The sequence below is a fragment of the Sorex araneus genome, chromosome 2 (genome assembly GCF_027595985.1).
Source record: "Sorex araneus isolate mSorAra2 chromosome 2, mSorAra2.pri, whole genome shotgun sequence".
In the NCBI taxonomy this organism is placed as follows: domain Eukaryota; kingdom Metazoa; phylum Chordata; class Mammalia; order Eulipotyphla; family Soricidae; genus Sorex; species Sorex araneus.
In genome coordinates this window covers 316329942-316474120 of record NC_073303.1, presented here as the reverse complement: position 1 = coordinate 316474120, position 144179 = coordinate 316329942, and the positions used below count along the sequence as shown (strand labels likewise).

The following is a 144179-nucleotide window of genomic DNA, read 5'->3' as shown; positions in this document are numbered from 1 at the left end:
TAACACCATGCACAAAAGTCAGATCAAAATGGATTAAAGACCTCAACATCAGACCACAATCCATAAGGTACATCGAAGACAAGGTCAGCAAAACTCTTCACGATATTGAAGCTAAAGGTATCTTCAAAGATGACACGGAACTAAGTAATCAAGTAGAAACAGAGATAAACAAATGGGACTATATTAAACTAAAAAGCTTCTGCACCGCAAAAGACACATTGACCAGCATTCAAAGGCAATCTACAGAATGGGAAAGGATATTCACCCAATACCCATCCGATAAAGGATTGATAACAAGGATATATAAAGCACTGGTTGACCTCTATAAAAAGTAAACATCCAATTCCATCGAAAAATGGGGCGAAGAAATGAACAGAAACTTTCTCAAGGAAGAAATACGAATGGCTAAAAGGCACATGAAACAATGCTCTTTGTCACTAATCATCAGGGAGATGCAGATCAAAACAACTATGAGATACCACCTCACACCACAGAGACTGGCTCACATCCAAAAGAACAAAAACAACCGCTGTTGGTGTGGATGTGGGAGAAAGGAACCCTCCTACACTGCTGGTGGGAATGTTGACTGGTTCAGCCCTTTTGGAAAACAATATGGTCTATTCTCAAAAAATTAGTAATTGAGCTTCCATTTGACTCAGCAATACCACTCCTGGGAATATACTCCAAAGAAGCAAAAAATATAGTCAAAATGACATCTGCACTTGTATGTTTATCGCAGCACAGTTTACAGTAGCCAGAATCTGGAAAAAACCCGAATGCCCGAGAACAGATGACTGGCTAAAAAACTTTGGTACATCTACACAATGGAATACTATGCAGCTGTTAGAAAGCACGAAGTAATGAAATTTGCATATAAGTGGATCAATATGGAAAGTATCATGTTGAGTGAAATGAGTCAGAAAGAGACAGACACAGAAAGATTGAACTCATATGTGGTATATAAAGTAGCAGAGAGTTACAAGCTAGCAATGATGCAACCTCTGGCAGAAAGCCCTTTGGACTTATTCACTATAATACTAAAATACAGAAATCTAGAACCTCACGGCCGCTACTGTGGGCACACGACCTCACATCTCCTCATTCACAACAAATTATCAAATGTTTCTTTTCCAGCAGGTCCGACTCTGGGGGGAAACTCCAAACAATAATAATGAGTTTTTTTGTTTGTATGTAATCAAAGTAAAGAGAAAGTAAAGTGAAATTTACCAACTACACAGGCGGGATGGGGGGCTGGGGGCAGGGGGTGGGTGGGTGGGTGGGAGGTTTACTGTGGTTCTTGGTGGTGGAATATATGCACTGATGAAGGGATGGGTGTTTGAGCATTATGTAACTGAGACTTAAGCCTATAAGTTTTGTAACTTTCAACATGGTGATTCAATAAAAGAATCAACTAATAAAAAACAATAATAATAATAATTATTATTATTAGTTTTAGGTTTGGGGGTCATACCTATCTGTAGTCAGAGCTTACACCTAATTCTGAGACTACCCTTGGCAGTGCTCAGGGAACATTATGGGGTGCCAGGGGTGAGCCCATTTGAACCATGTGCGAAGGAAGGGCATGAACTTCAGTGCAATCTTTCTGACCCTTGAGTTATTTTTTGAGACAAATCTCAGATTTTAAATAATTTCATTCATAAAAAAATAAACCTTTATCTACTCTTAACCCTCAGATCTTGTCCAGTTTAATCATTCCCAGCTATTATAGTCATACTGGTCTCTTCTCTGTCTTACCTACCCTCTGCTCCATACACACTTGTGCTTAGCTCCAACCATTGGCCAGTCCTCCTAACCCCTGTTTTTCCTGGCCATGGATATTAGTCTTCTATCATACATATTTTTATATACCACAAATGAATGCAGTCATTCTGTATCTGTCCCTCTTCTTCTGACTCATTTCACTCAGCATGATATTCTCCATGTCCATCCATTTCTAGGCAAATTTCACGACTTTATTTTTCCTGACAACTGTATAGTATTTCATTGTGTAGATGCACCATGGTTTCTTTATTCATTTATCTGTTCTTGAGCACTCAGGTTGTTTCTAGGTTCTGGCTATGGTGAATATTGTTGCAAGATCATGTAATTTTTATCTTTCCTTTTACTTTTGTGGTATATTATGGTAATTGATTTGCATAGGTTGAATCATCCTTGCAACCCTGGGGTAAATCCCACCTAACCATGATATATGATTCTTTTTTATGTGCTGTTGAATTCTATTTGGTAAGATTTTGTTGAGGATTTTTGCATCAATGTTCATCAAGGAAATTGGTCTGAAATTTTCTTTTTTGGTAATGTCTCTGTCAGTTTTGGGTATCAGTGTAATGTTAGTTCACAGAAGGTGTTATTGAGGATTCTTGTTTCTTCAATATTTTGGAAAAGCTTGAGAATCAGTGGCAGTAAGTCTTCTCTGAAAGTTTTAATTAACTCACTAGTAAACTCATCCCGGCCAGGACTTTTATGCGTGGGGAGATTCTTACTATTTCAATTACCTGGCTTGTGCTTGACCTGTTCAGGCTGTCTACTTCCTCCTCTCTTAGTTGTGGAAAAATTACATGTTTATAACAGTATCTGTCCATTTCTGCTAGGTTCTCCAGCCTAGCAGAATATAATTGCTCATAGTAAGTTCTCATTACATCTTGGGTCCTGAGAACTTTTTGTAATTTATCCACTTTCATTTCTGATCTGATTTATCTGAACACACACTCTCTCTCCCTCTCTCTCTCTCTCTTCTTGTGAATCTAGTCAATGGTTTGTCCATCTTGCTTATTCTTTCAAAGAACCATCTCCTAATTTCATTGATTCTTTGTATTGCTTTCTTAGTTTTTATATTGTTGATTTATGCTGTTTTTATTATTTATTTTCTTCTGCTAGTCACTGATTCATTTGTTGTTGGCTTTCCAGACATTTAAGGTGTGACTTTACCTTAAATGTGCACATAAGATATTGTTGATTTTATCTTTTTCTTCTTTCCTTCTGTGGACCTATATTGCTATGAGTTTCCCCCGAGTCCTACTTTTGCTGTGTCCCATAGATTTTGGTAACTTGTTTCTTCGTTAGCATTAGTATCAAGGAATCTTTTTATTTCTTCCTTGATTCCCTCATTGATCCAGCTGTTATGTAACAGCATGTTCATTCTTCAGGTTTTTCTCCCCATCTTCTTTTAATTATTAATTTCTATCTCTGTGGCACTGTGATCTTACAAGATGCTTATTATGGTTCTTATGCTTGTGAGTTTGTGTAAATTAGACTTGCATCCTAAAATGTGACCTATACTGGAGAATGTTCTGTGTACATTAGAGAAGAATGTGTATTTAGCTTTTTGAGGATGGACAGCCTTGTACTAATCAAAGAGCCCCACTCTTTTAGTTCCTCACTTAGCGCTCTGTTATCTTTACTGATCCTGCCTAGTGGATCTGTCCAATGGGGACAATGGGATATGGAAGTCTCCCATTACCGTTATGTTTCCATTCATGTGCTTCTCCAGGTTTGTGAGAAAAATCCTTACAAACCTTGCTGACCTGCTGTTTCATGCCTATATGTTGATTACAGTTAGTATTTCTTGGTCTACTGTTCCCTTGATCAGTGACTAGTGACTACCTCTGTCTCTGATTACTTTCTTTAGATTTAATGCAATTTGGTTTGATATATGTATGGCTGTACCAGACATTTTTTCCATTGGTTTGTATAATTGTTTTCCATCATTTTACTCTGAACCTGTGTCTATCCTGTGATTTTAGATGTTTTTTTTTTCTGTAAATAGCACATGGATGGATTTTGTTTCCTGATCCAACCTGCAACTCCATGCATTTTTTTGGGTGTCACTGGGAATTTTATTTTATTTTATTTTTTTAAATTGATTCACCATGAGGTATAGTAACAAAACTTTCATGTTTGAGCTTTGATCATAGTCATCAAACACTCATCCCTTTACCAGTGCACGTTTTCCACCACCAAAATCCCCAGTATCCTCCCCTCCCCCATTCAAAACCTCCTCCTGCCTGTGTGGCAGACATCTGCACAATATCCTCTTTCTCTATTTTAGTTAACTTCAATATTTTGAGATCAGTCCCATCACCACGCATACCTGCCGAAATGCAATGTTAGACAATATATTTTGTATTGCTTGTGATGGATACAATATAATGTCACAGTTGCGTGCTCTAGGAATTCTAAAATTTTAATAATTAAGGTCTGAAGAGATCACTGCAGCAAGTTGCTTGGGTCCAAGTTTCGTTTGTGTGTCTCTGGATCGTGGCCATGTGGGAGCTTAAGTAGACGGTGGCCGGATGTGGCATCATCTTGGAGTCCCATAAGGGCGGGGGGGGAAGCAGAAGGACTCACTCCTCCCCTGTCCTGTGAGGCCTGGTGTTTGCCACCACCGCCACTTGTACCTGGAGCTTGTCGCTGAGTTCTAGAAAGTGGCGGCCACCAGGGCTCCTAGAGGGCAGGCGGATTCCATGCATTTTAATGGGAGGAATCATGTGAATGTTTCAAGAAACTAGCAGAGACATAGTTTCTTGCTTTTATTAACTGCCCAGGTCAGTGTGGGATGCAAGAAAACGGAGGGAGTGCCAGGTTGACCATTGGCCACATAGGCTGGTCAGCTGCATCCCACAATCCCAAGTCTTAGGATCACATGCCTGTGCCTGAAGCCAGATTCTAGGTCTCTCTTGAAAAGTACAATGAGGTGGCATTTATGGTTTCCAGACCGCGAGGGCCCCTCTCCACTATCCCAGTGTGCTCCTAGTATGTGCCCCAAGTATCATTGTCTTTCTGCAGAAGAGGAAGCCGACATGTAATGAAGCTAGGATCCTCCTCCCAAGTTGCATGCCTAGTAAGAGGTGGTGGGGCCACTCATGTGCTGCCATGCTGGGGTGCCGTGTCTGTCAGCATGGGCCTCTGCATGGGTCACAGATTCTAAAGGACCATTCTCCCACCTGTGCCTTCAGGACGGGCCTCTCCATGAGTCACAGACTCTGAAGGCACCCCCAATGTTGGGGTGCCCTCAGGATGGAGGGCACAGACTCTGGAGGACACCCTTCACCCACCCCCCACTCTGTTGACTAAATGGTGGGTGACTGCTGGGAAGGATGATGAGGTAGGGCCCACTGGACATAGGGTCAGAAGAGATCTCAGTTGCTTGGGGAGCAGATGGTTCACCCCCACTATATCCCAGCACTCACATCAGAGAAAGAAGAGCCAGTGGCAGTCCGAGACAAGAGGCTGGTTGAGGAACAATGAATGACTCACAGCTCTATTGCTCTTTCCCACACATACTTGTGATCTCTTTCACAATTTCACAAAGGCCTGCTGCCACCATTTTATGGCACAACGATAAGCTCGCTTTGGTCTCTGCATTCTGTTGCAGCCCTAGGAGAAGGGTTGGGGAAGGTTCCAGCCTTGGTCCTGGTGAATTGGGTTCTGTGCCCTGCAGCTGTTTTGTCTCTGGAAGCAGTCACTGGACCTCTCAGTGCTATCCACTTGGGGGCTGTGTGAGACTCACATGAGACACATATTTGTGCAACCTACTGGGGGTCTTTTCACGATTGGGCAGTTGTTGTCAGGGCTTCCTCTTCTGTTATTGTCTGGGGCTGTGAGCTTCTTTGCATGGACTTGCCAGCATGGCAACTGCCATCTGGAGTGAAGGAGCAGGCGGCCCAACAGCAGCCATGGGACCCACCTCCTCTTTAGGAATAGGATGTCTCAGGGGGAATAGCTTGGAGCTGAAGACCCCCTATCTTTGCTTCCACTCCAACTAATACTTCTTGAGTTCTGTTAGGAACTAGCGACTCTCACATCTATGTTTTCATCTAATCAAAGCAATTCTGCACGTTTCCCCCTCAGACTCCTATAAATGAGTCCACAGAGCCACAAAAACTTTGCCTGGCTATCCCAGGTCAGATGTGAGAGCAATGGGGTCCATGGGTTTGCGCCATTGTTGATATCACAGAGCTGCCCCAACAGCTCACCTGAGCACCCTGCCACCCTACAGTAAACAAAGGGAGAAGTCTCACCCTGTTTTGCAAGGCAGAATTGACCAGGGATATAGGTCAAAGGGTGGAGCACATACTTTGCACAAGGGAAGTCTTGTTCGTCTTCAGAGGCATATAGTCCCCAAAGTACTACTGGAAGTGACCTCTAAGCCCTGAGTTGGTAGTAGTCTTCTTGCACCAGGTATGGCCCAAGACCACAAAGAGAAGGAAGGAAGGAAGGAAGGAAGGAAGGAAGGAAGGAAGGAAGGAAGGAAGGAAGGAAGGAAGAAAGGAAGGAAGGAAGGGAGGGAGGGAGGGAGGGAGGGAGGGAGGGAGGGAGAAAGGAAGGAAGGAAGGAAGGAAGGAAGGAAGGAAGGAAGGATGGAAGGGAGGGAGGGAGGGAGGGAGGGAGGGAGGGAGGGAGGGAGGAAGGAAGGAAGGAAGGAAGGGAGGGAGGGAGGGAGGGAGGGAGGGAGGGAGGGAGGGAGAAAGGAAGGAAGGAAGGAAGGAAGGAAGGAAGGAAGGAAGGAAGGGAGGGAGGGAGGGAGAAAGGAAGGGAGGAAGGAAGGAAGGAAGGAAGGAAAGAAGGAAGGAAGGAAGGAAGGAAGGAAGGAAGGAAGGAAGGAAGGAAGGAAGGAAGGAAGGAAGGAAGAAAAGCAAGTTTTGAAAACCTATGGAGCTCTCTAAATAGAAGGAGCAGGTACTCATTCATTTTATAAACTATTCCATGTGAGTCAGAAAAGCCAGATCAGAGAAGAGCTCAAAGTCTGGCAAGAGGGGCTGAATTGTGGTGAGGGACACTGATCCCTAGGAGAAATGGTTCTAAGGGGAGCAGGAAGCAGCATATGCCAAGAACATATGATAGAGCATGGTCTCAACAGGAGACCAAGGAAAGGTTGCATGCTGTGAAGGGATGAACTTTACCTTCACAGCACCATGGGAGGGCTCCAGTGGGCAGCAGCAAGACAAGATTGCCATTTTACTGAGGCCACCACTACAGCCAAGACAGTTGGGAGTGGGGCACATTGTCTGAGGTTGGAATCAACAAGTCAGGAAGACAGATCACTTGAGCTTTTGATTACAAGTAACAGAGTCCTCCATGGTTTAAATGAAAAGGATTATTTGCTTCCAGAATGAAAATTCTTGTTGCAGGAGGCTGTTGGCATGGTCTTTCCTGTCGGGGTAGTGCACAAAGGAGGAAGGAGACGAAGCAGTGGGAGCAGTCATAGCATCCTTCTGCAAGAGCAAAGCAAGATCTTTGCAGAAATGTGTCTACATTTTCTTTTTAGCTAATGAGACAAGCCTCAGGGAGACCTGAGAAGGAGTAAGAAGGGAATAGGGTGTGTGTCCTGTTGGCAAATCCAAAATGTCCTCAGCAATTGGAGTGAGAGATAAGCCACCAAAGACAGAACCCTTTCTCGGCACATTCACAAATAACCAGCAGCTTCTTGCCTAGCTGGGTGTGGAGCATGAAGGCAAAAACCCTGATATTATGAACTAGACACATGGATGGACAAGGGTACAGATTTCACAGAAGTGCCAGGGTAGGAAGCAAGGAAAGAGATTTCACTGGCACAGTCTTCCTGTGGTAACTCTGAGCAGACTTTTGTCCAGGTAGAGGGGGTGGGCATCAAATACGAGTAGGGACAAGGGTGTAAAGGAGAGGACAGGCAGAACAAGAAGGGGCCATGATGGCTGTGGACACGACAGGAGGGAAGCTCATGAGACAGGTAACCCCACCAGTTCTGTGTGATCACACCAATGACATCTCACACCCCCAAACATCAATAGTTGTTCAAGGGATAGAGCTCAAAGGCCTGATGGCCCAAGTTCCATCCCTGCAGCACATGGTCAGTGAATACCGCTGTGTAGCCCTCGAGCCCCACCCTAGCACCGCCTGAGGACACACTGGTGGACCTTGCCAGAGTTGGGCTCAAGTTCTGTCACATCACAGGGTTCCAACACCTGAGCATCAGGCCCCATGACTGGCCCCAATCTTGCCAGGACTAGGCCCCAGGTTCCCTGGACTCTGCTTGGGAAAACATTCAACACTAAAACCCCACTTAACAACAACCGAGCCTTAAGACTGTGTCCTCTTGAGCAGCGGCTACCCAATCTTTACCCTTGCAGCCCAGTACCCAGTGGTAGGAAGCCTGCTCAGAGCTAGGATTTGTTGCAGTGATGGTATGTGTCAGCTCCTTTCAGTAGAGCAACTGTTAGCTCCACGTGGCTTAGTGGATAGTATGACAGAAGAAATTAATTTCAAATTTTATTTAATTTTAACATTGGAAGGCAGTCATCTTGGTCTTATAGTTGGCGGAGGACAGGCAGGCATTGTGAATACTTTTCCCAGCTTCTGCCACATTGGCCAACACTGCTGCTCTTCTCTCTTTGAGATCTTCCTTTATCCCTTCTCTGCACAGCTCTGTGCACTTGGATGTTAGCTTGTGATTGCTTGAGGCTCACGCCAAACCACGTTGGTGAATGAGCCAGAGAGTTTCCGAAGATAGGTGTCTTTTTGTGGCTTTCTTACTCTCGACATTCCTCACACAATCATGAAGGTGCTGAACCAGTCGATCGATCATATTTCTCGTCAATGCTGTCAACAATGGACATCTTACCATATTGCCACAATAGTGCCAAAAAGTTCCCAGTAGGTGGTCCTTCAGGGAGTTCTCTTCTTAAACTTTGCAGCCCTTTCTCCCTGTTCTGTAAAGTAGAATGTCACATGAAGGAGATGGTGGTCTGTTCCCGTTTGGAATTTTGGGACAATAGCGACATCAGTCAGGCAAAACTGTCGATTGAATATGATGTGGTCGATTTCACTGTAGAACTGTCCACCGGGAGACTCCCATGTCCAACGTTTAGATTCGGCCTTCTGGAATTGCGAATTACCATAGATTGTCTTGGTCAACATGATGAACTCAGACAGTCTCTCACCCTGTTCATTCCATTCTAGGCCATGGATCCCGATGTGGGGTTCTTGGGGCAACCTTCTCAGTCCTATATTGGCGTTAAAATCACTGACAATGACCTTGTAGAAGGTGTGGTCTTCTTTATTGAACTTCTCCAGCTCCATGCAGAACTTCTCAATTTCTTCTTCGTCATAGTTAGATGTTGGTGCGTAGACAAATAAGATAGAAACTGCCAGCAATGAGCCACATCTATTCAAACATAAGCATCGATTCGGGTTGTTAGGCATTTGAATGAATCAATGCTCATGGCCAAGTTTGTGTTGATGAGGACACCGACACCACCGACACCTCTACTGTCGCATATTCTGAGGAACAGTTCTTCTCCAGTGTCGAAAACAGCATGATGTGATTGATACTTTCTCATCTTGGTCAATCCAATGACATCATATTTGATCTTCTGCGCTTGAACTATCAGGTCCTTGATGGATGCTTCTGATGCCAGCATATGTATATTAAAAGTGCAAACAGTCATTTCAGTCCTACTTTGTTTTGGCAGCCTAGTTCAACCCTCAGATTTTAGCAGCCTCTCCTTGCTCATCCTTCTTAACGCTGCCATATTTGGGGCTCTTCCAGGGTCAGGGGAATGAGGCCCATTTTTGTTACTGTTTTTGGCATATCAAATATGCCACGGTTAGCTTGGAGGCTCTGCTGTGCATCATCTGACGTCCTGATGGATCTATCACATCTTCTAGAAGGGCAATGGAAAAGGTAGTCCACGACTTCTACTCGGATCTCTTTGATAGCCACACCCACTTGCCCACATACCAAATTCTGTAGGATGGATATGTTGTTCCCAGCCTCCTCCCTTCCAAAATCCAACAGGCCATTTCGTTGGTAAAGAAGCATACAGTACCTGGTCCAGACAAGGTTAGACTTGATCACCTGAAGAATCTGCCACCAGTTCTCATCAATACATTGGTGTGGCTCTTTACACACTATCTGTCTGAATGCAAGGTTCCATACCAATGGAAAATTAGCAGGACCGTTCTGTTGTACAAGAAGGGAGACATCCATGACATAGGCAACTATCGCCCAATCTGCCCGTCGTCGTCGTCTACAAGTTATTCACTCGAGTCATCCTGAATAGGAATGGCAGAACTCTAGACGAAGGACAACCATGTGAGCAAGCTGGGTTCCAAAAAGGATTCAGCACAATTGACACAGTGACCAAGCTCATTGAGGTTTCATGAGAGTTCAAGATGATGCTCTGTCTAATGTCCATCGATTTAAATAAGGCCTTTGATTCTGTTGAGACTCATTGAAGCCCTAGCTAAACAGGGCGTTCAAACAGGGCTCAGTACATCAGGATCCTCTGTGAACTGTATTTCGGATTCACCACCAGGATCTCACCATTCTACAAGGAAGTGACCATCAACATAAAGAGAGGGGTTCGGCAGGGTGATACCATTTCACCAAAACTCTTCAGTGCTACCCTCAAGAATGTCATGCGATGACTGGAATGGGAAGGAATAGTGGTGAAGATAGACGGTTGGCAACTTCACCACCTCCACTTCGATGATGACATCGTTCTAATAGCACCAAACATTAGCCAAATAGCACAAATGCTGGCAGACTTCGACCGCAACCGTGAGTGTGGAAAGGTCGGACTGCAGCTGAATCTCACCAAAACAATGCTCATGAAAAACGAACTAGTTCCTGATGTTCCATTTGCTCTCAATGGAACAAACATCTCCGAATGCATAAGCTATGTGTTCCTGGGTCGAGCACTCAACATGAGGAATGACTTGGGGCCAGAACTGCACAGGAGGAAGAGAGCAGTGTGGAATGCCTTCAAGAGCATCAAAGAAGTTGTTAAGAGGATGAAGAACCTCCAGCTCTGGGTATATCTTTTTAACTCCATCGTTTTCCCTGCACTAACATATGCCTTAGAGACCTGGGTCCTATGCAAACAGGATGAGAACGCTATTTGGGTATCCCAAAGAGGAATTGAAAGAGCTATGCTATGAGTATCACGTTTCATTCAAGTGAGAGAAGGAATCCGGAGTTCCAACCTCCGTCGACGATCAAGAATCATGGACACTGTCTCATTTTCCAAGGTGTAGAAAATCAGATGGGCCGGACACGTGTTGTGATTTGGAGATGACCACTGGACTGAGCTGTTACTGACTGGATTCCACAGGACGTCAAAAGAACGCCTGGTCGCCCACCTACGAGATGGTCAGACTTCTTTGTCAAGACCCTGAACGAATGGTTTGAGGCTCTTTGTGTTCCTGGAATGAACAGACGCCATTGGGCTACACTAGCACGTGACAGAGATGAATGGAGATGTTACTGGTGCCTGCTAGAGCAAATTGATGAGCAATGGGATGACAAGTGATACAAGTGATTTAATTTTAACAAAATCGAACAGCTTTCAACAGCCGCATGATGTGTTGTCCATACAGGTTTGCAAGGCTCTGCTCTGGAAGTGATCCCAGGTTTTCTGCTCTTTCCGCCCTAAGCCTCGCTCCCTCTTCAAACAACCTGTATTCGCCTGTTTTGGTCAGCAGAAGCCCAGATCCCAAGGACCTGCTTCTCTTCACTCTGTCTCCCTAGAGTGGTGGCACACTGGACAGTCTCAGTGGAGCCTCCTCCTGACTCCTTTGCCCCTGTCTACCTCCGGCTCTCCAGTTCCCTTGGTGCCTCCCTCCTGCCCTCTTTTACCTCAGGACTGGCCCAATTCTGGGTCTGTGATGTTGCTCTAAGACTTATTCTTTCATCCCTTCTGGCTTCAGACATTCCACCTTCAGAGATGATCTAATCCAGAGGAAGAAATCTCAGAGCACCAAGAGGGGGCTGCCCTCAGGCATGAACTCAAACTGCCCTCAGAGTCCTTGTAGCATCTGGACAAGGGTGGTTTCTAATTGGAGAAAGGGGCGAAGGAATGTTGGGAGAACACTAAGCTTTGTAACATGGAGGGAACGTGGGCTATCGAAGGGCCAATAGAACATGCAGTCAGAGCCTCCATTAGTGATACAGCTGAGGGTCTTTGGGGAGGTATTAGTGTTAAACTTACATGGGGTCTGGACAGTAGAATACAAGCTGGAGATATTTTTTTCCTCTAAATTGTTAACTTCCCATTAACAGGGGTTGGGGTGTCAGGTGAGCAGGTGATTCTTGGTTTAAAACCTCAGTCCTTACTCAGTAAAATATCTGAGGCCTCCGGAATCTAAGTGATGCACTTCGAGTAATTAATGTGTCAGGACAATGAGCCACAGGAAGTTTGGGATGAACTCTGTGGAGGACCACATGGCAGATCCAGTCCGAGAGGGGGAGAGAGAGAGAGGTCTAACCACACCTTGCTGGGATCAGGTGACCAGCTCAGGGGACAGACACTTCCCTGAGATGTTCTGTATCCAGAAGGGAGGAACCCTTGTCCCAGAACAAGTCTTGAATTCTGCCAAGATTTACGCTTGGGTAAATCCATGGTGTTCATGGAAATGCTGATGTTAGGGGCAGTGCCACGGCCAGAGAGTGGCTGCAGAGCATGGGATTGGCAGAAGCTGGCCTAAAGGGGCAGAGAGAGAGCAATGCCAGACTCATTTCTGAGAGGACAGACTTAGGCTGAGAATGCAGGGACACACCTTCCTTAAAAGATGACACCAGTTCCCAAGAGGGGAAGGGGAAGATGACAGTGGCATTCTGAACAGGACAACTGTTCTGAGTTCTCTCTGCAGGAGTGTAGCCACTCTTCCCCATTCTCAGGACCCACACAGGCCTCCACCGCTGCAAAGGGCCAGGCAGGAAGAAACATTAGGCTAGTGTTTTGCTTCTGAGTAAAGACCTTTACTGGGTCTCAGGGTTGCAGGCTCTTTCCTCTGTGAACACACCTGAATTCCAGGGGGTATGTGTAGGAAAGCAGGTTTAAGAGGAATACTTTGTTTTGTCAGACACAGTGGTATGGGGTGCTATTTCCACCCTGCATGCTACCAAGATTGTGTCGATGCCTTCTGATAAAGCCTTCTTCACACCCAGGAATTCATTCCTGTCTGAAGGAGATGGGGCGAGGGCCAGGCACCATGTCAAGGAGGTGGTACCTGGAGAGAGAACAGCAGGATAGCCACAGGGCCTGAGTCTGTAGAGTCCAGTGTTGGCCTTCCCAGAGGCCATGTGCCAAGTACTGGGTGACTCAGTGAACTCAGCTTAGCCTTACCACAGTGAGACACAGCACAGAAAGGAGAATCAGGACTGTAGGGAGAGGCAGATCTGAACAGGGCAGCTGAATTGAGAAGTGGTTAAAAATTATCTCTTTATAGGTTTATTCCATTTGCACTTGAGGGAATCAGTTGCTCCAAGGAGAGACAAATGATATATAGGGAAATTTTTTCTTTGTTTGTTTTTGGGCCATATTTGGCAGTGCTCAGGCATTATTCCTGGCTCTGAGTTCAGGGATCACTCCTGGCATGGCTCAGAGGACCCTATGGGGTGTTGGGGATTGACCCTGGGTCAACTGCATGCAAGACCAGAATTCTCCCTGCTGTAAAGAAAGAGTTTTATTAGCAATGACCTGCAGACTGGATGTTGGCAGAGAAGTCCTAGAGAAGTCTTTGTGTGCACAGTCACAAGAAGCAGCTTTGGCAGGGGAAGAACAGTGCCTCTATTTCTAGAAAGGGCCAGTTAAACTGGTGAGGACCAGTGCTGAGTAAGTTCTGAGAGCTTGTCCTCTGTGGCTTACACCAATAAATTGATAAATTTAAAGAAAATTTTTTTTTATTATGGCCAGCCATACTTCATCTTCCTTGTCCTCTAGAAGAATTTGCTATTTTGTTTACATTTTTAATTTTTGGTTTTGGGGTTTCTCCTGGCTGTATTCAGGGATCACTCCTGGAGGGGTATGAGAGATGGAACGCTGGTCAGGTGCATACAAGTTAAGTCTTTGCCTGCTCTACTACTGCTGCCTTTTTATTTGAGTTGTGCTTTTAATTCCTTTAGTCTAGTCCCAAAGGGTAAGGGGGTGAGGACTCTGGGGCTGAGGGTTCTGTGGAATGTGAAGCCTTGAAAAGGGACCCATGGATTTCACACACATGATCTGACACAGGCTCAGAACATCTCCTCACAGGAGAATTTTCTGGGGATACATCGGGGCACTCTCTTGGGTATAGTGGTCTCTCAGGGGTTCGTTCTGGAGGAAGTTCCTCATTGTCGTCATTCCCTCCTCATGTGGGGATGCATGTGCTCGGGGGCATTAGCAGGGGCAGCAGAAGATCAGTTGTTGGCTCTTGAAGGAGGTGCATGCCTAGCAGCCTTCTTTGGGCAGTGTGATATTGAGAGTGCTCAGGAGAAACATTCCTTTGGTCTTCTCCATTTCCTGGCAGAATTTCCCACACTCTTGCAATCTCCTAAGTGAAAAGCATCTTTTGTTATGCTAATGTGTGACATCTGGCTCAGCACCACTCAATAAATTCCACCACTGTCAGCAGGTCAGTCCTGACTAGTCTCCTGGGGAGAAGAATCAGTTGCCACAACCTTTAATATAATCAGTTCTGGCCATTTAATGAAACTTCTAGAAGAACCTGGAACAGGGATTCTAAGGGCTGGCAGTGATCTAGTGGGTATATAGGGACGCAGTGTCTGGGGAGGATGGAGACACCAGACTGCTCTTGCAAATTCACTGACTTGGAGGTGAGTGTGTCCTGGGAACATTTCAGCTTCAAGGTCAGTCAGAGGCACAGTGATAAGGGCCGAGTACTGTGCCTGGGATTTGAAACCATCTCAGGACACAATATAAGACTGAATTAGACTGTAGGGTCATAGCTCAGCAGTCACTGAGGTTGGCAAGGGCCTGTGCCCTGGCTCTGACTCTGGAAGACTCTGGCTCTCTCCAGGCAAGGCCAAGGCAGTTAAGTGTGGTCGGGAGTGGGGTTGCGGCTCAAGCGTGGGTGATCTCCTGGCAAGAACCACAATGGGCACTGTTTGTCCCTCTAATTTCCAGGAGGAAACTAGGCCTGAAGGAGGAGATTACTTCAAGAAGGAGTCAGGCCACAGGCCGCCCAGTGTGTGGGGACATGCTTCTGAAGGTGGAAAACTCATCACCATTATCCCTCAGCCTGCATGTCAGGCTCACTCTTCCTTCAGCTCCCTGTCAGCCCAGGATTCTTAGCAAACCAAATAGATCCACTTGGGTCTTAGAACACAGGTGACAAAGTGGAGATATTATATTTGATTTCCCAGCTGAAGTATCTGGGGTTCAAAGACATTGACTAGGTGGTGATTGGCCCAGAGTGTCTCACTGTTGCATCAGAGCTTGGCTACCCTGACTCACAGGCTGGCCACATGGGCTCTATGAGCCTTTGCTTTGGAATCACCTCTGTTTGCTGGATAAAGGACCTGCCCCCAGGTCTGTCTTCTTACCCCTTCAGACTCACTGCTTCTCTTACTCATGCCAAATCCAACTCAGAGTCAGCCTTACTACAGTTTTTTTTCTGGAGCTCCAGAGAGAGGAACAGTGTGAGAAGTCTTTTTATCTCCAAAGCCATCCTTCCACCTGGCATGGCCATCAGGGACTCCCGCGGTGTGGAAGAGAGGCTTCTGGCCTGGAGTGTCTGGCACGAGCTCTGCTTCCTCTCTGAGAAAATTGTTTCACCTCTTTCCAGTCCAGCTCCTTTATCTGTAAGTGAGGGCTGACCAGAATAAAAAGATATCCCACAGACTAGGAGAGAATATTTGCCTCTAATTCATCCAATGAAGGGTTGATATCCAAGATATTTAAAGCATTAGAAGAACTGTACAGGGAAAAAATCCCAACCCCGCCACAAAATGAGGAGAGGAAATGAATAGAAACCTGTTCAAAGAAGACATGTAATTGGCTAACCGGTCTATGGAAAATGCTCTGCATCAGTGAAATTAGGACTGGAAGAGACAATTAACTGTGCCTTAGAGTGCCACCTCTTGATGACAGAAAGACTTGAAGGTCAGCTGATTCAGCTCTGGAGATAAAAGTTGACCCTTGCAAGGTCTTTCCCATGTGCTCTTTAGGAAGATTCAAAGTTCTCTCTTTGGTAACCTTTACCAATGCTACCTTGTTTTCATTGCGATTAAGGTGATATTCCTTTCCTTTTTCAGAGGGAAAGGGCTTGGCTTACACCCTGCAGTGCCTGATGGCTCGTCCCAGCTGAGCCCTGGGGTGGGAGGGGGTCAGAGCACTCCCGTGGGCAGGGAAGCTCAAGGCAAAGCTCGCTCTCTAGCCCACTCAGTCATCTCCCTGCCCCTTTATTATGCTTCTGTTCTATCAATCGCACTTAACTTTCCATAACTTTCACAACCAAAATATCTAGCTCTGTGTCAACAGTCAGAGGGCCAGTGGGGGTGTTGTAAGGGGTATATATAGCCGTGATGGAGTTGTCTTATTGTGGCAATTCAACTGTGGAACTCTTATTGGCCATTTGTGCAGTGCAGCCATACCACACCTCCACGGTAATTGCTGAGCATTGCAGAAAGTGTCATAGCAGTGCTCATTCATGATCAGTGGAGGGACGGGGTCTGCACTGAGCTGTGGTCAGTCCTTTCCTGGGCTCCTGGTCTTGTTCCACCAAGGACACAGTGCAAAAAAAAAAAAAGCCCCACTGGGAGCCATCAAGATAAGTGAGTGATGCATGACCTGGGAGGCAGAAGAAGAGAAGCTGAGTGCAGGGTGGCTGCGGTGGTGCTCTGGGGTCAGCTGGCTGGGTCTCCTCAGGTGTGTGGAGGGAGGAGCACCTCCAGAGCCCACTGGGAACTCAGAACTGTGTGTGCTTCCTCTGTATCTCAGGGTGCCCCGAGCCAGTACCCAGCTTCACCGCATGACTGCCTATCCTGGCTTATTGATTCAGAACTTTCATCTGTACCTGCCCTTTTAAGTTCCGTGGATTTCTTAGGACTCCGGTATTTCCACAGGGAAAGGCTAAGGAGTGCTCAAAATGCTCATTGAAATTTCCTATGTGTATTCAGAGAAGAAAGGTCTCCTTCTTGAGTTCATGTCAGCCTGCACAGCTGCTCTGTATTGTTTCAAAACACAGCAAGGGCACCCAATAGAGAGAAAAGTCAGTTTTGCTTTTCTTCCCTGAAAAGTAGCTTTTCCATGTGTGGTGGTATGTAACTCCCAAAGAAATGTGGCGAAAGCCTGCAGATTGGGCCTGGAGACACAGCAGTGGGTGCTATGTTTGACTTGCATGTGCCTGACCTGGGTTTGATTCCCAGCAGCCCAGTTTATATCCCAAGCCCTGCCCACCACAAGCAATCTCTGAGCATAGACCCAGTTGTGGCCCCCAAACTAAAAAAACCCAACCAAGCTAGTGTATGGTTGTTTGTGTGTGGTTGAAATAAGTTAAAAACTAGCCAAAATTCATAGAGCATAATGTGAGCGAACGTTTGTGTGTTCGAATTAGTCTCAAGTTGAAAACCCTTCATTTCCTCTTCGGTTTCCTGCCAGGGAAGGATTTCTTATATAGGAAGAATCCAACACTGGTATATTAAGTTCAGATTATTTTAGCAACAAGACTAGGTTCCTTGGAACTGAGTCTAACCAGAAAAGCCTTGGCAGAACCACTGAAACTGGAAACAGAAATAGTAGCTCTCACATGCTGGGAACCATGATCTAAGGAACAAGTGCAACACAAATGCAAAAGCACACCAGAACTTTATTTCATGCCAAACACAGAGTCCAGATACTGATCAATCGATCAGGACATCTCCTCAGATAGTGGGCATACCCTTACTTCTGTGTGCCCCTTTCATACCCTGAACCCCAACTGTCAATCGACCTATTCTCTGATTGGGGGGAAGAGGGCTCAGGGTGGTTAAGAACTTTCTGTCTCAGGATTGGCTGACTTTTCCCGGGTCTGCTATTCTAGTTATTTCCTTCACTTCTCCTGACTGCTGAGGTTGGCAGTCATTCCAACTAGTGGGCCATAACATCGCACAAATGGGACAATGAGCTTAAACACTGGCTATGTTCTTATAATTCTACATAGGCTGTCTTAGCCTTCTGTGATTTTCAAAGTTATTGGAAGTTTAGCTTTAGGTATATAATATTTCAACACCAGTCCCACCACCAAGTGTCAACTTCTCTTAACCAGTGCTCCTATATTCCCTCTGCACCTCAACCCCACCCCATCCTGTCAATTTGCAGGCACATAACAAAGTTTCAGTGGTTGCAGCTTAGGTCTCCTGTTTTCGGTTTTGCCGAATCTGTGTTTTGATATCTGGCTCTACCACTCATTCATATCATTGGGATAACTATAGCCCTGAAGTCTGTTTAGCCATTACTTCCTCTTTTACTCTGGCACATTTCTTCATTCAGTATTCTATATGCCACAGATAAGTGAGATCAGCCACAGATAAGATTGTCTTTCTTCTCTGGCTTACTCCATTCAACAGTTCCAACCATGTTGTATCAAATTGCATCATTTTGTCATTCCTTGCATAGTATTCTATTGTGTATATATGCCCCATCTTTAAAATTCACTTTTTTTTTTTTACAAAGTTAGTATAAACAGACTTGAAAATTCTCTATACTGATCACCCAATCATTTTTGGTGACAGGGAAGATCCACTCAGTGATTCTCAGGGGTTATTCTTTTCTCTACACTCAGGAATTATTCCTGGCAGTGCTCAGGGGACCAAATGGGATGCTAGGGATCAAACCTGGGTCAACCGTGTGCAAGGCAAATGCCCTACCCATTGTACTATCATTCCGGGTGGTCACCCAATCTTTTACAGAGGTGTCCCAGGGATTGACCTAGGAGGTGATTTCACATCTGGATCTTCCTTAAATTTTTTTTTTGTATTAGAATGGTTTCCAGTTCTTTCCCAAACCAGCCTGCATTTTGGTTCCTCTGCCCCTATGCCCCAGGTTTGTCCTGGCTTTAGGTCCTCCATGTGTCAGTTCCGATGGCACCTGGTATCAGTCCAGTTAATCCACTTAGCGCTTATTTTCCTAGAAGTGGACTTTGATGTTCTAGCTGGCTGATTGAAGTTTCCCGTGTGTCTGGAAACATGGCATACTCTGGAGAGGAAAGGTCTTCCATCTGCATTCATTCCAAACCCACATGGTTGTTCTGTACTGTTTCGAAAACAAAGTAAAGGTGCTAAGCAGAGTTAAAAAGCCCAGTTTTCACTTTTCTTCCCCAAGATGCCATCTTTTCATGTGTGTTGGTGTATAGGCCCCATAGAAGCATGTCCAAAGCCTATCTGTGGGGGTGCAGAGAAATTGAATACCTAGTGGGTCCCACATTTGCCTAGGATGTGAATTATTCTCCTTTTACCCTAAGCACCCTTGTTTTTCCTCCAAAGCCACACCAGAACTGATCCCTGAGCATCAAGCCAGGAGTCATTCCTGTGCATTGCCAGTTGTGTCTCCCAAACTAAATAATCAACCAAGCCAAAGCAATCCAGTTTGTATATGGTTAAAACATGTTAATGTTTAGTGAAAGTTTGTGGAATATACATGGTAGACAATGTGAGTTTATATTTGTGAATCTTGGTTACTCCCATCTTAAAAATCCTTGATTTCTTGCCAGAACTGATGCTTTCAGCTCAAATTTATTTAACACCAAGACTAGAACACTTAGAGCCCTAGTGTCTCAGTGGACATGAAAAAAGTTGTGTTAATGTGATCAGGAAGATTTATGAAGGATCCAGTCAGTCTGCCTATAAGTTTTGACTAATTCTTTTTTTTCCACTAAGGGGACATTTTCTAGATTCCTATAATTTAAAGTAATGGCTTTATTTTCCTTTGTTCTGTTTCAGTAGCTTTATTTTGAAGTGGATCAATTTTTTAAAAATTTATTTTATTGAATCACCATGTGGAAAGTTACAAAGTTCTCAGGCTTATATCTCAATTATACAATGCTCAAACACCCATCCCTTCACCAGTGCCCATATTCCACCACCAAAAAAAAAAAAAAGAAAAAACCAGTACACCTCCCACACCCCCATCCCCTCCCCTACCTGCATAACTGACAAAATTCACTTCATTTTCTCTTTACCTTGATTACATTCCATATTTCAACCCAAAACTCACTATTGTTGTTCGAGTTTCAACACAGAATTCACTATTTTTCTAGGAGTTTATCCCCCCAAAATATGGCCCTATTGACAAGGAAACATTTGATAATTAGTTCTCCACTAATGAGAATGAAGAGGTAAAAGGTCACGCAGCCTGCCGCGAGGTTTAGGATTTCTGTGTTTTAGTAATTAAGTACATGGAGATTTAAGCGGGAAATTTCATCATTTCCCTTCCTGGGGCAGCATAAAGCAAAAGCTTAGTTCACATTCTGGGGACATGGCTGCGAGCACTTGCTGGGTTCAGAAGTCATCTAGCTGGCTCTGGATGTTGGTCGTTCAGCATGGCCACCCGGTTCGAATCCCAGCTGAGCGCGAGTCAGAGCCGAAGCCGGTACCAGCCCGAGCCCGAGACTGCCCAAGCGTCCCGCTGTTTCAAGTTCAAAACACATTTTTTTTTCCCGCGCCACCAAGTTCATAGCTGTTTAAACGTCCATAAGATGGTGAACACCGCACCGCTTCCCCCAGAGGGAAGATAACCAAGGAGGAAGGATATTTCCCCTCTTAGCGACGTGGGGCAAAAGCTTAGTTCATGGTCTGGGGACATGGCTGCGAGCACTTTCTGGGTTCAGAAGTAATCTAGCTGGCTCTGAATGTGCGTCATTTAGCAGCAAAGCGGCCGTGCAAACGCATGGCCACCCGGTTCGAATCCCGGCGGAGCGCGAGCCCTGGATCAATTTTTTTGACTGGATTTTTCCTCCAGGAAGGAGGGGTAAGAACCAAATGTGTAGCTCTATAGCAACAGGTGAACTCAGCGTCTTAAGGAAGTAGCACAGAGGTCCAGATTTCTCTAAAGTTCTGTCTTTTGTAGTCATGGCAGCAACAACAGCCTGTGGTGTGAGGAAAGTCCCAGAGCATGACACTCCTGATATTTTATTTTTCTCTGGTCAGCTATGTGTGTCTCTCTCTTGGTTCTTTCTGACTGTAATTCCCAGGAATGGCTGTGCCTCATGAGCATTCTGTAGATGTTCTACTAGGTATTGCCTCCCCTCAACCTGCCAAGATCAATCCCTGTAACATACCCTGGGAGGGCTTGTCAGCACCCTCACAATGGAAAGCTTTCAAGTTTCACTAGATTCACCAAATGACACTTCTCCATCCACCAAAGGAGTGCACAGCACAGCTGAGGGCCCAGAGCTCTGGCTCTACAAAGATCTGTCCCTGTGACAGGGATAGAAAGTCTCTCTGACCTGCTGCCTACCGTGAGGCATTGAGTGTCTGACTTCTAGACTCAGTCTAGCTGAATTGATTCTGCCTAGAGTTTAGCTTGTGTCATGGCCTCAGTATCTAAATGACTCCCTGACAAATCCCCAGGCTGGAGTGATAGCACAGTGGTTGGGCGTTTGCCTTTCACGCGGCCGACCTGAGTTTGATTCCTTCGCCCCTCTCGGAGAGCCCGGCAAGCTACCGAGAGTATCGAGCCTGTGCAGCAGAGCCTGGCAAGCTACCCGTGCATACTGGATATGCCAAAAACAGTAACAATAATTCTCTAGATGAGAGACGTTACTGGTGCCTGCTTGAACAAATCGATGAGCAACGGGATGACAGTGACAGTGACAAATCCCCACATTTATCCACTTAGATGAGGGAAAGTGAAGAGAAAGCACTCTTTCTATTCTGGAAGGGTGGAAAATCTCCATGAAGGAAAGATTTGTTTCCAAGGGAGCTTCCCATAGTGCCAGTTTTCAGGGGGTTTCCTCCCTTCCTTCCTGTCAGCATGTTTTTACCAATATATATTCGCGTCCCCCCACCCCCCGCATCCCTCATCTTCCTGCTACAACAGTTTCCTTTGAGACAGGGAAGGAAAGGTGAATGGGGTACACTTAAGTGGGAAGCCTGGGAAACTTGGAAGCCCTTCTCTATTTTCTGTTCTTTTTGCTAGGCGGATGGGTGAGAACTTCACATCCGTCTTATACCAGCTTGACAGTATACGATAAAGGTGTTTTGGAAGACTAGAGTGTCTAGGCTAAACTATCCTGAGTGTATTCTTTAGAAATTTTCATTTGTGGTTATTCTTTCTATTATCACTGTGCTTTTCTCCTCTCTTGTTTCTATGTTGTTATAACATTCTACCCCCTACCCTTAATCCCTGTGATAGGAACCTCCAACCATTCAGGGGATCATGGATGATTTAATCTGTTGTGTACTTTCCTCTTGCAGTGGTTAGATATGAATTGGAGGTGGTGCTCCATACAAAAAAGGGTTGGTTGAGGCCCTCCCACTGCTCAGGCTATGTGGATGCACATTCTGGACTAGCGACATCACATCTCATAAATGATTTTCAGACACCAGTGACAAGTTTTCTCAATACATTTAGGAGACTTAGGCCAAAATTGCAAATTAAAACAGCAGAATGTAGCTAAGGCCACTAGTGAGCCATGTGGCCTCCAAAGGAACACCAGGAGTCAGGGTTTTCTTTTAGGAGAGTGAAGGAGATGCTAGTGAGATTAGAGGGGGTCATTTGTCTGTGAGGCTATTATTGATGCAAAGAGTGACAATAGAACTTCACGGATGCACAAGACTTAAGAAACATGGAGTTAAAACTGGGTCCCTAGGCCCCAACACATTGCCTGTTCTAAAAGGGTCTATCAGATTTAATTCTGTATATCAATGGAAAATGATTAATACTGATTGGATTAGAATTGTTTTTTTTTGTTTTGTTTTGTTTTATTTTGTTTTTAGGTCACACTCAATGGTGCACAGAGCTCTGGCTCCGCACTCAGATCAGTTCCACATAATTTTATTATTCTCATAAGGCAAAAGGATGAGCAACATGCAAAGTTAAATAAATAAGAGAGATAGGGGATACCGGGGCGGTCTCAGCCCGGGCTGGAGCCTGGGCTCTGGCCGAGTTTCGACCCGGGTGCCCATGCCTCTGCACAGCCGGTGGATGTGGAACGAGCGGGAACCAGAGACAGCTTTAGGATTTGGGGTTCCAGCAAGTGCTTGCAACCATGTATGGAGACTGTGAACTAAGCTTTTGCTACATGCTGTTCCAGGAAGGAAAATTATTCATTTTCCAACTTAAATCTCCGCGGACTTAATTACTAGAACACAGAAATTGTAAACTGCGCGGCCGCTGCCTTGCGACATTTTATCTCTTCATTCTCATCAGTGGAAAACTTATTATCAAATATTTCCTTGTTAATAGAGCTGTATTCTTGGGGGATAAATTCCAACAAAAATAGTGAGTCTGTTTTGAAACTCCAACAACAATAGTGAGTTGTGTGATGAAATCTGGAATGTAATCAAGGTAAAGAGAAAAGGAAGTGAAATTATCAGTCACGCACGGGGGGGGGGATTGGGGGGTGAGGTGTGGGATGTATACTGTTTTTGTTTTTGTTTTGTTTTTGTTTTCATTGGTGGTGGAATATGGGCACTGGTGAAGGGATGGGTGTTTGAGCATTGTATAACTGAGATATAAGCCTGAGAACTTTGTAACTTTCCACTTGGTGATTCAATAAAATAAATTTAAAAAAATAAAAGAGATATCTCTTATTTAAGTATCAACACATTTAGAAACTTCAAAATTGTGTTTTTATACTAAACTTACTTAAAGTATGGGAAGGGTAATAGATATTACAGAATTATTCACATACCAACTAAACATTATTCCAATAGGCAAAATCTATGGAAATATAGAGACCCAGCCACTGCCACACTCCAGGCCTCTTCCAGACACTCAGGCCAAGTCTCACACATGAGTGAAGCCCCACAGAAGCAGGTAAAGTAGAACTTTGCGACCTTGGACTCCAGGCTCAAGAGACCCGGAAACAAGATCCTCTCTCTGCCTCCTCCAATCTCCAGCGCTCCAGGGATCAAACCCAGATGTCCCACCCTAGCTACCGGAGCCAGATAAATACCTCACTGAGAGACCTACACTACCTCCACTACCCAACCACTGCCACACTCCAGGCCACTTTCCGGACCTGGACAAACCATAAGACACTTAATATTAATTTTTCATAACTTTTGCACCATATTTGACGGGATTCAAATATGGTTTGAACCATGGGAACACCTGTAAGGACCGATGCCACTGTTTTTTTTTTTTTTTTTTGCTTTTTTTGGGGGGTCACACCTGGTGATGCACAGGGGTTACTCCTGGCTCTGCACTCAGGAATTACTCCTGGCGGTGCTCAGGGGACCATATGGGATGCTGGGAATCGAACCTAGGTCGGCCGCGTGCAAGGCAAACGCCCTACCCGCTATACTATTGCTCCAGCCCCCTGATGCCACTGTTGTCCCAAAACTCCAAACGGGATCAGACCACTGTCTCCTTTGTGCAAAATTCTACTTCACAGAGCAGGGAGAAAGGTCTGCAAAGTTTAAGTTTAAGAAGAGAACTCCCAGAATGATCACCAACTGGGAGCTTTTTTGCACTATAGCGGCAACGTGGGAAGATGCTGTCATTGACAACATCAACGAGGAATACGATCGACTGGTTCAGCACCTCCATGACTGCGCGAAGAATGCCGAGAGACTGAACATGATGGCCACTCAATACCTCTAGTGCAAACTACAACACCCAAAAGGAGAGAGAACAAAGGGGAATGCCCTGCTACAGAGGCAGGGTGGAGTGATGGGGGACGGGGTGGGGGTGGTGAGAGGGATACTGGGATCATTGATGGAGGTGAATGGGCACTGGTGGAGGATTGGGTAAACGATCACTGTATGAGTAAAATGCAAACACAAAAGTTCATACGTTTGTAACTGTACATCACAATGATTCTCTAATAAAAAATTTAATTAATAAATAAATAAAATTTTTTTTTTTTAAAAAAAGAATGCCCAGAGTGGGAAAACCACAAACAGACGCCTGTCTTTGGAAATTCTCGAGCTCATTCGCCAACGTGGTTTGGCACGAGCCTCAGGCAACCATAAGCTAATGTCTGAGCTTGCAAAGCTGTGCAGAGAAGCGATAAAGGAAGACCTTAAGGAGAGAAGAGCAGCAGTGTTAGTTGATGTGGCAGAAACCAGGAAAAGTATTTGCAATGCTTGCCTGTCCTTTGCTAACTACAAGACCAAGATGATTGCCCTCCGACATCCTGATGGATCTATCACATCTTCTAGAAGGGCAATGGAGAGAATTACCCATGACTTCTACTCAGATCTCTTTGACAGCCACATCCATCTGCCCACATACCAAATTCCACAGGATGGTTATGTCATTCCCAATGTCCTCACTTCTAAAATCCAACACCCTGTTTCATCAGTAAAGACGTGCACAGCACCCTGTCCAGACAAGGTCAGATCCGAACATCTGAAGAATCTGCCACCAGTTTTCATCAATACACTGGATCGGCTATTCACATGCTGCCTGTCTGAATACAAGGTTCTGTTCCAATGGAAAACCAGCAGGACTGTTCTGTTGTACAAGAAGGAAGACATCCACGACATCGGCAACTATCGTCCAATCTGCTTGTTGTCCGTCATCTACAAGTTATTCACTCGAGTCATCCTGAATAGGAATGGCAGAACACTAGACGAAGGACAACCATGTGAGCAAGCCGGGTTCCAAAAAGGATTCAGCACGATCGACCATATCCACATAGTGACCAAGCTCATTGCAGTTTCTCGAGAGTTCAAGATGCCACTCTGTCTAACATTCATCGATTTAAAGAAGGCCTTTGATTCTGTTGAGACTGAAGCAGTCATTGAAGCCCTAGCCAAACAGTGTGTTCAAACTCAGTACATCAATATCCTTCGCGAGCTGTATAACGGATTCACCACCAGGATTGATGTAAAGAGAGGGATTCGACAGGGTGATACCATTTCACCAAAACTCTTCAGTGCTACCCTCGAGAATGTCATGCGACGACTGGAATGGGAAGGAATGGGAGTGAAGATAGACGGTCGGCAACTACACCACCTCCGCTTCAATGATGACATCTTTCTAATAACACCAAACATTAGCCAAATGGCACAAATGCTGGCTGCCTTTGACTGCCAGTGTGGAAAGGTTGGACTGCAGCTGAATCTCACCAAAACAATGCTTATGAAAAATGAACTAGTTCCTGATGTTCCATTTGCTCTCAATGGAACAAACATCTCCAAATGCAGCATCTATGTGTACCTGGGTCAAGAACTCAACATGAGAAACAGCTTGGCTCCAGAACTGCACAGGAGGAAGAAAGCAGCGTGGAATGCCTTCAAGAGCGTCGAAGAAGTTGTTAAGAGGATGAAGAACTTCCGGCTCTGTGCACATCTTTTTGACTCCATTGTTCTTCCTGCACTAACATACGCCTCAGAGACCTAGGCCCTACGAAAACAGGATGAGAACACTATTCGGGTATCCCAAAGAGGAATCGAAAAAGCTATGCTTGGAGTATCACATTTCACTCAAGTGAGAGAAGGAATCCAGAGGTCCGACCTCCATTGACGATCAAGAATCAGGGATACTGTCTCATTTGCCAAAGCGACAAAAATCAGATGGGTGGGACACATAATATGATTCAGAGATGACTGCTGGACTAGAGCTGTAACTGACTGGATTCCACGGGACATCAGAGAACCGCATGCTCGCCCACCTACGAGATGGTCAGACTTCTTTGTCAAAACCCTGAATGAAAGGTTTGAGGCTCTTCTTGTTCCTGGAGTGAGCAGATACCATTGGGCTACACTAGCACATGACAGGGACAAATGGAGACGTTACTGGCGACTGCTCAAGCAAATCGAAGATCAATGGGATGACAAGTGATACAAGTGATACAAGTGATGGAAATATTACCTTATTGTCACAATTTATAAGCATCTTTTCTCATAACAATCTTAAACTGAGCTATTACAGAATTCTAAAAAAGTAATAATGCTATCTCTAAACTCCTCTTTACTACAGAGAAGAGCAGAATGCAAAGAAACCATTTAGGAGAATACATGCAAGTAACATATAAATAAATTTACACAATGTCTAATATACCTAATAACAATATATTTTTAAGTTTATGTCTATATTTAAACATAATCTATTTTAATAGATAATTAATCCTTTATTTTCCCAGGAAAAATTCTTTTTTATCAAATTCTTTTATCTATAAAAGTTCAAACAGGCCCCTAAAGTATATCACTGAATGGTTAATTTGTGCTCAAGAAAAGCACCAAATGCTGATGATGATGCTTCTCAAAGTAACTGCAACAAAATTTCTACTAAACAACAAATAGATTTAAATGGAATACTAGAGCACTGAGTATTTTAGAAAATATGATAACTTTTCTAATTTCTCATCACATTTAATATCATATAACTCAGGGATTACTCTTGATGGGCTCAGGTAGAGAGTGAAAAATCTCAAAACTCAAATGTTGCATGTGGGTCTTATAGAACCCTGAGCATTTGTCATATTGAATTAATTTAAGCTTTAGTTTCCCTAAGCTTTGCCTTACTTCCTAGTCCTCCAAAATTCTGGTCCTGCCTAGGGTCTCAAATAGACTTTGTGCCACTTTGGCTACAAAATGGGAGAGCTCCAGGGATCAAAGATACTTTGGTATAAAGGCAATATCTTAAAGAGGCAGCTAGAAGAAATTGGTGCTTTTATATCCATAGCTTAGAGTTACTCTAAGAACTTTAGTTTCTTTAGTTAAGAAACTAAAACAGACTAACCTGAAGCTAGTTGTAAGCATAGTTACAACTGTAGTTGTAAATTATGACTAAATACTTCCTGGGAAAAGCCACCTTGCTCTAATTGAACTAAATCTCCAGATCTTATTGTGCCTATGCAAATTAAGTGCCACTTTTTCTAAGGACGAATAATCTGTTACACTAATTGTAAAAATGGAGAGGAAACCATGCTTTGCTTCAGTCACAAGTCATTTGTGTAAAAATCAAAATTCTAGTCTCAAAATTATTATTATTATTATTATTATTATTATTAATTTAATAAATTTTTCAGTTAAAACACAAAGTGAAAACAGCCACACCCCTTCAAAGCAAGTGTGCAGTGCGTTTGGCCCTAAGTATTTAGGTGTAGAATAACATAGCCTCAGATAGTTTAGGTTTATTGGGTTGTTCCCATCACAGTACTCCCTTTCCTCTGTGCTTATTTGTAACTTCTTTCTTTGTGCTCTGTTGACTTGTAAATATTGTTTTTCTCTATATTCAGAGCAATGTCGTTTTTTGTATGGACACAGGAAGACAGTAGTAAATGCTATGCTTTTGCTACATGGGAGTCACTTGATTCTAAATGCTATTTTCCTCCTGGGCATCTGTTCTCTCCACCTAAGCCTCAGCTGCCCTTACTTCCTAGCACCCCCAAATGCAGGGTCCCGACGAGGGATGGAATGGACCCAGGGCAAGCGGTGAGCTATGTGCTACCCTGGCATCAAGATGTGCCTGGCCAAAGTGCGTAATGCTTAACTATAAGTTAAGAGCTAGGTCATGGACAGATGCTGTCATGATCCAAAAAAGTAATAACTAGATTCGGACCCTGCTAGGGTTAGGAATGATTAATCTGGCCTGAGCACTGTAGTCTGAGTCTGTGGAAAGATGTTCCCAGGAGAGCTGTTCTATAAGCCTCAATGTATCTCTTACTGTGTCCATACAAAAATAACTAAAGGAGAAAAACACCTTAAGTGGTATTTTGCCTACGGCTGTCAGGAAGGGCTTCCTTAGGTTGTTTTTGTTTCCACACCAGGAGGGGCTTGGGCCCCAGGGCAAGGTGGAGAGATATATATAGGGGTGGAGAGCTCAGTGGGTGGGTGTGGTGTCAGAATCCAAGAGACGTAATGAGAGACTGAATCCAGAGGGCAGAATCCTGAGAGCGGGATCTAGGAATGAGGTGTAGAATAGGTGTAGAATAACCTACATGAAAGAAGAGTGCGAGAGATGAGAGGGAGAGACGAGATTGAATAAACGGTAACTATTCAGCAACCAGCGTGGGCCTCGTTAACCTGCCCATTGCCTACAGCCGTCCCGATCCTGTCCATACACAGCGGCTCGAGAGCACCGAATGTGGGCGGTGAGAGAGCTGCCCGGAGAGCCCGAGAACACACAACCCTCATGCGCGGGGGTAGTTCTTTACAGTTAGGTTCTGTTTGAAGTTTTATTTTTGTTGTTTTGTTTGCTTTTTGGACTTATCACTGTGGTGCTCAGGGATCATTCCTGGCAGGCTTGGAGGACCATATGGGGTGCTGGGGTTTGAACCCAGGTTGGCTGTGTGCCCTACCCACCACGCTATCATTCTGGCCCTGTTCAAAGTTTTTTATTTTGCTAATAAAACTTGCTAATCTGTAAGTGCCTTACTGGAAATGACCTCCCCTTTTAAAAGATAAGAATAGGGGCTGGAGTGATAGCACAGCGGGTAGGGCGTTTGCCTTGCACGCGGCCAACCCGGGTTCGAATCCCAGCATCCCATATGGTCCCCTGAGCACCGCCAGGGGTAATTCCTGAGTGCAGAGCCAGGAGTAACCCCTGTGCATCGCCAGGTGTGACCCAAAAAGCAAAAAAAAAAAAAAAAAAAAAAAAAAAGATAAGAATAGCTTCTAATTGCCTCTGATCTCTTTGTTTCTCCCTTTCCCATCACCTCTACAGAAATACCAAGTCCCTGACTCCCTCGCAAAGTCACATGATGGTGTGTGTGGGAGAGATTCTCACAATTACTACATTTGACCCCACCAATGAGAGGATTAAATGAAAAATGAATTCAAGGGTAGGGGTGAGCATTAAATAAGATTTTGGGTCTTTCATTTCTTATTTGCATTAAAATATTTGATCCATAAACACCTTAATATAACTTGTCTCTCATTCTGAACTCCTTAAGTTATAGGAGCTGATGCCAATACAGATGCCGCCATAATTAGACATTCCATCTGACTTCCATATGCATGGCCCAGAACTTTGGCCATTCAATTTCTTCCCCTCTACTACCTTGCTGCAGTTGGGGTCCACTGATGAAAAGGGGGAACGACAGCGACAATAACAGGGACGAAAGAGGGACAGGCAGGGTGAGATTAGGAATATGGCCTAAAGCAAGGGAATCATGGGGATGGATGAACGAGGATGACCTAGGCCCTGTCAACCGGACACCAGAGTCTCACACCATCACCCGTTTCAACGGCCCACATTCTTGGAGCACAGTAAATATACTCAACCCTCCACTGTTAGAAGGTCTGAAAGGGAAATGCCCTCCACCTCCCCTCATAAAGAAGGGAGGAGGGTTCCCCCACCTTCCTTTTCTGAATTCAGCTGCTCCAGTCCCTTGATTTCAGTCTCGACGGCTTAAGGACAAAACCCAGAGCACCTGTGCCTGCTGGACAAGGTCAACCTGTGCTCTCCATTTCTAGTTGGTTGCGTACACACAGAGCCAGCCATTCTGCTCAGGTGCCTGCACTCAGGTGCTGGTGCTCTTGGGCTTCTGCCCCCACATGCCTCTCCAGTGTCTACTCGGAGTCTATGTGAAGGGAAAAAGAAATGTCCATGATTGCAACTTAGTTCAAAAAGAGGTAAAGAAAAATTAACAGATTGCCATAACTTATCTAATGGAGAAGAGGATGGATATCAGAACAGAGACGGGAAGGAATGCCCCCTTTTAGGAGAGCTCTAGGAATTTGGTATGTCCAGTGATGGTTTAGAACAGGGTAAGCCTTTCTGAAAAGAGAGGCTAAGTGTTAGATTACAGCCCGCCCGAGGGATCCTCCACTGTATGGGTCACCACTGCACCATAGGCGAGCTCTCGCCAAGCACTTAGTGCTCTGCCTTAGCCTGATAGGGACCCTCACCTTCCTCCTTGCTGGTCTCCGCATTTCTAGAGTCCTGTCAGGTCTTTCATGATTTGTGTCTCATAATGATTGCATAATTCTGTGTTTTCTTGAATTTATCTTTTATTGGGTAAGGTTAACCTTTATTTTTTTTTAATTTTCTATTTTTTTTTTTTTTTTTGCTTTTTGGGTCACACCTGGCGATGCACAGGGGTTGCTCCTGGCTCGTCACTCAGGAATTACTACTGGCGGTGCTCAGGGGACCATATGGGATGCTGGGATTCAAACCAGGGTCGGCCGTGTGCAAGACAAACACCCTACCCACTGTGCTATCCCTCCAGCCCCTGGTAAGGTTAACCTTTAAAGAGCCACTGGGATTTGTTTAGAGTTTGTCTCGAGGGGATGTGTGTGTATCTTTGAACAAGGAATCCATCATGATTCAGTCTAAGCAAGCAAAAAAGGAATATATCATTGTCTCTGGTAGGGAAATCTGAAGAAACAGACTTTTCTTGAACGAGGTGGAATGAGAAAGAACCAAAATTCTTCCTTTATGAGCCTGTTAGAGATCTACTGAGCAGTTGGCATTTTCTCCATTTTATCTCAAATGGTCAGTTGACCACCTGAGGGTTAAGGGAGAGGTCCAGGCTGGAAATGTAACTTTTGTTTTTCCCTTCTAGTTTTGGGGACACACCTAGTGGTGATTAGGTCCCACCCCCTTGCCAAGCCAAGGTTGGTGAACACAATCTCTTATTTCCCTGCTGCCAGATCCCACATCCTAGCATTGCTTTGCAGTCCTCATCTTCAGTTTAACTAACATGGGATTCAGACTTCCTGAACAGTGACCTTCACTCTGTTTCCAAAGCACCAGCCCTTTGGGCTCTCACTCAGCATCAGCTGCTGCTGTGCTTGTACCTGGCAGGTTCTGCCTTGTTTCCTTGGGCCTCCCACCCTGTAGGGACTCCAGGACTCCGTCCTCCCCCTGCTTCCTATTGCCAACCCTCTCAGGCTGAATACCCTGAGTTCCAAAGTTTTTAATAACATAAGAAATTTGTGTCTTCATGGGTTGGAAAATAGTCCAGGGGAAAGTTGCTTGCCTTCTACGCAGCTGGCCCCAAGTTCCATCCTGCCACTGCCTAAGAGGCACCTACAACAACCAGGAGTGATTCCTGAGCACAGAGCCAGGTGTAAGCCCCGAGCAGAGAGGACCACGTGGTGCGGGGGTCTGGCCTCCAGCCTGGCTCCCTGGAGTGTTTTTGAAATTGGCTCCTCAATACTTTGATCAGGGTCAAGTTGATCCAGTGACCAGTGTGTTTTTGAGGCTCTGTCTAAAAAGCACAGACAGATTTTTTGCCCTTATTTTCCAGACTCAGTTGCATGTGAACCACTTTTTTTCTGGTCTCTGTGCCAAATACACTTTTTTTAACTTCATCTTCTTTCTTGCCTGTGAACCAAATAGACTTTATCGAAACTTAGAAGTTTTCTTTGAATGGACTCCTGACTTGGGTGTGGCGGGAGGGTGGGGAGGGGAGAGCATAGCCGTGAGTGTTCAGGGATCACAGCTGGTAGGGCTGAGGGGACTCCATGGTGCCCTGGGGATCGAACCCTCGTTGACTCCGTGCACGGCGAGTGCCCTACCCGCTGTACTATTTCTCTGGCCCTGAACTCACTTTTTGTTTTTAGTTTTATAAAATCATTTTAATAAAAATAAATTTCATCTCTTCCCAACAATAGTTTTATGAGGCAGTAATAATCAATGTACTAATCAAATGATAATAGTAAAAAGTATTAAGAACTCTGTGATAGTAATTCTTATGGAGCAAATGGTACTATTTTCTCTCCTTAATAGCCCAATGGAGGCACTATTTTCTCTACTTTAAAATTGTTAAAATTCAAATATGCAAAATCTATTTAAGCACATAAACGGAAGTTCATCAAGATAGAAAGTCAGGTCTCTTTGGCGCCAAAGTCCAAATGTTCTAAAATCATACTGCATGCTATCTCCAAGATATATATTTCAAAACATCCTTGTCAAACTAGAGAGTCGTCTGGAAAATAAATTCATCCGAAATCAATGTGGATTTCCCGCTCAGATCTTAGCTATTATGCAGAAATATAGACACATCACATGTTGACCAAGGAGATCACACTGCATTTTTATTGTTACAGTGAAATGGAAGATTTTTGAGGTATAATCAAAGGGTCCAAGACAGCCAGGTGCACGGCTCTCTGTGTCGCTCTCTTTTGAGAGCTTGCTTTTAAGTCTCTGGATGTTGGCTGTTGATTGGGATTACATGGCGCTGGGGGCAGTCCCTGGGTGTGACCGCCTAGCTATTGGAAAATGGGAAATCTGGGCGGAAGAGGCCCAGTCCTGATCCAAGCAGGCTTGGAGGTCTCAGCCCTGAGTCCCACACACCTGGGTGTGTGGAGGGGATGGGCTCCAGCTTCCCTCCCCACTCCAAGCAGCTGAAGACCTCCAGAGCCTAGCCACAGCCATGCTCAAGGCCCCTCTCCACACGTTTGGACGAGCCTCATGCATGAAGGTGCCGGCAGAGGAACCCAGGTGTGTGGGACTCAGGGCTGAGACCTCCAAGCCTGCTTGAATCGGGACTGGGCCTCTTCCGCCCAGATTTCCCATTTTCCAGTAGCTAGGCAGTCACACCAGGGACTGCTCCTGGTGCCATGTAATCCCATCAATGGCCAACATCCAGAGACTTAAAAGCAAGGTCCTGGAAATGCGCAGCCGCAAAGCCTTATAGCCTATTTCTATAGCTTACTTCTCCCTCTGGGAGAAACTGGCAAGCTACTGAGAGTTTTCTGCCCACATGGGAGAACCTTGAAAACTCCCTATGGTGTATTCATATGCCAAAATCAGTAACAAGCTGGGTCTCATTCCCCTGACCCTGAAAGGGCCTCCAATACGACATCATTGGGAAGGAAGAGTACAGGGAGACTTCTAAAATCTCAGGGCTAGGACAAATGGAGATGTTACTGAGACCGTTTCAGAAATTCGACAATCAAGGGGATGATGATAATGAATCAAAGGGTCATTTCTAAGTTTTTAATCAATTCATTACTTGATAGTAGTGGGACTTTGGAAAATGTCACTCTTACTTCAAATCTTGGCTTACCTGTTGCTGTTTCAACTCCTGCTAAAAGTTGATCCAGCAATGATAACAGGAGAGATTTGTTTAAGTAAATAATTATTTTGTAGGCACATGAAACTTGCATTGATATGTTCAAACAATTTCTCAGACTGAAGCTTAATTTATCTGAGGGAGATGACTGGATACATAAAATTTAATATATAACAAGATCAAACTTATCATGTCCTTTCCCAGTCCCCTTCCTCAGCAGCGGTAGATTGATGGGGGGTTCAGAATCTAGCACTAATTACCTTTTGGCTTACTAATTGTTTTTTTCCATCCTTAGTGTTTTGCCTTTCTGGCCAAGGCTAATTTGAGTTCTATCCGCTAATATGATAGTGTAGTTTCTTCATCTTATTTTATGGGGAGCATTAGTTTGCTAAATGTTAGCCATACTACTGGTCTTCTCTCAGCCTAAACATTTGCTGAGAAATGGCACCTTCACCATTGGCCTCATGCAAGCATACTCTCTACTCACTGCAATAGTGCTCCGGCACCTAGTCGTAAAGTTAATGTGCTGTGCTCACCATTCATGTATGATTGATACAGATGTATCATAATGTTAACGATTATACAATATTAGGAATTTAGACTGTACTTTTGCTATTACAAGTTTAATGAACTTCTCTATACATGTATTTTGCATACTAGAAAAGTCTTGAAATAAATTCCTGTGATTGAAATTCCTCAGTTAAGAATGTCTAATTTTAAATATTTAAATTCAGTGACCACACATTAAAAGATGTATATTCCCCAGCCGGGGCCGGTGCTCGGCTCCGGCCGGCCGGGTTTTCGGCCCGGGTGCCCATGCCTCTGCAGAGCCGGTGGATGTGGAATGCGCGGGAACCAGAGACAGCTTTAGGAATTGGGGTTCCAGCAACTGCTTGCACCCATGTATGGAGACTGTGAACTAACTTTGGCTACATGCTGTTCCAGGAAGGGAAATGATTCATTTTGAAACCTAAATCTTCGCGGACTTAATTACTATAATACAGAAATTGTAAACCGTGCGGCCGCTACCGCGGCCTCGCGACATTTTATCTCTTCATTCTCATCAGTGGAAAACTTATTATCAAATATTTCCTTGTTAATAGAGCTGTATTCTTGGGGGATAAATTCCAACAAAAATAGTAAGTCTGTTTTGAAACTCTAACAACAATAGTGAGTTATGTGTTGAAATCTGGAATGTAATCAAGGTAAAGAGAAAAGGAAGTGAAATTATCACTCACATATGGGGTGGGTTAGGGGGTGAGGGGTGGGATGTATACTTTGTTGTTGTTGTTGTTTGTTTGTTTTGTTTTTGCTTTTGTTTTTGTTTTTATTGGTGGTGGAATATGGGCACTGGTGAAGGGATGGGTGTTTGAGCATTGTGTAACTGAGATATAAGCCTGAGAACTTTGTAATTTCCACTTGGTGATTCAATAAAATAAATTTAAAAAAAAGATGTATATTCCCTCAATGTTTGCTTTTGAGGTGCCAAGGATTGAACCCAGTGCTCTGAATCATACCCCTTTCCCTATAGTACATTTTTGCGTTTGTTTTTGGACCACACCCAGTGTTACTCAGGGGTTATTCCCAGCTCTCTGCTCAAAGATCATTCCTGGCAGGGTTAGGCACTGGGGATGTGGGCAGCTTGTACCTGTTAGGTACTGGGGATTGTACCTGGGTCAGCCATATGCCCTACCCACTGTTCACGCTCGTCAGCCTCACACACGATAGTATTTTTGTTTGTTTGGGGGCTACAGTGGACTCTACTCAGAATTTCCTCCTGCACTCAGGGGTCATTCCTGGTGGGTTCAGGGACCATATGGGGTGCAGAGGATTAAATTAAAGATAGTCACATGCAAGGCAAACACCCTGCCCACTGTACTATCACTCATGTCCAACCCTGTAGGGTTTTTAATCTTTGATTTTAAAACTGAAAAAAAGAAAAACTGTATACATGCCTAAATGCATAGAAGTCTAGAAGAAGAATAAAAGTTTTGGAAGCCTCTAAACCAAAATGAGGCAGTAGTTATTTCTTTGGATGGTGATACTGATTTTCTGTTTGAATTCATAATTGAGTAGGGATTGAATATACATTTTTGTTGTTGGTTTTATACATATTTTTGGCTGGATGCTTATTATGAAATAGGTACTTTTCACGTGACACATCAGTGAATAATAGAGTGCTAAATATATATTGACTCTCTAGTATCTTATAAGGAAAAGAGACAAGATGATTTAGAGGGTGATTAGTGAGTGGCCAATATGAGTTTTTTTTGAGGCTGTGTAAGTCTCTTGGAGGCTATGCAAAGAGTAGGAAGGAGTTGACGCTGTGGTGTGAGGTGGTCAAGAATGTAAGGTAGTGGGTACAGCTAGTGGAAAGGCACCAATGTAGTACAAGCCAGTGTGTGTAAAGATCAGGGAGAAAGCTAGAGTTGAATGAGGAAGGAATTTGAATGAGATGGGAAACAATTATGAGGCTCCACATGGCTCACTGTGGCTGCCTTGTGGAGAATAGGCTGTTGGAAGATGAGACCAGAAGCAGAAAGACCACTCAGAACATTGGAGTGTTATAGGAGTCATGCAAATGAAAAACAGAGGAACACCCTGGCTTGATTTGTCGGATGGGGGATCAACATTAAGGAAAGGATAAATAAAGAGACTAGGAGTAGTGGTCCTAGAAGGAAGAACATGTCTTAAGAACTACCTGAAGAAATATATAAAGAGTGAGTGATCTAAATTGTGTCAAAATGAGGGTTAAGAAGTAACCTAGCATGTGGCCAGAGAAGATAGATCACTTGCCTTGCACCTGGTCAACCCTGACCTGATTCCTGGCATCCAGTATGGTCCCCCAAGCACTGCCAGGAGTAATTCTTGAGTGCAGAGGCAGGAGTAACCCCTGAGAATTTACAGGTGTGGTCCCCAAACAAGTTAGTTCAAGAGAGAAGTGGAGTGGAGGAATGAGTTTTGTCACAAAGTGAGCAAAGGAATGGAACTGATAGCTGGAAATGGAACTGATAGCTGGAAATACAGAATGGAATTTCTGTATCTTACCACATAAAAATTGCATATTTCATGATTTGTTTGCAAAAAATGGTATGCAAGGTATTATATGAAGCTTTAGAGCATTGTGTATTAAAAATTAGGTATTTCATGTGATGGTTACTTGATAAGAGGTTGTAACTGATTTTTTTGAGTGAAAAAATGGTTTAATGATTATGAGTGGAAATAGGGTATTTGCTGTTTTCTTTTCTGTGAATTATGTTCATATAATAAGAATGATCTTCTGGAAAGGGAGACTTTATTTCCTCCTTAACTGTATTGAAGAGGAGAGAATGGCTGGAGAAATGTCCACTAGTGTCTAAGTTGGGGTGAAGGGAAGGCTTTGGACAGGTAGCACCCTGGACAGTTCCTTTGCGGGGATGGGGGGTGTTCAAAGGTGGACTGTGGTAGTGAGAAATGTGAATGTTTTCTTTTCAGTGCTTCAGGTTTCTTAATGCCATAGGAGAGTGAGGCCATTGTGGGAAATTGAATGGGCCAGGGAAGTACAATTGTCAGCCCAATCTCTGAGGGTCAGTGGTCATGAATTTAGTGTGAGACTGCTTGTGGGATGGTGATGTATAGCTGCTGCAGTGCACATGAAGAGTAGGTCAGGTGTTGGGCTTAATCAGGACTTGAATTGATAAGGGCCCAGAAGAACAAGGGAATTAAGAGTAAAGGATAATTTGGGCTTGGGATTTGGGTTACGGAAGAGGAGTGGAGTTCAGTGAGATTTGGGTGAGTGAAATGTGGGTATGTGAATGGGTATGTGGGATGCTTGGGTCAATTTATAAGCTCAGAGATTTGATATGCAGGCAAATAAGACAGATGAAAAGAAGATGGGAGTAAGTGATACCTAGCTGGAAAGCTTTAGGGGGAGTGATCTTGAAGTGATATTAGGGGGCTCATGTCCGATGATATCAAGGCTTTGGAGACACAGTAGTCCCTGTCTAGTAGAAATTTAGGGGAAATGTGTCCTCATGGGACATCAGCTATTCACTGAATAGCTTGTAATGCCAGAGTATGGATTATGGCCACATCCAAGACTCACCTGAGGTATCTGTTTGTTGACTGATATGTTATAATCAGAGGCTTTTTTTCTGAAATTCTCTTCTGACTCTTCTTTCTGCTGAAGTGACTAGGGTAGGCTGTGACATGAGCCAGAGATTTTGTAGTTTATGGGGAGCAAAACTGCATTGAAGGGAGAATATTTTCATCCACATGTAAGGAGGAGAGTAGAAAGAGAAGGGTCAGTCAGCAATAGAATAATAGGTCAGGTGCAAGGGGAGACCAAGGAACAGTGGTGTGGCTGTCAGAGAATATGCCAAGCCTTAAGATTTAGGAAATGACTTATTTGGCAGATAAATCAATATCCTCTCAGTATTTTATTATTAGAAAGCTGAATTTTTCTTCAGCTTGATGGATTTAGAGGTGCTTAATTTGCAAAGAAAATTTTTATTTTTGGTAGAAAAATTATATTCTATCACTGGGACCTGGAATGAAGGTGTTAATTTCAGGAATGAAAGAAAGACACTTATTATATGCATCTCCCCCTCCCCTTTTTGGTAGACGAAGTGCATTACGGATTAATGGATGATTTATCCTTTTATCCAAGGAAAATAATTTGTTGTTCTGGACTCTAATTTAAAATTCTTCTATTTCTAGGAAGAAAAGCTATTCAAAAATCAGCATATTAGCTTCTCTTCTTATTGAGTCAACTTTTCGTAGTAATGGAACGAGAAAAGAAAAGCAAGGCAAAACTGCCCATATGGTAAATTCTTCTCAGAGCCAAGATCTTTTTGATAGGATTTCACCATTGGAACAAGAGCAAGGTGCTAATCTACTAGAATTCCTTTCTCCTCCCTCCACTTGTGCCTCCCTCCCCCTAGGCGTCACCTATAGAGGTACTTGGGTTTAATTGCTGACATCTCATGGTCCCCCAAACACTGTCTAGAGTGACAGTGATCCCTGAGCTAGGAGTAACACATGAGCACTGCTAAATGCTCCCTTCACCTGTCATGTCTCCCCTAAAACTGAAGTATTGTTGCCCTCAGTAATATGAATCAAGGAGATAATCATAAAAGGCCACACAGTTTGATTCCATATGTCCATAGGTAAATCTATAAATATTGAATAGGCAAATCCAGAGACAGGAAGTAGATTCATGGTTGCTATTGGCCTGCAGAGGAGGGAAGAATGGGGTGTCTTGATGAATGCATTTTTTTTTTGCTTTTTGGGTCACACCTGGCTCTGCACAGGGGTTACTCCTGTCTCTGCACTCAGTAATAATCCCTGGCGGTGCTCAGGGGACCATATGGGATGCTGGGAATCGAACCCGGGTTGGCCGTGTGTAAGGCAAACTCCCTACCCGGTGTGCTATCGCTCCAGCCCTTTGATGAATGGATTAAGTATTTATTTTTGAGTGTTGAAAATACTTATGTTGGTGCTTGTACAATTTTGTGAATATACTGAGAATCGCCAAATTGTATGCTTTTAAAAAAAGGTAATTTTATTGTGTATAAATGACCAGTGAACTTGTGTTATGTTTGATTTACAGACTCAGCGAGTATTTTTTAAATTTAACCCCTCCCTCCCTCATATCTCTCTGCCTGCCACTGTTGGGATCACACAGTACTGTGTCATTGGCGTGGCGCTTGTGGGCGAGGCCTGTGTAGTTGTGGTGCTGGTACATATGCTCACCCCTTAGTTGTGCTCACACCCATCTGGTTGTGTATGAACATCACAATCTGTCATGTTCCCTTGGCTCCCAGATAGTAGAGCTCCTGGTACTGCACTCAGTGTATGTGTGTGACATCAGGGATCAAACTCACGACCTTATGTTTGCAAAGAAGGCATTTTCAGCTGTGAGTCATCTATGGGCTGATGTATCAATTAAAACAAAACAAAGCCTCCATGTACCTGACCATTTCAGTTAATGTAAGGTTCTGGTTTCTTAAAAATAATTGCTTAATTCCCACCCACCCCCATTTTGTAACTGTTTCTATTGTCAATTTTTATTTTGTCAATTTTTTTTATTGAGGTAACTCAGTTTCCCCCTACCTTAGGCATCCTAAAAATAATATCTTCTGCTTCTTTCTCTTAACAATTTTTAATTTAACTGACTAGAAGGGGTTTCTATATCATCATTTTAAAGTGGTCTTTTGGGGGGGTCAGAGATATAGTATAGCAGGGAAGCCACTTGCTTTGCATGTGACGACTTGGGTTCATCAGTGCATTTGGTACCCTGTACCTTACCAGGAGTGATCCCTGAGCACAGAACCAGGAAGGATCCCTGAGCACAACTGAGTGTGGCACTCAAACCAATAAATTAGTGATAAAAAGGCAAAAAAAAATGAAATGGTCTTTTTCAAGATAAAAGAGGTAGTATAAAAGATACTGTCTTGCATGAAGCTGACCCTTATTTGAATACCAGCACTATATAGGATCCTCTGAGAACTGCCAGGGCTCACTCCTGAGCAGAGAGCTAGGAATAGACCTTGAATATCACTAGGTATGGACCCCAAATTATTCTCTCAAAATAAAATAAATAAAAGTTGTATTTTTTGTAGAGAAAAATATTCATTATGATTAATTTTTATGGCATTAAATATTTTAGTATAAAATAATGTGGTCTTCAGTTACTGCTTTTGTTTTCTTATTCAGACTCACCTATTATTTTATGTTTGCCATCATGGAAAAATAATATAGAAAGAAAGGTAATGTTATTCTTATTCATTTCTTGGTCTGTTACTAAGAGAAAGTCTATATTATTAGCCTGGTAGAAGCTTAAGTTACTTATAGACAATATGTCATACTTGCTTATAACATATATATATACACATATATATATCCTCCTGGATATTTAGAATTACCTCTAAGTTAATATGAGTTAATGCAATAGAAATGGTATATAATTATTTGTTTATACTAAATTGATTAGAGACTGACAGATGTATGCTATAAATACAGCTACAGAGCAACAATTTTTCATATGTAATTGGCTGGATTTAAGGATGTGGACTCTGTGGATATAGAGTTGATTGTAATTTATTTCCCAAGGCTTGTTGAAGAATTGGCTTTCTAAAAGTTTTAGAAATCATTGTTAATAAAGCAAGTGTAAAAGCATGATATAAATGATAAAAGGGGAGGAGAAATATGAGTCAGAGAGATAGTTTAGGGGTTAAGGCACTTGCCTTGCATCCCACAGGTTTGAAAGGAAAGAAATGAAAGAGAAAATATATATGTCAGAAAGCCTAGAACTGATGAAGCTACTAGAGCATTTAACTTGATTTCCCAGGTGACCCTAGGGTTACGTGGTCTCTGGGTTGAAGAGTGGAAAAACCAAGCCAATTCAGCATCAGGCTAAGTTTAGTTTTGTTTTTCATTTAATTTCCTATTGCAGGCCTGTTTTTAACTGTGTGTAGTGTAGACTATATTTACGTTATTGTGATGTCCTCTGAGCACAGGCAGTATAAGATCTCAGATCTTAAGGGTGGTGACACAGGGGTGGAAAGAAAAATGACAAAACAGCTAACTCTTCAAGGTTTGAAGTGTGGAAATTACTGATAGCATAGCAGACGACCTATTTTGTCAGACTTGCGACATCGTCTTTAAAGTGGTGAGTACATTTCTTTACTTGCATTATATCTCTTGTAGGCTGCTGTTCCTGATCTTAGAAAACATTTTTAAGATAACATTCTAAACATGGTTTTAAGTCATGTTAGTTTCATTGAAGATGAAAAACTTGTATCACTAAAAGAAGCCTGAAAGAATGTTCTGGTACTCTAAAGCAACTTAGGTTTTCTTTAGTCTATCTCTTGGTACTCACTTTGTGGGTAAAATTACTCTTCCAGACTTATTTTTTTTCTTTGACTTCCCTTTCCCTTTTTCCTCATAGCACTCATATGGCTATTTCTGTGAAGTGATTGGGGGGTGGGGGTCTTTAAAACGTCTTTTTTGTAGAAACAAAGCAAGGGAATAGACACTATAGTTGCTGTACTTTACTTTTTGTTGTCTGGGCCACACACAGCAGTGCTCAGGGATTCCTCCTATCTGTGTCTCAGGAATCATCCCTGGCAGGCTCATAGGACCATAAGGGGTACCTGGGATAGAACCCAGGTTGGTACTTGTAGTGTGAGGATATCCAAGTTTTGTCATCTTTTTCTCTAAGAATTGAGTGGTATCAGGGCTAGAGCAACAGCACAGCGGGTAGGGTGTTTGCCTGGCATGTGGCCAACCCAGGCTCAAATCCCAGCATCCCATATGGTCCCTGAGCACCACCAAGGGTGATTTCTGAGTGCAGAGTCAAGAGTAACCCCTGTGCATCACCAGGTGTGACCCAAAAAGTGAAAAAAAAAAAGAATTGAGTGGTATTTTTCTGTCACTGAAATCTATTGCAACTCCCTTGAAATTAATGGGCAAGCATATGTTCCAAACATAAAACAATGCAAAACAAAACTTTTATGCAAGAAAATAGATCTAGAGTTTCTCTGAACTGCTATTCTCTGCCCTTAATTGAACCTCACTTGTACTTAAAATCTCCAAGGACTCAGTTTCCTATTGAAAGAGAGTGACCCGGTTACCTTCTTGGAATTCTGTGAAAGTCCTACTGGAATCATTGTGATAATTCACTTATTGAAGCCCCCATGTCCTGCCATGGGCAGCCCCAATCCTCAGTGCCCCCAAGGCACACCCATGACCAATCACAGTTCTTTGGGGACCATGGGGTCCTGCTTGTATCTCCAAAAGGGAAAGAGATAGAAAGTTGAACTTCTTGGAAAAGACACAGTACATGGAGAGAAAGGTAAGTAGTCACTATCCAAGTTGTAGATCTTTTATCCTCAGAGAAAATTGTATATTTAGCAGATTGTGATTTCCCAATCATTTCAAGGGAAGTTTCACTGCTTCTGAACATAGGAACAAGTGCCACAAATTCCACAGAGAAAAGAAGTACAAAATGGAACTTTTTTCCCAATGATGCAGTTCATAGAGTTTTAGGAATCAGGAAAAGATGTAGATCTATTCTTTTTCTCGGAAAATTGTGTTCTAATCAGATCATGATATCTATCCGATTGCCGTGAATAGGAGTTTCACCGAGCTGGTGTACAGAAACCGGTGCCCTTCCTCCCCCAGGGAAAGAAAAAGAAACTGGATCTTCATTCAGAAGATGCATTTCATGGAGGTGAAAGAACCGGAAAAATGTCCAGGCTGTGTGTGTCTTTATGCAGAAAACTGTGTTTTTAACATATTGTTTTCCCATTTCTCCAAAGGGAGATTCCCCACTGCAAGTATTTAGAAACAAGTGTCCATACATACAGGGAGAAAAAGAAAAAAATTAAACGTCTCCCCAACAAAGGAGTTCAAGGAGATTAAGAAAACTGTTAAGTGCCCAAGTTCTAGATTTTTCCTCACTGGCAAAACTGCATATTTAGCAGACTGTGATTTCCCATTAATTTCAATGGTTATTTCACTGCTTCTGCAATAGAAGAATATGTCCCCAAAACAGCACAGAGAAAAGAGGTTCAAACTGGAACTTGGACCAAAATATGTAGTTCAAGGAGATAAAGGAACCAGAAAAAGCCCAAGTTGTAGATTTCTTCTCTTAGAAAATTGCATTTGTAACAGATTGCATTTTCCCATTGATTCCAACGGGAGTCTCACTACTGCCAGTATATGTAAACAAATGCTCAAAACTGCACAGGAGAGACAGAATGTTGAACTCCAAAAAATAGGCAGTTCAAGGACATAAAGATAAGTAGTTAGTGCCCAAGATCTGCATTTTTTTTCCTTCTCTGTGCAAACTGCATATTAAGTTGATTGCAATTCCCCATTGATCAAAAGGTATTTCACTGCTTCTGGTATATAAGAACAAGTGACCCAAATTCTACAGAGAAATGAGGTACAAATTGGGACTTCTTCCAGAAGACACAATTTAAGGAATTGATGGTGCATGGAAAATGCTCAAGAGGGAGATCTCTTCTCTCAGAAAACTGCATTTTAAAACAGATTACATTCTCCCATTGATTTTAATTGGAATTTCACTTCTGCTAGTACTTAGCTACAAGTACCTGTACCTCCAAAAGGAAAAGGGATAGAAAGTTGAACTTGGAAAAAAGACGATATAAGAATAGGTAAGTAACTGGTTATTATCCAAGTTTCTTTTTAGAAAACTGCATATTTAGCAGATTGCGATTTCCCATTGATTTCAATAGGAGTTTCACTTTGTAGCATATAAACACAAAAGCCCCTAACTTCACAGAGGAAACAGGTACAGACTTGAATTTCTTCCATAAGATGCAGATCAAGGTGTGTATGGTATGTGGAAAATGCCCAAGATGTAGACATTTTCTTCTCTCAAAAAATTGCATTTTTAACAGGTTGCATGTTTCCATGGATTTCAATGGGAATTTCATTGCTGCTTGCATTTAGAAATAAGCACTCCCAATTTTACGGGGAAAGAGAAAGTTGAACTTCTCCCATAACATGCAGTTTATGGAGATGTAGGAACCTATAAAATGTCTACATTGAACATATTACTATTTTCATTTATAAAAATGTGAGGCTGGCTTCCAAGCCATGGAGCAATCGTCCTGGTCCTTATCTCTACTATCTTTAGGTGTTAGTTTCCCATTTTATTGCTTTATATTCCATAAATGAGTGCAGACTTACTATATATATCTCTTTATTTCTGACTCAATTTACTTAGCATGATAGTCTCCATGTTAATCCACTTATATGTAAATTTCATGACTTCATCTTTTCTTAACAGCTGCATAGTATTCCATTGTGTAGATGCACCAGAGTGTCCTTAACTAGTCATCTGTTTTCGGGCACTCGGGTTGTTTTTTCCAGATTCTGGTTATTGTGAACAGTGCTGCAATGAACATGCGAGTGCAGAAGTCATTTCTAATATACTTTTTGCATCTCCGGGGTATAATCCCAGAAGTGGTATTGCTGGGTCAAATGGGAGATCAATTTCTAATTTTTTAAGAAAAGTCCATTCTTTTTTCCAAAAGGGCTGAACCAGTCTGCATTCCCACAAGCTGTGAAGGAGAGTCACTTTTTCCCCACATCCACACCCAGTTGTTTTGTTCTTTTGGATGTGTGCCAGTTTCTGTGGTGTGACATGATACCTCATGGTTGTCTTGATCTGCATCTCCCTGAAGATTAGTGATGTAGAGTGTTTTCTCATGTGCCTTTTAGCCATTCACATTTCTTCTTCTTTTTTAAATTTTTTTTAAAATTTCATTGAATTATCGTGAGATAGTTACAAGCTTTCATGTTTGGGTTACAATCTCACAGTGATCAAACACCCATCCCTCCACCAGTGCACATCCCCACCACCAATATCCCAGGTATACCCCCCCCTTTTCACCTTCCCCCTGCCTCCATGGTAGACAATATTCCCCATACTCTCTCTCTCCTTTGGGGCATTATAGCAACACAGACAACTGAGAGGTCATCATGCTTGGTCCATCTACTTTCAGCATGCATCTCCCATCCCAACTGGTTCCTCCATCCATCATTTTCTTAGTGATCCCTTCTCTATTCCATCTGCCTTCTCCCCTCCACTCATGAAGCAGTCTTCCAGCTATGGGGAAATCCCCCTGGCTTGTATCTACTGTCCTTGGGTGTCAGCCTCATGTGATGCTACCCTACACTTCACAAATGAGTGCATCCCTCTATGTCTGTCCCTCTCTTTCTGACTCATTTCACTTAGCATGATACTCTCTATGTTTATCCATTTATAAGCAAATTTCATGACTTCATCTCTCCTAACAGCTGCATAGTATTCCATTGTGTAGAGGTACCAAAGTTTCTTTAACCAGTCATCTGTTTTAGGGCACTCGGGTTGTTTCCATATTTTGACTATTGTGAACAGTGCTGCAATGGATATATAGGTACAGATGTCATTTCTACTGTGCTCTTTTGCATCCTTGGGATACATTCCCAGAATTGGTATTGCAGGGTCATATGGAAGCTCAGTTTCTAGTTTTTGAAGGACTGTCCATATTGTTTTCCAGAAAGGCTGGACCAGTCGGAATTCCCACCATCCGTGAAGGAGCATCCCTTTTCCTCCACATCCATGCCAGCACTGGTTGCTTTTGTTCTTTTGAATGTGTGCCAGTCTCGGTAGTGTGAGATGATATCTTATTGCTGTTTTGATTTGCATCTCCCTGATGACTAGGGATTCACATTTTTTCTTTGAGAAAGTTTCTGTTCATTTCATCACCCCATTTTCTGATGGGGTTGGATATTTTCTTCTTGTGGAGTTCAACAAGTTCCTTGTATGTTCTTGATATCCACCCCTTATCAGATGGGTATTGGGTGAATATCCTTCTCCATTCGGTAGATTGTCTTTATGTTCTTGTCACTGTTTCTTTTGAGATGCAGAAGCTTCTTAATTTAAGATAGTCCCATTTGTTTATCTCTATTTCCACTTGCCTAGTCAGTGGCAAGTCATCTTTGAAGATACCTTTCACTTCAACCTTATGGAGGTTTTTTTTTTTAATTATTTTTTTTTAAAGTTAGTGAATCACTGTGAAGTACTGTTACATACTTACACACGCTCATGTTTATATTGCAGTCATTACAATGATCGGTTACCCAAACTTCCACCAGTGCCAATTCTCCACCACCATTGATCTCAGTATCCCTCCCACCCCCCACCCCACCTCTGTGGCAGGGCATTCCCTTCTGTTCTCTTTCTCCTTTTGGGTATTGTGGTTTACGATAGAGGTATTGAAGGGCCATTGTGTTCAGTCTGTAGCCTATTTTCGGCAGCTCCCAACCCCGGATGTGTCCTCCCAGCCTCCCAGCACCCTTTACTTGGTGTTCCCTTCATTGTCTGAGCTGCCTTTTCCTCCAGCATGTGAGGCCAGCTTCCAAGCTGTAGGGCAAACTCCTGGTCCTTATCTCTATTATTCTTGGGTGTTAGTCTCCTATTCTGTTACTTTATATTCCACAGATGAGTGCAATCTTTCTATGTCTGTCCCTCTCTTTCTGACTCATTTCATTTAAAATGATACTTTCCATGTTGATCCACTTATATGCAAATTTTGTGACTTCATCTTTTCTAACAGCTATATATATTCCATTGTGTAGATATATCAGAGTTTCTTTAACCAGTCATCTGTTCTTGGGCACTAGGGATTTTTTCCCAGATTTTGGCTATTGTAGACAGTGTAGCAATGAACATACAAGTGCAGATGTCATTTTTACTATAATTTTTTGCCTCTCCAGGGAATTTTCCCAGATTTTGCTGGGTCAAATAGGAGCTCAATTCCTAAATTATTGAGAAGCGTCCATATGGTTTTCCAAAAGGGCTGAACCAGTTGGCATTCCCACCAGCAGTGAAGGAGAATTCCCTTCTCCCCACATCCACACCAACACTGATTGCTTTTGTTCTTTTGGATGTGGCCAGTCTCTGTGGTGTGAGATGATATCTCATTTTGTTTGGATCTGCATCTCCCTGATGACTAGTTATGTAGAGCATTTTCTCATGTACCTTTTAGCCATTCTGATTTCTTCTTTGAGAGTTTCTGTTCATTTCATCACCCCATTTTGATGGAGTTGGGTGTTTTCTTCTTGGGGAGTTCAACCAGTGACTTGTATATCCTTGATATTAACCCCTTATCAGGTGGGTATTGGGTGAATATCCTTTCCCATTCTGTGGGTTGTCTTTGTATTCTGGTCACTGTTTCTTTAGAGGTATAGAAATTTCTTATTTTAAGATAGTCCCATTTGTTATCTATTTCCACTTGCATGGTCAGTGGCGAGTCATCTTTGAAGATACCTGTAGCTTCAATGTTGTGGAGCGTTTTGCTGACCTTGTTTTTCATGTACCTTTCTGGGTTCTGGTCTGATATTGAGGTCTTTAATCCATTTTTATCTGACTTTGGTGCATCGAGTTTGGTAGAGGTCTGAGCCCATATTTTTGTACATAGCTGTCCAGTTTGTCAGCACCATTTGTTGAAGAGGCTTTCCTTGCTCCACTTCACATTTCCTGCTCCCTTATCAAAAATTAGATGTTCATACATTTGAGGGTATGTGTAAGGATATTCAACCCTATTCCATTGGTCTACTGCTCTGCCTTTGTTCCAGTCCCATGCTGTTTTAATTATTACCACTTTGTAGTAGAGTTTGAGGTTGGGGAAGGTGATGCCTCCCATCTTCTTTTCTCCCCAGAATTACTTTAGCTATTCATGAGGGTTGGTTGTTCCATATAAATTTCAGGAATGTTTGGTCCATTTCCTTGAAGAATGTCATGGGTATCCTTATAGGGATCACATTGAATCCCTATAATGCTTTGGGGAATATTGCCATTTTGACAATGTTAATTCTCCCAATCCACAGGCACGGGATGTGTTTCCATTTGCTCATGTCCTCTTTTATTTTGTGAAGTAATGTTTTGTAGTTTTCTCTGTAAAGGTCCTTCACCTCCTTAGTTAAGCACATTCTGAGGTACTTGATTTTCTGAGGCATGATTGTGAATGGGATTTCTTTTTTCATGTCATTTTCTTTTCTCTCATTATTTACATGTAGAAAGCCGTGAACTTTTGGGTATTGATATTATAGCCTGTGACATTACAGTACAAGTCTATGTTTTTAGGAGTTCGTTGGTAGAGGATTTGGTGTTCTCTAAATATAGTATCATATCATCTGCGAAGGTGAGAGCTTGATTTCTTCCTTTCCTGTCTGGATGCCCTTAATTTCTTTTTCTTGCCTATTCACTATTGCAAATACTTCCAGTACTATATTGAACAGAAGTGGTGAGAGTGGGATTGTCTTGATCTTAGAGGGAAGGCTCTTAGTTTTTCCCTATGAGGATAATGATTGGCATAGGCTTTTGGTAGATTGTTTTGGCTATATTGAGGAAGGTCCCTTCTATACCCACTTTGGTGAGAATTTTCATCATGAATGGGTGCTTGATCTTGTCAAACGCTTTCTCTGAGTCTATTGATATGATTGTATGGTTTTTATTTTTTCTCTTGTTGATATGATGGGTTATCTTGTTTGATTTCTGAATGTTAAACCATCCTTGCATCCCCAGGATGAATCCTACTTGGTCGTGGTATAACATCTTTTTGATGAGTTGTTGAATTCTATTTGCTAATATTTTTGTGAGTGCCTTCGCATCCGTGTTTATTAGAGATATCGGCCTGCAATTTCCTTTTCTTGTGATGTCTCTATTTGTTTTAGATATTAGGGTGATATGTGCCCCATAGAAACTGTTTGGGAATTTTTCTGTTTCCTTGATTTTATGGAAAAGCTTGAAAAGAACTGGCAATCGTTCACTTTAAATGTTTAGAAGAATTCGGTAGTGAATCCATTTGGACCTGGGCTTTTGTTTTTGGGAAGACTTTTGATTGCAGTTTCAATTTCCTTGATAGTAATAGGTCTATTCAGGTATTCCAACTCATATTGGCTCAGCCTTGGGAGGTTATAGGAATCCAGGAATTTATCCATTTCTTCTAGGTTCTCTTGTTTCATTGCATACAGACTTTCAAAGTAATCTCTGATCATCTTTTGAATTTATTTGTTTTCTGTTGTGATGTCCCTCTTTTCATTTCTGATTCGGTTTATTAGGGTTATCTGTCTCTCTTTCTTTATGAGTCTTGCTCGTGGTTTATCAATCTTGATTATTTTCTTAAAGAACCAGCTTTTGGTTTCGTTGTTTCAGATTGTTTTTTGGTTTTCCATGTCGTTAATTTCTGTTCTAAGATTTATTGTTTTTTTTTTTTCCTTCTGCATGGGTTGGGCTCCTTTTGTTGGTCCTTTTCTAAGGTCTTGAGCTGTGAGGTCAAGTTATTTATATGGGCCATTTTTTCCCTTCTGAGATATGTTTGCAAGGCTATAAATTTTTCCCTTATCATGACTTTAGCTGCGTCCCACAGGTTCTGGTGGCTTGTGTCCTCATTCTCATTTGTTTACGGGTATCTTTTGATTTCTTTCTTGATTTACCCCTGACCCACTCATTGTTTAATGTTGAGTTGTTTAATTCCCAGGTATTTGACTTTGTTCTCTGTGTGTGTGCATAAATAACTTCTATCTTCAGTGCACCGGGGTCTGAAAAGATAGTTGATACAATTTCTATCTTCCCAATTCTATTCAGCTATGTTTTGTGGCCCAGCATGTGGTCTATTTTGGAAAGTGTTCCATGTACACTGGAAAAGAATGTGTATTCTTTTTTATGGAGATATAAAGCCCAGTATAGATCTATTAACCCTCTCTCTTTTATTTCTTCATTTAATGTCAGTATTTTCTTGTGAGTTTTAGTCTTGTTGATCTATCCAGAGGTGATAAGGTGGTGTTTAAGTCTCCAACTACTATTGTGTTGCTAGCAGTGTCTTCTTTAAAATCTATTAGCAGTTGTTTTAAGTATTTAGCTGGTCCGTCATTGGGTGCATATGTATTTTTTTTTATTTTATTGAATCACCACATGGAAAGCTACAAAGTTCTCAGGCTTATGTCTCAGTTATACAATGCTCAAACCCCCATCCCTTCACCAGTGCCCATATTCCACCACCCAAAACCCCAGTATACTTCCCACCCCCACCCCCCACCCCGCCTGTGTAACTGATAATTTTCACTTCATTTTCTCTTTACCTTGATTACATTCCATATTTCAACACAAAACTCACTATTGTTGTTGGAGTTTCTCCCCCCCTAAAAAACAGCCCTACGGATAAGGAAGCATTTGATAATTAGTTTTCCATTGCTGAGAATAAAGAGATATGCAGTCTCTTTTAGGTTTAGGATTTCTGTATTTTAGTATTTCAGTAATTAAGTCCAGGGAGATTTATGTTAGAAATTGCATCATTTCCCTTCCTGGGGCAGCATGGGGCAATGGCTTAGTTCACAGTCTAGAGACATGGCTGCAAGCACTTGCTCGGACCAAACGTAGTCTAGCTGGCCTCCGGATCTTGGTTGATCAGCAGCCATGTGGCCACACAAAAGTGTGGCCATCAGGGTCGAATCTTGGCAGAGCGCGAGCCGGTATTGGCCCCGGTCTGAGACTGCCCAAGCGTCCCACTGTTTCAAGTTCATAACACATTTTTTTTTCCTCCTTCCCACACCACCAAGTTCATACCTGCTTAATAGTCCTCATAATATGGCGGACTTCTCCAGGTGTATATGTATTTAGGAGAGTGATTTCTTCTTGCTGTACATATCCCTTGATTAATTAAAAATGGCTTTAACTGTCTGTAAAAAATACAAATGTGTGTGTGTGGAAGGGGTGATATGATGTGTATTCACAGGCTCTTGGGGGAGCTCTCTCTCTCTCTCTCTTAGCTGCTTGCATTCAGTGCTCTCGAGCTGCTGTGTATGGATCAGATCGGGATGGCTCCTCCTTTGTGCTCTGCTTCTGTGTGTGCCGCTGTGCTCTCTTCTGTCTGTTTCTCTATCTCTGTCTCTGTTATCTCTCCTCTGGTCTCTTCTGATCTCTCTCCAGAGCCCTCTGCTTTAGTCTCTGGAGCCCCACTCGCTCTCACTTCTGACTCTGACTTTCCCCTGCTTCTGGCTCCAGTGACTTCCTGATTCTCTTTAGCCTTGTGCTCTGCTTCTGTGTCTTCCCCCATTTGTGTTCTGCTTCTTTGTTCTCCCTCTATTTCTCTTACAGTCTTACTTTATATAGCAATCACATAGGGTGGTGACACAAAGGTGGCTTGAACACTAACAAATCAACAAAGAGGGGTAAGACCATTCCTCCAGGAGATTAACAAAATCTCATCTAAGGAGATTACTCCAGATTACTGGGAGATCCGCTCAAGGGTGGGATCCAAACAAGGATGTGTCACTTTCTTCTTTCCTCAGCTAGTAATCCCCTTAATTAGTTATAGTAAATTCTACTTCTAATATTTCTGGCAATGTCATTCTGTATGAGCACAGTAAAAGATATATCAAACTTAAAGTTTGGTTCTTCCTGAGGACATTCACTATATATTCCAGACCACAGTCCTCAGGCCATATTAGTCTTCCTAACCCCAGCAGGGTCCTAGTCCCGTCTTTACTTTTGGATCATGACAGCATTTGTCTATGACCATGCTCTCAACTTATAGTTGAGTATTGTGGTGCTTTGGCCTGGCCCATTTTGATGCCAGGGTAGCTCACAGCTTGCTCTGGGTCCATTCCATTCTTTGTCGGGACCCTACTTTTGGGGTGCTAGGGACTAAGGGCAACTGAGTTGAGAAAGCAGATGCTCAGGAGTAAATATTATTGGAGTCAAACAACTCCCAAGTTACAAAGCAAAATATTCCTGTGTCCATACAGAAAGGACATTGTTTTATGGTAAACTAAGTTCCCTGCAGCAAGGCTAAAAGGACAAACCCAATGTTATCCTACAGCTGTTCCTTCTAATCTTTTTCAAACTGAAATCTATGTTATCAGATACTAGTAAGTCCACCCCAGCTTTTTGAGGGAGTTGTTTGCTTAAAGGATTGTTTTCCATCCTTTGACTTTGAGTGTGTGTTTGCTCTGACCATTCAGATTTGTTTCTTGTAGGCAGCAGAATGTTGGATTCAGTTTCTGAATACATTTTGCCATTCTGTGTCTCTTAATTGGTGCATTTAAACCATTGACATTGAGGGACATCATTGTTATGGGGTTTTGTGGCATCTTTCTGTAGGGTTTTGTTGTGCTTGTAGGGGGTTTTCTTGTCTTACAGGACCCCCTTTAGTCCTTCTTTTAAATTTGGTCTTGAGTCTATGAAGTTCCTGAGATGTTGTTTATTCATAAAATAGTGTATAGTTTCTTCAAGTTTGAGAGTTTAGCCAGATAAAGTATTATTGTTGAGGTGTTCATTTCATTGAATTTTTTCACTATATCCCCCCATTGCCTTTGGACTTGGAGGGTTTCCTCTGATAGGTCTGCTGTGAATCTAAGGGGTGTTCCTTTGTATGCAATTTCCTTCTTGACCTTGCCACTTGCAGTATTGTGTCTCTAACCGTGGCATCCCTAATTCTGACTATAATATGCCTTGGAGTTATTTTTATTAAGTCTCTTTTAGCTGGCACTCCTTAGATCTGGATGCCTGCGTTCTCCAGCTCTGGGAACTTATCAGCAACGATATTCTTAACTGTGCTTTTTCATTGGGCTTGTCTCCCTGTCCTTCTTGTACTCTGATGATTATAATTGTTGTTCCTCTTTGAATCATCTCCTTGGTCTCTGATTTGCCCTAGAGCTATTTTGAGGTCTTTTCCCATTGTTGTTGCCTGTAAGCTTTCTGCAGCTCATCTTCAAGCTCACTGATTATGTCTTCAGCTGTAGTCATTCTACTGTTGAGGGCACCCACTGAGTTTTTTATTTCATCTACCGACTCTTTTATTAGTGAAACTTCTGATTGTAGCTTTTTTATTTCTGCTCTCATTTCTCCCTGTATTTTCTTGGCTGTTCGTTCCACTCTTTCTTTCATATCCTCCTTTAATTTATTGGATGTCTGCTCTACTGTTTCTTTGAGTTCATTGATCATCCTCAGCATGATGAGGCCGAGTGAGCAGCTCCCACCCAGAGGCCATACCCCCTGCTGTGGAAGCCATGTCCACTACTGTGGAGGCCACGCCCCCAGCTGGCCCATGGGATGCTGGGGTGACTTGGGGTCTCTTGCTGATTGGAGCTCCCACGCAGAGACTGGGGCACTTGGTCAGGAAATTGGTGTACCTGGGAGTGGAAGATGGAGACGATGGGAGCCGGTGGCATGGGATCAGTGTCAAACAGGAGGGGCTGGACCTCACCAGCACGGCCACCACCGCTACCTCATTCGCCGCCACACCCCTAAAGTCTCACTCCTCCTTTCTCATCACATCCTGACCAATGGACAGCCCATTGCGCTCACAACTCAAAGAGACGGCTCTTCCCACAAGGAACCCCTCTGCTCCAGCAGCAGCGGGTCCTCATGCTGCAGCAGCTGCAGGAATATCCAAGAAGCAGCAGGAGCAGCTTCATCTATAGCTCCTCACCCAGAAGCAGGTGGGAAAGCCGCAGCCCCAGGAGGCCCTGGGAGCAAGTGTGGGGGACCGAGACCCTGGGAAAAGGAGAACTTAGCCATTTCCCCAGACAGGGAGTGCCCACCAAGATATTGTATTCTGAAACAGACATCCTGTATCAAGGGCGAAACCCACAAAGATGACAGGCATATCATGTTCCAGTCTGCTGATCCCCCTTACGCAAATGCCCCGAAAATGCCCCACGTGATCCACCCTGGCCCCCTTGCATGCAAGCCTTGCCCTTCAGCCTATATATTCTGTATACTTTCCTTCAATAAACAAGACCTTGACAACAGTTCCTTGCTTGGTCTCCCTCTTCTTTCTCGCCCTTGCTCTTTCAGGTAGCGCCTCTTCAGACCCTGAATATCTTAGTCCAGGGACGGGACAAGCGAGCAGCTGGCCTTCCAGCAGCAGCTCCTGCAAATGCAACAGTTTCAGCAGTGCACCTGCTTGGCCTGCAGTGACAGGGCCTGTCAGCCTGCAGGGGTTGATGCCCTACAAAGCATTTTTTCATGTGCCTTTTTACCATTTAAATTAATGTTTTTAGGAAGCTTCTGTTAATTTTTCTCCCCATATTTGGATAGGGTTGGAGGTTTTTTTCTTGTACAATTCTACTAGTGTCTTGTATATCCTGGATACTAAGCCCTTATCAGATGGGTATTGGGTAAATATTCTTCCCTATTTTGTGGGCTTTCTCTCTATTTTGGTCACTGTTTCTTTTTTTTTTTATTTTTTTTTAAGAAATATTTTATTGAACCACCGTGAAAACAAAAAAAATACAAAGCTTTCAGGTTTAAGTCACAGTCAAATTCTGATTAAACCACCATCCCTTCACCAGTGCACCCGTTCCACCACCAAGAACCCCAATACACCCCCCTCCCACCCCTCCCCCCATCTAAGTAGCTGATGATATTCCCATTATTCTCTCTATATGTAGAGTGCATTTCATATTTCCATACAGAACTCACTATTGTTGATTGGAAATTTTCCCCAACAATCAGGCCTGCTGAATAAGCATCATCTAATAATTTCTCTTCCTTGGTAAAGGTGAAGACTTTGAGTCCGCGCGGCCGCAATTGCTGTATACTTGGTAAAGGTGAAGACTTTGAGTCCGCGCGCGCGCAATTGCGGCCGCGCGGTTTTGGGTTTCTAATATTTTAGCTCAGTTCACAGTCAAAATGGATGGCTGCAAGAATCTGCTCTGGTGCCAAAATGGGTTAGGAGACCTCAGGATCACAGTCAGTAGGCGGGAGGCTCTGCTTCTCGTGCCGCGGCTCTTGGTTCATCTCTGGGCGGAAGGCGCGCCGGGAACACCTCCCCTCCCAGGATCACCTACAGGCTACGTCACTAAAGAAAGTCCTACCTCCTGGTGTAGGGGTCTTAGAGGGTGGCTCTCACCGCGTGGCTGCTGCCGCTGCCGCCATTTTCGCTCAGAAAAATGGGGTGGAGAGGGAAAAAAATCCCTTCCCGGGCCGCACGAGGTTGTAGTTCAGTTCGCAGTCAAAATGCATGGCTGCAAGAATCTGCTCTGGTGCCAAAATGGGTTAGGAGACCTCAGGATCACAGTCAGTAGGCGGGAGCCTCTGCTTCTCGTGCCGCGGCTCTTGGTTCATCTCTGGGCGGAAGGCGCCGGTCACTGTTTCTTTTTGAAGTGCAGAAGCTTCTTAGTTTGATGTAGTCCCATTTGTTTATGTTTGTTTTCACTTGCTTGGTCAGTGGTTGTTCATCCTTAAAGATGCTTTTAGCTTCAATATCATGGAGGGTTCTGCCTATACTTTCTTCCATATACCTTATGGATTCAGTCTGATATTGAGTTCTTTATCCACTTTGATCTGACTTTTGTACCTGGCATTAGACAGAGGTCAGAGTTCATTTTTTTTTGCAGGTAGCTGTCTAGTTTTCCCAGCATTACCTGTTGAAGAAGCTTTCCTTGTTCCACTTCACCTTTCTTGCTCCTTTATCAAAGATTAAGTGATCATAGACTTGAGAGGCTGTGACAGAATATTCAACTGTTCCATTGATCTGTAGGTCTGTTTCTAGCTCAATACCATGTTGTTTTAATAACTACTGCTTTGTAGTACAGTTTGAAGTTGGGGAAGGTGATGCCACCCATCTTCTTTTATTGAGGAAGCTTCTTCTTTTTCTCAACGATTGCTTTAGCTACTCATGGGGTTTATTGTTCCATATGAATTTCAGGAGTGTTCTTTCTTTTATTTGAAAAATATCTTGGGTATCCTGATAGTCATTGCATTAAACATGTGTAGTGCTCTGGGGAGTATTTCCATTTTGATAATGTTATTACTGTCACTGTCATCCCATTGCTCAGTGAATTGCCCAAGTGGGCACCAGTAACACCTCCATGTGAGACTTGTTGTTACTGTTTTTGGCATAATGAATACGCCACGGGAAGCTTGCCAGTTTCTGTCTGGGAGCAAGATACTCTCGGTAGCTTGCCAGGCTCTCCCAGAGGGGCGGAGGAATCAAACCCGGGTCAGTCTCGTGCAAGGCAAACGCCCTACCCGCTGTGCTATCACTCCAGCCCTTGATAATGTTAATCCTCCCTATCCACGAGCAGGGGATGTGTCTCCATTTCCTAGTGTCCTCTTTTTTTTCTTGAAGTAGTGTTTTGTAATTTTCCTTGTACAGGTTCTTCACTTCTTTATTTAAGCTGGTTCCAAGATACTTGATTTTCCGAGGTACTATTGTGAACAGGATTATTTTTCTTAATGTCTCTTTCTTCTCTTTCGTTATTTGTGCATAAGAAAGCCAGGGACTTTGGGGTGTTAATTTTGTAGTCTGCCACTTTACTGTACAAATCTATTGTTTCTAGGAGCTTTTTTGTAGAGTCCATAGGATTTTCTAAGTATAGTATCTTATCATCCACAAATAGTGATAGCTCTTCTTTTCCTTTATGTATACCCTTGATATCTTTTTCTTGCCTAACTGCTATGGCCAGAACTTCCAGTACTATAATGAATAGGAGTGGCGAGAGTGGGCAAACTTGTCTTGTCCTGGATCTTAGAGGGAAGGCTTTTAGTTTCTCCCTATTGAGAATGATGTTTGCTGTGAGTTTGTGACAGATGACTTTGACTATATTAAGGAAAGTTCCTTCAATGCCCATTTTGCTGAGAGTTTTCATCATAAATGGGTACTGGATCTTTTCAAGTGCTTTCTCTGTATCCATTGATATGATGATATGGTTTTATCTTTTCTTTTATTGATATGATGGATTATGTTGATTGACTTGCAAATGTTAAATCATCCTTGCATCCCTGGCATGAACCCTACTTGGTCATGGTGTATGATCTTTTCGATGAGTCATTGGATTCTGTTTGCTAGGATTTTGTTGAGGATCTCTGCATCTGTGCTTATCGGGGATATCTGCCTATAATTCTCTTTATGGTATCTCTGTCTGCTTTTGTATTACACTGATATTTGCTTCCTAGAAGCTGTCTGGAAGTGTTTCTGATTCAATTTCCTGGAAAGGCTTTAAAAGGACTTTAAAGTTTTAAAGAGTAAGTCCTCTTTAAAGATTTGGAAGAATTCACTAGTGAATCCATCTGGGCCAGGACTTTTGTGTTTAGGAAGACTTTTTTTGGGGGGATTCACACCCAGCAATGCACAGGGGTCACTCCTGGCTCTGCACTCAGGAATTACCCCTGGCAGTGCTCAGGGAACCATATGGGATGCGGGGACTCGAACCCGGGTCGGCTGTGTGCAAGGCAAATACCCTACATGCTGTATTACCTCTCCAGCCCCTAGGAAGACTTTTTTATGCCTGTTTCAATTTCCTTGATGGTGATAGGTCTCCTCAGGCACTTCAGGTATTTTGGTTCAGCCTCAGCAGACTATAGGAATCCAGGAATTTACCCATTTCCTCGAGGTTTTTCGAGGCATGAAGCTTCTCAAAGTAATCTCTGAGTATACTTTTGAATTTCTGTAGCTTCTGTTGTGATGTCCCACTTTTTGTTTCTGATTTGGTTTATTGGGGTTTTCTTTCTCTCCCTTTCTTTGTGAGTCTTTATTGATCTTGTTTATTTTCTCAAAGAACCAGTTCTTGGTTTCATTGATCTTTCGGATTGTTTTTTAGGCTTCCATCTTGTTAATTTCTGCTCTAGGTTTTATTATTTCCTTCTTCCTGCCTGGGTTGGGCTCCTTTTGTTGGTCATTCTCCAAGCTCTTAAACTGTAAGGTTAGGTTACTTATGTGGGCTCACTCTTCCTTCCTGAGGAATGCCTGTCGACTTATAAACTTTCCTCTTAACACAGCTTTTGCCATGCCCATGCCCCATAAGTTCTGGTAATTCGTTTCCTCATTTTCATTTGTTTCCAGGAATATCTGGAATTCCTCTTTGATTTCCTTTCTAAGCCACTTGTTCAGTAGTGAGCTGTTTAATTTCTAGGTGTTTAATTTGATTTTCTATTTGTGTGTGTGTGATTCACTTCTATTTTCAGTGCATCATGGTCTGAGAAGATTGCTGATACAGTCTCTATGTTCTTAATTTTATGGAGGTATGTGTTGTGCCCAGCATGTGGTCTGTCTTGGAAAATGTCCTGTGCATACTTGAGAAGAATGTGTATTCAGCTTTCTGAGGATAAAGTGTCCTGTATATATCTATTAAGCCCCTTTCTTCCATTTCTTCCCTCAGATTAAGTATGTCCTTGCTAATCTTGAGTCTGGTGGATCTATCAAGGCGTGATAAAGTGGTGTTGAAATCTCCCACTAGTATTGTGTTGCTATCAATGTCTTTCTTCAAGTCTATGAGTAGTTGTCTTAAGTATTTTTTCTGGTCCCTCATTAGGTGCGTATACATTTAGTAGTGTAAGTTCATTCTGGTGTACAGGTCCTTTGATCATTAAGAAATTATCTTGACTGTCTCTTGTAAACTTCTTCAGCCTGAAGTCTATGTGGTCTGATATTGGAACGGCCAATCAGTTTTTTTGAAGGAGTTGTTTACTTGTAGAATTGTTTTCCATCCATTCACTTTGAGTCTGTGTTTGTTCTGACTATTCAGATGTGTTTCCTACAGGCAGGGAAGGTTGGGTTCAATTTTCTGATCCATCCTGCCACTCTGTGTCTTTTAATTGGTGCATTTAGCCCATTGACATTGAGAGAGATTATTGTTATGGAGCTTTGTTCCAACTTTCTGCCAAAGTTTGGTGTATCTGAGGGGTTTGTTTTGTCTTAAAATAGCCAATTTAGTGCTCTTGTAACCATGGTTTTGAGACTATGAAGCTCCTGAGTTGTTGTTTGTGAAACTGTGTGTTGATCTTTCTGATATGAATGAAAGTCTAGCTGGGTAAACTAGACTTTTTTTAGACTAAACTACACTATTTTTGGTAAGACATTAATTTCATTATATCATTGAGTTTTGTCACTATATCCCACTGCTATCTTCGGGTCCTTAGGGTTTCATAAGATAAGACTGCTGTGAATCTTAGCACTGTCACACTGTCATCCCGTTGTTCATTGATTTGCTTGAGCGGGCACCAGTAACGTCTCCATTGTGAGATTTGTTATTGTTTTTGGCATATCGAATACCACACTGGTAGCTTTCCAGGATCTGCCATGTGTGGGGGGGTACTCTTGGTAACTTGCCAGGCTCTCCGAGAGGGACAGGGGAACCAAACCTGGGTCAGCCTAGTGCAAGGCAAATGCCCTACCCACTGTGCTAGAGCTCAAGTCCTGTGAATCTTAAGGATGCTCATTTATAGGCAATTGCTTTCTTTGATCTTACTGCTTTCAGAATTCCATCTGTGTCTATGGTTTTCGTAGCTGGTACCCTTTAGCCTCCTGAATCTGGTTGCATGTGGTCTTCAGCTCTAGAAATATCTCAGAAATTATGTGTTTGACAGTTTCTTCTGCATCAGGGTTTTCTTCCTGTCCCTCTGGGACTCCAGTGATTCTCATGTTATTCCTCTTGACTGCATCTTGATTTTCTCTTGACATCTGTTGGTTTATTTTGAGACTCCTTTCCATTTCCTGCTGTTGTCTGGAGATTCCCTGCACTTCATCTTGGAGCTCACTGATTCTGTCCCAAGCAGCTGTTACTCTGCTTCTGAGGCCTATCACTGAGTTTTTCATTTGACCTACCAAGTTTTTTAGGTCTGTCATTTCTGCTCATATTTTTGTTTGCATTTTACTCACCTCCACTTTCATATCCTCTTGTATTTTGTCAGCAGTGAGTTCTATTTTTTCTTTGTCCTCTTTATACAACCTTAAAAACTCCATTTTAAATTCCTTATCTGAGAGGTTATAAAGTTCATTAATACTGTTTGATTCATCTGGGCTAGCAACTTCAATCATCAGGCTTGGTGAGTTTTTGTTTTATCATAATCACTTTTGTGTTTTGGAGTTTTTTCAATGTTGTTGTATTTTTTGCCTTTGCAATTGGGCTATCTTTGTGTGTTGTTGTGGCTTATTGATAGTTATATGTGGGACCTGGGTTAGCTAGTTCCTCAAATGTGGGATGCAGACAAAGTAATTTCTTCACACGAATGTGTTAGTGTGGGTTTGTGGTTAGAAGTTTAAAAGATATGCCCAGATTGTTGGATCCAGGGGGGTGATGCTAGGGGTCCAAACACCTGATGGAGGACTTAAGTTCAGCACTCTGGGGGCAACGGCTGGCAGGGGTGTGTGGGTCCTGGTGAAATTCTGGGAGGAGCTTCCCTTTGGGTAGAGGGCTGGGGTGCAGGGGGGAGGATGGGCAACTGGCCAGGGCGATTCACACACCTGATGGAGAACTGAAGTTCAGCCCGTTGGGGATGGTGGCTGGCAGTGGGGTGTGGGTCCTGGCGAGATCCCAAGATGTGGATTTTTTCTTCTCTCAGAAAACTGTGTTTTTGATTGAATTTTCTATTTCACTGCCTCTAGTATTTAGAATCAAGTGCCCATAACTCAAAAGGGGAAAAAAACCCTTGAATTTCTCCCCAAAGAGACAGCTGAAGAAGATAAAGGTAAGCAGTCTGTGACCAAGTTGTAGATCTTTTGTTTTTTTAGACAATAGCATATTTAGCAGATGGTAATTTCCCATAAATTTCCATGGCAGTTTCGCTCTTTCTGGCATAGAGAAACAACAGCTCCTAACTCCAAAGATAAAAGAAGTACAAACATAGGAGCTTCTACTAGAAGTGCATTCAGGGATGAATGAAGCTACATCTTTTTTTCTCTCTCAGAAAACTGTATTGATATTTAACAGATTGTGTTTCCCCATGAATTCAGTGGGAGTCTCACTGCTGCAAGTATTTAGAACAAAAACCCATGACTACACAGGGGAAAGAGATCCCAAAAAATGCAGTTCACGGAGGTAAAGGAACCTTTAAAATTATCTTTTTTTCTATGAAACCTGCATATTTAGAAGATTGTGATGTTCCATTGATTTCAATAGGAGTTTCACTACTGTCATATAAGAACAAAAGATGCTTGCTCCAAAGGAAAAAAAGGTACAAACAAAAACGTTCTAAATCGGATGCAGTTCTAGGAGTGTAAATACGTGGAAAATGCTGAAATACAGATCTTTACTTCACTGAGAAAACTGCATTTCTTCTTTCTTTATTTTTTTAACAGATTGCTTTTTTCCATTGATTTCAATGAGAATTTTACTGCCTTTAGTATTTAGAAACAAATGCTTATATTCAACAGGGGAAAGAGATAGGATGATAAACTTCTCCTAAGCGAGGAAGGAGACAAAGGTATTAAGTGTCCATGTTGTAGATCATTTCTTTAAGACAACTGCACGTTGAGATTTTTCACGTTGAGATTTTCCACAACTGGAGTTTCAGGCATAAAGAAACAAAAGCCCCAAATTCCAAAGAGAAAAAGAGGTATACAAAATGGAATGTCTTCCAGAAGATGCAATTCTATAAGACTAAGGTACTCAGAAAATGTGCAGGATGAGGATAATTTTTTTTCTCTCAGAAAACTTGTTTTTAACAGATTGCACTTTCCCATTTATTTCAATGAAAGATCCACTGCTTCTGGAATATGAAAACAAGTACTTCCAATTCCACAGGAAAAATAAATAGAAAGTGGTACTTCTTCCAAATTATGCAGTTAAGAGAGTTGAAGTAATTTAGAAAACAGTAAAGTTGTATATCTTTATTCCCTGTGAAAAATTTGCATTTATCGTATTGTATTTTGTCACTAATTTCAATGGGAGATGCTCTGCTTCCTGCTTATAGAAATAAGTGTGTCTAACTCCACAGAGAAAAGGAACGGAAACTAAAACTTCTCCCAAAGGTGCCTATAAAATAGCTGAAGTAATCTTAAAAGTAGGCAAGTTGTATGTAATTGCTTCTCTTAGAAAGCTTTACGTACAACAGAATGTATTTTCCCATTAGTTTCCATGGGAGATTCACTGTTGCTAGCATGTAGAAACAAGTGGCTCTAACTCCTCAGGGAAATGAGGCAAAAACTTTAACCTCACACCAATTATTTACTTAAAAGATCACACGATCATGATCACGAAATCCCGTTGATCGTCGAGTTGCTCGAGCAATCTCAGTAACCTTTACATTCATCCTATCCCTGAGATTTTAGAAGCCTCTCTCTTCTCGGCCTTCCCAACGATGATGCATTGGAGGCTCTCTCAGGGTCAGGGGAATGAGATTCAGCTGGTTACTGGCTTTGGCATATAGATACACCATGGGAAGCTTGCAAGGCTGTCCCATATGGGCAGAAAGCTCTCAGTGGCTTGCTAGTTTCTCCCAGAGGGAGAAGTAGGTTAGAAGATATTGCTTCTGGGAGCTTGCTTTTAAGTCTCTGGATGTTGGCCGTTGATGGGATTACACACACATGGGTTCCTCTGCTGGAACCTTTGTGCGTGAGGCTTGTCCGAACGTGTGGAGAGGGGCCTTGAGCATGGCTGTGGCTAGTTCTGGTGGTCTTTGGCCACCGGGAGCTCTACTCGCGGCGGGGAGGGAAGCTGAAGTCCATCCCCTCCGAGGGGCCCTGGGGAAGACAGCCAAGCATGCGGGCAAGAGACTTAAAAGATATGAAGGTAAAAAGTGCAAAGCTGTATATCTTTTCTCCTTTGAGAAAACTTCACATTTGACAGATTGTATTTTCTCCGTGATTTCAATAGGAGACTCACCACTGCTTGTATATGGAAATAAAAGCTTCCAACTCCAGAAAGTTGAACTTCTCCCCAAAGATGCAGTTTATGGAGGTGAAAGAACCTGTAAAATGTCCACGCTGTTTATCTTTTAGGTCTGAGAATTCTGACTCAATAATCTGCATGTTAAGCAGATTGTGGCTTCCCATTGATTTCAGAGGAGTTATTTCTGGTGTATAGAAATAAAAAGCCTTTAACTCTAAAGAGAAAAGAGGTACAAACTGAAACTTCTTCCTGAAGATGCAGTTCCAGTAGCAGTAGGGCCCCCAAGGCTTGCCCAGAGCTGACCCAGATTCCCAGGCCCCCAGTGCCCGCTCAGACCTGTCCAGACACCAGCGCCTCCCATCTGGTGGAGCCTACCCTTCCCAGGGCCACCAGGGATAACCCTGAGGTGGCCCTACTGCCCCTCCCTTGGCCTTCCTAGGCCAGTCCCAGCCCCCTGGGGCCCTGGGTCCCAAGTTATTCTCAGGGAGGCCCAGGCCTCCTGGCTCCCCTGGGCCATGCCGGGCGGTCCGCCCGACAGGTGACCCTCGGATCGCACTGGCACCCATCACATCAGGGTTACAGGGAACGACCCCTGCCCTTTCCTGCCATCCCAAGGATCCAGGGTTCACATTGGGCCTGCCCTATTCCTCTCGTGCCCCTCTGGGCCAATCTAAGGCCGGTCCCACTCTCCCCTCCTCACCCGGGTCCCCTGTCAGGCCCCGCCCCTCGTGCTCTCCTGGACTCTACGAGGCCCCTGGCCTCTCTTTGGGCCTCTAGCTTCAATGGGGTGTGTACCCAGGGCCTGCCCAGTATAGCTCTGTCCCCTCGGGTACCTGAGTGCTGCCCCTGGGCAGCCCTGTTCACCCTGGTGCCCCCAGGACCGTGTTGAGATTTCTGGTGCCCCCCTGGGGACCTCCTGAAGCCTGCCCCATCCCTGGGGGCCCCAAGGCTCACGCGGGCTGGCCCTGCAATCCTAGAGCCTCCAGAGCCAGTCCCCGAACTGCACTGTCTCCTCCTGGTCTTGCCCTGCATCTCCTGGGGCACCAGGGAACAGACCAGGCCCCACCCACTCTTGGGCTTCCTGGACCCGCCCAGGCCTTCCCCACCCACCAGGGTCCTCAGAGGATAAACTGGGCAGGAGCCCCTCCCCTTCCAATGGAGGCCACAGAACCCTCCCGGCGATGAACCAGCATCCCTGTGGCCCCTGAGTCCTGCCCTGTGACGGTACCAGAGGCCTTTCCCACGAGGTCCCTGGAGTCCGCCCCTGGCCTGTTGCCCCACCTGGTACCTCACAGGGCCCTCCCTCAATGGCACTGTGCCTCCCAGGGTCACCGTGACTGGCTCCTGTGGCCTGCCCCGCCCCACCCTGTTCCTGACCCTCGTCGGCCCTCAGGATTTGCTTTGGACAGGCTCTGCACCCTTGGGCCAGGGCTTGTCCTGTGTTGGGCCCTCCTCTAAGGGCCCTGGGGGACCCTACTGTGTTCCTCTGCTCTCTTCCCCTTCCTGGCCTCCCGGGCCAGAGGACGTGCCTCATGCCCACCCCTCCCCCATCCTGGTTCTCCTGGGGATCAGCTCAGGCCAGCCAGACCCCCCTTCCCTGAAACATCCTCGTTCGTCTGCACCGGGCCCTCTGGCCGCACCTTGGGCCAGACCCACATTCCCTGGGGCCTGCAGAACCTGCTTAGGGTTAGGCCCACTTCCATGTGGCCCCTAGGCCACTCTGGTCCGGACCCTCAATCCCAGTTTCTGGGGCGTTCTTGGGCGGTCCTGCCACTCTGAGGTACTGGCGTCCCACCCTTCCCCTGCAGTCCACCTGGGGGCCCTTGAGGTCTTCCCCAGTCTGGCCCCACCTAGCGGCCTCTTGGACATTAAGAGCGCCACAGGCCTACCTCCACCAGCTCCGGTCTGGGCTAGCCCCTCTTGGGGCCCCTTGTCCAGCTCTGAGCTAGCCACTCAGCCAAGCTGGGGCATCAGGGGTTTACCACGAGCAGTCCCAGCCCCCAGGGCCCCGGGGGCCTCCACCAGGCTTCCCCCCCATGCGTGTTGACCCCTGACCCCAGGGCACTTGGGGATTGCCCCAGGATGGCCCTGTCACCATCCCCCAGCCTGCCTGTTTTGACCCTCAAAGTCTCCAGGGCCTCCTTGAGGCTGCCTGGCCCCATCTCACCCCACTTGGGCACCAGGGACCTCCCCAAGCCAGCATGTCCTCCTTCGGGCCCTGGGTTGATATGGCCCAACCCCAGTGAGGACCCGGAGGCCAGCCTGAGGTGGCTTCCTGGGACCCAAGGATTGCCCTGCATTCCCCGCCCCTTGCCCACGCCCATTCTCTGACCGGCCCCAGGGACCTCCACATAATGGCACTGCCTATCTAGAGACCTGATTATAGCCCTGTGCTGGCTCTGCCTGCCCCTCGCCTGCCCTGCACCCTTGGAGCCCCCATGGCTTAGTGATATATGCATTATTTCACTCAGATGTGGTACATAAAGCATCAATACAAATCAACTAAATTAAATCACAGGATTTTTATAGGATAAGAAAAAGTTAAGGTTATTAAAAGCAAAGACAGAGTATGGATAAAATAGGAATCAACAATATTGGAGTTGTGGTGGTATAGTATATATGTATGTAGATATATGTTGATTTATAATGATATCTGAAATCTATACAATATCATAAGCCAATGCAATTTTATACACCTCCTCCAAAATTTTTTAAGCAATGAAAAATTATGGGAGTGCTGTGATTTTGTTGTTGTTGTTGCTGTTGTTTCGTTTTGGCCCAACCCCAGTGTTCTTGCTCTGTGTGCAGAGATTACTCCGGCAGGGCTTGGTGTACCATATAAAGTGTCGGCAATTAAACCTGGGCCAGCTACATGCAAGGCAAGTACTTTATTAGCTATACTGTTTCTCTGACCCATGAAATCCTCACTATATATGGTCTCCAGGACTACCAGGAGTGATCCCTGAGGCCAGAGCAAGGCATAAATCCTAAGTGCAAACTTCAGCATGTGCACTCTACCCATTTATAAAGTTTTGGGAGTTGGACAGGACGGTGGGTCGGGCACTTGCTTTACAAGAGGCAGACCTGAGTGAGATTCCAACACCCGAGGTGTTCCCTGGAGTTTGTTAGTAGTGATCCCTGAATGCAGAGCCAAGAGTAAGCCCTACGCACTGCCAGGTGTAGCCGAAAAACCGAAAGAAAAAGCAGCTTTCACTGTGAGAGGAAATATTTACCTTTGACAAGCCACATGGGTCAGTGATCTGCCATATACATTATTAAATTTTACTGGGGTTATTCCCATCAAATTTAATTTTTTTTTTTTTTTTTGCTTTTTGGGTCACACCCAGCAATGCACAGGGGTTTCTCCTGTCTCTGCATTCAGAAATTACCCCTGGCAGTGCTCAGGAGACCATATGGGATGCTGGGATTTGAACCTGGGTTGGTCGTGTGCAATGTAAACACTCTACCCACCGTGCTATCGCTCCAGTCCCCAATTTTAATTATTTTTAGAAAAATATTTTAGGATCAATGTAGTATATCTGTTAATGTTAGTAGAGCTCTGTGTCTTACAAAGGTATATGATCACTGTGAACTGGAAATGCATTCACATTCATACTTAACTAAGAATTCTCTTTAAATAGTTCACTGTGAAGGCAGTCTTTTAAATTGGTCCTATGAGCCTGTATAGTATAGTAGGTGTGTAAACACAGTATCACAGTACCTAGCTGAGCAGCAAAGGCAAAAGCTGAAACATGGGCTTTTCGCTGCTGTCTGTCCAGTGTTGGCTGGCACTGCGTACTCTTGTCCTTTTTGTTTCATGATGTGCTCCCAAATGCATTGATGATCCTAATTCCATTGACTTTTATTTGTTTGCATTGCCCTCTCCTGGGCTTACATGTGACTAATATCTTAGTGCCCAAGCCTGGATTTGCTTCCTAGCTTTGCTACATGTAGCTGTAAGACCTTAAGCATGAAATGTGCTTTTAATAGATAGCATATCTGCTCATAGGAAACATTACGGCTTACTTCAATGTGTGAACTATGCCCGCCATGGAGAAGAGTTTAAGGAATATTAGTTTTGAATTACTTTCTTCAGGTTAGTTTATACATAGTAAGCAATGATTAATTTGAAGAGAAACTCATGTGTAAGCAATTTGATACTTAGAGCAAAATAAGTAACACACAAATCTGAAAACTGATGTTATTTATAAAATTTAATCTAAATCATTTTGCAAAACTAATAAAAGCTTTGGTTTTACCAGTTTGGTTTTACCTTTAAAATGCATTTGATTTTTTAAACAAACATGCATGATTATCTGGCACTGTAGCTTTTTTCCCTATTTTTATAACACAATAAGAGTGTATATGTCATCTAAAATTTATTCACATTTACCCATCAGTATTACTAAAGCCAATATTTATTAAGAGGAGAGAAAAACAACCATGTTTGATTTTTGGCATCCATATTTGATTCAGCAGTATAATTAAAAACTTGTATATTTCACTTTTATTTCTCTTATTTTTGGTAAGACTGTTTTTATTGAAACTTATTTAGAAAGATGAGAGGAGAGAAAAAACAGTGTTTAAAATACAGGCTTCTCCAGAGCAAAAATAGGATGGCAAAGAAACAGAGACAAGTAAGCGAAAGACATGTTCAAGGGAGAAAACAAACTCGAAGGAGAAGTCAGGGACTTGTATATTTTAAAGACAAACATTTTGAAGAATATTTGGAAATATTAATTGCTCTTCAAATGAGTCTCTGTCAAATCATTTAGCTGAGGGCATCGAGTTTCTACTGATAGAATATTACTTTTCATCTATTAGCTTTTTCTTTCTGTAAAAAAAATTTCCACCCCCACAGCACTCAGTGTAACAGCAGAAAATATTTTTTTACACCCCATATCTTGCAAGGCAAGGCAACATAACAGTATCTAAATTTATTTTTATTATGTTTTGTTTCTAATACTTAAAATTATTTTGTGGCTGGAGCGATAGCCCAGCAAATAGGGTGTTTTGCTTTGCACAAAGCTGACCTGGGTTCGATTCCTCTGTCCCTCTCAGAGAGACCGGCAGGCTACCGAGAGTATCCCACCCACACAGCAGAGCCTGGCAAGGTACCCGTGGCGTATTCGATATGCCAAAAACAGTAACAAGTCTCACAATAGAGATGTTACTGGTGCCTGTTCGAGCAAATCGATGAGCAACGGGTTGACAGTGCTATAGTGCAATGCTAAAAAATAAAAAGGCCCAGAGTAATAGAACAACAGGAAGGGCACTTGCCTTGCATGCAGCCAACCCGGGTTCAAACCTTGGTACTTCATATGGTTCCCTGAGGATTCCCAAGATAAATTCCTAAATGCAGAGCCAGGAGTAACTCCTGAGCATCCTTCAGATGGCAAAAAAAAAAAAAAAAAAAAAAAAAAAAAAAAGAAAAAAAAGAAAAAAGAAAAAACAACTTTTGGGGGCATTTGAAACAATTCATGAAGCATGTCTGAAAGGATAATTTATCTCTAGTCTAATGTATTTTAATTGGAAGTAAGATTACTTAGGATATTAACTGTAGTACTGTCATCCTGTTGTTCATCGATTTGCTCAAGCGGGCACCGGTTAGTGTCTCCACTGTGAGACTTGTTACTGTTTTTGAAAAACAGCAACAACAAGGATATTAACTATTTATCCAAACTAAGATATTAGGAGAACTTTATAACATCTTCAAATCTTATATATAATTGCATATTATAAACAAGGATGGAATGTTTTTGATAGAAAGCCAAGAACCTGTAAACATTTTTTTAAAAGTATATCCTTTAGTATTGAATAGGTATCTAGAAGCAGATTAGATATGATAGATCTGATAGTTCTCCTATAATCTGCGGAAAAATTATATAAAATTTCTTGATTAAAAATAAAATTTAAAGTCACAGGTTTGAATTTTGAGAATATGGTATGCGAGGTAACATGTACACAATGTAGCATGTGCAAAAGAGCCTAAAGAGACATCTATCTCAAATTGCAGACAGGGTAAAAGAGTGCATAGAAAAGAAGCTTTTCAAGTCAGGCAGTAAAGTTTTGGATCCCCAAGGTATATTCCCAGAAGTGGTATTGCTGGGTCAAACAGGAGCTCACAGCCCCCACATTGTGACCTCCCCACATTCAACTAAATTAATAAGTTTTAAGTCAGATATACAAGTACAGTTATGATGCAAATTCACAAGATACAAATAAGATCAATTAGAAATTGTATTGTGAAAGCCACACATTTTGGAGAAAAATTCCCAAGCCAGGCGAATGTGGATTGGAATAAAAACATAGGCAGTGTATACCACCATAGCAAAAATAGTAAGTAATATAGTATTAAACATGGATCGTTCCCAGGGCTCTAAGACAGCACAACAGCTAATTATTTGGTATTGATAGTAGAGCCAGGATAAATAGTTCTTCACTTGTCTGAACTCCATGGTTGTTTCTTAAACTGCAGAAAATCTGTCCTGTTAAAAAAGATAAAAGATTAGAAGAGAAAAAAAACAAGAAGGAAAAAAGTCTTCTTAGATTTTTATTATCTCATCAAATTAAAGTACTTTAAGTAATTTAATGGTCTTTGAACAAATTAACATATTTGAACTAATAAAAACAAGTATTTTGTTCATATGTGAACAAATGTGAATAACTTAACCATAAGTTAACTATGCATTTAACTGCAGGTGAATAAACTATAAGTTAACTACAAGTTAATTAAATTAACTATAATCAAATGTGAATAACTAACTACAAATTAACTTTGAACAAATGTAATTAAATTAACCATAAGAAAATAATAATCATAGGAATTATTATGTCTAAAAAGTTGCTATTAAAGTTGGTAGTGAGAATTTTACCAGTATATGATAATTATAATTGCTTACAATAATGCCAGTGATCACATCCAAAGTTAAATATAACTGCTTATTTAGACATATTTACAAAGGTAGATAAACATAAATTTTATATTTCCTCTTACAAAGATTCATGATTTAAAGAATGATATGTAGAACAGTCAATCAGCAATACTGCTATCTCCAGAAGAACCTGATAGAAAGCTTTGTCCTAATCTGGCTTTGGGGATGCTCCATTACATTAGGATCTGTAATGGATAAGCTTTACCTGCTCTGCCTAGATTTACAAATGCCTAGATTTGTGGAAAATCCTGCTTTGTCCTAACAATATAAAATTCTGGTTAATTGCCAGATGAAGGGTGTTCATGTGATCAACTCATACAAAAATCTTGACACTGTTTTCCTGGGAAAAAACAGTGCATACTCTCACTATACATTTGGCTTGTAGAGAAAGGAGTGAACTGGGTGTGTCTGATTGCAGAAGCCCAGAAAGCACTGAAAGTTTGTAATGGAGTTTTCTTCAAGAGACTCCACCTGCATCATATTTACTGGTTCTAAAATATCTATATCTATATATCTATATATACATACATACATTAGGATATAATAATTGTATATTAGGATAATACAATTATATTCAGTTATATGTAATTATAATCAACAGTAACTGTCAGCACAAATGTATCTTGGCAAGCATTCCATGAGTCTTTTTAGTGTCACTGAACATATAGATGCTGCTGTGAACTTGTGAATCTCATGTAAAGTTAAAAAACTTTGCAGGGATGAAGTGCTAGCATAGCAGGTACAGCTTGTCTGGCACACAGCCATTTCAGGGTCAGTTACTGGCATCTCCTATGGTCCCTGAGCGTTGCCAGGAGTGATCCTTGAGTGCAGAACCAGGAGTAAACTCAGGTGTGCCATTGTCCCGAAAATAGTAATCTTGCGTGATAACTTGGTTTGGGAAAAAGAATTTATTAGAACCATATAAAAAATGTTTTCTTGGTTTTCAGATAGCGCTGCAATTACAATCACATATAAACACATATAAATCACAATCACAAATGCCCTTCTTAGAAAGAAGGGCATTTATCATTTTCAAAGACACGCTGTTTGTATTAAGTTATACTAGTTGACCTTTGTGTCTATTTTGCTTTTTTCTAAGAAAGTAGTGGCACCTAACCATCTAATTTATTTTGATTAAATTTTCTGCTCAAGTTTACATTTAAACCTTTTGATGATAAATTATGTATTTTGAGCAGATTTCTCTTGTTTCTAGCTCTACTTTGAATAAAAATAATTTTTTTTATTAATTAAACTTTGTTACTCAGGGTTTTCTTGTAAACTTAGTGCTCTGTGCTCAGTGATCACTCTTGACCTTGAGGACAAAACATGGTGTCAGGGATCAAACACAAGGCCATTTGCTGTTCAGAACCTTATCCTCTGCAAGAATCCTAGTCTTCCTTTTTTACTTGAGGATACCATCACACTGTTTGAGCTGTTGGTCATAAAGGCCACTTCATCCCTGTAAGCATTCCCAATTTGTTTCAGAGCAAATGGATGCAAAATCTTATTACAGACCTAAGAGAGTTTGAAAATCAAGTTTAGAGGTGAACACTTTTTTAAAATAAGAAACAAATATGTTTCTCATTTTCCATATAAATACATAACTTAAAAATAAAGAGATTCAAGTGCTTGTATAAGGTAAGCATTTTTAAAGCTATGCTAGAACATGGCACATCCAACCCCATCAAAAAATGAGGAGAAGAAATGAACAGAAACTTTTTCTAAACAGAGATTTAAAATGGCTAAAAGGCACATGAAAAAAAGCTCTTCATCATTAATCATCAGGGAGATGCAAATCAAAACAACAATGAGGTGCCATCTCACACCACAGAGACTGACACACATCCAAAAGAACAAAAGCAACCAGTGCTGGCGCAGATGTGGGGAGAAAGGGACTCTCCTTCATTGTTGGTAGAAAGGACAATTGGTCAAGCCTTTTGGGAAAACAATATGGACATTCATCAAAAAACTAGAAATTGAGTTCCCATTTGACCGAAATGACAATAAAAGCTGGAAATGATCGTGCTGGGCAAAAACTGAGTTAAAGTAGGTAAAGGAATATATCAGATGACATTTCAGTATCTGTACTGCTAACCACAATGCCCAAAAGGAGAGGCAGGGCAGGGCAGGGCAGGGAAGAAGTGCTTGCCTAGAGGCAGACTGGGGGGTGGGAGGGATGGGTATGAGAGGTAAGAGAGAAACTGGCGACATTGGTGATGAGACATGTACACTGGTGGAAGGATAGGTGTTGGAAAGCTGTATGACTGAACCCTAATTATAAGCAGTTTTGTAAAGATCTCTCTCACAGTGATTCAATAATAAAATCTTTTAAAAAAGAATATGACATGAGGTATTTAAGAAAGTTGGTTAATTATTTTCATTTCTTTTGGAAAAATTATTTCAAGATATTTTTCCAGCTAGTTTTAAGTTGTCTACAAATAATTAATATTATGTCATTTCTATTTCTCCCCAAATCAGTCCTCTTTCTACCTCACATTTTCCCATAGCTCCCCCTTTTCCCTGTTTTGTGTTTATTTCTGAAACTTCCATTACTGCATGTGTGATACATGGAGTAGTAGATGATCTTCTAAGTAGTAGCCAGTTTGCTACTGCTTAGAAGATCATCTACTGTTTGCGATTCTAATGAGGGGTAAATTCCTATCGAAGCCATTTTTACTCAGATGAAACTGCACAATAATGTTGTGTGGGACCAGAGGAGCCAGGAGATAGTACCACAAAAGAGAAAATGCTACTGTATTTTGTCCCATTTCTGTCTCTCTGAAAAAACCCAGAATTGATAAAATTCCAGAATCTGAGGGACTCAGTGATGAGGCCCATCTTAAAGCAATTATCAATCTGTGCTTGAGGTCCATTTATAAGTTCTTTCTCAAACTGACCTGCCTTGAAACTGTCTATATATCTGAGTATATTACAAAGGCACATACACACACTCCCACTGATAATGGTATTACCTAAAATATACATATTACTTAAAATGAAATTATTCTTAAAATATAAAGTTTAATAAATATATTAACTTTCTTACTAATATTACTCATTTTAAACTTGCTAATTTATTTCTAATCTTATAGATATATTATATATTCTACTGGAGTGATAGCACAGCAGGTAGGGAATTTGCCTTGCATGCAGTTGGCCCAGGTTCAATTCCCCCTTCCTTCTCAGAGAGCCTGGCAAACCACTGAGAGTATCCCGCCTGCATAGCAGAGCCTGTCAAGCTACCCGTGGTGTATTTGATACTGTTTGCCAAAAACAGTAATAACAAGTCTCACAATGGAAACGTTACTGGTGCCTGCTTGAGCAAATCGTGACAATGACAGTGACAGTAATATAAAGCTTCCTGAAGAGAGTGCTGCAGAATGCCCTGATCCTGCACCAGGTTGTCTTCACTGGGGCATCTTGGAGGCGGGTTGAGTTTCCCTCCCTGCCCCAAGCAGCATCCTGGCAACTAAAAACCTCCAGAACCCAACCACTGCCATGCGCAAGGCCACTCTCCACATACTTGGACAAGCCTCACCCAAGAGGAAACCGGCAGAAAAACCCAGGTATGCAAGACCCGTGACTGAGATCTCCAAACCCATTTGGATCAGGACTGGGCCTCATCCCCCCAGTTTTCCAGTAGCTTGGCAGTCACACCCACAAACTGCTCCTGTGCCATGTAATCTCATCAACGGGCAAGATCCAGAGACAATAAACTAAAGCTCCTGGAAGAGAGCAACACAGAATGTCCTAGAGCATGCGGCCACATTTGCTGCCACGTGACCTCTTATTCTCTAGCCCACTTACTTACCAAAAGTCACACATATTTGTTTGGTTTTAAACTACTTGCTTGTATTCTCTTATATACGGGCTCAAGTGGCTCCAGAATAAAATGCAACAACCTTCACACACTTCCCTCTTATTGTGGTGGGAAGATGCTCAGTGGTGAGATTGGTGTTGGAATATTATCTTTAATGAACTATTGTGAACTACTTTATGAAAATAAGATATATAAAAATTGCAAAAAAAGTAGTAACAAACATATCTAGAAATTACAGTGCATATTTCAATGTTAGATAATAATTAAAATTCTTCTAACCTTTTCATCATAATGAATAAACAATATATTAAGTTGTTTTTTCTATATGAGAGAAAGAATTAAAGGAGTACTTCATGTAACTAAAATGAAAGTGGCAATAAAATCACTTGATATATATTGTCTGTATCTACTCTATATATTAGAAATAGTTACTAAAAGTGATACAAAACTAAATTATTCTTGGGATTATAGGAAATGGAAATACATATTTTATCTTTATGATTAAGATAAATATTTTATTTTATTTATTTGTTAATAGTTTGTAGTAGAGTTTTACCAGGAACCTGTCTATGGTGTACTCCAATTCGATTTACTACAAAGCTCTACATAGTTACAAAGGAGCATCAAAAAGAACGGAAATATAGAAGGGGAAAGAAGAGATCACCACCTCCAGACTGCCACGGGCACGATGGGAAACCAGCACAGAGCCCCACCATTAGGAATGGAGGAAATAGGAGCCCTGAGGCCTCAACAGGAGTACCTGCACACAAAATCTCTCTGATAAAGAATTCAGAGATTTCTAGTGCGGACACTCAGTGAGCTGAACACACAAACAAAACCCAAATCCAGTGCAATGGACACACAATAAAATACAGGAGGATAGGAGAGAAAAAGTAAAATGGGAAGCCAATAAAATACAGGAGGAAATGAGACCAGAAATTAAAAAACTACAGACAGAAGTATCATTAATAAAAGATTTGATAGATAAAATGAAAAACTCAGTGGGTGCCCTCAATAGTAGAGTGACAACAGCCAAAGACATAATCAGTGAACTTGAAGATGAGCTGCAGAAATCATCCAGGCAACAATAGAAATCTAATCATGAACAGTTTTGTAAAGGTCTATCTCAAAGTAATTCAATAAAAATATCTCTAAAGAGCCCAACAATAGGCAAGAGAACTACGGGATGAATTCAAGAGGAACAACATAAAAATCATTCAAGTTCCAAAGGCACAGGGAGACAACCCCAGTGAGATAGTAGCTGCTAAAGATGCCATTGCTGAAAAGTTCCCAGAGCTGGAGAACACAAGCATACAGATCCAAAAGCCTGAAGGTTATCAGCTAAAGGAGACCCCAATAAAAAGATTGCAGGAGATATCAATCAAAACGAAGAATAGCATAGATAGAGATACAATACTGAAAGCAGCAAGATCAAAGAAGGAAATTGCTTCTTTGGAAATACAAAAAAAAATAGTAAATACAAAGAAAATACAAATACAATGGAACATCTCATAGATTTACAGCAGACCTATCCTATGAAACTCTCCAGACCAATGTCAAAGGTGGAATTTAATTTTAAAAACTTAGTGAAATGATTGGAACAATAAACAGCGGGTAGGGCGTTTGCTTTGCATGCGGCTGACCCAGGTTTGATTCTTCCATCCCTCTCGTAGAGTCTGGCAAGCTAATGAGTATCTGGCCCACACGGTAGAGCCTGGTAAGCTACCTGTGGTGTATTCTATATGTAACAGTAACAAGTCTCACAATGGAGACGTTATTGGTGCCCGCTCGAGCAAATCGATGAACGGGCTGAGAGTGCTACAGTACTAATGAAATGAGGTCTCACCAAGAATGCTTTATCTGGCTAGACTCTCATTCAGATTTGAAGGAATAATAAACAACTTCAAGGATAAACAACAGCTCAGGAACTTTATAGACTCAAAACCAAATTTATTTTATTTCATTTCAAAAATTTTATTTATTTATATGAAAAACTATTTATGATGATTTTTACATTCAATATTCCAACACCGGTTCTACCACCATTGCACCTTCCTTCCCACTATCATTATTTCCAATTTTCCAAATTACCCCTCAAGCCTGACAGGCACATTTTAAAGTTTAGTTATTGTATCTGAATCTCATGCTTAGAGTATTCTTGGCCCAGTGTTTTAAGTATATACATATACCACACGTCTATATCACCAATATGCCTCAGGTTCCTGCCAACTACCCCTGTTACCTCTGACCTACTCCTTTTTACTCTCCAACTCAATCTCACTTCTTTTCTGTCCTCATTTATATAATCCAGGTATGTCCATTTTTATACCTTTTTTAGAGGTATAAAAACTTTATACCTTATAAAGTATAAAAACTTTATACTTATAAAAGTATATAAGTGGCGGAGAAGCCCTTTTCCCGTCCCCTGCCTGCTGTTTGGGGCTCGCTCTGACTCTCCTACACCCGCCTGGCACCTTTTGGCCACCGCACCGTCGGGTCCTGACCACTCCCCATTGTGCAGGTAATTAGGATACCCCTCGGAGACCCTGCCCAGCGCATAGAAGCCCTTTCCCCGCCCCCTGCCCATGGTTTGGGGCTCGCTCTGACTCCCCCACCCCCGCCTGGCATCTTTCAGCCACCGCGCACATCTGGTCCTGACCCCTCCCTCGTCTCAAGGTTAGGGGCATGTCCTCACCTTAGGGGACGTGGCCACAAAAGTGGGCGTGGCCTCTTTCCGGAGCCACGCAATTGTTTTTTACCATTCCATGCATTGTCCTTTGGCCACAATTGATAGAATCTACTCCTCTGAAGAACTCCCTGGTCATCTTAGTCACTATATGTTAACAGTCAACTAACCTAGCCTATCCTAATTTCACGAAAACTGTCAGTTAACACATCAAGTTGCACATAAAAGTCCTTTGTAAAAAGAGCATAGCCCCACATCTTCAGTTGAGGCCCCTCCCAAGCTAAGGAGAGCACCAGATAGTAAAGCCCATAACAACATGAAGAAACAGCAAAAATCCCCACCACCAGGAGAGATTGAAGAAAGTATCTCACTAACCTCAGCAGCGACTTCCCAGAAGTACAATCTCCTCTCGGATAAAGAATTAAGAGAGGAAATCGTGAGGATGGTTCACGAATTCAAAGCAACTATGAAACGAACATCCAATAAATTAAGGGAGGATATGGATGCAGCAGTGGAACGGTCCACCATGATAATCAGGAAGAAATGAGAGCAGAAATTTCAAAGCTACGCACAGAAGTCACACAACTAAAAGAATTAGTAGATGAAATAAAAAACTCGGTAGGAGCCCTCAATAGTAGAATGACTACAGCTGAAGACAGAATCAGTGAGCTTGAAGACGAGCTGCACAAAGCATATAGGGAACAACAAATAATGGCAAAAGACCTCAAAATGGTTGTGGAGCGAATTAGAGTCCTAGGGGATGACCTCAGGAGAAACAACATAAGAATCATGGGAGTACTGGAACCACAACGGAACCAATCCCAATGAAAAAAACACAATTAAAGACATCATTGCTAAAACATTCCCAGAGCTAGAGAATGCGGACATCCAGATCCAAGGAGTCCGAAGGGTGGCAGCTAAAAGGGAACCAAATAGAAAATCCCCAAGGCATATGATAGTCAGAATGATGGATGTTGTGGATAGAGACACAATACTGCAAGCAGCAAGATCAAAGAAGGAGATCATATACAAAGGAGCACCCCTTAGATTCACAGCAGACCTATCAGAAGAAACCTTCCAAGCCCGAAGACAATGGTGGGATATAGTGAAAAAACTTAATGAAATGAACGCCTCACCAAGAATACTCTACCCGGCTAAACTCTCAGTTAAACTTGAAGGAACCATACACTATTTCATGGAGAAACAACAGCTCAGGAACTTTCCCCCCCCCCCACCCCCAGCTCAGGAACTTTATAGACTCAAGACCAAATTTAAAAGAAGGATTCAAAGGGCTACTATAAGACAAGGAAAAAACCTACAAGAACAACAAACCCTACAGAAAAATGGCACAAAATCCCATGATAATAATTTCTCTTAATGTTAATGGTCTAAATGCACCAATCAAGAGGCACAGAGTGGCAAAATGGATTCAGAAACTAAACCCAACTTTGTGCTGCCTACAAGAAACACATCTGAATAGTCAGAATAAACACAGACTCAAAATCAAAGGATGGAAAACAATCCTGTAAGCAAACAGCTCCCTCAAAAAAGCGGGGGTGGCCATACTCGTATCCGACAACATAGATTTCAGGCTGAAAAAGATTAGAAGGGACAGAAAAAGTCATTTCCTATTCATCAAGGTATATGTACAACAGGAAGAAATCACACTATTAAACGTACACACACCTAATGAACGACCAGAAAATACTTGAAAGAACTCCTAACAGAATTTAAGGGGGACATAACTAGCACCACGATAGTAGTTGGAGAGTTCAACACTGCCTTATCACCTCTGGACAGGTCAACAAGAACAACAAAAGATAGAAATTGTATCAACTATCTAGTAGAAGACTTTATCACTTCTGGATAGATTGACAAGAACAACACTCAGCAAGGAAACAATGGCTCTGAAGGAAGAAATGGAAGAGACAGGGTTAACAGACCTATACAGGGCTATACACCCCAAAAAGAAAGAATACACATTCTTTTCCAGCGCACAGGGAACGTTTTCCAAAATAGACCACGTTCTGGGCCACAAACTATACCTTAATAGAATCAGGAAGATAGAAACTGTATCAACTATCTTCTCAGACTATGATGCACTGAAGATGGAAGTTAGTCATGCACAGACGCAGAGAACCAAATAAAATACTTGGAAATTAAACAACTCACTATTGAACAATGAGTGGGTCACAAAGGAAATCAAGGAAGAAATCAAGAGATACCTCGAAACAAATGAGAATGAAGACACAAGCTACCAGAACCTATGGGACGCAGCTAAAGCTGGGTTAAGGGGAAAATTTATAGCTCTGCAAGCTTTCCTCAGAAAGGAAGAAAGGGCCTATATAGATAGCTTGACTTCGCAGCTCAAGATCTTAGAAGAGGACCAGCTAAAGGAACCCAAACCAGATCGAAGGAAAGAAATAATAAAACTTAGAGCAGAAATTAATGATATGGAAACCCAAAAAACAATCTGAAAGATCAATGAAACAAAGAACGGGTTCTTCGAGAAAATAAATAAGATTGATAAACCACTAGCAAGACTCACAAAGAAAGAAAGAGAGAAAACCCTAATAAACAGAATCAGAAATGAAAAGGGGGACATCACAACAGAAACCAAGGAGATTCAAAAGATCATCAGAGACTACTTTGAAAGTCTGTACGCCACGAAACAAGAAAACTTAAAAGAAATGGATGAAATCCTTGATTCCTACAATCAATCTCCCAAGACTGAACCAAGAAGACTAGAAATACCTGAATAGGCCCATAAATATCAAGGAAATTGAAACTGTAATCAAAAGTCTCCCCAAAAACAAAAGCCCAGGTCCAGACGGATTCACTGGCGAATTCTTCCAAACATTTAAAGAAGACATGTTGTCAGTTCTCCTCAAGCTTTTCCAGGAAATTGAAAAGACAGGAACCTTTCCGAACAGTTTCTACGAGGCACATATCTCCCTAATACCAAAAGCAAACAAAGACACCACTAACAAAGAAAACTATAGACCAATATCCCTCATGAACACCGATGCGAAGATCCTCAACAAAATACTAGCAAATAGAATCCAACAACTCATCAAAAAGATCATACACCATGACAAAGTGGGATTCATCCCAGGGATGCACGGATGGTTTAACATTCAGAAATCAATCAACATAATCCATCATATCAACAAAAGTAAAGATAAAAACCATATGATCATATCAACAGATGCAGATAAAGCATTTGACAAGATCCAACACCCATTCATGATAAAAACTCTCACCAAAATGGGTTTTGGAGGAACTTTCCTCCAGATAGTCAAAGCCATCTACCACGAACCTATGACAAGCATTATCCTCAATGGAGAAAAACTAAGGGCCTTTCCTCTAAGATTGGGGACAAGACACGGATGCCCACTCTCACCACTTCTCTTTAATATAGTACTGGAAGTATTAGCAATAGCCATCAGGCAAGAAAAAGATATTAAGGGGATTCAGATTGGAAAAGAAGAAATTAAGCTCTCACTATTCGCAGACGATATGATACTATACCTAGAGAAGCCTAAAAGCTCTAGTAAGAAACTCTTAGAAACAATTGACCTGTACAGTAAAGTCGCAGGCTATAAAATCAATACCCAAAAATCCATGGCCTTCCTATATGCAAACAATGAGACAGAGGAAAGGGACATGAAAAAAGCAATGCCGTTCACAATCGTGCCCCAGAAAATCAAATACCTTGGAATCAGCTTAACTAAAGAAGTAAAGGAACTCTACAAAGATGTAGGGAGCCATCTTACAGAGCTTGGCTCTTATCGTCTAGTCAAGCGGAGGCTGCCTGGGATTCCTGTGATCTTATCATTTCACCATTTGTCTCACTAGCCAACAGCCATGCCTGATCGGCATTCTACTACTGTTCCTATGGGGGTCCAATCATGCATATTATACCACTGCTCTCCCAGCAGAGAGGTATAAGTATTGTAACTGCAGTGAATAAACTCTCTTTCCCTCCTTCTCCTTCTGGCTCTGCGTCTGTTCATTCAGTTGCGTCCCCTCCCTAGACCCATGAAGGGTCCTCCCTGCTGGACAAGACGGGACCCCACACAAAGAAAACATAAAACGCTACTCCATGAAATAAAAGAGGACATGAGTAAATGGAAACGTATACCCTGCTCGCGGATAGGGAGAATAAACATTGTCAAAATGGCAATACTCTCCAAAGAATTATACAAATTTAACGCGATCCCTATAAGATACCCATGTCATTCTTCAAAGAAACAGATCAAGCAATCCTGAAATTTATATGGAACAATAAATGCCCACGGATAGCTAAAACAATTTTCGGGAAAAAGATGATGGGAGGCATCATCCTCCCCAACCTTAAACTCTACTACAAAGCGGTAACAATTAAAACAGCATGGTACTGGAACAAAGGCAGAGCTGACGACCAATGGAACAGAGTGTATGATCATCTAATCTTTGATATGGGAGCAAGAGATGTGTAGTGGAGCAAGGAAAGCCTCTTTAACAAACGGTGCTGGCACAACTGGACAACCACATGCAAAAGAATGGGCTTATACCTCGACCTGACAGCATGCACAAAAGTCAGATCAAAATGTATTAAAGACCTCAACATCAGACCACAAACCTTAAGGTACATTGAAGACAAGGTCGGCAAAACCCTCCACGATACTGAAGATAAAGGTATCTTCAAAGATGACATGCAACTGGCCAACCAATTGGAAACAGAGATCAACAAATGGGACTACATTAAACTAAGAAGCTTCTGCACTGCAAAAGACACAGTGACCAGAATATAAAGACTATCTACAGAATGGGAAAGGATATTTACCCAATACCCATCAGATAAGGGGTTGATATCAATGGTATATAAAACACTGGTTGAACCCTACAAGAAGAAACCATATAACCCCATCAAAAAATGGGGCGAAGAAATGAACAGAAACTTTCCCAAGGAAGAGATAAGAATGGCCAAAAGGTACATGAAAAAGTGCTCTACATCACTAATCATCAGAGAGATGCATATCAAAGCAACCATGAGATACCACCTCACACCGCAGAGACTAGCACACATCCAAAAGAACAAAAGCAACCACTGTTGGAGAGGATGTGGGGAGAAAGGGACCCTTCTACACTGCTGGTGGAATGCGAACTAGTTCAGCCCTTTTGGAAAACAATATGGACGATTCTCAAAAAACTAGAGGTTGCGCTCCCATTTGACCCAGCAATATCACTGCTGGGAATATATCTCAGAGGAGCAAAAAAGTATAGTCGAAATGACATCTGCACTTATATGTTCATAGCAGCACTGTTTACAATAGCCAGAATCTGGAAAAAACCAGAGTGCCCTAGAACAGATAACTCGTTGAAGAAACTTTGCTACATCTATACAATGGAATATTATGCAGCTATTAGAAAAAATGAGGTCATGAAGTTTGCATATAAGTGGATCAGCATGGAAAGTATCATGCTAAGTGAAATGAGTCAGAAAGAGAGAGACAGACATAGAAAGATTGCACTCATCTGTGGAATATAGAATAATAGACTAGGAGACTAACACCTAGGAATAGTAGAAATAAGTACCAGGAGGTTGACTCCATGGCTTGGAGGCTGGTCTCTCATTCTGGGAAACTCAGAGGATGGAACACCAAGTAAAATGTGGTCGGAGGTCACGCGGGGGAAGGGTGATGGGTGCCGAATGTAGACTAGAGAATGAACACAATGGCCACTCAACACCTTTATTGCAAACCACAACACCTAATCAGAGAGAGAGAGAACAAAAGGGAATACCCTGCCATAGTGGCAGTGTGTTGTGGGGGGAGACGGGACTGGGGAGGGTGGGAGGGATGCTGGGTTTACTGGCGGTAGAGAATGGGCACTGGTGAAGGGATGGGTTCTCGAACTTTGTATGGGGGAAAAATGAGCACAAAAATGTATAAATCTGTAACTGTACCCTCATGGTGACTCACTAATTAAAAATAAATTATAATAATAAAACATAAAGGTATATAAGTATAAAGGTATAAAACTTTTAAAAGTTTTTAAAGATTCTTTCATGGAATCTCTGTGAGACAGACCTTTCAAAACTGTTCATGATTAGTTTTCATTTATACTGTGTTCCATCACCTATCCCTCCAGAAGTGTACATTTCCCAGAACCAGTGTCCCCAGTTTCTCTCTCATCACCTCCCCAGCCTCCAACCCCCCAGACTGCCTCTGGAGCAGTGCTTTTCTTCTCTCTCATTTTCACTTCATTTTGGGCATTGTGGTTTGCAATACAGATACTGAAAGGCTATCAGGAATATTCCTTTATGTACTTTTAGCACTAAATTCATGTCCAATGTGATCATTCCCAGCTATTATTGTCATACTGTTTCCGTCTCTATCTTACCTGCCCTCTGCCCCACACTCACTTTTGGTTAATTCAAACCATTGACCAAGTTCTCCTAGCCCCTGTTTGCTCTAGCCATGGATATTAATCTTCATATATATGTGTACATATAAAAAATGAATGCAGTCATTCTATATCTGTCCCTCTCCTTCTGACTCATTTCACTCAGCATGATATTCTCCATGTACACCCATTTATAGGCAAATTTCAGGACTAAATTTTTTCTAACCGTTGAGTAGAATTCCATTGTGTAGATGTGCCATAGTTTCTATATCCATTCTTTTGTTCATAGGCATTCAGGTTATTTACAGATTCTGGCTATTGTGAATAGTGCTGCAAATAGCATAGGGGTGTAGATGCTGTGTGTTTTTGGGACCCTTGGCTATATTCTCAGAAGTAGTATTGCTGGGTCAAATGGGATCTCGATTTCTAGACTGGACCGGTTGGCAATCTCACGAATAATAAAGGAGAGTCTCCCTTTCTCCCAACATCTGCACCAGAACTGGTTGTTTGCTCTTGTTCTTTCGTATGTGTGCCAGTCTCTGTGGTGTGAGATGAGATCTCATTGGGGTTCCAATCTGCATCTCTCTGATTAGGGATGGAGAGCATTTTTTCATGTGCCTTTTGACCATTTGGATTTATTCTTAGAGAGTTTCTGTTCTTTTCATCGCTACATTTTATGATGGGGTTGGATGTTTTTTCTTGTAGAAAAAAACATGTATATATCTTCATTTATATATGTTTTTTCTTGTAGAAAAAATATATAGAGAAAAAACATGTATATACACAAGATAGCCATGCATATCTTTGATATTAACCCTGTATCAGAAGGGTATTGAGTGAATATTCTTTCCCTTTTCTGTAGGCGATCTTTGTATCCTAGTCACTGTTTCTTTGGAGGTACAGAAGCTTCTTAGTTTAAAATAGTCCCATTTGTTTAACTTTGCTTCCACTTGTTTGGTCAGTGGCTTTTGTCTTTAGAGATATTTTTAGCTTCAATATTGTGAAAGGTTTTGTTGACCTTTCTTCAGTGTGCCTTATGGATGCTGGTCTGATGTTGAGGTCTTTAATTCATTTTGATCTGACTTTTGTATATCGTGCTAGATAGAGGTCTGACACCTCTATGCTTATTATTTTTTTGCATGTAGCTGTCCACTTTTGCCAGCACCACTTGTCGAAGAGTCTTTCCTTGCTCCACTTCATATTTCTTGCACCCTTATCAATGATTAAGTGATTAAATGATAATATATTTGAGCTTGTGTGTCAGGATGTTCAGCCATATTCCATTCGTCTGTGGATCTGTCTTCTAGTACGTGCTGTTTTAATTACTACTGCTTTGTAGTACAGTTTGAAGTTAGGAAAGGTGAAGCCTCCCATTTTCTTTTTCCAAGAATTGCTTTAGCTATTTGTGGGGGTTTATTGTTCCATATGAATTTCAAGAGTGTTTGATCAATTTTTTTGAAAAATGTCATGAGTATCGTTACAGGGATCGCATTGAATCTATATAATGCTTTGTGGGTGCATTGCCATTTTGACAATGTTAATTCTCCCAATCCATGAGCAGGGGATATGTTTCTATTTCCTCAAGTCCTCTTTTATTCTTTGAAGTAGGACCTCGTAGTTTCCTTTGTACAGTTACCTCCTTAGTTAAGCTGATTCTGAGGTACTTGATTTTCTGAGGCATGACTGTAAATGAGATTGTTGTTTTCATACCACTTACTTCTCTCTCATTATTTGCATATAGGAAAGCCATGGATTTTTGGATACTGATTTTGTCGTCTATCACTTTGCTATACAAATCTATTGTTTCCAGGACCTTCTTAGTGGAGGCTTTAGGGTTCTCTAAGTAAGCGTTATGCCATCTGCAAAAGTGAGAGCTTAATTCCTTCCTTTCCTGTCTGGATGCCCTTAATATATTTTTCTTCCCTAACAGCTATGGCAAGAGATTCCACTACTATATTGAATAGAAGTGGTGAGAGTGGGAATCCTTGTTTTGTCCGTGATCTTAGAAGAAAAGCTTTTATTTTTTTCCCCTCGAGAATAATGCTTGCTGTGGGCTTGTGGTAGACGGCTTAGACTATATTGAGAAAGTTTCTTCAACTCCCTTTTTACTGAGAATTTTTATCATAAACAGTGCTGGATCTTGTCAAATGCTTTCTCTGCACCTATTGGTATGATCATATGGTTTTATCTTTTCTTTTTTGATATGATAGATTATGTGGATTGACTTGCAAATGTTAAACCATCCTTGCATCCCCAGGATGAATCCCACTTGGTCCATGGTGTATGATCTTTTTGATGAGTCATTGGATTCTATTTACTAATATTTTGTTGAGGATATTTGCATCTGTGTTCATCAGGGATATCAGCCTATAATTTTCTCTTTTTGTGGTGTCTCTGCCTGTTTTGGTATTAGGGTGATATATCTGTTTCAGAGAAACTGTTTGAGAGTGTTTCTGTTACTTTAATTTCCTGGAAAGCTTGAAAAGTACTGGTAATAAGTCCTCTTTAAGTGTTTGGAAGTATTCACTACTGAATCCATCTGGATCTGGACTTTTACTTGGGGGAAGACTTTTGATTATTGTTTCTATTTCCTTGAATGGTGATAGGTCTATTCAGGTATTCCAAATCATCTTGGTTCAGCCTTGGGAGGTTATAGGACGAGCTACTACTACTACAAACTACCACTACAGTAAAGCGTACAAACACAACAAATTGTTACAAAAATGTGGCACAAAACCCCATGACAATAATCTCTCAATGAATTAAATGTACTAATTAAGAGACATAGAGTGTCAAAATGGATTAAAATCTGATTCCAACATTTTGGTTCCTACAAGAAATACATTTGAATAGTCAACATAAACACAGACTCAAAGTCAGACTGGAAAAACTAAGAACTCCTTCAAAATGGCTGGGGTACCATAGTTGTATCCGATGGATATCAGACTTTTAAAAGGGTAAAAGGGACATCAAAAACCATTTCTCTACTAATCAAGGGATATACACACTAGGAAGAAATTACACTCCAAAACATATGTGCACCCAATGAGAGGGAGGAAATTTCAACACTGCCTTGGCATCTCTTCATAAATCAATGAGGCTAAAACTCAGCTTTAAGGGAGAATTGAAAGAGAGGGGCTGGATGAAAATATAGGATTTTCACTCCCCAGAGCTGAATGTACATTCTTCTCCACTGGACATAGGATGTTCTCCAAGATAAACCACATGCTGAGCCACAAGACATATCACCACAAAATTAAGAAAATGGAAATTGTATCAACTATCTTTTTATACCCTAAAGCACTGAAAATAGAAATGAATCACACACAGGCATGGAGAATCAAATCAAACACTTGGAAATTAAACAGCTAATTGTTGAACAATCAGTGGGTTAGGGAAGACATCAAAGAAGAAATACAAATCTTAGAAAGTGGTCTGAGTTCATATTTTCTTTGTATGTAACTGCCCAGTTTTCTCAGCGCCACTTGTTGAAGAAACTTTCCTTGCTCCACTTCATATTTCTTGCTCCTTTTTCAAAGATTATGTTATTATATATTTGAGAGTAGGTGTCAGGATATTCAACTCTGTTCCATTGATCTGTGGGTCTGTCTATATTCTAATATCACGCTATTTTAATTACTACCACAGTTTGAGTTGAGAAAGGTGATGCCTCCCATTTAACTTCTTCTCAAGGATTGTTTTAGATATTTGTGGGGGTTTATTGTGCCATGTGAATTTCAGTAGTGTTTGATCTATTTCACTGAAAATGTCAGGGTTTCCTTATAGGGTCTGCACTGAATTTGTATAAGGCTTTGGGAGTATTGCCATTTTAACAATATTGATTCTCTCAATCCATGAGCAATGCATGTGTTTCTATTTCCTCATGTCTTTAATTTCTGGAAGCAGTTTTGTAGGTTTGTTTTTTTTATAGGTCCTTCACCTCTATAATTAAGGTTATTTTAAGGTACTTGATTTTTTGAGACACAATTGTGAATGGGATTATTTTTCTAATATGTTTCTTCTTTCATTATTCATATATAGAAATGCCATGGGCCTTATAGTATTTATTTTGTAACCTACTACTTTATTTTATGTTTTTATCAAATCACTGAGATATATCCTTACAAAGCTGTTCATGATTAAGTTTTCATCTTCCTTTCCTCTCTAGATGCTCATGATGTCTTTCTCTTGCCAACTGCTATGGCAAATATTCCAGTATTATATTGAATAAGAGTGACAAGAGTGAGCAACCTTGTTTTGTGCCTGATCACAGGGGAAAGCCTTTAGTTTTTACTCATTCAGAATATTCTTGCTGAGGGCTTATAGAAGATGGTTTGACTATATTGAGAAAAGTTTCTTCAACTCTCGCTTTGTTGCAAGTTTTTACCATAAATGAGAGCTGGATCTTGTCAAATGCTTTTTATGCATCTATTGATATGATCATATAGTTTTATACTTTTTATTGATATAGTACATTGTATACATTGACTTGAGAATATTAAACCATCCCTTGGATTCTTAAGATAAATCATACTTGGTCATGGTGTATGATCTTTTTGATGAGTTGTTGGATTCTATTTGTTAGTATTTTATTGAGGGTCTTTGCATATGTGTTCATCACAGATTTTAAGTAGTTTTCTGGGTCCCCATTGGGTGCATATATGTTTTGGAGTGTATTTTCTTCCTGGTGTACATATCCCTTGATTATTAAGAAAAGTCCTTCAAACATTACATGAGGTTAACATCCAAGGACAGTAGATACAAAGGCCAGGAGGATTGCCCCATAGCTGGAAGCCTACTTCATGAGCGGACGGGAGAAGGCAGATGGAATAGAGAAGGGATTACTAAGAAAATGATGGTTGGAGGAATTAGTCGGGATGGGAGACGTGTGCCAAAAGTAGATAATGGATCAAACATGATGACCTCTCAGGGTATGTGTTGCAAGCCATAATGCCCAAACAGAGAGAGAGTATGGGGAATCCAATACAGATACTGAGAGGTTATCATGTTTGATAACTTTCAGCACACATCTCTCATCCCAACCGATCTCTCCAATCATCATTTTCTTAGTGATCTCTTCTCTATTCCAGCTGTCTTCTCCTCCCTTCCCCCCACCCTGCTCATGAGGGAGGCTTCCAACTATGGAGAAATCTTCCTGGCCCTTGTGTCTACTGTCCTTGTGCAACACCATTTGTTAAAGAGGCTTTCCTTGCTCTACTTCACATTTCTTGCTCCCTTATCAAAGATTAGATGATCATATATTTGTGGGTGTGTGTCAGGATATTCAACCCTGTTCCACTGTCTGTGGATATGCTTTTGTTCTAATACCATCCTATTTTAATTACTACCACTTTGCAGTACAGTTTGAGGTTGGGGGAGCTGACGCCTCCCATATTTCCCCCCCAAATATTGCCTTAGCTATTTGTGGGTGCTTGTTGTTCCATATGAATTTCAAGAGTGTTTGATTAATTTCTTTGAAGAATGTCATGGGTACCCTTATAGGGATTGCATTGAATCTGTATAATGCAATGGGGAGTACTGCCATTTTGACAATGTTAATTCTCCTAATCCATGAGCAGGGGATGTGTTTCCATTTCCTCGTGTCCTCTTTTATTTCTTGATGTAATGTTCTTTTAGGTTTCTTTGTACAGATCCTTTACCTACTTAGGCTGAATCCGAGTTACTTGATTTTCTGAGGCATGATTGTGAATGGGATTGCTTTTCTTTATATAAGTTTCTTCTCTCTTATTATTTGCATATAGGAAAGCCATGAACTTTTGGGTATTGATTTTATAGCCTTGACTTTACTATACAAGTCTATTGTTTCCAGAAGCTAGGAATTTTCTTTTTTGTAGTGTCTCTGTCTGCTTTTGGCATCAGGGTGTTACTGACCTCACAGAAAATGTTTGGATGCTAGTTCCATGGAAAAGCTTGAAAAAAATTGACAGTAGGTCCTCTTTAGGTGTTTAAAAGAATTCACTAGTGAGTCCACCTGGGCCTGGGCTTTTGTTTTGGGGAAGATTTTTGATTAGCATTTCAATCAGGTTCAAAAGTCAGATAAAAATGTATTAAAGACCTCAATATCAAAATACATAAGGTACATGGAGAAAAATGTGGACATAACCCTCCATGTCATTGAAGCTAAATGCACCTTCATAGATGCCCAAACAAGTGGAAGGAAAGATAAACAAATGGGACTACCTTTAACTAAGAAGCTACTGCACCTTGAAAGAAACAGTGACCAAGACATCTTATGGAACTCAAAAAATTATTTACCCGACACCCATTTGATAAATATATATAAGACACTGGTATAACCTTACCAGAAAAAGCATCTAACCCCATCAAAACATGGGGAGAAGAAATAAACAGAAACTTCCTCAAAAAATAATACAAATGAACAAAATACACATTAAAAAATACTCTACATCACTACTCATTAGGGAGAATCAAATCAAAACAACAATGATACATCATCGCACACCACAGAGTCTGGTATACATCGAAAAGAACAAGATCAATCTCTGTTGGTGTGGATACGGGGAGAAAGGGACTCTCCATTATTGGTGGGAATGCTGACTGGTCCAGCCTTTTTGGAAAACAGTATGGGCTTTCCTCAAAAACCTAGAAGTTGAGTTTCCATATGACGCAGCAATACTACTTCTGGGAATATACCCCAGTGGCCCTGTGGCCCAAAAACACAGAGCAGTAATGCCATCTGCACTTGTACGTTCACTTTTGCACTATTCACAATAGTCAGAATCTGGAAACAACAGAGTGCCCTGGCCAAGAACAGACAAATAGTTAAAGAAACATTGATGGGGCTGTAGCGACAGCACAGCGGGTAGGGCATTTGCCTTGCACGCGGCCAACCCGGGTTCAATTTCCAGCATCCCATATGGTCCCCAGAACACTGCCAGGAGTAATTCCTGAGTGCATGAACCAGAAGTAACTTCTGTGCATTGCCAGGTGTGACCCAAAAAAGCAAAAATAAATAAATAAATAAAAATTTTAAAAAGTAAGAAAAAAAAACCTTTGATGCAGCTACACAATGGAATACTCTGTGACTGTTAGGATAAATGAAGTCAAGAAATTCTCTTATAAATGAATAGACATGGAGAGTATCATGCTGAGTGAAATGAGTCTGAAGTAGACGGACAGGCATAGAATGATTGCACTTATTTGTGGGATATAATAACACATAATATGAGACAAATATCCAAGGACAGTAAGAACAAAGGGCCAGGAGGATTGTTCCACATGTGGAAGCCTGCCTCAAGTGCTGGATAATACTCATATGGCAACCATAGTTGGAAAGGATAACTGTGGATAAGAACTGTGTGCTGAAAGTTGGTAAAAGGAATAAACATGATCACCTCTCAGTATCTGTATTGCAAAGAATAATACACAAAGGGGGGGGGAGAGATGTCTGCCATAGAAACAGGCTGTGGGGAGTTGGGGATAATGGGAGGGAAAGTTGGTAAATTGGTGGTGGGAAAGGTATGCTGGTGCTGAGATGGGTGTTGAAACATTGTGTGAGTGAAACCCCATCATGAAAAACTTTGTAACTATGTATATTATGGTGATTCAATTGAAAAAGAGACAATGGGCATCCATTCTTGCCTTGTGCCTAATCTTAGTGGGGATGCTTTCAATTTTTCACTATTAAGAAAATATTGGCTACAGGATTTTTATTAATAGCTATTGCTATCTTGAAGAAGGTTCCTTCCACTACTATTTTGAAGGATTTTTTAAAAATCATGCCCTGGTGTTGGATCTTGTCAAAAGCTCTCTCTGCATTGATTTATTTGATATATGATTTTTACCTTTCCTTTTACTGATGTAGGGTATTATGTTCATTCATTTGTGTATATTGAGCCATCCTTGCATCCCTGGGATGAATTCCACTTGACCATGGTTTGTGATTTTTTTTTTATGTGCTGTTGGATTCAGTTTGCTAAGATTTGGGGGAGGATTATTCGTCAAGGATATTGGTCTAAAATTATCTTTTTTAAAGTATCTCTGTCATCTTTGGGTATAAGTGCAATAGCTTTATAGAAGGCATTATGAAGGATTTCTGTCTATTCAATATTTTAGAACAATTGAAAGATTAATGATAGTTAGTTTTCTATAAAGGTTTGATAAAACTCACCTGTAAACTCTATTGGGCCAGAAAATTTATTCTTGGGAGAGTCTTAATTACTGTTGCAATTTTCTTGCATGTGGTTTTCCTTTTCAAAGTTTATCATTTAGTTTTGAAGTACATGTTTTTAGGAGTCTGTCTATTTCTTCTAGGTTCTTCAGATTAATAGTCAGCTCTAATAATGTCTCGGGTTTGGGGGAAGGTTCCTTTGTTTTGTCCTTTTATTTCTGATTCAATTTATTTAAGCACTTTCTATTTTTTCCCTTGTGAGTCTAGCCAATGGTTTGTCTATCTTGTTTATTCTTTCAAAGAATCAGCTCCTGGTTTCATTTAATTTATGTATTTATTTCTTCATTTCTATACTGTTGATTTATGCTGTTTTCATTATTTATTTTCCTCTACTAATCTTTGGATTTATTTTTTGTTGATTCTCCAGACATTTAGGATGTGCATTTAGGTTGATTGTTAGATTAGATTAGATTAAATCAACAATTAGATTGTTGATTTTATTATTTTCTTTTTCTTATGTAGGCTTGCTTTGCTATAAGTTTCCCCCCAAGTACTGCTTTTTGGTAACATAGAAAGTTATCATAGATTTTAGTAACTTGTTTCTTTACTATCATTAGTCTCAAGGAATTTTTTTTTCTTTCTTAATTTCCTTTTGATCCAGCGTTTTTTTTTTTATCTGAATGTTTTTCAACCTCAGGGTGATAGGGTTTCTCCACATGGTTAATTTCTATTTGCACTGCATTGCAGTTTTCACTGGATGTTTGATTTGATTCTTATGTCTGTGAATTTATGTAAGTTAAACTTATGTCCTAAAATGTGATCTATCCTGGAGAAAGTTCCATGTGTACTAGAGAAGAATGTGTATTAGTCTTTTTGAGGATGGACTACTCTATTAGTCTATTAGTCTGAACTCTTCTAGTTACTCATTTGAAGCTCTTGTGTTTTTAATGATATTCTGTTTACTGGTCTATCCTGTGGTACAACAGCATGTGAGGTCTCTCAGTGCTGTTATGTTTCCATCCGGGTGCTTCTCTAAGTTTGTGAGCAAACATATCGCAAACTTTGCTGACCTGATCATTTGATGTGTGTATATTGATTAGAGTCAGCACTTCTTGTTCTACTGTTGCCTTGATCAATAATTAGTGTCCATTCCTGGCTCTAATTACTTTCTTGAAGTTGAATGCAATTTATCCTGATATAGGTATGCGGTTCCAGCTTTCACCCCATTCGCTTGTATAATTTTTGTTGACTTTTTTTTATTGAATCACCACGAGATAGAGTTCCCATGCTAATCTCTGTACTATTCCAATTTTAGTATATGTACTGCTGACCTGGCTTGTATAATTGTCTTTTATCCTTTTTCTCTGAGCTTGTGTCTATCCTGTGATTTTAGACGTGTTTTTTGTAAGCAGCAAATAAATGGATTTTGTTTCCTGCTCCATCCTGTCACTCTGCCTTTTGATGGGAGTTCTAGCCCACAGTCACTTAGATACGTTATTGGTTTAAGTGACTGTGTTGCCATTTTAACGTGTAGGGCTGTTGCTTCTACAATTGACTATTTGATTTATATAAGTGGTCTTTTAGTAGTCTTTCAGTTTGATTATCACAAATTTTGTCAGTTCTTGTTTATTTAAGTCTGTCTTCTCCCCACATGACCCCCTCTGCCCACCATCTAAATGAGAGATTTGCAGGGCAGTGGACTCTAGGTCGAAAGTTTATTTCATTCAGGAATTTGAAGATGTTTTTCTACTCTTTTTTCTCCCGTCTCACTATATACCAAAAGGTATTTCTCTTTTGCCACTTTCAGAAACTCATCTCTTTTTTTAGTTTTGCCATTTTCTTTTCTTTTTTTCTTTTTTTTCTTTTTGGGTCACCCAAAAAGAAAACCCCGGTGATGCTCAGGGGTTACTCCTGGCTCTGCACTCAGGAATCACTCTTGGTGGTGCTCGGGGGATCATATGGGATGCTGGGAATCAAACCCGGGTCGGCTGCGTGCAAGGCAAATGCCCTACCTGCTGTGCTATCACTCCAGCCCTATTTTTAAAATTTTTTAAAATAATGTAGGAGTACTGCTATTTGTTGGCTTTGCCATTTTTATTACTATGTGTCTTGGTGTTGTTCTGTTTGATTTTATTTTGTTTGATGCTCTTTTGACCTATGGGATTTGTGTGGCTGCTTCCTTCCAGAGAGTGGAGAAATACACGACTCTCTCTCCTACCACTCTTCTCCTTTCCCTTTTCCTCACTTTCTGGTATGCCAATAATTTGGAGATTATTCTTCGTTTCTTTGTTAAGTACCTTACATTTTCTTTTATTCTTGTTTCTCTTTTCAACTTCCCTATAAATGCTGGCTTGTATTTTATCTTCAAATAGTCTATACAGATCTCATCCTATCTCTACCTTTGTTCCTTTGTGAGACTAGTAAAGGTTTGCTAATGTTATTTAGTGTCTTAGAAAAACAGATCCTGGTTTCATTATCCTTCAAATAATTCATATTTCAGTTTTAAACAGCTATATGCCAGCACCAGTCCCACCACTAGTGTCCTCTTCCTTCTACCAGGGTTTCCAGGCTCCTTCCTCACCCTCCCACCCCCACCCCCAGCATCCTGTTGCCTTATTGACAGGTACATTTTAAATTCTGGTTGTTGAAGTTTGGATCTCTTATTTTCAGTGAATGGTTTGGATATTAGTTATACCACTCCTTTACACCACAGTGTACCTGATCTCCTTGACTTCTGCTCCTTATGGGCTCCCATCTATCTCTCCTTTGCCCCTCAGTTTCTTTCCTTCTTTATGCTTGTCTGTATACTCTGGGATCAAGGATGATCTAGACCACTATAAAATATTATACTGTTACATTGTCTTTATCCACTTCTACATACCACATGTTAGTGAGCTTCTGTGTTTGTCCTTCTCCTTTTGACTTACTCCATTTAACATAATGGAGTACTTTGGCTTACTTCATTTAACATGGTAATTATATTCATATTTTAGCAAATTGCACAATTTCATCTTTTCTTACAGCTCTGTAGTATTCTGTTGAGTCTATACACCACATCTTCATGATACACTTACCTATGCTTTGACACATAGGTTGATTCAATATCTTAGCTATTATACTAAGGGCTGCTATTAATAATGTTTTGCACATATCTTTCCCAGTGAATGTTTTTGTGTCCTGGGGGTAGATACCCTAAAGTGGAATTGCTGGCTCATATGGCAGCTCAATTCTCAGTTTATTGAGAACACACCATACTGTTTTCCATAAAATTTGAACCGGGCAAGATTCCCACCTGCAGTAGGTGAGAGTTCCCCTTTCAATACACCCCATTACACATATTGTTTCCAGTATTTTTATATGTACTTTTGTCACTTGTGAGATGGTATTTCATTGTTGTCCTGGTTTGTATCTCCTTAATAACAAGTGATCATGTACATTTTTTCATGAGTTTATTGGCCATCCATTGGTATTCCTCAGAGAAGTCCCTGTTTATTCACTTCCTCTCCTCATTTTGGGTTTTTAATTTTTTTGTTGTTGTTGATCTTTGTGAGTACTTTATATATCCTGGATAGCAACACTATCTCTGATGTGTTGACTGCAAATATTTTCTCCCATTCAATTAGCTGTCTTTTTGCTTTAGCAGGGTTTTTGCCATGTAGAAACTCTTTAATTTGATGTAGTTATATTTGTTTATTTTTTTTTTTTGCCTTGGCTAATTAGTGGCATTATATCACTGAAGACACCTTTGAGGTCCAGATCTTGTAGCATTCTGCCTGTATTTTCCCCAGCATATTTTATAGATTGTGGTCTAATCTCAAGATCTTTGATCCAGTTTGAATTTACTTTTGTACATTAGATTGAATTATAGATCCAGTTTTAATTTTTTAATACCTAGTTACCCAATTTTCCCAGCACCATTTGCTGAAGAGTATGTCTGTACTTCATTTTGTGTTCTCAGCTCCTTTGTCAAAAGTTAGCCGACCCTATATGTGGGGGTTTATCTTTGGATACTGTTCTTATCACTATGGCTTTGGAGTATAGTTTCAAGTTAGGTAGTAAGATAACTACTAGTTTTATTTTTAGTTTTTATTGTGATATTGTCTATTTGGAGTGTTTTCTGGTTCCATAAAAACTTTATTATGGACTGTTCTAAGTCCAGATGGATTTACTGATAGAATATAATTGTAAAAAATATCCCAACATAATGATAATTGTGAGGGTAAAGAGATAACACAGAGATTAAGGCACTTGTATTACATACAGCCAGCCTGACAATCCATATAGTTTCCAAGCATAATCTGGTGATATCCCTGAAGATAGAACTAGGCATACACTCTGAGAACAACCAAATGAGAGGTACCCTACTACCACCAGAAGAGATCTGGGTAATTCCATTAGGAAATTAAGAATCCACAGAGACCAAAACCAGTATAATTATTTTCCTCAAGGCTTAAAATTCAACTTAAAGTTTTAGTTAGAAGTAAAATTCACCATATACATTTTAGATAATAAATAGCATGTACTTGGGATCAAAAGTAGAATTCTATGATTTTAGTTTCTGAAAGGACTGTAGAAATCCCAGACCAACTCACTAGTTTCAAAGTGAAGAACCACATAATAACTTCATAGTGAAGGAATATTGGTCGGAGTGGTGGTGGTGGTGGTGGTGGTTTGTGTATATGTGTGTGTGTGTGTGTGTGTGTGTGTGTGTGTGTGTGTGATGTGAAGAAGAATTGAACAGTATCCCTAAAACATATACATCCTCAATGTTTAAAAAGAGGAACAAAGTGATAGTGCAATAGGTAAGGTGCATGAGATCAAGTCAGGTTTGATCTCTGGCACCCCATATGGTCCCTTGAGCCTGCTAAGAGTGATTCCTGAGAACAGAGCCAAGGATGCACTAAGACTTGCATAGCAGGGAATGATCCAACCCTCAACCCCCAATAACAACAACAACAACATTAAGTAAAGCACATTGTGTAAAAACACAAAAGAGAAAAGGGGGACCAGCAGAGCTCTATCTAAAGGGTGATCAGCAGGGCTCTATCTCTCCCGCTGCTGGCTCTATCTCTCCTGCTGCCCGCAGTCTGTAGTCTCATGCCGCTTCCCCACCCCGGGGGAGGTTGATGGCGATGATGAGGCAGGCAAAGGAAGGAAGAAGGCCAAACTGGTTGCTCGATCAGTTTATTTCATTCTCTCTCTCTGCTTCTCTCCCGGTTCTCGATCTCTCTCTGGATCTTCCTCTATCCCCCTTTCTGCCCAACTTGCTCTCACTTCTTTCACCTTGTGCTCTGTTTATGTGTGTGCCACTGTGCTCTCTTCGTCTGTCTCTCTGCGTCTGTCTCTCTGTGTCTGTCTCTCTGCGTCTGTCTCTCTGTCTTGTGTCTTCTTCCTCTGTCTTCTTCTTCTGCCCCTTCTGTCTCTGTCCCCCTTGTCTTCTTTCTCTCCCCCTCAGTGCCTCACAGTCATAGTTTATATAGCAAATTACATAGGGTGGTGACACAAAGGTGAGTTGAACATTAACAAATAAACAAAGAAGAGTAAAACCATTTCTCGAGGAGATTAACAAAATCTCATCTAAGGAAATCTCATCTAAGGAGATCCACTCAAGGGTGTGATTCCAAACAAGGGTGTGTCAGAGTGTGAGCTAGTAATCTACTTAAATAGTTATAGTAAATCTACTTCTAATATTTCTAGCAATGTCATTCTGTATGAGCACAGTAAGAGATATAACCTTAAAGTTTGGTTCTTCCTGAGGACATTCACTATATAATCCAGACCACAGTCCTCAGGCCAGGTTAATCTTCCTAACCTCAGCAGGGTCCTAGTCTCAGTCATTACCTTTAGATCATGACAGCATTACCCATGATCATGAGCTCAACTTATAGTTGAGTATTGTGGCGCTTTGGCCTGGCACATTTCAATGCCAGGGTAGCACATAACTCACCGCTTGCCCTGGATCCATCCTGTCCCTCGTCAGGACCCTGTTTTGGGGGTGTTAGGAACTAAGGACAACTGAGTTAAGGAAGCAGATGCCCAGGAGTAAATATTATTGGAGTCAATCAACTCCCAAGTTACAAACATAATATTAACTGTCTTCCTGTGTCCATACAGAAAGGACATTGCTCTAAGGTAAACTAAGTTCCCTGCGGCAAGGCTTAAAGGGAAACCCCATGTTCTCCTACAGCACATGGGACTAACATTAAGTTGATATTAAGTTTGTTGATACTAAATTAGTTGTCAAACATATTGATTGAATGAATGAGGCTGGGATTACCCTGAGTTTGTGAACCAACATAAACAGAAATAGAAGTCCCAGTGGAGGATTTCTCCAGTCTTTAAGAACTAGATATGGACAAGTTTATGAATTACATAAATAGTCTTGAATCCATTTCACTTTTTGTTAACTTTTTAGATACTACTTTTCCCTAATTTAAGACTAAATCCCAGTACATATTCTAGTTAACAAAAAGTCTTAATGCCAATTTATTGAAAATATCACTGGAAATTGGCAAAATGTAAGATCTTTGTTTGTAATGTACATTTTAACATGGATAAAATACCCAAAGCTGAGAGTTTTCAGGTTGAGGAAGGGCAAAAAAGAAGTATTAGTCTTGAGAACAAGAGGGAATGCATAATCTTAAATAAATAAATGAATAGAAATATTGGTAAGTGCAATAATTAACTTTGAAGCTCCCAAACCAGTTTATCATAATTTATTGAAGAGGGAGTGGCTATTTGAAATTTCTAAATGTAAGAACCCTTTTTTTAAACAGGTGATATTTTTTCCTCTCACTACATTGAGTAAAGTGGAGAAAAAGATATTCTCTTCTCAAAATATTTGAGAAAAGACTGAGATTTATGATACATATTGCTTAGGGGCAGAACTTTGTTCTGACTGGAATAAAGAAGTTAAAAACAATTTTTTTTTTAAAAAAGAACAAACAAGTCTTTACCTGAACCCATGTGGATGAGTTATCAAATGAAACAGTCTAAAGGAATGTGTAGAGAAGTAACAGAATGAGGTCAGGTTTGCTCAGGAAGTACTTTTCTGTGTCATGGGAAAGGAAGGTGTAGAAAGCGAGGCAGCTACAAAAGTTCCACTTGGGGTATTATAGATAACTCAGTTCTGCAGTTGCACTCCACTTAAATGATCCCAAATTATTAGATTTTTATTAAGTGGTTTCTCTTTATAAACTCTAGTTATAAGTGAATCTTCCACACCAGACCAATAGTGCAAAGTTGCTAAGTTAATGCTTTGCATTTGGGAGGTGTGGTGTTCAATCCAGAGCACTGCATTTATGAAGGTGATAACTGAGCACACTGACAAAAGTAGCCCCAAAGCACTGCGAGCAGTGGCAGGACCCCAACCTCCCCCAAAGAAAACGAACCTGATATGGTTTCAATATATTTAGAAACATCAGAGTCGGGATTAAAAATCAGTAGAACTTAAAAGTGATTGTATGTTAACCTCTAGATTTATTTTTTAATACTTTAGACTTTATATCATGGCATGAAAATGGAAGTTTGTCTTTACAATGTTTCTTCCCAATAACCTACAACCACAGTCTAATAATGGGAGAAAATAATGAACAAATACCTATACAGGATACTTATACAAAATATTTAACTAGCCCTTAACATTTTTAAAGTCATTAGAAACAATGTATTTGAAAAACTGCCACAACCCAAAAGGGCCTAAGGAAACCTAAAAACACAGTGTAATTGGCTCTCATAAATGAGATCCTGAAATGAAGAAATGAATGTTAGGTAAAAACTAAGAAAACCTGAGTAAAGCATAGGCTTTAATTAATAATAATGTATTAAGTGTATTTGGTTCAAATGAAAGCATAGGAAGCATAAAAATCAGTGTTTAGTTATACCACTGGACACAACTCCATATCCAGTATTTTTATAAGGAAGGAGACCTAAAAATTGTAAAAGAGAGATCTCACAGCAAAAGATAAAAGAACATCATAGAATGATAGGAAGGACACAGATACAATGAAAAGAAAGAAATACATCCTACTCTGGATGTGGTTTCCTGATCATAATGAATTGTGAATGTGTTGAGACTTTTCTCTGGAAAGTGGGAGTGTACTGTGGACTCTGTCAAGTTAGCATATATAGAGCATATTCCATCTCTATTTTTCATCTTCCAATCAATAATGTGCTACTGAAATTATCTTTCTAAAATGACAATCACTTCTGTTTTAAAAGCTTAATTTTTCTCCATCCCCTATGAAATAGCACATTTAAGTCCCTTCACTGTTTCCTCTTCTTCTCCAATATCATATCTTCATAGCACTTATTCTTTAGCATGAATAAGCTGAGTTTTAGCTTATTATATTACCTTTTAAAAAAGTTTTTGTGCCTTTTATCTTCATATAAAATATTTCCTTTATTTTTAAGATTTAGCTCTTCTAGTCTTTTATGAAATATGTTCTTATCTTTTATGCCACCACGTGGCAATATTTCAGCACTTAAATTATTTTATATGTAGCCATATACAAAATGTTCTTCAGACTGAAATGTTTTTGGATATTGAGACTATGTTAGTGTTCTCCTTTATATCAATTGCCTGGAATGTGGAATATTATACTACGACTGTGCTGTTTTGAAGCATTTATAGGCTAATTCTCTTATTACATAAAGGTTTTTGAAAGAATGGACTATATTTATACTTATTTACTACATCTATAGTACAATGTAGGGCATATAAAAAGTATTTACAAATTTTCATCCTTCATACAATAATTTATTTTTACAGACTGTCTTCTGAAAATCCAGTGCAATTAGTCACTTGTAAGATAGAAGGGCTCTGTATTTATTTAAAATTTTTAATTTTCAAAAATATTCTCATAATAACAATATTCATGAGAGTGAATGATGTTTAAGTAACTTGTTAAATATGTTCAAATGCCATTCAAAATGATTACTAAACAATAGTAATACCTTGAGATTGGTAGGGGAAAGTGGTTGTAACTGGAGAAAATATCCCAAGATGAAAATGTCTGGATTCTTGAATTCTACTATAGCTTTCTTCTTTTCATTTTCCCTTCATATATTTTTCTTGTTTGCCTACACGCCTGGCTGTCTTCCCCGGGGCCCCTCAGAGGGGATGGGCTCCAACTTCCCTCCCCACCCCGAGCAGAGCTCCCAGTGGCCCATGACCACCGGAACCTAGCCACAGCCATGCTCAAGGCCCCTCTCCATACATTCCGACAAGCCTCATGCTTGAAGGTACCTGCAGAGGAACCCAGGTGTGTGTAATCCCATCAACGGCCAACATCCAGAGACTTAAAAGCAAGCTCTCAGAAACGATATCTTGTAGCCTATCCTTGTAACCCTCTGGGAGAAAATAGCAAGCTTCTGAGAGTTTCCTGCCCACATGGAACAGCCTCACAAGCTTCCCATGGTGTATTCATATGCTAAAGCCAGTAACAAGCTGGATCTCATTCCCCTGACCCTGACCTGAAAGAGCCTCCAATGCGGCATCATTGGGAAGGCCGAGTGGAGAGAGGCTTCTAAAATCTCAGGGACAGGACACATGGAGAAGTTACTGAGCCCGCTTGAGAAATCAACAATCAACGGGATTTTGTGATTCATGATTTTTTTCTTGTTTTTGAGCCACAACAGGCTGTGTTCAGGACTTACTCCTGATTCTATGCTCAAAGATCACTTTCCTGCCAGAGCTGGTAAGGCTTGAGGGTCAATCTGAGGTGCCAGTATTGAACCCACGATGGGAACATGCAAGAAAAGCATTCTATCTACTGTAATGTCAATCCAGCATAGACATTGTTTTTTTTTTTTCTTTTCTTTTTGGGTCACACCTGGCGATGCACAGGGGTCACTCCTGGCTCTGCACTCAGGAATTACCCCTGGTGGTGCTCAGGGGACCATATGAAATGCTGGGAATTGAACTTGGGTTGACTGCGTGCAAGGCAAATTCCCTACCACTGTGCTATCGCTCCAGCCCCTGACATTCTATTTTCTAACCCTTCATTTTCATTCCCTGCCCTTCCTTTCTGTTTCATTTCTTTCCCATTTTCTTCCTTTATCTTTATTTCTCTTAATTAATAGATTGATTAATTTTACTTTGTGCCCTTCTAACAACTTTTAAAATATTTATATTTCATAACTTTTTTCAAAATGAAAATAATTGTTTTTTCTAAGTCTGTTCAGTGATGTGGTAACTAGAGTAAGAATATAGTTAGTAACAATAGTAATAATTATATTAGCAGCCCTGAATGCAGTTCCTGGTATAATAGTAAAAATTGAACCTATTTTGAAGATTTCACTATTTACATACCCAAAGCAACATTATAGAATATTCTGCTTGTCCCAACAGAAAGCTTTACATTTTTAACTCAACACTTATTTATGTTTTATTAATGGAATGCCTAATACAAAAAAATCACAGATATCACCATCACCACAAATTTGAAATCACTGTGGTCTCTGAGTAAATTTTCAAGTATGCCTTGGACAGAACCACTCCATACCATTGTGTGGACTGTGCACTATGCAACCTTTTGTGATGATTCACATCTTGGGCTCTTTTCTGCGAATATAATTAATTAATACAGATAAAATACACCCATCGTTAATAATAAAATTTTATACTGTGACTATATAAAATGCAGGCACAATAGTAATTAATTCACTGTTTCCAGATGTCTTACTCTAGGTCTTATGTTGGCAATTTCATTTCTTTTCACAGTCCCTCAGAAAATTGCAAACTTGATTAACATTTTCTTCCGCGTTTTCTTTCCATCTTAAAACACTCTAAGACCATATTGTGCAAGCAGCTTATCATGTAGGTGTTAGTATCAGGAGTGACAAACCTGCTTACTTTTCAAGCATGTGCTCTTCCTTGGACAGGTTTGCTGCCTGTGTTCTCTCTTGAACATATTTCCTCTTTCTTTCCTCCCAGATCTTTCTAAATTTTCATTGAAAAAATCTGCCTTGCTTCACTTAAAAAATGTGACAGATATGTATCTCATGTCTTTTAAAGAAATAACTTTTTAAAAGTTTGCTGTGAGGGGCTGGAGCGATAGCACAGCAGGTAGGACGTTTGCCTTGCAAGCAGCTGACCCGGGTTCGATTCCGAGCATCCCATATGGTCCCCTGAGCACCGTCAGGAGTAATTACTGAGTGCAAAGCCAGAAGTAACCCCTATGCAATGCCAGGTGTGACCCAAAAAGAAAAAAAAACAGTTTGCTGTATGTAGGATGCCATTACTTTGTCCTTTCCCCCCTTGCCACAAGGAGCTCATCCCGGTTTTTCCCAGAGTTTAGGCTTACCCCAGTCACACCCATCAAGGTGTTCCCAAGTCACTCCCATCCCTTCGTTTAGCTGTAATCACTTCTCTATGTTCTCTTCCCCAAAACAGTTAATCAGCTTTCCCCCTAGTCTGACTCTGTTAATTTGTAAGGTCAGACCTTCCTAGGACACTGAACTTTATATTATAAGTTAATATTGAATATTATAACACTGAATATTGCCTTTCTCCTCTCCTTATGCCTTTTGGATAATTTACTTTAAAGCAATGTCCTTTTTGTATAGACACAAGAAGACAATATTATGCTTTTGTAACTTGGGACTTAATTTGTTTCGAATATTATTCATTCCTAGGCATCTGCTTTCTCCACTTAAGCCTCAGTTGCCCTCAGTTCCTAGCACCCCAAAAGCAGGGTCCCGACGAGAGACGGGACGGACCCAGGGCAAGCAGTGAGTTATGTGCTACCCTGGCATCGAGATGGGTCTGGCCAAAATGCCTAATTCTTAACTATAAGTTAAGAGCTTGATCATAGACAAATGCTGTCATGATCCAAAAGTAATGACGAGACTAGGACCCTGCTAGGGATAGGAAAGACTGATCTGGCCTAAGCACTGTAGTCTGAGATCAAGATGGCCCCAGGAGAGCAATTTTATAAGCTTTAATGCATTTCTTATTGTGTCCATACAAAATGATTAATATTATGAATGCTTCTATGTTTGCTGGATGAGGAGAGGAGAAACACACTCATGGGACTCTGCCCTTGGGTGGATCCTCCTGCTGAAAGAGAATCAGTCCTAGGAGAAGCATCCCCTGAGGGAAAGAACTTTACCCCTATTGATGATGACCACACCTATGGGTACGCCCCAAACCCCTCATTCTGGGGGGATTTAACTAGGCTGTAACAGTGGGTTGGGGGCCAGATCCACAGATCCAAGGAGAGATCCAGAGCTGGGAGAGAAGCAGAGAGAGAGAATGAAATAAACTGATCGAGCAACCAGTTTGGCCTTCTTCCTTCTGTCGCCTGCCCTTGACCAACAGCCACACACAGTGGTTCCAGAGCACCGAACATGGGTGGTGAGACAGAGATGCCTGGAGAGCCTGCGAGTGCACATGCCCCTCAGCATGCTTTAGTTTTTTACAGCTGTGAGTTAAAATGAGAGAACTCAATGGAACAATCACGGGGTAATTGAAGAAATGCGTACATTCATAACTTAGCTGGACAGCTCTGTAAACTACCCACAGAGGTTAAAACAATTGTAAGTCAAAATGAATGCTATTGCATTTAGAAAATTGTCAATTTTATTTTTATAATCTTGTTCTTATAACTGAATTGCTGAAGTAATGCAAAACTTTCAGAATATTTCACCAATAATTTAACAAAGTTTATCAAAGGAGATAATATTTTAACTAAACTTAGTAACTATTTTCAGTTACTAAGAAAAATAGAACAATGAAAAGCATTTATTTTCAATCCAACTGTTAAATAAAAGCAATGTACATTGTGTGTGTTAGGTTTTTAAAAAATTTATTTTAAAAAGTATCTTGTATTCTATCAAATTGACAGATTCAAAAAGGATTTATGGGTGAAGGATTTTGCGTGGGAAGAATTATAGAATTTGACCTTAACAAAAGTTCATAATGATTTAAGAAATACTAAATTTATATAATTTTAATGTGTGGTTATTAAATAGAAAATACGTTTTAGCAATTAAAAGATTAGCAAATACACTAATATTTAATGGATGTTATAAATAAAGAGAAACTTAGAAGAATTGGCATGATATATCTTGTCTTCTTCCTGCTATTCTTTTATTTACTTTTTATATAAAAATGACATTACCTTTGTTTATATATGACAGTATTGTAGTAGAAAGTAGTTATTCTGCACTAAGTATACAAATACAGTATTTCTTAGAATAAGTCTCAGTTACTACGTACACAGAAGAGAGAAGAACCCTGTTTTCCTATGATAGTAGAACTTCAAGGTTTATTTTCTTCTGAAGATATTGTTCCAAAACATTAGAAAATTGTTTGGAGAAGCAAAACGTAACAACTTCAACACTAATTACATCTTTCAAGTCACTAAACATTATTTTAAAAGCATAATTAAATGTGCACACATTTCATGAGCAGCATTGTCAGGTGGTTTCTTTTTTTTTTTTTTTTTGAAGTAAACACATTTTATTTAGAGGTTTCTTGAGGGAAGGAGGAAGGGGTAAGTGGGAGTGAGAAGAGTAAGAGTAACGCACTCAAGAGAGAATGCGGGCTTCTCCAAGGATGGAGAGAGCCTGTCAGGTGATTTCCATTTGCAGATCAATAGAATAAAATAATCTATAAGTAAGTGGAATAATTAATCCTTAAAAAGGAAGAACCTTGAGAATAGTATGCTAATTGAAATAAGCCATTTATTAAAATATTGCAGCATGATTTTAAGAAATATATCCCTTAGCTAACTTTTTTCTTTACTTTTTATCAAAGTATCTTACTTTAGAGTAGTATTAATAGAAATATTTTAGGTCCACAAAGTCATTAAACCACACCAACCAATAGAATATCATAATTCCATCTTTTTCCTTTGGTCCCTTACTATTGACCCCACTACACTTGACTGTCGCTTCTAGGCAGAATCTGGGGGTTTGTTTTCATTAGCAAATGTTTGTTCCCTCAGAGTCATTGTTTCTTTATATTCCATATACGTGTGAGATCATCTGGCATTTTCCCCAATGAATTTTGGCTCAGTTCATTTAAGATATTTTCAATTTTCATCCAGATTATAAAGTATGGTGTATTTCAAGCTGACTGGTACAAAAAAGTGTGCATGTATATGTGCATATGTGTGTGTGTATATACATATTTAATAGAATTTCTCAATTAATCTGCTTGGTATGTTTCTATATATAGGCTATTGAAATTAAAGTTACAAAGAACACAGAGGTACATTTATCATCTAAAATTAATATTTTGTGTGTTCTTGTGCCAACAATCCTGATAAAGTTCCACTTCTCATGGTTCACACTCACCATAAATATGGAACACTGGCACAAGGGGCAGAAATGATGACCTTTCTGACACTACATTTCAATGATCCCAGTCTTTTCCAGGGTAGTGAAGACAAAAGTGGATTCCACAACATATTCAGCACCAGCATCACTTATACATGATAGTAGAGGAATCTCACTTCTGAAAGATGGAGACAGTACTTGTTGATTAAAAGCTTCACTTTCTCCTCCTTAACTGTGATGTTGAACTTGTCGTGGGTGAAAATCAAACTGGAACATGTAGGTAAATGGAGTTGAGATCAATGAAGGGGTCATTAATGCAAACAATTTCCACTTTGTCAGAGTTAAAAACAGCCCTGTTAATCATGTGTTCATGTGTTCAATAGGCCAAGACAATTCACTATAACTTTCACTATCTTGTCTCAGGACTGCTGTGACTCAAGAGGTGAGCTCTGTTGATCAGGGAGGACAGAGAGCCCAATCTTATTTTAATAAGTTTTGTTTGTGAGGTGGTAGAGGGTTTAAGGCTATAGCTGGAAGTGTTTAGTGATTGTTCCTAGGTCTCTAAACATGGATCAAACCTGGTAGTACTTCGGGAACCATAGGGAACCATATGCAGTTCTGATGATCTATCTGGGGTCTGCAACATGCAAGACAAGTGGTTCTGAGACTGGTTTGTTGAGTTTGTTGTTAGTTATGAATGGATGTTGAATCTCATCAAAAACCTTCTCTGCAGCTGTTAATATGATCTTATCATTTTTGTTTTTCCTTTTGTTACTGTGGTACTTTACATTAATTGATATACAAATACTGAGACATCCTTAGGAGCCATTAATCCCTGGATCAAATGCCACCTGATCATGGTGAATGATCCTTTGCATATACTGTCAGATTATGTTTACTGAGATTATGTTGAAGATCTTTCTAACCATGTTTTTTTCTAAAGTCATATCTCTAGAAATGTCTTAGTGTTATCTTTGATGATGTCTCCTTTTGGAATTAGGGTACCATTGGCTTAAGAGATGGTGCTAGGAAGTCTTCTTGTTTCTTTGATCATTCAAAATAGCTTGAGGCAAGTGGGCATTAAGTCTTCTTTGAAATTTGGTAGAACTCTTAGTGAACCCTTCTGGACCAGGGCTTTTGTTATTGTGGAGATTTTTAATTACTGTTTCAAAATCCTGACACATTTTTAGTTTATTTGTGTTCTCTATTTCCTCCTGATTCAATCTTGGGAAAGTATCTGATTTTTAACATACATCAGAATTGACTGAAACCCAACCAGGAACAACTTTGTAACTTTGTTTCTCATGGTCATTCAACTAAAAAAATTATCCAAAATTATAAAATTACTTTATATTCTTTAACTTAATGGCATCAAGTTGTTCACAGTAACTACTTACAGTACTCTAAATTTCTCTCTTTTCTATTTTTTTCAGTCCAACAAAATAGGTTTTATTGAAAAATATTTAGAGATGTGCGGGGTGGGGGAGGAAAGGTGAAAGAGAGAGAGATGTGATCAGGAGAGAACACATGCTTCTGCAGAGTGAAAAAAGAAGGAAAAACTTCCTTTGTATATATCTTATCTATTGCAAACTCTCCCCTCCATTCTGATATGGTTAATTTGGGTTTTATCACTCTCTCTTTTGTCATTCTCTATAGGTCTAACTAAAGGTTCTTCAATCTGGCTTACTTATTTGGAAAATATTGTTCTCGATCTCACTGATCTTTTGCATTGTTTTCTTGATTTCTATGTCACTGATTATTATTAAATCCTCCTCCTTCCTTTGGCACTTATTAGTTATTATTTTTCTAGTCTTTCAAACTGTGAGATTAGTTATTCATTTTATTTTTTTCCTTTCCAGATGTTAGACTGTAACACTTTCCCTTAGTACTGTTTCTACTGTATCAAATAGATTATGATAGTGTTCCCATTCTCATTTATTTCAAGAACTTTGTTTTTATTTCTTCTTAGATTTTATCTTTGATCCAGTAGTTCTTCAACAATATACTGTTCAATCTTTTTCTAAACTTTCTTTTCCTTCCTTCCTTCCTTCCTTCCTTCCTTCCTTCCTTCCTTCCTTCCTTCCTTCCTTCCTTCCTTCCTTCCTTCCTTCCTTCCTTCCTTCCTTCCTTCCTTCCTTCCTTCCTTCCTTCCTTTTTGGGTCACACTTAGCCATGCTCAGGGGTTACTCCTAGCTTTGCACTCAGGAGTTACTCCTGGCAGTGCTTGGGGGACCATATGGGATGCCAGGGATTGAACTCGGGCCGACCATATGCAAAACAAATGCTCTACCCACTGTACTATCGCTCTGGCCCTTTTCTCAACTTTCTATGACTAATAACCACCATGATGGAATTGAGATTTGAAGACATTTGGTACAATTTCTATTTTTGCTAACTTGTGAATACTTAAATTCTGTCCTAATGTATTCTACAGGTACCTTGTGCTACCTTCCATAGGTAGAAATTTTAACGTGAACTGGAAAAGAACGTGTGGAGTTTTGAAGTGAAGTATACTGCATATGTCTGTTTGTCTTAGTTCTTCTAATTCTTCATCTTTAGCTCCTTTTTCTTTATGTTGTTTAATGGACTTGTTCCAATGATTAAAGTTTAGTAATAAAGTCCCTACTGCAATTGTGTTGTCATCTATGCAGCTCTGTAGCCCCATTAGCAGTTTTATATAAACTTTGCTGCTCCTGCATTCTTCTCAGAGTTAAGACATCTTGATAAATTGATTCCCAAACCAGTATATAAGGTTCATGTATTACTATTTTATTTAGCTTGAATGACATTTGGTATGATACAAGTATGGTTCTCCCTGCATTTTTCAGGCTGCCATCAGCCTATCTGATTATACCCTTTCATTGTGAGCCTGTGTTTATTGTGAGAGTTTAAGTGTGTCTCTTGTAATTAACCAGACATGAGATTTTATTTTCTGATGCATTCAGCCACTCTGAACCATTTTAAGGGAGAATTAAGTTGATTGACATTTAGAGATGGTTCTATTCCTCAACTCTGAGTGATACCCTTGCTGGCTAGATTCTTGTCTGAGAGTTTTCATTCAGTACTTTGAATGTAATTTCATCCTCTTCTTACGCATAGTTTCATTAGAGAAATGTGCAAATCTTATGCTTTACCCTTGTATATAAGTTTGAACTTCTCTCCTGCTACTTAGATGAATATGTTTGTCTTTGTTTCTTGTCATCTTTTCTTGGTGTCCTGTTTGAGTTATTCTGATCTTTGCGTGTTTGGCCATTTAGATCAACGCTTCCACCTCCCTCTCACCTATAATTTATTTATCTTCATTCCCTTTTCCTTCTACTTCTGGAATTCTGTTATTCTGTGTTGTTCCACCTGGTATAAAAAAAAAAACTCATATTTTTTTCTTACTCTCTATTGTTTCTGCTTCCCCATGGGAGCCATTACATATCTTCAAGTTCATTTATTTAGTTTTAGTTTTATGCATTCCTCTACTAAGAATTGCTACTGGATTCTTTGCTTCCTGTAATACCCTTTAAATTTTTTCTTTTATTTTTCATCAAACTCTCTTAAAGTTTATTAATTATCTGTTTAAATGTAATTTTCAGATCATTAAGCACTGATATGATCATTGTTATGAAATCTTCAGGCAGATTAGAAGGATTTTACAAATTTATTAGTATTTGTAATCTTCAAGGATTACTGTCACCTTCTGCAGGCATGGCTAAATTCCTTTATTTTGTTTTCATTGTTCTTGGAAATCAGTAATCTAAGGGGTTGCACAAAGGCTTATCCTATTTCCAGAATTCCCTAGTTAGTTAGTTAGTTGCAGTTCAAATTGATTTTCAGCTACAGCTGCTGGCCCCAGAGCTCTGGAGTGGTTCGTTGATATGGCTGCGTATTGAATCACAGCATGCTCACAGGAAGCTGTGGGTGGGATGGGACTGGAGTGGGGGACTCCAACTCTGCTGGGTTTGTCTAGGTGACAAGCTGTGGTTCTGAGTCTTGGGATTCTCTGCTAATTTTATGCAACGCAAATCCTTCCTTCCTTCCTTCCTTCCTTCCTTCCTTCCTTCCTTCCTTCCTTCCTTCCTTCCTTCCTTCCTTCCTTCCTTCCTTCCTTCCTTCCTTCCTTCCTTCCTTCCTTCCTTCCTTTCTCCCTCCCTCCCTCCCTCCCTCCCTCCCTCCCTCCCTCCCTCCCTCCTTTCTTTCCTCCCTCCCTCCCTTCCTCTTTCTCCTTCTTTCTTCTTGCTTGCTTGCAAGCTTTATTGCTTCCTTCCCGTTTGCATGTGGCTAACCAGTTTCACAAATATCATGTATTGAAGAATCTACTTTTGTTGTAAATAAACTGTCCATACTTCTGTGGCTCTCAATTTTATTTCATTTGTTTGAGTGTCTACCTTTTTTTTCCCAGTACCATATCATTTTGATTATTATAGATTTTTAGTACAATTTAGTTAGGAATGTAATGTCTCCATTTTTTTATCAGCCTGGTTTTTGGTATTTGCTTTTATGGTTCCATATAAATTTTATCAGAATTTATTTTATGGACTTGAAGATAGCAATGGAAATTTTAATGGGGATTTAATTAAATTTGAATAGTAGAGATGGCATCTGCATTTTTTTTTTTTGCTTTTTGGGTCACACCCAGCGATGCTCAGGGGTTACTCCTGGCTTTGCACTCAGGAATTACTCCTGGCAGTGCTTGGGGGACTATATGGGATGCCGGGGATTGAACCCGGGTCAGCCGCGTGCAAGGCAAACGTCCTACCCACTGTGCTATTGCTCCGGCCCCAAGGCATCTGCATTTCTATGTTCATTGCAGCACTGTTTACAATAGCCACAATCTGGAAAAAACCAGAGTGCCCCAAAACAGCTGACTGGTTAAAGAAACCCTGGTACATCTATATAATGGAATACTATGTAGCTGTCAGAAAACATGAAATCGTGAAATTTGCATATAAATGGATCAACATGGAAAGTATCATGTTGAGTGAAATGAGTCAGAAAGAAAGAGACAGAATAGAAAGATTGCACTCATATGTGGAATATAATATAACTGAGAAGTACAAGTTTGCAGTGATGCAATTTCTGGCATATATTTCTCTGGACTGAGTTACTGAAATACTAAAATACAGAAACCCAAAACTGTGAGGCCGCTAGTGCGGTCACTCGACCTCATATCTCTTCATTCTCAGCAATGGAAAACAAATTATCAAATGCTTCCTTTTCAGCATGTCCGACTTTAGGGGGGAGAAACTCCAAACAATAATAGTGAGTTTTGTTGAAATATTGAATGCAATCAAAGTGAAAGTAAAGTGAAATTTATCAGTTACACAGGTGGGGTGGGGGGGCTAGGGGTGTGGGGGACGGGGTGGAGCTATACTGTGATTCTTGGTGGTGGAATATGTGCACTGGTGAAGGGATGGGTGTTCGAGCATTGTATAACTGAGACTTAAACCTGAAAACTTTGTAACTTTCTATATGGTGACTCAATTAAAAAAAAATAAAAAAAGAATAACTAAAAATTACAAAGTTAAAAATCATAAATATAATTTATAAATATATTTATTTTATATTACATTATTTGAGTACCATTATGTTTATATTAAATACATCTTATATTGAATTGTTATATATTTTATACTACAATTTTATTTTAATCATATTCAAGGTGCCCTATTTAATTATTTAACATATGACAAAATATGAGTAAACAAAGTGATGTAAATAAATGTTATAACAAAGATTAAAATTCTCAGTTCTCACTAGTTTTATAGTAAGTGAAACTAGCAATCAATAGAGATTTCATAGGTTTATAATCCAAAACTGAGTAAAATTATAATGCCAAAAGTATTAAAATAACAAGTATTAAGTCTGAATTTGGTTACCTTTCTCTTATTTTCAGTTTATGAGGGGAATACTGGTGACTCTCAAACTACAAAGACCATCTGAGAGCAAGGTGGATATGTTTAAGTAGGGGGTTCAGGAAAATTCTAATAACTTAATTTCCTACAATGTTTTTGGGGCTGGAAATAGAAAGGAATAAAGGCCAGAAAAATGTTGAAATAATTTGACTGAAACTACTTTATAATGTGATTACAATCTGTGATTTGTACACATACTAACAGATCTCACTCAATCTTACAATTTGGTAAATAAAGTAATTAATTATAGTTTTAGAGGACTGGATTTTCTTTGTAGTTGAAGTTTATCTTCCTAGGCAGCTAGTAAAGCAAGATTCTTCAAATACCATTTTAAATACTAGTTTTCTGCATTCTTTGCATTTTGGGAGAAGCACTGAATATACTTCCTCATAATTTTTTATTTCACTATTTACTTTATTCTTCCTTCTTCCCCAATTTTTCTTTTTTTGATTATTATTCCTTTGTTTTGTGTCTGCTTATTTCCTACTTTACTGTCTGACGAATTCAGTGTTTTTCTAATTTTGGTGACCAATTATATTAAACTTTGTGTAGATGTTATTTTTGCAACAACAACAACATGTTGTATTGTTTCTCCTGCCCTTAATTGATATGCTTCTGTATGTAGTATTGCATTTAGGAAAATGAAAATGGAGAGTTAGAATAAACTGCCAACTGCCATGGCGATAGAGCATTACACTGGTATCCTTTCTGAGAGCCCTCAGAGCATTTCCCTTCCGGGTTGGTTAGCATTCTAGCTCAGCCAGTTCCTGGAGTGGGAAACAGAGGTAGAACAAAAGAGATGAGAAAGGAAAGCCAGGACTTTATTGAATTTATAAAGTTATGAAAAACAATATTGATGCCTTTCAGTACTAAAATTATATTTTAAAATCCTGTTATAGAAATATTTTATATATTTTCATCTTATTTTAATGATATAATATTTTATAAGTCTTGCTGATAAATTAGCCATGTAGATTTGCCATTTCTCTAGAAAGAGCAGTTTACATATATTTCTGCTAGCTTCATTTTAAAATTCTTGTTTCTTCACAGAAGTGTACAGAAACCTCTAGGTATAGTGAAGTGATTTCTAAATTTACTATGAACAGGCTCATAGGGGTCATGCTAAGAGGCCTGGTGGTAATTAGCTAAAAGCTATGGCTCTGCTTCTATTTAGGGTTGACTTCAATTATGCTACTCAATCACTCTGGTTCATTTCTTCTACTTCATGAGTTCTTAAAAAATTAAAAAATTTAGAGTGTTTTTTTTCTGGCTTTTGGGATCACTGCTCATTGCTCAGGGGTTACTACTGGCTTTGCACTCAGGAATTACTTCCGGTGGTACTCAGGGGAACATACGTGATGCTGGGAATGGAATCCTGCCGGGCTGCTTGCAAAGCAAAACGTCTTCCCACTGTACTGTCGCTCTGCCCCTGTAGACTACTTAGAATAACAGTTAGCTGCTATGACTACTCTTCACTATACTAATATGCTACTGCTAATGGTATGAATGTTAGGTAACTAACAAAAGAGATTGTACCATTATTATGGCAGAACACAGAAATTTTATTAGTTATTATATTAGAAATTAGTTTTAGGGAGAAAATTTTTCAGAATATTTATTATACTCGTGTGGCTATCATAAATGATATGTATGTATATATACATGCACATATTCATTTTAAAAGTGAGATAACTGAGGTGTTTTTATTTTTAATACTTTTAGTCAAAATCCAAGACAGAAACAAAATGAGCTCAAAGATTGTCTCAGCCCAAATGGTCTTTCTGTTACACCATACTGTCTCTGTATAGTGTTTTATAACTGATGAATGCCCAAGTATTTTTTAATTAGTAAGATAAAGTTAATTATCAATATCTTTAAAGTGATGCTTGAGTTTCCCAAATTGTTATGTAATGGAAAAATTATTATCAAATTTTTCAGAAACATAAATCTCTTAAACTATTGTAACAAAAGTGATAGAATGAGTAATATTCAGAAGATAATTCTATTTCTTTTATGTTCATACTTTGTATTTTTCTTCTTTTGCCATAGATTCAATAAGTGGGCATAATTTATGGTTTAAAAAAATTTTTTTCTTTCACAATACAAAAAAAGCAAAGGGAAAATAAATGTGTTATTATGTCTAATATAATAACTCACTCTAGCAATATTTCTAAAAAATGCTTTCATTTTATCATATTTATCTCTTAATCCTATATGATTGACTAAATCTGTATTAAAACATTTACTTTTCTCTTATATTGAAGGTCTTCCTGGATAAGTTGCTGATCCTTTAAATAAAATATATAAAGACCCTAGAGATAGCCTAAGGGCTAAGACATGTGACACATGTGACCGACTCTGGTTCAATCCCTGGCACAATATATGGTACTTGAATACTGGTAGGAGTGATGCCTGAGCACACAGCTAAGAATAAGCCCTGAGCATCTCTGGGTGTGACCCCCAAATCAATACATGAACAAAGAAAGATATGGAAATAGAAAAAGTTTCTACGGATGTAAAAAATAGACATGATCAGATATATATCATTTGATACATAAATAATAAAATATTAATTTGTTATTGCAAGTGTATAAAATTCTTTAACAGGATAGGAGGAAACTGACCTTTCTTAATCTAATAGAGGGCAACAATAATCAACACCAGTGACTACCATACTCAATGTCAATGCTAAGGACTTTGTCTTATTAGTTTAAAAGAAGTTCCTTTAATACTTCTTGCAAGACAGGCTTAAAGGCTTTGAATCCTCTAAGCTGGTATATGTCCTTAAAAATCTATATTATTCCTTCTAATATAAAAAATAACCTAGCTGGATAGAGTATTCTTAGTGAAGTTATCAGTTCATTGAGTTCTCTTCAATCTACTCTGAATTGTAGGTTCTCATTTTTTCAGTTTATTTATTACAATTTTGCAGAATTCAAGGATTTTAGTTCTACTGACCTGTGTATATAGATGTCACCACTTCCACAATTAACACACACACATACACACACATACACAGAGAGAGAGAGAGAGAGAGAGAGAGAGAGAGAGAGAGAGAGAGAGATCTATCCTAAATGTCACTTGAAAAAGAAACATAGTAAGATAATAGTAAATGGTTGAAGTCATCAAAACTGAAGATTCTGTCTATAGAGCTGAGCCTACATGGGAGGGGTGGTTAGGAAGGGGCCTTGGGACATTAGTGGAGGGAATCAGGCTGTCTGGTGGTAGCTGTGGTATTTGAATGATGCATACATAAAAATAAGAGTAAAAATATTATAAATCCCTGTACCTAAATAAAAATGTTTTTAAAGAAATAAAAACAAAACAAAACACAGAAGCAGCCTTTAACCACAAATCCATAAGAAAAAAGTAGTTGTAACATTAACACTTTTTCTGGGAGTGATCAAACATTCTTAAACTAAAATCCAAGAAGTATTTGTGTATTTGTGTGTGTGTGTGTATGTGTGTTTTGTGTGCGTGCACGCACATATATACTCAATCTACAACTCTTAGAAATGTTTGCAAATGTTTTATAAATAATTTATGCATACACTTGAAAACCCTGGACCAAAGAGGTGGTACAGCAGGCAAAGGACTTGCCTTGCATGCATCCCAATCAGTTTCAATCACCAGCACGCTACATGGCCCCTGAGCACCACCAGCAGTGATCTCTTGGTACAGAGCCGAGAACTCACAGGGCTGAAAACCCTGAGAACTTCTGGGTGTAGCCCCAAACCAAAAGAGAAAAAGACCCTGTAATGTTTGTAAGTTCAGAACCACCAAGACTTCATTACTACTTCTAATTTGCTCCATTGTATCAACTTAAATATTATTATAATATCACATAATAATAAGCATTCATTGGTTCCTTAAGTGAGAATAAGAAATTTAATTTTGATGCATATCATTAGTAACCAAAATGGTTAAGTTTCTAGAAGTGAGATGTTATAATTCTAAGAATTTACCTACTTTGTAGTGTCCAGCTCTGGATTCTTGTAATTTCTGTTATGGGAAATGATCTTGCATGGACTACTTCTCTGTGTGTTGCTTTTTTTTAATCTGTGAAAGAAGGATTTGAATTAAATAAACACAAATGTCTTCAAATTTCAAAATTTGCTTCTTGGTTACAAATCTGCTTAGTATTTTATACTACCATGTACTGCTTATGTCTCTATTGATGAATTTTCCTTACCATGTAAGTGTAATTCAATATGACAATGAAGTTTATAACTGTTACTCAATTTGATAATTGCTATTCCATACCTGAGACTTATGGAGTTTTTCTGTCTCTGAATTAGGAGCCAGTTGAGTCCCACCTGATCCCAGTGTGAAGAGTGAGAGGACTAATATTTTCGCAAGGACATACTGGTGATTTTGGACTTTGATGTGGAAACTAGGGCTGGAGGGAGGTTCTGACAATGGCCAAGCAGAGGAGAAGGGTCAGGGAGATTTCTACTTCCTGGAGCACAACTGGATGGGATGTTTTGAGACTGACATAGCATGCACGGATTCCTGCACTTGTAGTGACGCAGCTGGAGCATAGACACAGGCAGGGCCTGGGGAGTCCTAACACAAAGTTGTCCCACCAGGCTATCTGGCCAGAGAAAGTTGTAGACTGATTATTTTTATAAATCATTAAGTTTACACAATATAACATTGGTGAAGTGACATCATGTTACATGGTCTTGGCCAGGGCTCAAAGATATCTTTTATCACAACTATTGTTTGATCATCTAGTATTATATATGCATTTTATTTTTTCATCTTCTGAAATACTTTTTTCAGGTGATTCTCTTGAATACTTCAGAGATATATAATGTAGGTATGTGAAATGGTGAGTCTCATAAATTTGAGAGAAAAAAACCTTCATCCTGAGGTTTGGGGCCTTTACCCTGAATAAAAATTCACCCTGCAGATATGTTTTTATCAGTATTTATTTCCTCATACATAGGAATCCTGTGTAACTATTTTTCATCATAAATTATAACTGGATTATACTGTCTATCAAAAACAAAGGTAGGCCAAGGTGGTTCAACTTTTCCTAATTTAAGGTTTTAGACAGTAAAATATTCCATTTAAAATATTAGGACAAGCTCTTAATTATGGAGTAAAGAACTTGTATTCTCATGAAATAAAAATGAGTTGATTATAATATGAGACTGACACTCAAGGACAGTAGAGACAAGGATCAGAAATATTGCTTCATAGTTGGAAGCCTGCATCATGAGCTGGGAGAGAAGGCGGCTAGAATAGAGAAGGGATCACTAGTCAATGATGATTAAAGGGATCATTTAGGATGGAAGATGTGTGCTGAAAGCAGATAAAGGATTGAACGTGCTAGTCTCTCTGTATCTATCTTGCAAACCACAATGTCCAAAAGTAGAGAGAGTGTATGGGGGGTAATTGTGTGCTATAGAGGTAGGGGGAGGGTAGGGATGGAGGGGATACTGGGGACATTGGTGGTGGGGAATGTGCACTGGTTGAGGGATGGGTGTACACTCATTGTATGACTGAAACTCAAATATAAAAACTTGGTAACTGTATCTCATGGTGATTCAATAAAAAAAAGAGTTGATTACTAAAATACTGAGGTCATTCTTTCTCTGTCTATATTTTCCTCATCAATAAAGAGACTAGGCTAACTATTTAAATTTTATTTTAACTAATACTATTCTTAGAACAAACATGAATGAGATTTTCCCATTATTGAAGAAAAGATAAAGTAAATGCTCTGTACAAAATAGAAGGTACTAGTTTCCACAGAATAGTCAAAGATTGAAGTTTCATCTCATTTAGAAGGTAAAAATAACTCTTAATTGAAGCTCTATATAGAAAGCTAACAAGAATTTCAAAAGAAAAAAAGCATGGACCTGATTTCAAATACTTTTTCAAAATTTTCTTTTATTTTCTTGAACATGCACTGACACTAATTGCCATTAGTGAACATGACCTTCTTCCAGATAAAACAAGTATTTCTAGAAGATAGATGAAATGGTAGCTTGGGTATCTTTAAAAAGCAGTAGAAGTATAAATGTTCTGGACATTTTAGCCTTCTCTGCTTTATATATTAAAATATATATTAATACAATATATGCAATACAATATATTATATATATGTAATATAATACAATATATATAATACATATATTAAAACTATAGAGAGAGAGTGAGAGAGAGAGTGTGAGCTTTTGGACCACACCCTGCAGTGTTTCTAGCCTGCTTGGGGTCCATGTGCGGTCAAGAATCAGGGGCTGGAGTTAGTAGAGTGGGTGGGTGCTTGCCTTCACACACAGCTGGCCAGGCTTCCATCCTTGGCATCACATATGATCACTTAAGCTCTATCAGGAGTTATCCCAGAGCACAGAGCTATGAGCAAGGCCTGACCACTGCCAGGTATGGTCTTCCCCTTAAAATAAAAAAAAATAATAAAATAAAAGAAGAAGAAGAAAATTCAGGAGTCAGAGAGATAGGCACAGTGGGCAAGGTACTTTCCTTGTACGTGGTTAACTTAGGTTCAATCCTCAGCACTCCATTTGGTCCCCTGAAACTCTCCAGGAGTGATCCCTGAGCACAGAAATAGGAGTAATCCCTAAGCATCATACAAATGAAGAAAGGAAGGAAGAAGGGAGAGAAAGAGGGAGGGAGGGAGAGAGGGAGGGAGGGAGGGAGGAAAGGAGGAAGAAGGAAGGAGGGAGGGAAAGAGGAAGGGAGGGAGAGAGGAAGGAAGGTAGGAACATTTGGGATTTAATATAAGCAAAATAAGTGCTTTAGCATAGAGCCACATTCCTGGCCCTTAAATAACTTTAAATAACTTTAGCTTATAATTCCTAATAGATAGTCTCATATTTTATAATGAGGCTGAAAGAGTAGCTATGCAAAGCAAAATGTTACCCATGGAACTGTCATAACAGATAAATAATAATTGCAGATACTTACTGAGAAACTGTTGTTCCAAAACTTTGCCAACTAACATGCATCCATCATACATGTTATCTTATGTTTTTACTTAAAAACATATAGCCATGGTAATATTTATATAACCATTATACAAATGAGAGGGCACTGGGGTATTTTAAAATAATTCAGAGTCTCACAGCATATATACTCTTTTTTTTTTTTTTTTGGTTTTTGGGTCACACCCAGCAATGCACAGGGGTCACTCAGGAATTACTCCTGGCGGTGCTCAGGGAAGCATATAAGATGCTGGGATTAGAACCCGGATCAGCCGCGAGCAAGGCAAATGCCCTACCTGCTGTGCTATCGCTCCAGCCCCAGCATATATACTCTTAATAACTCTCTGCCATAATGCCAGCCTTTCATTGTAAATAACTGACAATACATAGAAAAATCATCCATTTATATATCAAGTCAGTCAAATTTGACCAACCAGGTTTAAAGAAAATTAATTATAAATAAATCTAACAGTCATTCGTCTAAGGTCACTTCCCAGAAAAGACAGATACTCAAGCATCTCAGAGTATGATACTTACATGTACATTAAGATATAGATAAAGGTTTTAAATCCAATCTGGAGGAAGCTATCAAAATACACACAAAAAAACTTGTTACCATTGTATGCTCAAGTATTTTGTAGTAAAATTTATATAACTTATATGAAATAAAGATGTTTGAAGCAAGAAACTCTATGTTGCTACCTTAGTCCCTGAGACATGGTGGTTGATCAGTTAAAATAGGCTGAATTAATGAAGTCAATCTTAACACACTATAATAGCTCCCTTATAAAAGGGTGCTGGGGTTGGTTTGTTTGGTTACTTACTTCAAACTTTATTTTTCTGCTCTTTTCCTTTTGTTGTTATTGTTGCAGCTTCAGAAGTCACTTCTGATGTCTGAGGAGATTATAGTACTCCATACAGCCATACACATGGTTGTTGTAATGAGGATAAAATTCCTCATTGCACAAGGTAGCAATGTGGATCAGTGGTGGGGATTGAATGGATAGCTTTATGGCTTCATATATGTAAGGCAGGTGCTTTGCCACTGAGCCAGACCCAACCCTGGACATTCCTAAGTGCTCTCCTAAGCTGAGCGTTCAATATTATATATGTGGCACTGTCTCCTACCGCGTGTGTTTGTTGGCTATGAGCCACTTCCCCACCTTGGCCTGCCACTGCCAACAGACGCATGAAGGAGGGAACAGGGTCGCCAAGTTGGTTGGTGATCAGTCATTGCTTATTCCATTCTCCGTCCCACCATTTATTCCATTCTCCCTGTGCGCCTTTTCCAGTCTCACTGAGCATACCCTTCCAGTCTCACATTGTACCTCATTCCTCCTGTCCCTCACAAGGTCTCTTGGGAGCCCAGTCTCCCAGGGGCAGTCTTAGGCTAGAGACCAAACTCCAAGGGTTGAAGGCAGCAACTCAGCTAGCTCAATCAACATATGTAAAGCCCTTCCTTGGGGGTGGGGGGGGAAGCTCTTCTAAGACAAAGATCTCCTCAAGCTAGGAGATCAGCTCAAGGGTGTGTTTTTCATTTAAGGACATACTTTTCCTTTCCTTAGTCCATAAGCAATCATTTACATTTACTTCTTAATAATTTTTCTAGTCATTTTGTATGGACACAGTAAGAGACATATTAAGCTTATAGATGGCTCTTCTGGGGACATCTTGCTATAGATCCCAGACCACAGTCCTCAGACTAGATTAGTCCTTCCTAACCCCTGCAGGATCCTTATTCAGTCACTTTTCCTTGGATCATGACAGAAAGTGTTCACGAGCATGCTCTTAACTTATTATAAGTTTTATGGCACTTGGCCTGTCCTGTTTCGATGCCAGGGTCACTTACAGCTTGTTCTGGGTCCACTCAGTCCCTTAGTTGGAACCCTACTTTTGGGGTGCTAGGAACTAAGGATAACTGAGGATTAAGTAAATATGACAGATGCCCAGGAGGAAACATTATTTGGAGTCAATTAATTGCCAAATTACAAAAGCATATCACTAACTGTCTTCCTGTGTCTATACAAAAAGGACATTGCTCTAAGGTAAACTATGCAAAGGACAAAAGGTAAAGAGTAAAGCAATATTTCACTTGCAAATACAAAACCCAGAGTCCTGGGCTGGAGAGATAGCACAGCGGGTAGGGCGTTTGCCTTGCACGCGGCCGACCCGGGTTCAAATCCCAGCATCCCATATGGTCCCCTGAGCACGGCCAGGGGTAATTCCTGAGAGCAGAGCCAGGAGTAACCCCTGTGCATCGCCAGGTGTGACCCAAAAAGCAAAAAAAAAAAAAAAACCCAGAGTCCTTAGAAGTATCTGCCTTAGATGTCACATGTTCTGGTTAGGGGAAATGAGTGACTTAACAGAGAAAGCAGAGCACAGAGAAGTTAATGATGAGTACCAAGGAAATGGGAGTGCTGGGAAGCACTGTGATGGGCCTTACTCAGTAACCCTAAGCTTCTTGCCCTGGAGGAGGAAGTCAAACCAATGTTATCCTACAGTTGCTTTGTGAATTTAAAAAAAAAAAACACAGTGAATTGCCTAGTCTCTGAAAACTATCTTCTAGGAAAGCTACTACATTAATTAAGTTTACTAGAGCAATGGGTTTTAGTATCTTGAGCAGAGTTTCTGTCACAGTTGAGAAAGTAAATATTCTCTCAGGTTTCCCCCTCTCCCACTCCCATCTGTGAGGTTCCAAAATTTATGAAAGTTTTGTTCCGCCTTTAACTTCTCCAGGCCTCCTTACTTTCATAAAATGTTAATTTTGGGAAAGAATTTCTTATTATGACACAAGTGCTCTGCAAGACTACAAGAATTCAGACAAAATAAAAAAGAAAAGTGAAACCTCAAGCTAATGATTTACTTCCACAATAATTTCTGTTATCAAATGGTGGTGTTTTATTTACATTGTAGTTCTTTAAACAGGCACTGGGTTATGCCTTCCAAATGCTGCATTCCAATGCAATGGCGTTAATGTAATATTTTTCTCAGTGAAACTGGTAGAAAACCTGAGGTGGCAAAGTAATGTTGAAGTGAAAAGAATAAAAACTTCCAAAAGAGAGAGTTGTTAACTTAACTTGATAATCTGATGAATTATCCCATAGTCACAGTGGTCAGGTTTGTAAATAGTAAATAGTACATGTAATTAATGTAGAACATTAATTAATAATCTTACTTCCTATCCTGATGCCAACAACTTAAATTTGTGCCTGATGATCTTTATTACATACTTTAACTATTGTAATCATTATTAAACTATTTTTACAACTTTCTAATATCTATTTCCTTCTCAGAATATAGATCCTCAAGAACAGGCATTTAAAAAATTTATCTAGAATCATCCTGGCACATTATAGATGCAAAAATCTCAATAAATTAATGAAAAAAATTAACCTGAATAACTCAATTAACAAAATTAACTTAATAAATTAACTGAAAAATAATAATATAAAAATATAATATAAAATAATATTTATAAAAGTTTTAATAAACTACATGGAACCCATCTGAACATATATTTTCAGAGAATGAAAAAATCTCAGGCTTTCCTGATACAGCTAGATTTGCTTAAATCCCTAAGTCAAGTTATGGTGTGGTTCAATGAACTCATAACTGTTTCTGGTAATAAGTATAGGAACTGCTTACTACCATGTAACTCAGAGCATCACTAGCTTTATAACCCAATCTCTGAACAAAGCATTATCATTTAATTACATATGAGATTTTAGCTTAGGATCAGGAAATTTACAAGACCTTAAAACATAAAAGATGAATACTGCAGCATATTAATTATTGCATAGTTTCTGTTATATTTGAGATTGTCATAACAGAAGGTACTTCTCAGAAAGAATGCGTGAATGTGCCCGTGTATTCTGTGGGTCACAGTGGCTCCTTTATTCCCCCCTACCCCATCCCCCAAACATCTTAACTCTAGTGGCCACAGAGATAGTACACCGGCTAAGGCATTTTCCTTGCAAGCTACCAATTCCAGTTTGAATCCCTGGCACCACATATCCTCTGCTTAACACCACCAGGGGCACTTCTGAGAACAGACTCAACAGTTCCTAAACACAACTAGTGTGGCCTAAACTCTTCACTGCCAACCTTCTCACCACCTCATTCCCTCCAAAAGAATGGAACATCTGTAACACCTGCTTAGTGAAACAATGCAGGCAAGACACATTTGGCTGATATTCAGGTAACAATTTCCATCTTCACCTAGCCTCATCAACAACTGGATTGAGAATGATAAAGGCATCTTAGACTTCTCTAGAAGCAAGAATAACAACTTATATCACTGAGTTTGATTTAATAGGACTGGGTGAGGTGACACTTAAGCAAACTATCAATAGGAGAGCATGATAGCTGACTAATTTTAAACAGACAAACGCTTATCTGTTTAAAATTAAGGTGTACAAAGAGGTATGTAAATAACACAAATCATAAAGCTGTGTTACACCTGTGTCACTCTTAGTTTTTATTTTTTTTATTTTTATATTTCAATTGGGTTTTGGGGGGAAAATGACTTCTTGTAAACTATAGTCTAACAATACACAAAAGTTATTTACTATCACACAATTCACTCATGAAGAGTATACAATTTAATGTTTTAATATACTCATAGTTATGTAAATCCTAACCATTTTCTTAACTCTCCCCAAGTATAACTCAAATTTTTAGTAGTCACTATCCATTGTTTCTGAATATCAGCCCTATGCTGTCACTATCATACTTTTCCTCCCTTTAAATTTATCTATTGTGGATATAATCTTCTTTCACTTAGCATATTATTAGTGCTCAGGTGTGTTGTTCATATATCAGCTTTTGCTTCTTTAATTTGCTAACATTATTTTATTCTCTTTCAAACTATATATGTTTTCCAGAAGACTTTTCAAAAATCATCATTAATTTATGGGCAATTGGCTTGTTTTTACTTTTTTGGCTATAAATAAAGCTGTTGTGAACATGTATATACAAATTACCACATGTACAAGTTATTAATTCTCTAGGATATATACCAAGGAATGGACTATTGCTCAAATTTTTGAGAAATTGTCAAACTGTTTTCCTTATCAATTCATCATTTTACTTTCACATTTTACTTTGATTCCATCTTTCTACCTCTTCTCTATTTTTTTTAATTATTATTGTCGTTTTTTTTGACTTGATATTAAAAAAATATTTTTTAAATGCTTCCATTGAATCACCATGAGATCACCATTACAAAGTTCTACAGTGTTCCAACACCATACCTCTACCAGTGTACTTTTCCAGCACCAAGTCCCTAGATTCCTTCCCTCTACCCCCAAACTTCCCTCTATGGCAGATGCACTTTTCTTCTCTCTCTCTCTGGGCATTGTGGTTTGCAATACAGATACTGAAAGGTTATCATGCATTTCCCTTTACCTACTTTCAACACTCAATTCTTATCTAGCATAATCATTTCCAACTACTACTGTCACACTGGTCCCTTCTCTACTTACCTACCCTTCACCCCATACATACTTCTGGTAAGTCATTTTTGACATTGCAGCAAAGAGTTTGAGTCAAAATTTCTCCAAAGATGTACACAGCCAATAACATGCCTAGTTGACACGTACTCAGTGTTAGGAACAGAGAAATAACCATCACAACCCCACAAACTCTTTGCTCAGTTTTTAAATGGGCCATTTGTTTTTTGTTGTCAAATTTTTCTTCTTTTAGCCTTACGATGAGTAAGGCTGAAAAACCTCTCAGCAGCTCTTGCTAAGAACAGAGCTTCTGTTACACAAAGCTGAGGAGGAAAGATGTTGAGCACTTTCTTTTCCCAGGTATATACCACAGACAGGATTAGTCCACTAGATCTCCAAACTGAGATTTAGTCTGAGGAGTTCTTGGTGCTTGGCTGCATATTTTAAAGTAGAATATCACCAGAGAGCCTCAGTTCCTTCTTAGAGAGAAACTGAGAAGAAAGCTGTTTCAAATGACAAACTTTCCCTGTGCAATTTGGATCATTTTTAAAGAGGATTTTTTGGATACTTGGTCAAAACTTTATGTTAATATAATAGGAATCCCGCCCACATGGCAGAGCCTGGCAAGCTACCCATGGCGTATTTGATATGCCAAAAAAGAGTAACAACAAGTAGTAACAAGTCTCACAATGGAGATGTTACTGGTGCCCGTTAGACCAAATCGATAACAAGAGGACAGTGCTACAGTGCATAATAGGTAAGTACCCTACCTGCTATACAATCTCTCCAGTTGCTATCTTTCCCTTCCAATCTCCAGCACCTCATATGCTCCCCTAAACTGCTATAGTGATTCTTGAGCACAGAAGCAGGAATAAGCACTGAGCACTTTCAGGTATGATTCATAAAACAAAAAATTATGAAGGAATTTTAACAAAAAATGTATATTTGAAAATTTTCAAAAAACCAATGACTTTTAAAATTATATCCAGTCAAAATCTACAATAGCTATGCCTTTGTTTTTGACAAACCATTCTTAATTTACTGTTGTGTAAATAGTTTGCATAGAAATATTTGAATGCTGAGATTAATAGTGCATTTAATATGAAAATTTGCTGTTGCTGCTCTATGTCCAAAATGATTGTTGTTATTGACAGAATCAACAAAATGCTGCCAAATTTTAGAATCATAGACCTGGGACCATTGAGATAGTACAGGGCTCGAGGCACATGCCTTACACGAAGCCGACTCTTGTTCCTATGCTGGTACCATACTGGTTTCTGAGCACTACCAGTTGTGGCCCCAAAGCCCCAGAAGCGAGGGTGGCCAGGGTGGTACGAAGCACTGCAGGAACTGGGAAGAACCAAATTCTTAGCCCTTCATAGTAAACCGACAGTATGATTGAACAAGAATCCCTGGAGCCAGCCCTCCCTTTGCTGAGCACACCCGGAAGTGCATCCTCCATAAGTAAATGGAACAAGAGGCACAAGACTGATTCTGATGTGGGAGTCATGTTATTGAAACTTCATGGGTTGCTTGCATTTATGTAAAAAGATCATGCATAAAAGTAACCTTGTGTTTTACATTTTTAATTCAAAAGAACTACTGCCTGCAAAATACTTTAGAAAAACAAAGTTTCTAACTTCCTTGATGCTTCTGTTTGTACTTTTACATTTGGCCTATTTTGCATTTGATTGTGGGCTGGGTTATATGTCAACTCCAAACTGGTAGAGTGTCTCTTTGGTTGAAATAGCTCTAGAATTTTCTCATGTGTTAAAACCCCTCTCTGTTCATTTCTCCATATTACGCCAACAACAAAGTTAAATACACCACTGCCATTGGGCTTAAAGGTCTGGTTACTTAAATGATCATTTAAGCATCACTGGGAAAATATTGCTTAATCACAAGAAAATAGTAAAATGTATCGGAAAGCATTCACGTTTTTGGATAGTTCACTAGCATCATTGCAGGAAGTTGTTTAGGGGCAAAAAGTATTGTATAAGAGCACAAAATAAAGGTTCACAGTTAAATATGAAGCAAAGCACGTCTTAGTGATATTTCACGAATTTGTTACTACCGAACTACGCGAAGGTGATGAGAAATTAAAAAATTAATTTTAATGGAAAATGGAAAAATATAAAGACTTCTCAAAATTGCAATGCCTAACATACTAGTTGTTTTAAAGCTTGGTATTCTCTCCCGTAAAGACAAATATTTTATGGTTCTAAAAGTACTTTAAAACCGATATTTCATGTGATGCTTACCTCCCCCGGGGATGAGTCTGTCCGCCGCTTAGGTGAGCAGAGGCTTTGGCTCCTCCCCGCAGCGCCGAGTCCCCCTCCCCCTGGTCTCAGTCTGGATGCTAAGTGCTGTTCAGAGTTAGGTTCTCTGCCCGTCTTCAGGTCTCTGCTAAAATTCTACCAGACTGATTCGGAGACTAATCATTGACAGAAGGAAAACACCCCTACGCAAACTCGTGTCCAACAGCACAGCCCAGAGCAGCTGGGTCCAGAGCAGAAGGCCGGCTGCACCACTCCCCGCCCCCACCGCGGCCCCGCCGGCTCCTGCCCACACGCAGCGACTCAGACCTGGGCGTTCAGGCTCGTCCTCTGAGGAATGCGGTCCAGCGACTTGTGCATTTTAAAATCTGAGTTTCTGCAGCTCATTAGCACGTCTCCCAGTTCCAGGTTCTTCGGAGAGGCTCTGTTTCTGGATCCAGGGAAGCCCGGTTTCCCCGAGCAGCCGAGGAAAAGGCCTGCTCCGAGCCTGGCTGCTGCAGTACCCGCGCGGCGGGTGGGGGGCCCGGAGGCGCCTCCCTGCTCCTGGGCTGGGTGGGGGGGCAGAAGCGCCTTCCCCGCTCCTGGGCCTGGGGGGGGACCCCAGAGCGCCCTCCCCGCTCCTGGGCTGGGAGGGGGGCAGAGGCGTCCTCCCCGCTCCTGGGCTGGGGGGGCCCAGAGTGCCCTCCCCCTCTCGACCTGGGAATTCCGACGCTGGTGCGGAGACGCCTCCTGCGCCGACGCGAACTGGCCCGGGCTGGGGGTGGGCGGGAGGCGCTAGGTAGGAGCCTAGGGGCTTTCTCCCTGGGCGCCAGGAAAGCAGCACCCAGTGGCCACCCATCAGCCCTCCTAGGCCAGTGGGCCAAGCCGGCAGACGTTAAGCTGCGCTTTGGTTTGAAATAGCAGCTGCGAAGTGGTTCCTGGTCTGGGCTGTGGGAATAAGCAGTCAACGGTCTAACAGACAGCCTATTGTGTTCGTTTTTCAAAGAGGTGGCAAAAGCCAACACTTTGGGCATTAGCAGAGGATTTTGACGTCTTTGAGCAGACGCGGGAACTGTCTTTCCCGGAACTCGCGCGCTCCAGGCACCTCCCCTGGGCCCTGCAGCCTAGGTTAATCATTGCCAAGCTAAACTCCCCTGGGCAAACAGAAAGCTCCTGCTTTGGGGGCAAAGTGTGTGTGCTTGTTCACAAATAAATAGAATTAATTTGGGCCCAGACTGCTGCAGTTAGGCTGATTGGGAAAGAGGACCGCGGGCAGCCGCTTGGGAGGGCAGACGCGACAACCTTGCAGCTCTATAAGCACTTTGCGATTTGCCTTAAATGAAATCTGAAAGAGGCGTGGTACCTCCATTCCTGGAAACCTGCAACGTTAACACTATCAGTTCCTTCTCTCCAGATAGGAACGCAGAAGCCCCTGGGACTTTGAATCCTCTGGTTGTAGAGTCTTTTTTTTTTTTTTAAACCTAAGTCTCAAAAACATCTGGAAACAAAGGGCTTCAATGACTAATGGATGTTTAACTAGTTAACACATCTGTCATAGGTCCTGACCAGAGTAAGAAGGCCTTGCAGCAGGACCAATTCTGTGGAAACTCAACTTTCAACTGCTTGACAGGTTTCTCATTTTCACAAGACATTTCCTCTGGCAGGTTCCAAATTGCCAGGACTAAGAGGTAGACTCACAATTCTGGGCAGGGTTTCTCTATGCAGGTGAGAGGGTGTTGCAATGTTGGGAAATGTAGTAACATTGGCAGGGCAAGTCTGACCAGTCCCTTTTGAGATGAGGAAATAGAAACACTGAGGATTGACTTGTCCAGGGTCACTAATCCCAGTTTGTTGTAAAACCAATACCATTACATAGGCTCTTAAATATTGTTATAGAGTATGTCTTTTATTTATTTTTTTAGTTGAATCACCATGAGATACAGTTACAGAGTTGTTAACATTGGCTTTTGGCATACAATGTTCCAGCACAGTCTCTTCATGAGTGCCTACTTCCCACCCCATTGTCCCCAGGTCCCCTCCCACCCCTCTCCTCCTCCTCCTCCTCCTCCTCCTCCTCCTCCTCCTCCTTCTCCTCCTCTTCCTCTTCTTCCTCCTCCTTTTTTCTCCTTCATCTCCTCTTTCGTTCTCCTCCTTTCTCCCTTCTTCTCTCTCCTTTCCTCCTGCTCTTCCTTCTTTCCTCCTCCTCTTTCTCTCCTTTTCTTTTCTTCTCCTCCTCCTCTACTCTCTCCTGCTTGCTCTCTCTCTCCCTCTACCCCCCCTCTCTCATTTTGGGCATCATGGTTTGCAATACTGAAAAGTCATCACGTTTGCCCATCTACCTACTTTCAGCATACAGTTCTTGTCACTATCTCTCTTCCAAGGTAGTTTCCCCACCTAAACCTCCTAAACAAAAAGGTATTACTTTTCCCTATCAAAATTTTGTGAAATGAAACCTTGAAATTATTCCAGTTGAAGGTTGGGTGGAATTGGTAAGGATGGAAGAAGTATTCACACTGTAGAAAAAAAATAAAATAGTGAGTAGTTAATATATCCAGACACTTAGAGTTGTCTAGCAGGAGCCTAGCCTAAGTGCTCACCTCAAAGGTCTGGCAGATTGAGACTCTACTTGTCAAGACAATCAGTTGTGACCAGGATCTTGGTGCTCCTTTCTGTCCCATAGTTTCTAGAACTGGCCCAAGCACCCCTGCATTATCATGTCAATAAAACAAACATTCTAGGCCTTTATCACCCAAATTTCTAGAATTGGTTACACTATCCCTTCCCAGGATAGGCTAAAATTATTTTATGTACATTTTATTACCTTTAGCTGATTGGCATAGGATATATTATATACATATGTACATACATACAAACATATCCTTTTAATGTGATTGGCTTGGAATATTTTATATGAAACATTTTCTCCCTCAAACTGGGTACAAACTGGGTACTCATTCCTTTTTAGGACTAATCTGTAGGAACCAGAAGTTTCTTGTCTTAAGCACAAAAACATTATGCTTTGAAAATTACCTCCTAAAAATGCCAGACTGATGTCTTCCTTTGAAGGTCTTTACTGTGTACTATATATATATATATATATATATATATATATATTATATAACTAATAACAGTCACTAATATAAAACAATTAGGTATGTAGTATTTAGTACCTTTATTAAGAAACTAACATCTGTTCAAAATTATTTGACATATCACAATTTTTTTTTTCTTTTTGGGTCACACCCAGCAATGCACAGGGGTCACTCCTGGCTCATGCACTCAGGAATCACCCCTGGAGGTGCTCAGGGGACCAAATGGGATGCTGGGATTTGAACCCGGGTTGGCCACATGCAAGGCAAACGCCCTATCTGCTGGACATATCACAATTTTTTAACTCTTTTTGCTTTTAAAGGTTTACCTCTTTTCAACAATGAAAAAATGCCAGGAAACAATATAGGCCTCCCTGGATATAATAAGACAAGTTTTAACAAAGAATTTCTGCATTATCTATTCAAAAGCAGTTTTTATGTCTTCATGCAATGCTCAAATATATATCTTTATATAGACAAAGAAGACCATGAAACTCCTATATAAACAAGAGGAAAAACAGGGAGACATTTAACCTTATCAGCAACATCTTTATCCATCTACTTTTATTCCTTTTGAATTTATATTAGTACCTGGAGTGGTAGAAGAAGTAAAACCAACAACATGAGTTTTGAAGAGCAAAAATAGAAATTATAGGTATATGTTATTTACTTTAGTTTGCTTTCATAGGATACTATAAGTACCTTTTTTGGGTGATAAAATGACATTTTTAGTAGGGTCTACAAGAGGGGAGTTGAGACAGTAGTTTATGCCTGGGGATTCAGTGCTTTGGTATAGAGCTGCAGTAATTTGTGCCCTCAGTGTTCAGGATCCATCTTATTTAACTCAGTGGTGCTCTGACGGTTATTTGGTCTCTGAGATCAAATATCAGGGATTCACATATGCCAGGCAAGTGTTTCACCTTCTTAGTCATCCTCTAGGGCCAATAAGGATTGACGGCATATACTGATTTGTTGCGTGAATGTTCCTGCTTTTGGAGGTGCTGAGATAAGGAACGTGGAAGAAATGTGTTTAATAGAGGACCAAGGTTTTCTCTGACTCTTGACAAAGGTAGAGAGCCCTGTAGTCTCCTTTTATTGGTCATGGACCTCAAAAGGCACATACAGTGATATCATCAAAGACATGAAAGAAAATTACTGAAAGAACATTGAGACAGTAAGACAAATTGTTTCATTTACCTGTAGGGGAAAAGATACAAAGCCAGAACTGAAACCTTTCTTGGGCTACAGGCACCAGAAATCTACATCCCAAAGACTAGGCTGGGCCAGAGCCTGAAATTTACAATATCAAAGATTCAGGCCTGGGATCTGCATGTCAAAGACCAGCCAGGCTTCTGTGAGAAAAGGAACACTGCCCCTTACAAGATACTGGAATTATTTTCTGAAGACAGCTTGAAGAGGGAAAATGTTCCTGTCTGTAGTACAGTCTGCATGGGCTTGCCCTGATGGCTCAGTCCATCCCCAACACTGATTCTTCTTTATAATAGCATAAAGTATTATTAGTGCCTCAGAGGAAAGCAATTCATAAAACTCAATATAATTCTAAAGGTACTTGAAGGCACTGCTGTATGTTAATAGTCATGACTAAATGCCCTTGAGTCGGTGCGTATACATAAACACAGTGTTAAAGGTGGAAGCATATAGAGCCCTGAGTCTGATTTCTATCTGCCCTCCCCCTCAAAATTTATGAAGGGCGCAGCATGTTTAAAACTAGCGATTACTAGTTTTCACCTGCTGAGGTCAAAGTTTTTATTTAAGGAAGAGAGACAGTAGTAGAAAACAGTCCTGCAAGCAAGGAGAATGATGTTTCAATGTAATATCTCTGGTACTCTTTGTTTCTCCTCTTTTGATGGTTTCACACTTCCAGACTTTCCTACTCCCTTACACTCACTCTCTGTCCCAAATGGATGGATATACCTTAAGGTTTGATGTTCTCCCCACATTTGGTCATTTTTATGGATTTCCATGGTATCTATAGAATGGTCATAGTACTAATTTTTGTATTTTAAAAATATTAAGATAATAGGATAATTAGCTTCAGTTTGTTTAGCAGTCACCTGGGAGTCACCTATATTTACTTCCCATAGTTGTAACAAAAGTAGAGGCTTTGCATGGTGTCAAAACTTTATGGTGAGGGGCTGGAGCGATAGCACAGTGGGTAGGGTGTTTGCCTTGCACGCGGCCGACCCGGGTTCAAATCCCAGCATCCCATATGGTCCCCTGAGCACCGCCAGGTGTGACCCAAAAAGCAAAAAAAAAAAAATTATCGTGAAGTTTTTTATACTACCATAAATTAGGACTGGTGCCTAGCTTGGGGTTTCATTGCTGCCCAACCTATTAATATTGCTTGTCTTTCTCCTTTTTACAGTCTCATGATCTTAGCTTTGCAATGCATTTTGACTAGATCAGTTAACTTTTTCTTTACTGATTCCTCCCAATCTTCTTACTCTTTTCTTTTAGTAATCACCACTATTTTCACTGACTGTTGGAGTTAATTTTTATTTTTTGCTCCCTAATAACTCTCTTTACTTTCTCATTTTAATTAGCTTAATCACCTCAAGTTCCATTCATCTTATCCCAATAGGCACTATTTCTATTTTTTTAGTACTACACCCAGCAGAACTCAGAATGAGTAACTCCAAGTGGTGCGGGTCCAGTGGTTCTAGTGGGCCTAGCAGGACTGCAAGTGTCTTTGGTGGTTATGTGGTACTGGAGATCTAATTAATGCAAGGCCTTACACGTGGTAGGTGTGTACTTGCCACTTGAACTATCTCCTTGGTCCCTTTATTTTTAACCTATAGAGTAATTTGTTTCATATACTTACTACAGTTTATTAAACCTGTAGGTGGCATTAGACAGAGATCTGGGTTCATTCTTTTGCATGTAGCTGTCCAGTTTCCCAGCACAACTTATTGAAGAGGCTTTCTTTTCTTCTCTTCACATTTCATACTCCTTTATCGGAGATTAAGTCATTGTATACTTGAGAGGCTGTGTTAAAATATTCAACTCTGTTCCATTGGTTTGCTGGTTTGTTCCAATACCATGCTGTTTTAATTACTGCCACTTGAAAGTACAGTTTGAGATTGGGGAAGGTGATGACACCCATCTTTTTCTTAAGGATTACTTTGGCTATTCGTGGGTTTATTGTTCCATACGAATTTCAGGAATTTTTGTCTATTTCTTTGAAAAATGTCATAGGTATCTTTATAGGGACTGCATTGAATCTTTACAATGCTTTGGGGAGTATTACCATTTTGACAGTGTTAATCCTCCCAATCCATGAGTAGGGGATGTGCCTCCATTTCCCAGTGTTCTCTTTTATTTCTTGAAGTAGTGTTTTGTAGTTTTCTTTGTATTGGTCTTTTACCTCTTTTTTTGTTTGTTTTTTGTTCAGGTCAATTTTATTTTATTTTATTCTTTTATTGAATCACAATGTGGAAAGTTACAAAGCTTTCAGGTTTAAGTCTCAGTTATACAATGCTCCAACACCCATCCCTTCACCAGTGCACATATTCCACCACCAAGAAACACAGTATACCTCCCCACCACTCCCCCACTTCCCCAGCCCCCAACCCCGCCTGTGTAACTGATAAATTTCACTTTACATTCACTTTACTTTGATTACATTCAATATTTCAACAAAAAAACTCACTATTATTGATTTGGAGTTTCTCCCCCCTAAAGTCGACCTGCTGAAAAGGAAGCATTTGATAGTTTGTTTTCCATTGCTGAGAATGAAGAGATATGAGGTCGAGCAGCCACACTACTGGCTTCACGGTATTGGATTTCTGTATTTTAGTATTTTAGTAACTAAGTCCAGAGAAATATATGCCAGAAATTGCATCATTCCAAGCTTGTACCTCTCAGCTACTTTATATTTCACATATGAGTGCAATCTTTCTATGTCTGTCTCTTTCTTTCTGACTCATTTCACTCAACATGATACTTTCCATGTTGATCAACTTATATGAAAATTTCATGACTTCATGTTTTCTGACAGCTATGTAGTATTCCATTGTGTAGATGTACCAGAGTTTCTTTAACCAGTCAGCTGTTTTGGGGCACTCTGGTTTTTTCCAGATTCTGGCTATTGTAAACAGTGCTGCAATTAACATAGAAATGCAGATGTCATTTCTACAATACCTTTTCGCCTCTCCAGGATATATTCCCAGGAGTGGTATTGCTGGCTCAAATAGAAACTCAATTTCTAATTTTTTGAGAATCTTCCATATTGTTTTTCAAAAGGGCTGAACCAGTCGGCATTCCCACCAGCAGTGAAGGAGAGTACCTTTCTCCCCACATCCACGACAAAACCACTTGCTTTTGTTTTTTGGGATGTAGGCCAGTCTCTGTGGTATGAGATGATATCTCATTGTTGTTTTGATCTGCATCTCCCTGATGATTAGTGATGTTGAACATTTTCTCATGTGCCTCTCAGCCATTTGGATTTCTTCTTTGGGAAAGTTTCTGTTCATTTCATCACCCCATTTTTTGATCAGGTCGGCAGTTTTCTTCTTGTGGAGTTCAACCAGTGCATTGTATATCCTTGATATCAACCCTTTATCAGATGGGTACTGCATAAATTTCCTTTCCCATTCTGTAGATTGTCTTTGTACTTTGGTCACTGTTTCTTTTGAGGTCCAGAAGCTTCTTAGTTTGAGATAGTCCCATTTATTTATCTCTGTTTTCACTTGCTTGGCCAGTGGAGTGTCAGCTTTGAAGATACCGTTGGCTTCAATGTGTTGGAGGGTTTTGCCGGCCTTGTCTTCAATGTACCTTAGGGATTCTGGTCTGATGTTGAGATCTTTAATCCATTTTGATCTGACTTTTGTACATGGTGATAGGTGGAGATCTAAGCCATTTTTTTTTTTTGCATGTAGCTGTCCAGTTTTGCCAGCACAATTTGTTAAACATGCTTTCCTTGCTCCACTTCACATTTCTTGCTCCCTTATCAAAGATTAGATGATCATATATTTTGTGGTGTGTGTCAGAGTATTCAACCCTGTTCCATTGGCCTGCAGCTCTGCCTTTGTTCCAGTACCATGCTGTTTTAATTACTACTGCTTTGTAGTAGAGTTTGAAGTTGGGGAGGTGGATTCCTCCCATTTTCTTTTTTCCAAGAATTGCTTTAGCTATTCTTGGGGGATTATTGTTCCATATGAATTTCAGGAGTGCTTGCTTTATTTCTTTGAAGAATGTCAAGGGTATCCTTATAGGGATCACATTGAATTTGTACAATGCTTTGGGGAGAATTGCCATTTTGACAATATTAATTCTTCCAATCCATGAGCAGGGTATGTCTTTCCATTTCCTCGTGTCCTCTTTTATTTCCTGAAGTAGCGTTTTGTAGTTTTCATTATAAAAGTTCTTTACCTCCTTAGTTAAGCTGATCATGGATATAGGCCTGTAGTTTTTCTTTTTTTGTGGTGTCTTTGTTTGATTTTGGTATTAGGGAGATATAAGCCTCATAGAAACTGTTTGGGAGGGTTTCTGTTTCTTCAATTTCCTGGAAAAGCTTGAAAAAAACTTGCAATAGGTCTTCTTTAAATGTTTGGAAGAATTTGCTGGTGAATCCATCTGGACCTGGGCTTTTGTTTTTGGGAAGACTTTTGATTACAGTTTCAATTTCCTTGACCTTGATTATTTCCTTGATCTTTTGAATTTCATTGGTTTCTGTTGTGATGTCCCCCTTTTCATTTCTGATTTGGCTTATAAGGGTTCTTTCTCTCTCTTTCTTTGTGAGTCTTGCTAGTGGTTTATCAATCTTATTTATTTTCTCGAAGAACCAGCTCGGTTTCATTGATCTTTTGGATTGTCTTTTGGGTTTCCATGTCATTAATTTCTACTCTAAGTTTTATTATCTCTTTCCTTCCGCCTGGTTTGGCTCCTTTTGTTGATCCTTTTCTAAGATCTTGAGCTGTGAAGTCAAGTTTTTTATGTAGGCCCTTTCTTCCTTCCTGAGATATGCTCGTAGAGCTATACATTTTCTCCTTAATATGGCTTTAGCTGCGTTCTGGTAGCTCGTGTCTTCATTCTCATTTGTTTCCAGGTACCTTTTGATTTCTTCCTTGATTTCCTTCCTGACCCACTCATTATTCAATATCAAGCTGTTTAATTTCCAGGTGTTTGATTTGATTTTCTGCATCTGTCCATGATTAACTTCTATCTTCATTGCATCATGGTCCGAAAAGATAGCTGGTACAATGTCTATCTTGTTGATTCTGTTGAAGTATGTTGTGTGGCCCAGCGCATGGTCTATTCTGGAAAATATTCCATGTGCACTGGAAAAGAATGTGTATTCCCATTTTGGGGAATATAAAGCCCTGTATAGATCTATTAGCCCTCTCTCTTCTATTTCTTCCTTCAAAGTCAGTATTTCCTTTGTTAGTTTTAATCTTCTTGATCTGTCCAGAGGTGATAGGGCAGTGTTGAATTCTCGAACTACTATTGTGTTGCTCCCAATGTCCTTCTTAAGGTCTGTTAGCAGCTGTTGTAGGTATTTAGCTGGTCCCTCATTGGGTTCGTACACGTTTAGGAATGTGATTTCTTTCTGCTGTACATATCCCTTGAGTTATAAAAATGGCCTTCACTATCCCTTCTAATCCTTTTCAACCCGAAGTCTATGTTGTCCGATACTAGTAAGGCCACCCCAGCTTTTTTGAAGGAGTTGTTTGCTTGCAGGATTGTTTTCCATCCTTTGACTTTGAGTCTGTGTTTGTTCTGGCTATTCAGATGTGTTTCTTGCAGCCAGCAGCATGTTGGGCTCAGTCTCTGAATCCACTTTGCCAGTCTGTGTCTCTTAATTGTTGAATTAAGACCATAGACATTGAGAGAGATTATTGTCATGGGGTTTTGTGCCATCTTTCTGTAAGGGTTTGTTGTGCTTGTAGGGGTATTTCTTCTCTTACAGTAGCCCCTTTAGTCCTTCTTTCAGGTTTGGTTTAGAGTTTGTGAAGTTCCTGAGTTGTTTATCTGCAAAATAGTGTTATTATTCCTTCAAGTTTGAATGAGAGTTTGGTGGGATAAAGTATTCTTGGTGAAGCATTCATTTCATTGAGTTTTTTCACTATATCCCACCACTGCCTTTGGGCTTGGAGGGTTTCCTCCGATAGGTCTGCTGTGAATCTAAGGGGTGCTCCTTTGAATGTGATTTCCTTCTTCGACCTTGCTGCATGCAGTATTGTGTCTCTATCCGTTTCGTCCATCATCCTAACTATGATATATCTTGGAGTTTTTCTGTTAGAGTCTCTTTTTGCTGGCATCCTTCTGGCTCCTTGAATCTGGATGTCTGCATTCTCCAGCTCTGGGAACTTTTCAGTAATTATTTTTTTGACTGTGGCTTTTTCATTGGAGTTGGTTCCCTGTTCTTCTGGTACTCCGATGATTCTAATGTTGTTCCTCTAGAAATCATCCCTAGGACTCTAATTCTCCCTAGAGCTATTTTGAGGTCTCTCCCCATTGATTGTTGTTGCCTGTAGGCTTTCTGCAGCTCATCTTCGAGCTCACTGATGCTGTACCCATTCTATTTTTGAGGGCACCCACTGAGTTTAATTCATCTACCGAATCCTTTATTTGTGACATTTCCTTTTGTAGGTTTTTTATTTCTGCTCTCATTTCTTCCCGTAATTTCTCGGCTGTCTGTTGTATCGTTTCTGTTAGGTCCTCGATTTAACTTGTTAATCTTTCCATTGAGTTCATTGAACATCTTCAGGATTTCAACTCTGAATTCTTTATCGGAGGGCTCAAGTTTGTAGGGAATGTCTATTGAGGCATCTGGACTCCTTTCATCGTCCTCTCCTTTTGGCGGGGATTTGTGCTGTTTCTTCATATTGTTGTGATGGTATGGAAGAGGGACCTTTAAGTTCACCTCTGGTTGCAAAAAAGGATTCTGAATGGGCTTGGTCAGTGGTGGTCTATTTCTTCTGTATCTCCTCTACTACATGTCCATCTCTGATGTTCCTCTATTCTTTACGTGACACTTCAAGTGATCTTATTGAGAATGGGCTCCTTTAGCTTTGGCTTGAAGAACTGCTTATATTCATTGGTACTTTTGAAAATTGGAATTAGCTAGCAACCTATTGGCGAACTGTTTTTGGGACAGCTAAGATGATACTCGGGGACATAGGTGATGAACACTGAGATGTACCGAATAATTGCTTGGTATTTTGAAAATTTGTGCGGCTGTGTGAGTGGTCGCTCAGGAGGAGGCCATGCCCCCTTTTGTTGAGGCCCCGCCCACTTTTGTTGAGGCCAGACCCAATGTGGCAGGGTGACCGCAGGGAGGGAGCAAACCGTGTGGCGGCACTGAAGGGTGATGAGGGGCTAGATGGGCAGTGCACAGGCAGGGTGGGGGTCAGGGTCCAAGAGGAGACGGTGCGGGGGGTGCAGGCGCAGAGGAGATGTGCCTGTTTCCATCCACTAACCTGCGAAAGGAGTGAACCTGCATGGTGACCCTGGAAGGTGGCAAGGGGCTAGCCTTTTACCTATTTAGTTGATTCCAAGATACTTAATTTTCTGAGGCACTATTGTGAACGGGATTGTTTTTTTAAATATCTCTTTATTTTTTTTCTTTTTTTGAAAATAATTTATTTATTTTTTAATTAGTGAGTCACAGTGAGGGTACAGTTACAGATTCACACATTTTCGTGCTGGTTTTTCCCTCATGCAATGTTCGAGAGCCCATCCCTCTACCAGTGTCCATTCTCCACCACTTATGAACCCAGTATCTCTCCCACCCCACTATCCCATCCTCCCCCCCACTCCGCCTCTGTGGCAGAGCATTCCAATTTGTTCTCTCTCTCTCCTTTTGGATGTTGTGGTTTGCAATAGGGGTATTGAGTGGCCATCATGTTTAGTCTCTAGTCTACTTTCAGCGTGCATCTACTTCCCCACTCGGGATTTTCAATCACATTTTACTTGGTGTTCCCTTTTCTTTCTAGGATGACTTTCCCTCAGTGTGTGAGGCTAGCTTCCAAGCCATGGAGACAACCTCCTGGTATTATATACTACTATTCTTAGATATTAGTTTCTTTATTCTTTTTCATTATTTGTATATAGGAAGGCTATGGACTTTTGGGTATTGATTTTGAAACCTGCCACTCTGCTATACAAACCTATTATTTCTAGGAGCTTTTCTGTAGAGCCTTTAGGGTTCTCTAAGTATATAGTATCATGTCATCTGCAAATAGTGATACCCTGACTTCTTCCTTTCCTATTTGGATGCCTTTGATATCCTTTTCTTGTCTAAGTGCTATGGCAAATACTTCCAGTATTATATTGAATAGAAGTGGTGAGAGTGGCAGCCTTGTCTTGTACCCGATCTTAGAGGGAAGGCTCTCAGCTTTTCCCCATTGAGAATAATGCTTGCTGTGGGCTTGTGGTATATAACTCTGACAATATTGAGGAAAGTTCCTTCGACTCCCATTTTGCTGAGAGTTTTTATCATAAATGGGTACTGGATCTTGTCAAATGCCTCACCTGCATCTATTGATATGATCATATGGTTTTATCTTTCCTTCTATTGATATGGTGTATTATATTGATTGATTTAACGAATGTTAAACCATCCTTGCATACCTGGGATGAACCCTACTTGGTCATAGTGTATGATCTTTTTGATGAGTTGTCGGATCTATTTGCTAGTATTTTGTTGAGGATCTTTGCATCTGTATTAATCAGGGATATAGGTCTGTAATTCTCCTTTTTTTGTGGTGTCTCTGTTTGCTTTTGATTTGAGGGTGATATTTACCTTATAGAAACTGTTTGGAAGTGTTTCTGTTTTTTCAGTTTCTTGGAAGAGCTTGAACAGGAGTGGGAGTAAGCCCTCTTTGAAGGTTTGGAAGATTTCACTGGTGAATCCATCTGGGCCAGGCCTTTTGTTTTTCAGGAGACTTTTGATTACTATTTTGATTTCCTTGATAGTGATGGGTCTGTTCAGGTATTCCAAGTCTACTTGGGTCAGCTTTGGGAGATTATAGGAGTCCAGGAATTTATCCATGTCTTCGAGGTTGTCTAGTTTTGTGGCATACAGCTTTTCATAGCAATCTCTGATTATCCTTTGAATTTCTGTGGGTTCTCCCTTTATGTTTCTGATTCTGTTTATTAGGGATCTATCTTTCTCATTCCTTGTGAGTCTTGCTAGTGGCTTATAGATCTTATTTATTTTCTCAAAGAACCAGTTCTTGGTTTCACTGAACTTTAAGATTGTTTTTTTGGTTTCCATGTCATTGATAATAGATTATTTTATAGAGTCACTGTGAGATAGACCCTTACAAAGCTATTCATGATTAGGTTTCAGTCATACAGTATTACAAAACCCATCCCTCCATCACTGTACATTTACCCATCAGACTCACCTGTCCGAAGCCTGCCTCCATGGCAGACAATTATTCAATTCTTCTTCTTCTTTCTTCTTCCTCCTCTTCTTATACTTCCTCCTCTTCCTCCTCCTTCCTCCACTTCCTTCTTCTAATTCTTCTTCCTCTTCTTATTCGTCCTCTTCCACTTCTTCTTCCTCATCTTCCTCCTGCTCCTTATTTTCTTCTTCTTCTTCCTCCTCTTCCTCTTCTTCTTCTTCCTCCTCCTTCTTTTTTCCTTCTTCTTCCACTTCCTATTCTTTTCTTCTTCTTCCTCTTCCTCTTCTTCCTTTTCTTCCTCCTCCTCTTCTTCTTCTTATCCTCCTCCTCCTTTTGCTCCTCCTCTTCCTCCTCCTTCTTCTCCACTCCTTCTCCTCCTCCTCCTCCTCCTCCTCCTCCTCCTCTGTCTTCTGCTTCTGCTTCTGTGTATGCTGCTGCTGCTGCTTCTCTTCCTCCTTCTCCTCATCATCCTCCTTTTGGGCATTATGGTTTGCAATACATATATTGAAAGATTATCATGTATAACCCTTTACCTACTTTCAATACTCTTTTTTAAAATTTACCATTAACATTTATTAGTTTTAAATGTACAATAATGAGGTAATGTATGCATATACTGAGCAATTATTAATTAGAACACTAAGTTTATCAACACTCTGTTCTTGTTCAGTGTGATAATTTCCAACCATTATTGTTATACTGATCCATTCTCTATCTTACCTACCATCTGACCCCTACACACTTGTGGTAGATTCCTATCCCTCACCAGTCCTCCTAGTCCCTGGCCTTGAATATTAGTCCCACTATTTTTTTTTTTTTGCTTTTTGGGTCAACCAGGTGATGCTCAAGAGTTACTCCTGGCTTTGCACTCAGGAATTAGCCCTGGTGGTGCTCAGGAGAACATATGGGATGCTGGGAATCAAAACTGGGTTGGCCACATGCAAGGCAAATGCCTTGCTGTGCTATCACTCCAGAAACTAGTGCTACTATTTTTTACATATGAAAAATGAAGGAAGTCATTTCTATCTGTCCCTCTCCTTTTGACTCATTTCAGTCAGCATGATAATCTCCATGTCCATCCATTTGTAGGCAGATTTCATGACTTCATTTTTCCTAACAGCTGCATAGTATTACATTGTGTAGATATACCATAGTTTTTTTAACCAGTCATCTGTTCTCCAGCACTTGGGTTGTCAATTCTTGCTATTGTGAATATGCTGCAATGAACATTGAAATGCAGATAGCATTGCTGTGTGTGGTTTTAGGCCCTTGGGGTATACTCCCAGAAGTGGTATTTCTTGTTCATATGTAAACTCAATTTCTAGCTTTTTTGAGGAATGCTCATATTGTTTTCCAAAAAGACCGGACCAGTTGACATTCCCATCAACAGTGCAGAAGAGTCTTTTTCTCCCCATATCCAAGCCAGCATTGGTTTCTATTGTTCTTTTTTGACATGTGCAGTCTCTGCTGTGAAATGATATAAGGCACCACTTTTCCCAACTTCAAACTGTAATACAAAGCAGTAGTACTTAAAACAGGATGGCATTGAAATAAAGACGGATGCATAGATTAATAGAACAAAGTCGAATATCCTGACACACACCTTCAAATATATGATCATTTAATCTTTGATAAAGAGGCAAAAAATATGGAGAGGAGCAAGGAAATCCTCTTCAACAAGTGGTGCTGGGAAAATTGGGCAGCTACGTGCAAACAAAATGAACTCCCACCTTTTTCTAATGCAAGGCAAAAAAAGTTATGTCCTTAAAATGGATTAAATAGGGGCTGGAGCTATAGTATAGTTATAGCTAGTATAGGTAGGGAGTTTGCCTTGCACGCGGCCGACCCTGGTTCGATTCCCAGCATCCCATATGGTCCCCTGAGCAATACCAGGAGTAATTCCTGAGTGAAAAGCCAGGAGTAATCCCTGTGCATCGCCAGATGTGACCCAAAAAGCAAAAAAATGAATTAAATATTTCAATATCAGACTTGTAACCATAAGGTACATAGAGGAAAATGTGGGCAGAACCCTCCATGACATTGAAGCTAAAGGCATCAAAGACAAAATACCGAAACAGCAGTGTAGAAGGGTCCCTTTCTCCCCACATCCTCTCCAACAGCGGTTGCTTTTATTCTTTTGGATGTGTGCTAGCCTCTGTGGTGTGAGGTGGTACCTCATGGTTGTTTTGATCTGCATCTCTCTGATGATTAGTGATGCAGAGCACTTTTTCATGTGCCTTTTGGCCATTCGTATCTCTTCCTTGGGAAAGTTTCTGTTCATTTTTTCGCCCCATTTTTTGATGGGGTTGGATGTTTTCTTCTTGTAGAGTTCAACCAGTGCTTTATATACCATTGATATCAACCCCTTATCTGATGGGTATTGTGTAAATATCCTGTCCCATTCTGTAGATAGTCTTTGTATTCTGGTCACTGTATCTTTTGCGGTGCAGAAGCTTTTTAGTTTAATGTAGTCCCATTTGTTGATCTCTATTTTTACTAGGTTGCTTAGTTCCGTGTCATCTTTGAAGATACCTTTATCTTCAATATCGTAGAGGGTTTTGCCTACCTTGTCTTCAATGTACCTTATGGTTTGTGGTCTGATGTTGAGGTCTTTAATCCATTTTGATCTGACTTTTGTGCATGGTGTCAGGTCGAGTTCTAAGCCCATTTTTTTTGCATGTGGTTGTCCAGTTGTGCCAGCACCATTTGTTAAAGAGACTTTCCTTGCTCCATTTCACATCTCTTGCACCTTTATCAAAGATTAGATGATCATATATTTGAGGTTGTGTGTGGGGATATTCCACCCTGTTCCATTGGTCTGCTGTTCTGCTGGTGGGAATGCCGGCTAATTCAACCCTTTTGGAAAATAATATGGACGATTCTCAAAAGACTAGAGGTTTAGCTCCCATTTGACCCAGCAATACTACTCCTGGGAATATATCCCAGAAAAGCCAAAAAGTATAGTCGAAATGACATCTGCACTTATATGTTCATCGCAGCACTGTTAACAATAGCCAGAATCTGGAAAAAACCCGAGTGCCCTAGAACAGATGACTGGTTGAAGAAACTCTGGTACATCTATACAATGGAATACTATGCAGCTGTTAGAAAGAATGAGGTCATGACATTTGCATATAACTGGATCAGCATGGAAAGTATTATGCTAAGTGAAATGAGTCAGAAAGAGAGAGACAAACATAGAAAGATTGCACTCATCTGTGGAATATAGAATAATAGACTATAAGACTAACACCCAAGAATAGTAGAAATAAGTACCAGGAGGCTGTCTCCATGGCTTGGAGGCTGGTCTCTCATTCTGGGCAACTCAGAGAAGGGAACACCAAGTAAAATGTGGTTGGAGGTCATGTGGGGGAAAGATGATGCGGGCCCAATATAGACTAGAGACTGAACACAATGGCCACTCAACACCTTTATTGCAAACCACAACACCTAATCAGAGAGAGAGAACAAAAGGGAATACCCTGCCATAGTGGCAGTATGGGGTGGGGGGAGACGGGACTGAGGAGGGGGGAGGGATGTTGGGTTTACTGGTGGTGGAGAATGAGCACTGGTGAAGGGATGGGTTATCAAACTTTGTAAGGGAGAAACATGAGCACAAAAATGTATAAATCTGTAACTGTAAAAAAAATAAATAAATAAAATTAAAAAATTAAAAAAAAACAAAAAACAAAACAAAACAAAAAACAAAATACCGAAACAAAGATAAACAAATGGGACTACATTAAACTAAGAAGCTCTTAATCTCAAAAGAAATAAAAGTGAACAAAAGACATGTGAAAGAATACACTACATGACTAATTATCAGGGAAGTGCAAGTAAAAGAAAGTTTTATTGAACAAAACTTACTTAGAATGAAGCAAAGGCAGAGAAATAGAAGAAATATATCCTAATGAAGAGAAAATGCAGGCTTTTCCACAGTGGAAAAAGGAAGCAAAGAAAGAGACAAACAAGCAAACCATGTATTCAAGGGAGAATGCGGAATGAAGACCAAGCTCCTAGGTTGAAACTCTCTAGTTGGATAAGGGTTGTCCCTTTGTTGTGAAAGTAGACATGGCACTGTTTCTGCTTTTCTTGCTTATTCTTATGATGGCCTTTTATTCCTGGCAAAATTACTCTCCTGATAGGATTCAACTTTCTTTCAGTGCTGACCTATCAAACCCCCAATTCCTGCATCACTGTGTTTTTGGATTGGCAAAAAACAGATTGTAGAGTAATTGTTTTAATTGCATTAAATATTGATTTCGGAGTCGCGGCACGAGAAGCAGACCCTCCGCGCCTATTGACTGTGATCCTGAGGTCTCCTAACCCATTTTGGCACCAGAGCGGATGCTTGAGCCATGCATTTTGACTGTGAACTGAGCTACAACCTCGTGCAGCCCGGGGAGGGATTTTTTTCCCTCTCCACCCCATTTTTCTGAGCGAAAATGTGGCAGCGGCAGCAGCCACGCGGTGAGAGCCACCCTCTAAGACCCCTCCACCAGGAGGTAGGACTTTCTTTAGTGACGTAGCCTGTAGGTGGTCCTGGGAGGGGGGGCGTTCCCGGCGCGCCTTCCGCCCAGAGATGAACGGAGAGCTGCGGCACGAGAAGCAGACCCTCCGCGCCTATTGACTGTGATCCTGAGGTCTCCTAACCCATTTTGGCACCAGAGCGGATTCTTGCAGCCATCCATTTTGACTGTGAACTGAGCTAAAATATTAGAAACCCAAAACCGCGCGGCCGCGACTCTTACCAATGAAGAGAAATTATTAGATGATGCCTATTCAGCAGGCCTGATTGTTGGGGAAAATTTCCAATCAATAATAGTGAGTTCTGTATGGAAATATGAAATGTACTCAATATATATGGAGAATAATGGGAATATCATTAGCTACTTAGATGGGGGGTGGGGTGGGAGGGGGGTGTATTGGGGTTCT

At 40.6% G+C, this 144179-nt stretch overlaps 1 protein-coding gene across 3 annotated transcripts; it reads right to left on the bottom strand.

The window, feature by feature from the left end:
* Positions 1-67148: 67148 nt before the first annotated feature.
* Positions 67149-126613, bottom strand: SPTSSB (serine palmitoyltransferase small subunit B). Of its 3 annotated transcripts, none has more exons than XM_055129381.1 (3): positions 125789-126613; positions 115090-115183; positions 67149-69440 (listed from the first exon to the last, which is right to left on the bottom strand). In XM_055129381.1, exon 3 carries the CDS (start codon positions 69408-69410, stop codon positions 69180-69182), a length of 231 nt encoding a protein of 76 aa, XP_054985356.1. In that variant the 5' UTR covers positions 69411-69440; positions 115090-115183; positions 125789-126613; the 3' UTR covers positions 67149-69179. The 3 variants fall into 3 exon arrangements, with proteins under 3 accessions (XP_054985356.1, XP_054985355.1, XP_054985357.1); XM_055129380.1 differs by having other exon boundaries at positions 115094-115183; positions 125789-126606; XM_055129382.1 differs by lacking the exon at positions 115090-115183 and having other exon boundaries at positions 125789-126611.
* Between the last annotated feature and the right edge of the window lie 17566 nt (positions 126614-144179).

Bases quoted from the DNA above. Each gene is read 5' to 3' on its own strand.
- SPTSSB (XM_055129381.1), bottom strand. From the start codon at position 69,410: ATGGAGTTCAGACAAGTGAAGAACTATTTATCCTGGCTCTACTATCAA.